Below are 143,346 nucleotides of genomic sequence, written 5' to 3' on the forward strand. Positions count from 1 at the left end.
ATGAAAGGTGTTTTCCCTCAGCTTTGTAGATGCTTCCATTTTCATCCTGGAAAACTGTGATGACTCTAAGGGGGAGTTTAAGAGCCAGCAAGTTACTTTGAACCTTATTTTCTGCTACAATGTGGGCACACTTTTCAGTTTCACTGAAAAATCACTGTAAAAAATAACTAATAATTCTAGCCTCTTTCAAGGAGTTGCATACCTTTTTTTTACAGAGAGAGTGTTTGGAGTCTAGTCCTGCACTCCCGAAGTCTAAGAGAACCAGGGACAAGAAGGGAAGCCAGCATGGCTAAAAGTAAATTAAAGAGGTTATTAGAAGTATAAAAGACACCCTTCAATAAGTGGAGTCCAAATGGAGATTGCAGAAAAGATAATAAACCATCTGGCAAGCTAAATGTGAAGCCATAACGAAGCTGGCCAAAAATGATTCTGAGGAGGAAGGGTTCAAATTCTAACAATAAAACCTTTTTTTTTTTGGGATACATCAAAAGTAGGAAGTTTGCCAGCAAGCTGATGGGGACAATATATTACTGAAATGTAGAAAGACCATTCTAGAAGGACAAGTCCATAAGAGAAAAGCCAGGAAGTATCAGGTGGGTGAAGGCTCATTAAGGAGGGATTCCCTCTTGGAGCCAATTGCTGGGGGCTGTCCTGGGGAACTGCTGATACTGGGGCAGTTTGATAGTAAAGTGGAGTAGAATAAATCAACACAGCAAAAGGGGTAAGGGCCACGTTGCACAAGTGCACCTTACCCCTCCAGTCACCTTTGGTTTAGAGGTTTATCATATTCTGTGTCTGACTCTGCTTCTCCAAAAGGCTTCAGGACAACCAGGCAACAACAAATGTGTATGAATTTCATATTTCCAAACTGGTATAATATTCCTTTTCTTACAGTCAAAACCAAAAACCCCAACCCAAGCCCATGCTTATTGCAGAGCAAAACAGCTCAAATTTCCAGCCACAGTTCTTTTGCATGAATAATTGCTCCAAATCCTGTTGAAAGGTAATATTGGGTTCCTGTCTTTGCTTGATTTTTGACAGGAGACCACCTCCTGTTCTGGCTTGAAGTCTTAGCAGTTCTTTCAGTCTGATTCAGGTTCATGCACTGCCCAACTGGAGCAGAGAGGAAGATGCAATTCCACCTAAAAATCAAACAGGGACTGAGGGACATTTTGTGGTTCATACTGCTGGGAGAAAAGCTGGTGTTCCCACTTCCATGTGTATCAGTGTGGCTGGTTTAAAGGCCTGGCCTCAGCTCTGCTCCCTGTCCCCAGTGCTCAGGGGGAAAATAAGGATTAAGTGATATTTTTTGGTTAAGACATACAAGAGCCACCTGGTCCCTGCCTGATCACCAGCAGAAGTCAGAACAGACAGTTCATATCCCATTTCCTCTGGCCCCTCTGGAGCTCTGGAAAGCAAGGAAAAAGCCTAGAGCTCTGCACTTCATCTCTTTTCTTCAGCACTCCCATTCCTTGGTACAAACCCTGCCATCTGCATGGAGGACTGAAGTACATCTGAGGATAAAAATCCATTTTGTCCATCTTGTACCTGCCAAGCTTCTGCACAGAAAATTACTTCATCTGGCCCTTTTTTGCCCTCTGTTTTTACAGTCAGTGCCATAAACAGCCTATACATAAACATCCCCATGAGTTGTGAGCAGGTAGGGCTGTGTTCAATAACAGCACAAAGCTCCCACTCTTGTGCAGTAAAACCCTTCCTGCCTGTGTGGTACAGGGCTGGGACATTCACTGTGTGGAGATGAACCCCAAATGCCTGTTGATAAAAAGCAGATGTGCTCATCTCATCCCAGTGCATGTTAAATACAGAGAATGGTGGTGGTGATAATATGTGGGCTTGCTACTTTCATTTTAGGTCAAGGTTTAATTTTACTTTCCAGCTTTACTTTTGAGAAACAGGGTGGTCGTTTCTAGCTGGAGAACTTTGACCAACTTATCTGAACATAAAGATGAGCTTTACCAAAAAAGGGGAATTGAGATCCAGCTGTACATAACAGACTCTTAAACACTGACTTCTGCTCCCTAAACACGCCTCGTTTGTTTGTTTGTGGTTCTGTTCATTTGAGGTTTTGTTTTGGTTTTCTTTTCATCATGAATGGCAGATGGAGACAGTAAATGAACATCTCCAGGTGGTTGTTACACTTTAAGCTACTGTTTTTGGTCCTCTTCACTGCCAGACACAAAACTTTCTGGGTGCTGTGGTGCTGACATTTCCTGCAAAACCTTCGGGAATAAGCAGGCCTTTTAGAGACACTTGAAAACATAACTAGGAAGGATCAGCTGCTTACTTGAGAATGCCTTCAGAGTGTATTACTGGTACTTTTTTTTGTGAAATATTTTGGGTTGGGTAAAACAGAAAAGTAAGTAGTTTCTGCCTAATATACTTCAAATATATTTTTTTTATTTATGATGATCACAGCTGTCTGCACTAATGAACTTTTTGCTTTTATCTGTTTGCAATTCATAGGGTGAGGTTTTGTCCAATTTTATGAAACTTGCATAATTACAAATTACATAACTTTTAAAATCTGAGACAGAACCACCTTAATTCCCTTTAATTCACAGATATTTGACTTATGGAAGGGAGGATGAATTTACTGAGATTTACTTCAGATGTGCTACATTTACTTCATGAGATCTTCAAATGCCATTTCAGATGTTCATCTAAACGAAATGTCTACCTTTTGTCATGGTGGGGTGAAATCCTCTTTGCCCATAAATTAGGAAATCAAAAAAGTTATGTCTGTGTTTACAGAACCTCACAAGTCTGCAAATGGCAGGACTTGGTTAATTTGTACCACAGCTACTCTCGAGGCTCACTTTGTGCTCAGTTTCTCGTGGCAGTGTTTCTGCCAAAAAAAAAGATTTACTAAAAAAGCAGAAAAGACCATTTTTGCCCTGGTCTTTTTCTTGCCTCTAATACTGCGGGGGTTGTAGCTGCCCTGGGGGCTGTGGGAGAGGAAGATGAGGGTGAGGGTGAGGAAGAGGAGGAGAATGAAGATGGGGATGAGGAGGAGGATGCGAATGAGGAGGAGGGGGAGGGCGAGGATGAGGATGTGGATGAAGATGAGGAAGAGGATGAGGGCGAGGATGAGGCTGAGGATGCAGATGAAGAGAAGGATGGGGAGGAGGATGCGGTGCTCTCCCGGTGCCGCAGCGCCACCGCGCGTCCCCCTCCCGTCCCCGCGCCCCGGGTGCATCTCCGGTAGCATCTCGGCGAGCCTCGGCATTGCCAGCCCGCGGGAAGCGGGGACACAAATAGTTTTAGAACAGGAAACGAGCCTTGGAGGGTGTTGGAGCTGGGTTTGACCAGCTCTCGGTGCCGTCTCTCCCGCTGCCCGCCCCGCTGACGAGCTGGTCCCGTCCCTCCTGGAGCTGGCCGGGGCTGCCCGGGGTGAGGAACGAGCTTCGTGTGCTGGGATTTAATGGGAAACTGGCGGTGCCAGTGCCCGCGGGCCGTCCCAGCACCTCGGGCATTCCTGCACTGCCCGCCCAGGAAATGCCGTGCCCGGCTCAGCCCCCGCCAGGATCATCCCTAAACACAGCTCAGCGTCTCCTCTGAAGCTGAGTGCCACATGAAATTCCCACATCTCTGTAATTCCTTCACATTTTCGTATTTCACCTGAAATAAAACCCCCAAAACCCGAACAAACGAAAGGAACGTCAGCGGGGTTTTTCCCAGATAGCGATACATGCACAGGTATTTACCCTACCGCAGATCTTGCATAACCTTTAAAAGATGACTTTATTCCGGAAAAACTGATTTATGGAACAGCAAACGGATGGATAGATGATCCCCAGGGGGAAAAACCCATGTAAATCATCACTGGGAAGCATGTGGAAAGATCACCAAACTCCAAGTTGATGTTACTGGACTGATAACATTATTACAAAGTATTTCACATGAGCCTAGTTCGTGTGTTTACTGCTAACTGTGCTGGGTTTAACAGCTCACATAAACATAACAAGATCTGGTTTATCTCATTATATCAAAGCATTGAGTGAGAAACTGGCAACAGCTCATCCAAAATAATGCAGTTTGACATTAAAGGATTTTTGCCAGCTAAGGTAGAAATTCTCCATGGGGGAATGATGTGTTTTGTCCCTAAAATATGGGATTCTCCACAAATACAGGCTCCACTTCAGTAGTCAGCCATGTGAGAAACATCCCTTTCTCACTGGTTTTGGTATCTTGATTAAACACATTTGCCCAAGGCAGCAGAGTGTCTGAGTGGTCACCTCACCGTGGCTGATGTCAGCAGTGACACACGGCAAATACATTTTAATAGGGGCCATCCCCTTCTGTCCTGTGAGCAGGAGCTCCCCTGCCCCACAATTCAAAGTGCTTTGTATGGGATTCCTTACTTGTGCTGTCCCAAACATCGTGTGTTTGTGTTCCTTTTCGGATGAACTTTGGTTCTGACCCTGCTGAGGGTCCATTGCTTGTTTTGGAAACACTTGCAATATCCCTGGATTGTTTGTTTTCCACCCCAATATGCTGCTACATTCCTGCAAGCTCTCTCTGGTTGTAATGCAATGTTTGGCCAGGAAACAGAGAATACAAATGAAAAACAGTGCCCCAGTCTAAGGGAAATGTAGTGAAACTGTGACAGAAAGTGTTTTATTGGAAACAAGACAAAGATTTCCAGAGAATTAATAAACAAGCAGCTGCTCAGCATCTCTGCAAGACCATCGACTCCAGATGTGTATTTCCTGGAAGGATCAGATATTTTGTTTAACTCTCTTCCTCTGCCCTCAGCAGGTAGGAGAAACAGAGGTCAGGTCTGGTGCTTATGTTCCAAAGGAGGTAATTAGATATTTAATAAGTGTAGCAACAATACAATTTGCATGACCAGCTAACCATCTACAGATTTTTTTCCAGTAATAGATCCAAACCACTGACTTTCTCCAGGTATTTGTTGAAGACCAGCACTTAACAGCATGTAAAGAGTCAGGCTCCAAAGGGGCAGCAGCAGGAAAACACTTCTCCCCTGCAGAGTTAAGCAGGATCTGTCTAACATCAGTGTTGGGTCTCTTTGCCAGGGCAGTGGAGCATTGGAAGGGTCAAGACCTGTATTTTCTGGAACAAGAGCCCAACTCCTCCACAAAGAAACAGAAGTTTCAAAAACAGTCATGGAGAACATGAAAGCAGACCCTGGTCCCCAGGAAGCCCCAGCACCATCAACTTTCTGCACTGGGATAGATGGAAGTCCAGCTACTGAGGTGAGTCCAGGTACAGAGCAGACCTGAAATCAACAGCAGCTGGTTGGGCTTAGAGGGCTAGAGAGGAGCTTTGCTGCCCTGTCTCTACCCTGACAGTGCTAAAAATTCAGGTTCTCCATGATAGCTAACACCTTTCCCTTCAAAACTACATCCCAGAAGGATACAACACAGAGCAACCCTAGAACTGGATATTCCCTGTGGATAGATCACAGACTGGGCCAGGGGAACAGCTGGGGACTCTGTTCTCCCAGAAGTACACCTTGAAGAGCTATTAAACCTAAGTATTGATACCAAAATGTTGTTGGATGTCACCAGATACTTTGAATCCCAACAACAGAAGCAGAAAAATAAGTATGATGCAAATCAGAGAAGGAGGCTCAGGTAGGTACTTCCTCATCCAGAAGAATGAGGAGACTTGGAGATCTTGGAGTTGAGAAAAACTGAGTGAAATAGATGAGGTTTTACAAAAGCTGAGGAAGAGGTAGAGTCCTATATTACTAAGCCAGTTTCTTTCCTGGTTTCTAAAACAGCAAGGGAACTGATAACTAAATACCAGTGGTGGGCTTTGCAGATGTGCCTGAGCCTGGCAGAACCAAGCATGCCTTTTACACTGCAAACCAAGTTATTTTATTGCTGAGCTAAGCACATCTGCCACAGACTGGGATCTGCTTCCCTGGGATCTCAAAATGCTCTGTTTGCACTCAGGTGAATTTCTGAGTGAGCACTCAGTGAGCAGCAGCACATCCAGGAATCTGCTTTCTCTGGTGTAGATGATGAATGGGTCACCTCATCCACAAAAGGAGGGGACTAAGAGAGAGAATCTGCCTCAGGACAGTGTTTGGACAAACCTTTCCTTATAAAGGAAGAGGGTCAGGAGGCAGGATTGGCTTTTTCCTATGAGGTGAGGTAACAAAACTGGCATTGCACTGCAGTGACAAAGTGAACCTTGTGCCCAGCAGCACAAAGTCTTGGAGCAGACAAGCCCTTGTGGAGAAGGAGAATTTCTCTAAGTTCATTTGCAGATCATCACATGAACATTGAAGTGTCTGTGGAGACAAAGGACAGGGACAGAAGAGCTCCAGAGCCACCTGGGCCCTCTCCCCCGGTAACAAAGCACGACAAACGGGCTTGCAGTGGCAAATAAACCCAGCTGCAGTTTGCAAAAAGCATTGGTGTCATTGCAACTTCCTTCATCCTTAGGAAAGTCTGCATACAAAGTTCCTAATGGGAGTTTAAACTTGGTATCGCTGCATAAACCCAGCATGGCTTATGTGCAACACTTTAAAAGGTTTTATACTATATTTATATATAGTAAAATGTACAGCAGACACGGGAAGTCATCAGATTTCTGGCTTGTCTGGAAAGTTGCTTTCTCACTCTCTGTATACATCATGCAGCAGGCACAGCTTAAAGCTGGTGTCCCATGTAGGACTGCCACAAACACGTTTTATTTTTGTTTGAAGCCAGAGAATCTTTGGACTTACTGCCTTTCTCCTCTGACTGCAAACATAAACCTCTGTAATTGCACCCAGTCAGATCTTAGTTCTGGTGAAGAACAGCACATAACCTCAGTTTTGGCTTTGAGATCTTCTGTGTAACAAGACAGATTTCCAGAGGCATGAAGGGCGGTGTGTTGGTCAATTTTGAACAGCAAGGGGATGCCTGAATTCCTTCTGTGCCCTTGGAGAACATTCCTTTGAGTGTTGTTCTGCCACTTACCTAGAGAAACAGTTTCTGCAATTTAGGAGTTAAACCCAGCATTAGCAGCAGAAAAATCAGTGCACATAAGGAAGAAAACCCATTTGGTTCTGGGCAGAGGCACAAAGTACTTTGGGGCTCTGTTTAATATTCACCATGCAAATTTCTGAGAAATTAATGTCAGCTTTTTAAGTTTCACTGGTTGCTTTTTGTTTGTGTTTTGGGTGGGGTGGAGGGATGGAAGATTGTTTATGTATCAAGACCTACAACAGAGCATAGGGTAAAACTGATAAAATCAATTTCATCCTTCATTAGCAATGATCTCTCCAGGCGTCTGGTAGTAGCTGGACATTTCAAATATTGGCAAAGTTTGTTTTTACTGTCTTGTAGATGAGCTAAATTACATTTTCACCCCTTGAGACCACAGATCACAGCTCTGCTTCGCTAGCTTCAGCTAAGGATGTCACTGACACCCAAAATAGAGCAAGGGACAGCTAAATGCATCCAGTGCTAATACTGTTAGCACTGGTGAACCTGGGACTCCTGGGATCTTCACCTTCTGGTGTAAGCCCAAAGACAATTCAGAAAAAAAGGTTGTTACACAGTGCAAAAAGTTAAGAAAATAACCTTTGAAGTTACCTGCTTCACAGTAGCTCTAAAAACCATTTTATTTTCTGTCAGAACAGAATATGGAAAGGTGACTGTCATCATTCACATCACGGGTTGGGCTCTTCACTGATATGTAAAGAATTTATCAATCCATCTTACCCCAACTTACTGTGATTAGATTCTGTTCATTTGTTTGAAAAAAAACCAAACTCAGCCTATATTTCCAATTCTTGTCAGGCTCTTTGTTGAAAGCCTTTTGTGTGTAAATAAAGTTCAGAAAACAGTAGTGCAAGGCTTTAAGAAGACTTGCAGTGTGCTCATCTTATGTGAAGTGTTGGTACATTGTGTTTTTAAAGAGAAAGACTTTTTTTATATGGAGCATGCTTGGAAATGCTGTTTATTTATCTTTGTCGAAAATGCTGAGTACCTGCAAGAGCAGCCTGGAGACAGGATACCAGTCCCTCTCTTGACTTTTTGACCCAGCCTGATTTCATCTCCCCTACAGGGCAGGGCACCCCAAGCACTGGGGGTTGAACCCACCCCAGCAGATGCAGGGGCAGTTTGGGGCAGACCCTGGTGTCAGCTTGGTTCCCATCTGTGGGAAACAGCAAATGCAGCAGAATGACTTCACTGTGAGCATTTTGTGAAGCTGCCAATGAACTACTTAGGAAACCTCTGCAGGACTGTGAGAGCATAAATCTCCAGCAAGACACAAACTCCAGCTCACCTGTGCAGCTCAGGTAATGCCTCTATTGCCCTTGGTGGTTGTATAAAGTCAGCAATTAGAAGGTGATGGGGTTTGCCTGTTCCAGGCAAATGGGTTTGTTAACTCCACATGACCTTCTGTCCCAGAAAAACACCCTTTACACAAAAGGCTGGATTTTACCCAGGTTTAGAAGAACAGATTGCTTTTCCATGGGCTGAGTTAGCAGGAGTCTGTGACCAACTGGTGGCAATGATCAAGCACTCTGTGATAGGCTAGGAAAGAGTAAGCCTTGCTTCAATGACAGCTGTGGTTTGGTGTTGTTTTTTTGGTTTTTTATTTTTAAGCTGAGTTCTGGTTGATGGAAATCATACCAGAACTTGAAGAAGGGAAAACCCACTGCTAGAAAGGTAAGATATTGCTGAGTGGTAGTCAGAAATATCGTTTTATAGATGAGCTGCTCTTTCTTGAGGCATGTTTTAAGCAAAGCCATTTTTATTTGGTATTGTCTTTGCTACTCAAAACTTCTAACAATTCACGTGTAGCTTAGCATGTGTCTTCTGTCCTATTAATGAAGTTTTTTAGTATTTTATTTACAGTATAACCAATAAGGCCACTGATAACTTCTAGAAGTATTGCTCCCCAGTTCTGCAGCCCTCACACCTGCTCCGTTTCCTTATGCTGGGGGGCAGTGTTGCTGGTGCTTTTTTTATTGGTGTGTTTGTGTGTCGATTTGGAGGTTGTTTCAAGTGTAGTGTTGTTTCTGATGGGTGGTTTTGGTTCCTTTTGTGTGTCCCTTCCTCAAGTGCTCAGCTAGAGTGGGCAGAAGCCAGTGCACTGAGGTGGCTGTGGTGGGTTTCTGACTTTTGTCCTCATTTCCTGAGATACTACAAATTCCTAGGAAAAACAAACAAACAAAAACTCAAACTTTTTTTTTTTTGAAAAGCCATGTAATTAAGTCCTGAATTACATAAAGCTGCATCAATTTGCACCCACGTGGCTGATCCAAGTGCCTGTAAGCAATACACCAGCTCCCTTACAATTTAGCTGTTTATTCACATATTCCTACTGAAATTTAGCTGCTCCTTGAGCAGAAGGATGTGCCCAGTGTAACAAGGAGGGTGGTACAGCTATTTTGTGGATTGAAAGCATTTTTTAAAAGCATGAACATCTCAGTACCTTGGTTCTTCTTACTCGGAAAGTGGTGCCTTACTTATTCATTGGGCATCTCCTTGTATCTCATTTCTTTGGGGTATTTTTTGTTATTTCTGGCAGATGAAACATGAGACTGTGCCCAAATCAGGGTGGTTATTTTGATATAAAAAGATTTATGAGGCAAGAAAATACTAAGTGTGTATATGTATGATGAATGACGTTAAAGGACCAACATCAGTGCCCCAGTCAGTGACAGGCAGGACTAGAACGACGAAAATGAGCGTGGCCTCTCTTTCTTTGAAGATGACAGCTCTAGAGCCAATCTTGAGCATCAAGAGCCCTCAATGTACCAGAAAACATGCAGGCATTAAAGCATGTAAACTAAACTGCTGTAATGTAATTGAGAACCAATTTCAGGACTGGATTTCACTTTCAAGGAAATTGGGACATGTGGATTTGTAGCACAAGTGCACAGGAGCTCAAAATGCAGAGCAGGTCCAGCTGTTCTGTATAAACCCTGAATGGCCTTTGCTGAAATGATTATACCTAAAAATACAATGAAATACATCTGATGAAGAAGAAAATACAGAACTGGTAACTTGCCCTGATCTTCTTTTTTTCCACATGTAGTTTTAAGCAAACTCTTATTTCCTCAGGTAATATTAAACAATTAATAAACTTAATTACCTAGAGAGTATGGATGCCTATTCGGATGCCATCTTAATTGGAGCCAATTGTTCTCTTCGATGCTGGGGAATATCTTGAGTAAGATATTTGACTACTGGAACAAGCCTTGTACAGCAAAAATGAACAAAGACATGCAAACACAACTTGAAAAGAAACTTGCAAATGCTGCTTTATTTAATTCTTACAATAGGGAGGCACTTTTACATTAAAAAAGAAGTGCAGAGGTTTCATTATTAACTATAAAACCCTAGAATATTATTCTGTGAAAACAAAGAGAAACTGTGTGTGTGTGAGAAAGTGATTGGCTCCTCCTTTAATTTCACTTCTATACAATTTATTACATTTAAACAAACAAAACCTAAAAAAATCCCTAAAAAACAACAGCAAAAGACCTTTTCTTTTGTTCCTGCAGGCCATAAGCATTTAGAACATTGATGACACTTGGCTTTGTGTTCTTCATCTCATACTTTCTCTGCTTGTTGTACCAGGCAGAGTCGGACCCAGGGGCTTTCCAGGATTAATGGGTGCCACAGAGATATTATAAAAAAAGTGATCACGTGTTTATTTGACGTCAAAAGTCTCAATTCAGCTCTGCCTTGCATGCAAAACCTGCTTGTTTCAGTCAAGTTATTCTTCAGCTAAGACCTGCATGCAGTGTGTGTGTGCTGGGATGGTGGAAAAGCAGGGAAGGATGACTGCAGGAAAGGATTTCCCCTCCATGGAGTCAGAATTGCAAACTTGTTGTACATGCCATCCTAGAAAAGTGAACAGGTATTAATGGCAATTAGCCCCGGGGTGTCAGCTTCTTGCTGGGCAGACTGGGAGGCTGTACTGGGTGAAAGTTGGGAGCAAATCCTGTATTCCATTACCCAAGTGGGAAGTGAAGTTACCAAAAAGTTCAGCCAGAGCAATAAGACTGAAAGATGGGCTCAGGTTCTGCAGCTCTGCTGCATTAACCCTTGCATTAAACACTGGAAGAAACCCCACTGATGTCACTCAGAATATCCCTGGAGAAAGGCAGTCCTCCAAATGAATACTGTCACAATCCATCCTTCTGGACATCCATTTCCTTTTCAGTGTCTCAAGTGAAGACAGCAGAGCTGTGGTCAGGAACACTGGCAAATAAATGTCTCTGTGCTTGATGGATGAGAAGATATATTTATACTTCACAGCAATTCTCTTGCTATTTATTTGGTTTGGGGTCAACAGAACCACCAGGTGAGCTGTGCAGGGAGGTTTCTGGTGGTGTGAAAATGAGCTTGGAAGTGGAAAGAACACTCACAGGATGTTAAAGAAATACTGGAAGTGCTTGAAATCAGCCCACCTGAGGAAAGCAGTACTTCTCTAATTACCTGTTGGTTTATTAAAGTTGGCTGAGCAGAATATGGCTTTACATTCTGACGTTTCTTGCAAAATTTAGGCTTTCAAGGGCAGCAGGGCTCACAAATCTGTTCTGGAGCTCTCTGAAGGCAAGGTTGCCCTAAATAAAGGGAATATGATGGATCATCAGACTGTGCTTATGTTGAGCAGTGATGTGATGGAAGAAGTATCTGCTGCAATTCCTTAGTTTTACTCAGCAAATTCCAGTTTGATGTCCTGTGATGCAGAGCTCCTTCATTCAAGCCATTTCCTCTGTTTTTCAAAATTGCCTGGGGTGTATTTTAACCCACTTTGAAAGTACACGACCTGAGCTGATCCAGAACTCGTTTCAAACTCCAAAGCCGGGTTCTAAAGACAGACAAATTAAAGCTGGTCCAGTATAACCAAAGCTGTTTTCAAAAACTGAGCTACTTAAAGAAACACTTCCATTTTGAAGTTGCTTTACCAACATAGATACAACCTGTAAACATATTCACAGAGAGTTTGGGCTATAGATTCCAGGGTACTTTGTCCTTTACCAAAAGCACATATTACAAAACCTGTAGAGACTTTTCTTTGCATGTTATGCTTGAAAAAGTGTAATAAGTCTGGTTTGGTTTAGATTCTAATACATTAAAATTATTTGCAGCTTGTAACTTTGTGCTGATATATGAAAAGTAAGATGTAAAATTCTTTCTAAACAGAAATTCCTAAACTTTCTCTCCAAGCAAAAAATGTCAAGGACATAGCATGAACATGGAAGATAAATCTAACTTTAAGATTTCCCACTGATGTATATAAAAGAATGTTTTACAGAATTTTGATCTTGATTGTCTCTTTCCACCTGAACAGAGAGGGTTTTTTTCCTCCATTATATATAAAAATGGAGAAAAACACGCTGCTGCTTACTTCCCTGGCACATCTTGCATGAAATAATGCAAGCTCCATTATGGCATGAGACTAATTACACAAATTATATCTGAAAGGAAAGAAGTTAAATTAAGATCTGAATGGTTACTGCATGATCAGTGGGCATGAGTGAGATCTGATGTCATTGTGTTTGGAAATGGCTTCATCCAGATCCAGCTGCCTGTTGTTGACCTTCACCTCCATGCAGCCATTATAAAAAGCAGTCACTGGTGTAGCACCCAGAGGAACATCTGCACAGAAACACATTCAGTGTGTTAGGCCAAGGCATGCAAATTCCTATGGATTGTTCAGATCAGTCAAAACATGGGGAATACTCCACTCCCCATCCGTTATTTAGTCACGGGAGAAAAGGAGTGATTTGGCAGGAAACGCTTGAGTTCTTCTCCTTTTTCTTTAAGATCAAGATCAAGTCAGCAGAGCTGAGAAAGGCCAGTAAAATGTTAAATATGCATTAGAAAGCTGTTCCCATCCAGAAACCGAACTCCAGGAATGTTTTCCATAGTAGCTTTTCCTGTTTTAACAACAGTGAACCAAGAGTTTGTTTCTTGGAGCCCACTGTTGTTGTCCTGAGGTACAAACAGATGTTTCTGGGTTTAGAGGTCGCACAAAGAACTGTCTTGCTTTTGCCAGGAAGCTACTCTAGATTCAAATCTGCAGCTTCTCACTTGGGACACCCCTGGGAACTTCACACATTTTACTGCTCCCTCACTGCTGCTTCCAAGTGAATTCTCTGTGAAAGACTCACTTTATCTGCTGCTCATTTAGGCATTGTTTGGCTTAGGGCAGCATTAGATCATGGATATGCTTCCAGGAAACAATATGTTAAGCACAAAATCAAGCAGGTATTGCTCTCAAGTCTTAGGGTACAACTGGTTTTTGACAAGGTAGACCTAAGGTGATGCAAGCACCTTCAGCAATTGGAATGAGGGTGATGAGGAGCTGAGCTCAAAAGCACCCTCTCTTTTTCAGGTATAATCACCCTACCCCTCCTTAGGAAATAACTTGGTTATCTTAAGAACAAGAAATGTTGTTTTCTCATGATTTTTAGTTTGCTGTAAGCTGAGCTACTGCACAAACAGAACTGCAGAATTGTTCCCATCTGCTTTTTTCCTCCAGTGATGAAAACACTGCTGTGACAGAACCATGGAAGCTTCATTTAACCTGCACTGATTGTGCTAAATTAACAGGGGAACGCTCCCAATACTGTTACTAGTTTGTAGAAAGTTATATCAAAAATGGGCACTTACGATCTTCATGAAATGCGCGGGGTTTTTGAATACAGAGGGGTTTTTTGTTGGTGTTTGTTTGTTTGATTTTGTTAATTTGCATCTTTAAGATATCTTTCAAACCTTTTAAAATTGAGAGATGACACTTAAGGAGCAGCAAGTAACTAATACTTGCTACTTACCTCTTTGGGATGCCTGAATAATGGAAAGCTCTTCATTCTTAAGATGTTAATTGCTCTGTGGCTGGCAATGTAGAATCATTTAATCATCACAAAGATGAAGAGGCTCAAGAAATTACTGGAATCTTAGTTACTGTGGCTCTGTTAACCTGCTGACCCACCTGTACTAAGTAAACATTGACTCATTCTCATTCCTTGTCAATTCAAGACATGTCAGTCAAATTCGTAGCATTTTCTTAGGAATTGTGATTCATTCTCCATAAAATAATAGAGGAGACAGAAAAGCTCTACCAGTAGTAACATGGTAACCAAGGCACCTTTCCTTTAGCAATTTTCAAGTTTAAATTCAGGTTTTGAATATTTCTCCCTTGGGGCAACGCTTTTTTTCCCTCTTGATTCAGCCTATTTATACATAAGTATGTCCACACTTCCTGGACAAAATAATCCTTGTGCATGTCTTAAGACTGTTAACTTGAAGCTTGCTTTGAACAAAATATTTGTTGCTTCAACACATTCTCGGTCTCATAAAGATTGCCAGTCATCTCTTGCCCAGAGTTTAATTGTTGAAACCATATTCCTGACTTCCCCTTCAGCACTTCTGACATTTGGATTACTTAAAAATGCCTGCTTTTCTTACGTTTTTGATGCAGTTCCTCAATTGTGCCAGATGGTGGCATTTCAGAAACATGTAATGCTCACCCAACCCAAAAATCAAGACATTTACCAAATTCAAACCTCTGGAGAGAGGTTATGGCCAAATAATGCTACTCTTGAAAAGCTGGCTGCCTCCAAAGCTGAAAAGATTGGAGGAAACAAGAGGCACTTGAGGGAAAAAACATTCTTTTTTTTATAATTGTGGGCTTTTCCTAGCTTGGGTAAGGCTGAATACAATCAGGCTTGCAGAAATAACCAAATTAATGACAAGAAACAGGCCTCACCTGGCAGGCCACCCAGGTAGGTGACAACATTTGCCATCATTGCTTGATGCAGAGTTGAGAGTTGCTCAGAATTGCTTCTGTCTGTCTGTGAATCAACAGCCAATTCAAGCTCCTGTTTGGTCACTAGAAGTCCAACCTGCACTTTTCTGGGGGTACATAACTTCTTTGATTCCAGCTGCGCAACAGTGATGCTCCCAATGGTCACAGTGATTTTCTGGATGGAAGAATGGCAGATCACCAAACATGTCACATGTCACTTTAACACATCATTTAACTTGGTTTTGGTGCATGTTATACTTGCAAGTAGAAGAGAATATTAAATACTGGTACCTTCAGCTGGAAAAGTTGATGTGTAACCATCTCTTCTGATGATGAATGCCACTCTTACATTTATAAGTGAGAATATTTTACAGGGAACAACTTTGGCTACAGTTCTGAGGTGAAATCCTGTTTCACCTACAGTTTTAAAGGTACCCAAGTGCTCACTACAGCTTCTTACTTTGGGAAAAAGACTGTATTAGCCATGGTGTATAATTATCCTCCAGCTTGGGATGGCTGATGTAAAGGGATGTCAGTAAAAACCCAAGGACAACAAAATGTGTTTATAATTTGGAACTAACATGATGCCATATACTGTATACACTGCTCCCTTTCTGCTCAGTGCATTTGGAAAGAAAAGTTAAAGAAAACATGATGCAATGGATCTGAGCTAAGATTACATAATGTAATCTCCCTGGCATGAGTGATTAGTGCTTAGTCACTGCTGCAGCAATCATTAATAGAAAGATATTTTCTGAACATTATTATATGAACTAATTTTCAAAATATTAAGGCTACCAGCTCCACTGCAAGTGTGAGTAGCTTTTTTTAGTTTGATTTTTCACCCAGCTGGAGGACTTGGCAGCTGTTAGGAGAATTGTAAGATCACCTGTGAGTCAGAGGAGTTAGAGTCCACTATGGACAATGCAAGAGGCACTGTTTCATTAGAAACCAAGGCAAACATAACACCAGTGTCTGTGGATGGGCGAATAGTCAGAGTCACATTTATTAGCCAATCTTCAGCACTGTCAAGATTATCTGTTTTAAAGAGAATAATTGAAATTAGTAAATCCATCTGCTAATGAAAAATTAATATGGAGTTAAAAATTAGTATTTTAATCTCCTCCCCACTGTGGAAAAATTAGTGCTTATTTTGGAACTTACAGAAAGAACTATAATTCTAAAGAAACCCAAGCAAATAAAACAGAAAAACCCCAGCTAACTTTTAATCCTGGATCTTCAATAGTAACCAACCTTTGCAAATAAACTTCTGAATGTAAAGCACTCCAGAAACTGAATAGATGACACTACTGGGATCAGAATTCTCATTCAAGCAAATTCCTAACAGAAGTTAAGGGAATCACTGGTGGATGCAGTGGTGTACAGCTGAGTTTGTGTGGGTTTTTTTTAAATTTTCTTCCTTTTAACAATTCATCCGTTCCATCACCAGTCCAGCAAAAAACCATAGGGACAGAAAAATACTTACTATAGTTTATCTGGAATGCTGCTATTCCAGTGCCAGGGTAGAAGGATCCTCTCCCCACTGCTACTAAACAGTGTTTGCTCTGTTTTTCTTGAATAACTTCATTTACTCCTGAATGTCCCTGGTTCATCAGGTTCCAGGCCCGGATACAACCATCCAGCCGAGGGTTAATCTGTACCACAATGACAGCATTGGGGGTTTGAGTTCCAAGTTGTTTTTAAAATGTTAATAATAAGGCATTATTTTACATATCAAGTTATTTCTGGGTAGTTAATAACAGTCTTATCAATGCCACAGGTTACAGCAGTGATGCTGGGAGAAAAAGAAATGGCAGGCATTTGGTATCACGGCCTTCAAAAGGCGTTTCTGGTTTAACCTTTCCCACTTTACTGCCAGGGATCTGGACAAAAAGAGATTGCTTCCACTTTTGAAGCTCACGTTGTGACCTAGACAAAATGACAGCAGGGTTTCTGTAGCTGAAAGATAATCATCACTAGCAATGCTCCTTGTTCAAAGCTTTATCTTTACACCAAAGTACAAAGAAATTCATGGAATTGTTTTCTATTGGATAATGGGATGTTATTATTTTGTAATTTTTTCTCTGCTTCACTTTTGAACAAAAATTGATTTTTAAATTTTTTTGTTTTAATCTAAACTCTGTTTAGATTGCCAATTAGTTTGAAGGCTCCTGCACTGTAAAGCAGACAGTTGCAACAACTTGACTGTACCCACTCCTTGAGTTTGGGAGACTGAAAGAATCATGGGCCTTGTCCAGCCTGGGCTGTTATAAAACCTTGTAAAAACAAAAGCTCACTGTGCTGCCTGCACAGTGAATGCATCACCTATTCTGAGCTTAGAAAAAGCCAGGACCAGGACATGAATCACCCTGAAATGCACTCTCAGCAGCAGTGGTGGTGATTTAGGGCATCTTAAAGCTATATTAGGAAACAGGCTACAGAATTCTCAAATGTTAGACCAGAAGTGCTATGTTTTTAAACATGAAACCTTCCTGAAGGCAGGCTGCAAAGCTTCACGCGTGTTTATTTTCAAAACAGCGGTTTAATAACCAGACTTTCATTTTCTAAATGGCTTCCGTGCCAGGCTTGCTTTTTCTGTGACTCCCAGGAGCACAAAACTGAACAAACAGAGCAGTATCAATCAATATTAGTCTTATTATTATTTAATTACCTGTTTAACAAGAGCACTGCCCACTCTGCGAGGTAATCCTGCGATGTACACCTTGGTTTCCAAGAAACCCTGGGATTGTTTAAACAGAGTTCCTGGGCTGTTAATACTCATCACAGCTTCTTTAGCTATTTTTACACTGATACTGTGTTCTAGTTCTTCAACTGATATCTGGAATAAAATACAAATAATTACATATATACACACACAGAAATGTAGACTATATTAAATAATAATTACATAAGCCCTATGAAGCATGACTAATGTTTCTTTAAATATCTACCTTGGAAAATAGTTTTAATGCAGTCACTATGTACATTGTATTTAAACTTGATGCAGAACAACTGTCCATATTCAGGGACATTCACAGGAGTATAACAAACAAAATCTAACTGATGTGAATAATTTGGTGTGCTATGTGGATGGCGTAAGTCAGAAAGGGTTTTCATCTCAGGTATGAAGGCTTGAAGAACAAGATGCACTTTTGGTCTAGCAGATGTAAAACTTGCTCTAAACACACAGTATCCAATAACTGTGCACTTGACCATGCAATCAATTTTGAATATTCTGCCATTTTCCTTTTCATGTTTTAAATTAATCATTGCTGTGTCAATAGCTGGAGGTAATTATCTCTTCCTTCGCTGTTAAAAGGTAGCAGAATTTCCTGATGCAAGGCATTTCTGTGCATTTCTCAGTTGGTTTTTAAATCTGGGGTTTGAGTGCATCATTTTAAGTCTTTCAGTAATTGCTCAGTTTCTCCTTACTTTATTTATCAGCATGTGCCCATAGAGAGTAAAAGGAAGGGAAGGGGAGAAGAAAATCCAACTTACTATATGCCACAGCCCATCATTAATGGCTTTGCCTCCACTGGTGACTTTTGTTCCAAACTCATTCTTGAATTGAATCTCAATCTTTCCATCTCGAAGAGCAAGCAGGATCCATGCTGACTTGTCCAGGGATTCTGCATACAGGATAACCCCCTCTGCATCGTATGTCCGGAAATCAAACTCTGCTGTAAATCTGAGTTGTGAAGAAGGAATCTTAATAAGGAGACAGGAAAGGTGAAATACTGAATAGCCTACGGTAACTCATTAGTAGGGTTAGAGAAAGGTTCACAGATAATAAATTCTCTATATCTGAGCAATTGTGATTTTTGCATACTTAGTCAAAAGCAGAACAGAACATAAGCCTTGTTCACCCAAATCCAGTGGAAAGTTTTCAGCTTAACACCCTGACCTGGGACTTGAAATAACCTTGTTCCCAAATCCACTCTGAGCTTTCCTTGTGAAGAATATCCTACTCCCCTGAGTAAAGAGATACATGTAATATTCCTGCTGCATTTTGTAGGGATGCAATGCAGACAAAATAGGACGTGCTTCAGTACAACTGGGCTGCCAAATGTTGTCATGAAAGAATTATAAGCTAGAAATTGACTCCGCCTTTTATATGCCATTTTCTCATTTGAGGATTTGTTGTCTGGATCTAGGTTGAATGTGTGTATATAGCAAAATTAGGATTTACTGTGCAGTGGAAGAGAAGAAAGTAGAGTAAAAAACAGTTTGGGACTAGACCAAATAGATTAAGGGTGGAAGGAGAAAGCAGAACATTTGGAAGATGGGGTTGGCTAAAACAGCTGTAATTCAGAACTGGGGTCGCTGTCCCTCACAGTGCTGTTCTGTGTCCCCTAGATGGGGCTGTCCCTCGCCAGATGCACCGAAAACTACTCTGTATTTACACCAGACTTCAAACATTTATCATCTCAGAAAGGTCTTCCAGGACAGCATTAGTGCCTGGTCAACTTTGAACAGTGGCAGAGGAAAGAGCTCTCAGTATTTATGTCCTTCTGTACGGTCCTGAGGCTCTGGGGATCACCAGCTCAACAGCTGCTGCTCCTGTTACCTTCACATTGTTTGGTCAGTAAGTCAGGGAACACAGCAGTTTCGGCTGCTGCAGCAAGGAAGTCCAAGGGCAATAAAGGGGTCAGTGCCACTGGCAATTGCTGTGACAGCTGTAAAGAAAATCATACAGCTGGTGCTCTAGACAAGGTACTGTGCTCTGTGGGTGTCCTTGGAACACTCTGTGTGTGAAAGCAAGCCCAGGGAAGGGCAGGGGGGGCAACGACCTGATTTTATTGCTCAGCAGGATGGGCAGAGCATGCACAGCTTCTATGCAGAGCAGGGGTGAAGCAGCAGCAACATCCAAACTAAAGCCATTCCCGTGTGCAACTGGAAGCTACTCTGTAACTATTTTCACACCAGCTCTGAATTTTATGTTGATAATTCTAAATGCCTTCCTATTCATTCATTCATCATATAAAGGTATCTTAACCAAGGAGGAGATGGTGATATAATTTATGCATGCATTGCACTCCTCCTAAACCCTCAGAAAATTAATGGAAACAAATGTCTGTCATTCCAATGCATATTTTTATCAATAGCAAATGCTTACCTTGTGACATTTGGCAGTTTGAACTTTAAGTAGAGAACAGGAATTCCTATAAATTGCTCTGCCAGGTAAAGCAGTTGGTAATTCTTTTCAAGGTTCAGTGGGATGCACTCAGTAACAGACTGAAAATGGTAGAGAAAAAAAGCTGTAAATGCACTGTGACAGCTTATGAAGCAACTCCTGTTGCTGACTGCTAGTCTGTCATTTTTATTTTTTTAAAGTAATGGCTTACCTCTGGGGTTTTTTTAAACTTGAATACCTATGTACAAATGAAGCTGTGTGGTTTTGCTTTTGCTTGATATGTCCACTATTTAAAGTGTTGGAAGACAATTCAGGTTGACAGAAAGTTCTGGTGGATTGAAACTAATGTTTAAATATTTAGTTTTTGAATTAAGAATTCCAATCTTCCCTCAGGATCTTTTCTTTCACCAGGGGTATGACACCCACCTTCTAGGGAACTACCAAGCTCCATTATTAAAGTTCTGCAGAATCTAAACCTGCTCAGGTGTTAGAAGGGAATGCACCAGAGCTGTATCTTGGGAAGACTGTGTTAAACTGAAAAATGACAGTGCTTATTCTTTCCAGTATTCACCTACTTGAAATTTCAAACATGTTTCTATCCAGCAATAACATTTATTGTATGCACTGTGTGTGGAGACAGGTGGGAAGACTCCTCCAGAATGGGTTTAGAGCACTTGTCTCATGGACAAGTAGGAGTCTCAAAGTCTCTTTGATCCAATGTGAATCCCTCAAAATATTCTGCGAGTGTTTTCTGCTCTGACTTTGCTATTCCTGACGCAGCAGTTCCATTAAACGTACAGGTGCTCATCTTTAATTTTATGGCTACTTATTTCATGGCTTCTGATGTCAGTAGTCTTTAGATTGAATATATTTTTAGCTTTAGATTGAATATATTTTAAACTCTTTTTTTTTTTTTTTTGCAATTAGAAGGCATGAAACTAACTTCCAGATAGAGAATTAATCACTTTTGAACAGTACTGAAAATAAGAGCATCTTCCAGCCTCACTATATGTCACCATTTCAAGGATGAGCAAAATGAAATAGAATGACTGCACATTGTTGTTCAGGCATTAAATTTCAGAGAGTACAAACCAGACCCAATACACGGATGCTGGAACTTGTGTCAGATCTTGTTCCTGCAGTTTAAGCCAAATTTTGTTACACTTTGTTAGAAGTGTTTTATTGTTGTTAGAAGTGTTTTATTGTTGGCAGTTATCTGAGCTCACTTCACATACCATCTCAGACTGCCTGAAGTTTTCAAAGTATACACAGAGAACCACTTACAAAAAAACCTTTGGACTTCAATCCTTGAATCCTGATTCTCTGGAGCTTCAAACTTTCTGCTCCTAAGAAGTGGAAATTTTCAAATGGATCAAGAGCAGCCGATTTTTGGCTGCAACATGTTCTCCAATTGGCAAGTATTACTGAGTGCTTTTCCTTAAGCTATGGCAGATGAGAACTGTGGAAAACAATCCAGGGTTTTTTTCAATCCAAATAGAGTAATTCTGAAATAGTGAGTGAAAACTTTTGCACAGCCTAAGGAAAACTTGGGAACATATGGACAGAAGGAACATTCTGTCTCTGAGTAGGCTGAACAGGAATTATTTGTTTGATAGCAGAAAGCCAAGGCTTATTTTGGAAGCAGCAGGGAATAAAGATGCCTGGCTAAAGCAAGCTGCTTCTGACAGGACTCCTGTAAATGAGCATGCATGAACTGAGTGGCATCCAAATCCCTGCTTCTTTGGGAGCCAAACCATAGATCAGAATCTCCAGTATTTTCTCAGGAATTTTTAGTCAGTTCTCAAATAGCTTCCTATTTTCCTTAATCTAAGCTACCCTCTCATCAAGAAATACCCAACTTTGTGATTTTCCATATGGAATTTTACATAGCAGTTTTACCTCACAATTCTTCATGTCCTTAGAGAGCTTGAACCCTTTCTTGCCATCACAATAGCAGCTATAACTTCCTGGTGAGTTCACACAGAGTTGAGCACAAATATTTTCAGCACATTCATCAATATCTAGGGGAAATGGAAGCACACCGAAAGATTTATTCATGGCACAGACTGAAAACTAACACAAATTAACAGAAAAATGGACAAGAGAGATTCTCTGGAATAACATGAATCCAAAAGGTGATTTAGTAATCTGATAGAGGCCTGGAGGGCAGAGCTGGAGACTATTTGGTCTGATTTTTGAGGCATAAGGTAGCTGAATTAGTGAGAGACCTCGTAAGTTGCTGCCACAGATGGCACAAATCCCGTTCTGGGTCAGATCTCTTCCTTCCCTTATAAGATGCAATGAGAGCTTGGATTATTAAAAGTATCTATGGCAAGTATGAGAAGAAAGGATGTGCTTTATTAATATAAACCCCAAATAACCTCAGGGCAAAATATCTTTTAAAATAACATAATCTCATAAATACCTACATTTCAGACAGCATCTGTTTGCAGAGAACAACAGTCTGGTTTGAGTTTAAAATAAGTTAAACCAACTAAAAGAACTTCATTTTCTATTTAGTAGGTTGTACAAAATAAAAAAATTAGAAATGAAAGGCCAATGTAAATTTTACATTTCTAATACAGACACAAACAAAATCTCTCCTTGACAAGAGAGTCCAATGGGGGTGATTTAGGCCTCAGATTAAAGAAAATGCACCATTTCTTCTGAAACAAATAGCCATTCTAGTGGGAATAAAAATTTTTGTACCAATGCATGCATTTAAATTTGGGGGGTTTTTAAGACTAAAATACCTTTTTTCTTTTTTTTTTAATTTTCTTGTTGCTTGGAGGAAGAGAGGTAAGGAAAAAGAAACCAAACCCTCTTCTGTTCCAGTCTAAGAGTATCCGTCATCATAGAGATAGCTGTGCATAAATGCCTGCAAATTCCATTTTTCTAACAAGCATAATTGAATTTAGCCACCTACAAGCAATATGACAATGAAAAGCTCATGTCATTTAGTATTTCTGTAAGGCTACATTCCTGTCATGCTGCACAATCCTGTCCTTAGACAGGATTTGGTGACTCATTTAATGTGGTTAAAACAAGGTCTAAAAGATTAGCAGCGTAATCTCCCTGCTAGGGAGGTAAGACTTTCCCTGTTGGAATGCCCTCGTCTTGCAACCTCCTGCAATCCAAGCCCCAGCAGAAACACAACACTTACATGGGTTGCATCAAACTGAATTTACCTGAAGGAAATCCTAAAAGGAGTAAGAACTAATTACTGTGAAGTTTTTCTCACTCCGGTGCATACAGAAACAGGAAATGGTCAGTAGTGTTTTAATCCCATAATAACTGGACAAAGAGCTGGCACCTGGATATGTAATCAGTGCCACTGTGCAAAGCTTTGTCACAAGAGACCTGCAGGAAAAGCCATGGAGCAAAAGATTCACGGCCAGCAAGAAGCTGCTTCTGTGTCCTTTTGAGCAGTAGTACAAGGCAGCTTTTAAAATAAAAACCAGTCACTGACAGTTTATTCCTAAAGTGACAGTGTAGAAGATTCTTCACTGTAAAACTCTCAAGAGCTTTCATATCTGTTTACAACTGAAATTGAATTTCTGATGCTTTAACAAGCAAAGAGAAATAAAACACATTCTAAGATAAATATGCAAATACTTTCAACACCTGAGAAGTTACTATGATCTTTGTATGAGTGGCTTCCTGCTACTTCACTGCTAGCTATCAATACTTTTCAACTTTGCTATAATTGTTACAGAACTTAAGAAATTTTTAATAACAGATTTTCATTTCAGGAAAGATTCTTTTGGAGCAGCTCCTTTTTCCATAGCTCTTTCTCTGGATAGTTAGGAATAGTTTCATTTGACATTTGAGGTCTTTATAAAAAAATCTTTAGAGAACTGCCATGCTTTCATGTAATATAGCCTGACAACCTAATGAACAATTAATTTATAAAGAATACAATGATTAATAAATACAGCAGCAGATGAGATGCTAAGTTTGGTATAGCAGTGGATCGAAAAAAGAAAAGGGGAAGATGAAAGAGATGAAAAGGGGGAGCTGGGGGTGAAGATGCACCTTCACAGTTCTTGGAAGTTGAATTGTATGTGTAGCCTTCTGGACATTCGCACTCGTATCTCCCCTGGGTGTTTTTACAGATGGCTGTCCCACAGATGTTTGGGTGTAGCACACATTCATTTATATCTAGAAACACAATCAAGTTATTAAAAAACAAGTCCCACTCTTGCACACCATTTTGCTTCCCAACCTTATTCAACACTGTGCAAACTGAGTGAGGCTGGCAAACTGGCTTTTTCTTGGCAGGCCTACCGTGCTGTCAGAGTAGACTAGAGCTACAGCCAGAAAGATTTCCAGAGGGCTGTAGAAGACACTTCTGCATGTCCCCAGTGAAAAAATTCTCTGCCTGCCTATCTTTCCCATCCCTTCCTGCCTTCTGCAGGTACCAGGGAAAGGGATGCATGTCCAGAAAGGCAGAGAGAGAAACAGGCTGCAGATTTTCCATAAACTAAACCAGATGGCATAATAAAATCCTATCTTAGACATCCAGAAAGACAAGAAACAATCCGACCAGAGGTTCTTCCATGCTACAATCAATTCATGTCAGTTTTCTTTTAACTGCATATGCTGATAGGTGTTCAAGCCCCTCACTGTCTCTCTATCCCTCAAACCATTTTAGTGTCTATCTTCTGTCTTGTTCCCAATTTTTCAGTGTCATTTTCCCAATGCAGATGTGACAACTGGATTCAGGGTACAGTATCAATCTTATTAAGTGTCCTAGAGATGGAAAAATACCAGATCCCTGGTGTACTTCACTCCCACTTGTGAATGCAGGGATCATTCTGATTTTTTCTGTGGTTTTGTAGCAATTGCAGAAAAGGCTCTGCCCAGGGAGAACAGACTCTGTCACTGGCTTGCTTGGACTCCAGCAACATTACTAAGTCAAAGCTGCCCTGAATTTGGACTACTTTTCTACAGATAGTAAGTGTATTCCAAATTCTTGGTTGTTTAACTTTGTAGTTGGATACAATAAAATACTTGAATGCAGTTTATCAAATGATTAACACTCAGCAACTAAGATATATTGGTCTATTTTTATCTCTGATTACTTTTTTATCAGATTTCCCAGTATCTTTCCAAGAACTACAGAGGTTCTAACCAGTTTATCTGCTTGCCTTTTTTCATAAACCCACAATCTTCTATTATTCTGGCATTTCTTTGGAAGTCATTAATTCAGAAAAATATATAGACTAAAGAAAGTCACAGTGGAAGACGGTCATCAAGTTTAGCCTCTTAAATTATCTGACATTATCCAAAACAACATGTTGTCATAATTTGGTAATAAAATATGACATTAAAATGGAATAAAGTTGCAATTTTTTCTAACTATGCAGTAAGAATTGCTAATTATGTCAATACACAGTCTTCATCTGAGATGGAATGAAGCATTCAGGTCATGACCAATAGCAGACACAAGCATGTACAGAAAAAATTATGCTGGGTGAATCAAAGAAAAATCATTCTCCCCATTAAGAGAATTTTTGGATTCATTAATAGTTTCTTCTCCAATGAACTGCAGAAAGAGCAGCACAGCTAATTAGGAGTGATTCAGCCTAAACCAGTGCTTATCAGAGAGGATTTCCAAGGTAACAGTATCAGCTATTCACATCACTTGAGATTCATGTTTCAGCATGCTTAAAGGATATGTGAATCTGGCAAGAGATTAAAACAAGCTATATGGAGCTCCAGTAATAAAGCAGAATCTCATCTGTGGCCTTTTTCTCTTTCTTTCCTTGCTTCTTGATCTGGTTCATTATTTGGTTGCCCATATGCCTGCAGTGTGTAAGGAAGGAGTGGCCAAGTTAAAGAAGGATTGCATCTTTCAGAGGCAATGCAAGAGCATTTATGGAACTATTGGATCAAACTCTTCCCTCTCTCTAGCCAACAGGAAATGTGGTGGCATGGAAAGATGTTCCCCTGAAGTCTCCCTACCTCCACAATCCCGTTTGTTGGAATGCATGAAGTAGCCATCTTCACATAAACAACGGAAGCTCCCAGGGAAATTGGAACAGCGTTGGCTGCAGCCTCCATTGAAGTCTTCACATTCATTTATATCTACAAAGAAAAGGCAATAAAACTCTGCTGAGAGGAAGGCATCCATTGACCAGCTGCAAAGACTATTCAATAGTAGAAATGTAATTGTGCTTCTGAGAACCAACATCACTTGAGATTGAAGACTGTACCTTCCTCACAGTTCTCTCCTCTCCATCCTGCTTTACAGACACAGGTGTACTTGGCTTGTCCATCTATGCAATCCTTGTATCCATCTTTATGGCATGGCAGAGGGCTGCACTGGTTTGAAATTTCTGTGGGATGGAAAACATGGAACATCCTTGTTATTTGGGGTTATTTCTTCTCAAGAATCACTTTAATCTTTCTCCTTCTCTTCCTACAGGTACCTGTCATGAAACAGGAAAGGTCTTGATTGAATAATGTCAAGCACACCCACAACAATCTTGCTACTCATTTTCTCAGCAAGAATTTTTAAGTGACTGGGAACATACACAGCCACCAGTACTCTGTCAGGCAGAAAACAACTAGAAGACAAATTACTTGCTAAATCATGCTAATTCCTGCATTAGTGACCAGACTTGATACTATTTTCATTACATTTTAAGGATACATTTCAATTTCTAAAGAACAGCGCTCTGCTCCCATCATATTACCACAAATTTCACTAGAAAGATCAAAGTTTCAAAAATTCAGTATTAGAGAGTTGAGTTTGTATTCAAGAGTGGTCACATAGAGAAACTGGCAATTTATTGCACTATTATAAACTGATCTGGAAAACATGTTCAGCAATGACCACGTTCAGTGTCATTATTAAGGATTTTCTTTGCCTTCCATTGCTTTGAATGACAAAAAGCATCAGAGATAAATATTCCTATTCAAACTAACTGAAAGTTTCTTTCATATAACCAGGCTGTAGAAGTTTAGGAGGTTTAGAGAGATAGGAGTAGGGAGTATGGTAAAAATGGCTTCTTGTGAATTTATTAGAAAAAACACAATTCTGGACCTGTGAACGCATAGGCATAAAAATAAAACATTTGAGAAACACCCCAAGTTTCATGCTCTGTGGCCTTTTGTTTGGAAGCAATGACTGTGTTCCAGATAATATTTTGATTTTTTTTTTTTTTTTAATTTTGAAGTTTTCAGCTGTTAATGAACTATGGGCCAAAGAGTGGTAGAAAAGACAATTAACAAGATAACTTCTTACCCTACCTGGCAGAACGTGACTTCCTAGAGGCAAAGAATTTGGCATAACTGTTAGAGATGTGGTAGAGTACAGAGGACACACTGGGGAACATTGGTGGGTTGGTGTAGGACACATCTGTTTGCACAAGAACTCTGCCTTCTGTTTTGCAGTTAATTATGTTCCTTTCTAAAAGTTAAAAGCAGTCACTTAAACTGCTTTCTCTGGAAATGCTCTGTCTCACCTCACATTTTTTGGTCAATTTCTGGTTTAGATTATTGAGTCTGCCTGAATTAAATGGTTATTTGTCTCTTGTTGTGTCTCTGTGAACTGCTTTCTAGCCGCTGTGTGCTCCAACATCAGCACTTACCTTTGACACAAGCCCTCAGGTCAGCTGGAGAGTCTGGAGTGACTGCGGCCACCCTGAACACCCCTGCTCGATGGGAGGCAAGGCAGCCTGCAAATGCAAAGCCCCACAATCAGCTCAGGGTCCAAACACGCACTGAAGTTACACCATTTGCTGCATGGCATCTTCAAAGAGCCTGTTCTCACAGCTTGAGTTACAAAACTGGTCTGGGCATGTTAAGGACAGCTGATTACAGCCCAACCTTCAGAGTGCCTCTGTGAGGATCTCAGCACCATTATAATCAGTGTGGAAATCATCCCAGTGCTAGGGGCAGAACAACTAAACCAGTATTATCCAAATGAGAGCATCACTGAATCATACACTAGAGTTGTTTAGGGGTTTTTTTGTACTTACTTAAATATTTGGGATAAAAATACTCCTGCAGAAAGAAAAGAAAAATAAAGGCTAAGAAAAATTTCAGGTAGATAAAATTACAGCAAAACACATCACTGAATATATTCTAAAGTATATTGGTATTATAACTGCAAAAGAAAAAAAAAGTTACTTTGAGTCACAGAATATAGGCCTGGTTTTCTGTATCACTGTTATTTGGGCTAAAGCAGAAGATTATTTAATACACACAAGACTCAGTGGAGAGATTAAAATTCGACACTGAATTGGACACTTGCAAAATGAAGGCAATGAAATAGAATTGGATGTCAAAAGTACTTTGAAAATTTTCTCTTTAAATGGGAGGAGCTTGCCTGATGTTACTGGGAGCTGTGAATTCTACGTGTTTCTTCTCTTTCCCTCCGCAAAGAACTACTCACTATGCCATAGATACTCATGAAATACTTACAGTTTCAGGATTATTTTCGAAGATTTCCCTGGCTTCTTCCCTATTGCATAATTCTTCAATGCATTCTCTTTCTAGATTTCCCTTCTTACTTTCTTCCATGAAAGAGTTTGCTCGCCGTTTCCTCAGCAGGAACTGAGAGGCATACTGCTGGGATAAAACTTGGGAGAAACAAAGCAACTCTGTCATTATTTATCTCCTTTTGCAGCAGCTGAAAAATGCAGTAAACACCGAGCAAATGTGAGAATCTAACACAAAATTGTGAACTAAATGCTTAGTCAGGAGTTGATGTTTGCTATCGTTTTGTAAAATGCAAGCAAGAAATTCTAGGATTCTGTGTGTGGGAGCTGTTTCTGATCAAAAAATCCTTAATCCTTCATCTGTGCTATTAATCCTTAATAGCATCCATGCCTGAAGCACAATTTAAGTGTCATACTCAGGACAAGATTATAATTTTTTTAGATTATGGTTATTACAAAGCCAGATTTGTAACTAACAAGTAGATAAAAAAAGCTGATTATATCACCTGTTTCAGTGATCTGCAAGCAAATATTCTGATCCTATTTATATGAGACCAAAATTATGTCTTAAAAGTCAGGTTACATGTTATATGTAATTAAAATAAAAGCCATTTTATTTTTCAGAATGATAAAGAACAAGACAAAGGTGAGAATGAAATCCTGGGAATATCAAGGCAGACAACCTATAAATACATTCACATTTAACAAGGTAAAACAGAATCCTAGCCCGCTTTTATATTTCAGATCCAGCATGAGTTGTTACTAAATTTTCACGTGTCTGGTTATTGTCATTTTAGCGACAGCCAACAAATGGTGAACACTGAGAAATGACACTAAAAATAAAAAATGTCTGCTTCAATGTTTTTTGCAGAGCCCACAACTCTCCAGGAACAGCCACTAGATTAGACTGCCTGGTTTAATTTTTGGATATAGCTTGTGATCAAGAGACAAATGGATGAGCACGACTGGAAGAAGTCCAGTTGACTGGGTTAAAAAGTGTAGATGACAGATGTTAACTAGGGAGCACCACACTTCTACACCTGCCCTCCCTTCATCAGCCTCTGCACAACTTAACCTTTCAGAGCAGTCCAACTGTGTGAGGGTCGTGACACCTGCAGTGCCAGTCCGGTGTGGTGGCCATACACATTCATCCCAGCTCCACAGAAAAGAGCCATTCAAGCAGACAAAGTCAATCCAGTACTGCCAGAGACCTTCATGAGCCACACCAGTCAATCCAGTACTGCCCAGAGCACCTTCATGAGCCACACCAGCAGCCAGGTGCCAGAGAAGAGCTCCCAGTTTCTCTGCACTAACAGGAAAAAAAAAAATTTAGGAAGCTGACTAGAAAGAGCAGCTAATGAGCCTGAATGGAGAATGGCTTTCAGGTGACAGATTTGACTAAAACCAAACTCTCCTAAACACGTTAAAGGTCTCCATCAAGTGACAGGGAACACAACTGAAGCATTCTGAAGTGCTGCAACACTGGATAATGACCTGAAGAAACCTTTGTGTTGCAGGATCCTAACTGAATTTGATGTGGCCTGAGCTTGTAAAAACAAACTAATCTATTTGCTTTCATTGTGGTCAGATTAACTGTTCTGGTAAGGCAATAAATAAGATTTCCTGAGCATAAGGTGGATGTACCACAGCTCACCTCCAAGGTTTTGCAGCACTCCTCTATCTCAGAGAGCAACCAGCGAGTTGCTTAGAAGTGAAAGAAGTGTCAATTAATTAGAAGAAATGCTTCATTTTTCACTAATAAGAAAGACACAGAAAGATCATCTGTTCTGAGGCAAAAGCAATGACAACAAAACCAGGAATATTGGGTACTATACCTGCTGGGTTTATGTCCATGGGAGACTTCTACCCCCACAAGCATGCTGACACAGCTTTGGGGCAGAGGCTCTGTGGTGTAGATGAGGCCTGATTCACAGCTCACTTTAAACCATCTTGTTTTGACCTTTATCATTGTCATTTTCACACAGGTTTACAGCAAATAAAAGACAAGAAATTTTCAATTGTGTACAAACAGATGCAACACTTTTTACTTCATATTGTCTTTACAGCGGGGTAATAGGAACAGGTCTTTTCCCCTGCATCAGAGGAGTTTATCCTTCTCCTAAGTTGACTTCCTATGAGTTCTGAGTTTAAGTAAAATATGTAACTCAAAGCGAATTCCATGTTTTTTTAATGTAAGTATTTCAATCCCCATGCACAGAATTAGCAGTGTATTTATTCATCTGTGTTTTAATTACAAAGACTTTGATAGGACCTTTATCAGAAACAAAAAATCCTGACTGCTGCTGCTGCTGCCAGTCTGATTACAGGAAACTCCAGCCTATTTCTGACCCTGCCAAACCAAGTTAACCCTTAATGCACTCGGGGTGCTTCATTTAGGGATCACTGAAGCCTTGTGCTGCTCCAGAGCCTTACAATTTCCAGAGGTGGTGTACAGACACTGTGTAGTGAATGCTTATCAAGCATCTAGAAGTGATGGTACTAAAAAAGAAAAACAAAAACTGTGGGAGAGGATGAGATTCACTGGTTTCTTACAGCTGTTCTGTTGTGCAGATGCAACCATAAACCTGCTATAAGTGGGCCACTTAAACATAATTTAGAGCTGCTTACCTAATGCCCCAGCCAAGGAAGGCTGTTGAATAAAACTGAGTAAGAAGCGATGCCACTGAAGGAAGTGGCACAATCTTGTTTGTACAGGTCTGTAACTCCAGTGACAAGAGTATCCCGAAATGCTCATCAGTGACATTATGCAGCCAGCAAAATTAAATCAGCCACCAATACTTATCTGCACCTTCTCCAGAATGTGTCCCTCCCCTGATGTCTGACCAAATCTAACTACACTAAGGCTTGCAGAAGCAACTTTATGATTGTTGAATGGTATGAGCTGCATTATTAAGCTGTTTTCTCTTCTTCCCCTTCTCCCCCACCACTATTCCATAAATCCCTGGCACTGTTCAGAGCCAGGGATAGGAAACTGGACAATATGGACTGCAGAAGTTTTGGATGAGCAGGACAGCCTACTTCCTGCTGTTACGAAAAATGACAAGGTATGCAATGGAGAAGATAACTGGATCCAAAAACGTGATGAAAACAGGAGAAAAGATCATTATGAAATATTTATTAGAAGATTTATTTTTAGGACCTGTTAAAAATGTTATGAAATGAACTTTCAGCTTCTGATACTGCTCCCTTCCTAAGCCAGAAACCCTAGCACTTCACAGAATAGTAAACATTAGGTTTCTCTTCTGCCTGTTTAATCATTAGTAAAACAGGTCAGAAACAGACTTATGTTGAGCTGCAATTCTGCTTGTTTCAGATACACTGTCTTCTTTCATTATTAACCTCAGACTTTTGTCTCAAAGGCAGAAGACTTTATTTTTTTTTATCGGTGAGAGCAATTAGCTCTTACCTAGGGTGAGAGGTGTGAAGTTATAAAAAGGCTCAGGGCCGCTTGCCCGGACTGCAACAAAGCCACTCAGATTCTGAGTAGACCGTGATCCACCGAGGGTTGTTCTCGCAAGGGAACCAAGCTCCCTGTGCAGACACGTTCCCGTGGGCGGCTGAGCTGCGCTGCGGCCGCCAACAGCTCCAGAGCCGCACACGACCCAAGGCACAGCTCGGCTGCGCGGCAGGAGCCGCCGCCGGACGCCGCGGGATCGAGGGGCTGCACGCAGCGAGCGGGGCGGACGCGATGCCCCGGACGGCCGGGAAGGGCTGCCCGCCCCGCGGCACCGCTCCGGGCCGCCCCTCGCCCCTCCGGGACACGGCCCCGCGCCCACCCCCCCCCCCCCCCCCACCTCGCCTCGCCTCACTCACAGGTCGCCGCCTCGGCCAAGGCGATGGCCAGCGCCAGCAGCGGGAGGCACCGCGGGCCCCGCGGCCTCATCGCTACCGGGGGGCGGCCGGGACCGGGCGCCGGGACTGCGCGGCTGCTGCTCTGCGGGGCCGGGCGAGGCTCTGGGGGCGGGAGGGAGGGGCAGCGGCGCAAGGGAGGGGGAGGCTGGGCCGTGTCCGGGCAGCGCTGCCCTGCGGGAGCGTCACCAGGGCGCCGGGGACAGCGCCGCGGGGGCGCGGGCGGGTCGCGCCTGGCCCGCCCCGAGAAGGCGGCGGCCGCACACTTGGGGCTCCGCGGACATCCCCGGCGGGAGGGGAGATCGCACGCTGGGCAGGGCCCCGCGCCGGCGGGAGCGGAGCGGAGCGGGGCGGGGCGGGGCGGGGCGGGCAGCGCCCACGGCCCCCAGAGCCGTGGGGTCACTCCCGATGGCGGCGGGGCTCCGGCGGCCGCGGGCGCGCGCTCCCGTGTTTACTCCCGGGCGGCGCGGGGGGGCCGGGGCGCGGATCCTCGCCGCTGATTGGCTGATCCTCCGCGGGCGCCTAGCGAGCTGCCCCCTCCTATTGGTCGGCCGCGGGCCCGCCCCCTCTTGTCTCCGTGCGCGCCAATGAGTGTGTCCCCTCCCGGCCGCCGTCGGCCGTATCCCGGGGTGACGGGCCCGGTGTCGCGTCCCCGCGGCCGCGGAGCTCCCGGTGAGGCCAATGCGCGGCCCCGCCTGAGCGCGCCACCGGGAGGGGCCGAGCGGAGCCGGAGTGCGGCCGCCGCAGCCCGGGGCTGACGCCGGTCCTCGCCGGCCGCCGCCGCCGTCGTGGCGGGGCCGGGCCGGGCCGCGTGTGGCGGAGCGCCCCGGGGCGCGGGCCGCGCGCAGCCGTTGAGCTGCGGGGCCTCGGCGGAGCCAGCGGTGAGCGGGGCGGGGAAGGGCCGGAGGGAGGCGGCGGGGCCTTGGCAGTCTGAAGGCTGACTCGCTCTGTCTGCGTCAGAGAGTGCATTTTATAGAAAGCGTAGGGCTTATAAACTAAAAAAGCGCTTCCACAGTGAGAGAGATGAGCAAGTGACACATGCGTGAATCGAAGTCGGGATTTTAGAGTTGCTGCTTTTTTGGAAACAAGAAAGGAAGGTTGGGAACATGGCTGGAAAGTGCAGAAGCTGCCTTGAAGTGCTGTACTTGTAGTAACAGCTCTTTACAGAAACTCTGATGGTCCTAAAGCTGTTCCGCACATATATTTGAGTGTTTCAGGCTTTCAGGACGTTGCAGTTGTTGCTTGCACCTCATTTAGCTCTTAATTGCAATTTTGGCAGAGAGGATGGTGTTCACAAATATTTTCTGATTATACCTACTTTGCTGCTCAGTCACTCGGTTTGTTGTTCAAAATATAACACAGTAAGATGCCCTTAAAATTGTCATTCAGACAAGGAACATTACAGCAGGAAGTTAAATAATTGAATTGTACGAGGAGGGTCAGCTCTAAATTGTTTAGCTGTGTTTCCAAGAACGTGAAAGCTCGATGTGATTGAAATAAATTCTGTGCTGTCAAAGCCTCTACTGAAGGTGGTGTGCTAAATGTACTCTACTAAATGATGTGCTGGCTTCACTGCTGAGTTTTACAGGTTTTTCGGCTTGTTGGTTTTGTTTGACCTCAGCAAGCTGACAGATGTAGTATCTGAAACAGGTTTGGGATGTTGTTAATGCAACCTCTGAAATACATGTCATGTGTTCCATACATATTTCAGGGATCCAGGCTCTCCAAACTGGCATAACCAAATGTGATTTGCTTCCCTACCACAATTTTTTCAGCAGTGTTGAATGTCCTTTCCTCCTAGAGTGACTTGTTTCTGAAAATGTTTATCTGATTTGTTAATTCCTGTCCATCCTCTCTTATGGTGTCATATTTAAGCAAGATTCCTGTGCTAGGGCATAGTTGTCCTCTACTCTTCACTCTTTAGTAAGTTCTCTTCGTCTCGTGAATCCCATTTGAGTGCTCTGGGCCATTTATATGCTCAAGAGCAATTTTGTGGCAGTTTGCAAAGATAGTCTGTATAAAACATGGGATGGGAATTGTTCTGTGGGGATGCTCAGGCCTTGAAAATGTTACATTTTTGTCATTTGACAAAATGACAATGGCACATTTTGTTCACTGAGCTGTTACATTTTGCTTTCTAGCTGAAAATTTCTGTAGCTATGCTCTCAAAAGTGAGCTTTGTTCAGACTTGCTTGTGGGTTGAGGCACCACAGCCCACTGCATGTGGGCTTTTTGCTTTTTTTTAATGATTTTTGTGTTCTTCAGAGCCTGATTTTAATACTTGCAACAGTTGTAATCACCTTGCTCTTTTTAGGAACTTCTCTACTTTTCATAGAGTCAGCTCTCCTGTGGAGAAGCTATTCTCAGGTTCTCATGGATAATGGAATATAAATGTTTAAGGAGTATCTTTTGCCTCTGCTTTGGATGAAACCTGACCTATTTCTGAGACTGAATGACAGCAGATCCATGCAAAGGCATCCTTGAAAATGAGCCTCATAAGATCAGGAGCAGTTCATTTCCTACCTGTATAAATTATCTAAACCACCACAGTTTATTAGGGTTCTTATAATCTTTAATTATTCAGGTTTTGGCATAATTTAAAATTCCTTTAGTTTGAGGTTAGTTATAATTTAAAATATGAAAGGAATTTTGAGATACGAGCTTTAGGAGACTCAGTAATTCTCAAGAGGGGAATATTCTGTCTCCTGCTTGAAAAGTGTAAAGTGGGATTGTGAAATGATGGAAGTACTTGGTACTTCTACTTAATTTAGTGACAATTACTAGATATCATTGCCAGTTCCTCAAAATGCTCACAAGAGAGCCCAGTTTCCTTGCTGTGGAATCTTTTTGTGTAAAAGAAATTGACAGTTAAATGAACATGCTTAGCAGGTAGGGATGTTCTTTGTTGGCTTTTAATGCCTTATCCTGTTATGTTCTTGTAAGCCTTACTCATGCTTGAAATTGGTCCTTATTTTCTGTCAGTCAGAAGAACAGTGGGACATGTTGGTGAGACAAGCACTGGAATTTTGTAGCTGGATGCATCTTGCTCCTCTAACTTGCAGGTTTCCTTCTGTGCTGTGGCCTTGCATTATTATTTGGGATAAGTACTGTGTGGTGGCTGCCCTGATCTGTAAAAGGGGGGTGGATGAAGTGTGAGAGGATGGAAAGAGGAAAGACATAATAAGACTGAACAGCCAGACTGCTGCCAGGGAAAAGGCTTGCCTTGCTTGTACAGAATGCTTAACTGTTTTTGTGGGCTTTTTCCCTTTTTTTTTTTTTTCCTTTCTAGCAGTGACAAGACAAGATCTGGGCCTCTGGGGTCTGTCTGCCAGTCTCCTTGGGTTGTCCTGGCCTGCCCACATTATTCCTGTAGCTTTGGTGGCTCTGAATGGCTGATGAAGAGGGATGTTCAGTCTAATGGCCAATTGCTGCAACTGGTTAAAACGGTGGAGGGAACCTGTCAGGTAAACATGGGAAAATATTTTACGTTTCTCACCTTCCCCAACTGTTTCACCTGTGTTTTGTTCATTGTTTCATATTTGCTCATGTCCAGCCTCTCACCCACCAGCACCCCCACGTCCTTCTCCCCAGGGCTCTTCTCCATCTGCTCATCCCCCAGCCTGTGCTGATACCAGGGATTGCCCTGACCCAGGTGCAGCACCTTGTACTTGGTCTTACTATACTTCATGAGGTTTCCACTTCTCAAGTTTGTTCAGTTCCCTCTGGATGGCTTCCCATCCTTCAGGTGTGTCAGCCCCACCACTCACCTGCAAACTTGCTGAGGATGTCCTCAGCACCTTTTCTATCTCATTTATGAAGATATTAAATAACACTGTGCACACTGGTCCCAGTATGGACCTCTGAGGGGCACCACTGGTCATTGATGTCCATTGGGACTCTGAGCTGTCACCACTATCCTCTAGCTGTGACTGTCCAATTAATTCCTTTGCTATCCACCAGTCCATCCATTGAACCCATCCCTCCAATATAGGCAGAAGTCCAGATAAGTTATAACTGTAATCCTTCCCTTGTTCACTGATCTGGTCACTCGATCAAAGAAAGCCTCTAGGTTGAGCACGGTAAAGTTTGTTTGGTTTTTTCCTTACTGTTTCAGTTTCTGCATTTTGAGATTGTAAAGTATAATTTGTGTAATTTTTAGGTTCTTTTCTCAGAGATTTTTGGCTCTTCTGAAAGAATTTATATAAATTATACTTTGTGTTTGATAGTGTTGCAGTTTTAAGTCTGCAAATAACAATGTTTTTTAGTATTACTTCACTTAAAGGGGCATAAAATTGAGCAAATTATTTTGACCACTCTGAGTCTTTGCAAATAGGAGGAAGAACTGAGGTATACACACATAAATATGTTTTTCCTATGGCTTTTAAAATCCTGTGGTGGTTAAAATTCTAACCTGTATACCAGTTTGCTAATAAATTGTGCATTCCTAGCACCACTGGTTTGCACATTTGCAGTCTAGATTGTTCCAGGTTGAAACAAAGGCATGGTAAGTCCCACATATTTACAGCATCTGGTGTTGACTACACAAGTGTTGTACACTTTATGGTGTTGTTCAGACACACTGATGGAGACAGAAGTGAATTCCTAATACAGGAAAAACTTTGAGGCAGAGAGATGGTAAAAATACAGGGGAATGGAACTGCAATTACAGAAATTGTTAAAGGGACCATGATCACACCAAATAAAATTTACAGTACCATGAAATTAAATTGCATCAGGCAAGTACAAGTTGAAAGCCACATCATTGTCTCATGTGAAACTTAGACCGTGATATTAGACTTCTCATTTCATACCTTGTTCTGCTGTTCTGTCTAATCAGATGATTCGAAATACTAAACACCAGGCACACAATAGTAACAGTGCCTTGGTGTTTTGATACCTCTTCTTTCTACTATTTGGTGGTAAATTTGCTGTGCATGTGTTAAAAAATATAATAAATGATGTGTAGCTAGAGGAAAAAAGTATCTTTCTCTTTTATTTTTTTTCTCCTTATGGAGGAAGGTGACACTAATAATGGTGGGTCTCGATAATGCTGGGAAAACTGCTACAGTCCGAGGAATTCAGGGAGGTAAGTGGTTAATTTATTATCCAAATGGAGCACTGAGAGTATCATTCCTAATTCTCAATCATTTAAATCTGAAAATATTGCTCCATGTCTTCATCTGTCTCTCCCTCCCATATTGTTGAAAGGAAATGGTGGTGGTTGTACTATCTAAATATCACGTCACATCTTGATATAAACATTAGAATGGACAATACAATCAGTGGAGTTGATTTTTTTTTTCTGTTTTTTCCTTGTGTGTATGTGCTGAAGTTGCTTTCAGGTGACCATGCAGTAATGTGCATACACCAGTAAACTTTATATGAAAATCAGTGTCGTAAGTATATATAAGGAGGAAAAGGTTCAAAAGAAGGAAATTGCGTGTATGTGTATAACAACATTAGGGATGATTCCAGCATTACATATTTTTTTATGATTATTTATAATTATAAAGTGATTATAAATAAAATTACCACTAAGAGACCACTCGATTTTGAAGGGTACTTTGCCATATAACATGCAAGCAGGATATAATTTGAGATAAAACTTGTACTTATGAAAACAAAAATTCTCTATGTTTTTATTTTTCTCCACTTGTGGGATTGTCTCTCTAAATAACTTTCATCTTGTGGAAGAACAAGAGTTTTGGCAGACTTGGTGGCTCCACCTCAAGTTTGTTTACTTGTGTTATGTAAGTTCACAGACATGGTAAAGCACAAGTAAAATCATGAATATTCTTTCATATTTCTCAGTCTTTGCCCTGAAAACAGGAGTGTTTCATTATTTAACCTTCCATTCTATTTGACAATTACCTTTACGACCTTTACCACCTTTACCATCTAAATGTAACAGCTATTTCTAGAAGTCCTGTTTTGCAGGGGAAAAAAATGACACAAAGATGTGCATTTCAAAAGGGGAACTCAAAGAAGATACAGTTCTGATTTCTGTGACTGTTCCCCATGGCTTAAGTGTCCTGAATGCCCATCTTGGCTGTCTTAAGGGTGGGAGCAGAAGGTTAATGGGGATTTAGCTTCCCCACTGCTCTTCAGAGCTCAGTGCTTTTGGCCAGGCCTTCATTTTTTTCCTCTCAACAAGCTGAATTTTACATCTGTTTCCCTTGCCTTATGCTACCAAGCTGCAGAAAACACAGATCCAATTATGTCAGCCCTGCAGACACAGCTTAGTGGTGTGAGGCAAGCCCAGGCTTTCTTTGCCCTCAGGACAAGGAGAGAGCAAGGTGAAGTATTAAAGATAAATTTATAATTTTTTAGCATATTGCATGGCAAACAAAGTATGTTTAGAAAAAACAAGCAACTAAAAATAAGCAAACAAACAGAGGCTAAAACCTGGCCTTGAATAAAGGGAATAAAATAATTTACATCTCAGAAGAACATGGTTTCAGTCATTTCATCTCAGCCCTTGGTTTGAACTTCTGAAGCTGTTTTGGCTACCATGAAGGATATAAAAAAAAAATTTGGCAGAGTACAAGGTTTCCCAGGTCATAGTGCATTTACTGTTTTGGTTGTTTTCCTTCTCAGACTTGGATTACTACCATGGAAATGCTGTATAACTGTTAAAATGGGAGCGTTGGTGGTGAGAGTGGAAGGGAAAATGCAGTACAGTGACCACCACTGCAGTGGAACTGTGGTGTAAAATACTAAAAACTGCTTATTGGGCTCCTTCCTTCCCACTTCTCCAGTGCTCCTATCTAAATTAATGTAAAGTAACTAGTTGAGAGACCAGTTAATTCAAAATTTCTTGAGGAGAGGGAAAATCTTCATGTAAGCAAAAATGTGGTCAACAATATTTAACAGGGAGGTGTCACTCCGTGTTTTTAAAATGCAGATTTTGCTACACAAATCCCATTTTAAAATCCTCTTTAAACTGAAGGCTTTCTTCTTTGACAGAGTCTCCTGAAGATGTGGCTCCAACAGTTGGGTTTTCCAAAATTGATCTTAAACAGGGACGCTTTGAAGTGACCATCTTTGATTTAGGAGGTGGAAAACGAATTCGGAATATCTGGAGGAATTATTATGCTGAGTCCTACGGTGTCATATTTGTGGTGGATTCCAGTGACATTGAAAGAATGGAAGAAACAAAGCAAGCCATGACAGAAGTTTTAAAAAGCCCTAAGATATCAGGAAAACCTGTTTTAGTGTAAGTAATGTAATAAATGTTCTCCTAATAATCTGAAACAGGGTGAATTTAGACCTAAAGAACTATTTCTGTTGTAACTAATAGTGCTGTAACTTTTAGCACTAACCAATATTGCAATTAGTTTTATGGTTTTATGTTTTATTTCATCTTTCTCAGGGATATTTATTTCTCTTCTCTTTCATTAACCATGGAAAAATAATAAGGTGGGATTTTTTAATGCTTTAAAATTCTATTACTTGAAATGCTAGGTTAAAAGGCTTTACAGATTTGGCTTGGCAACATGATGTAAAAATATTGTTGCTACTTATGCCTATGTCAATTAATTAAATGGTAAATGGTTGATTATATTCAGCAGTAGTGTGATCTCTCAGTAATAAATGATAATAAACCACTTAACACATGGTGGTGCTGCTGATACATGATCAACAAAATCTCATTAAAGGAAGCTTGCTTTAATTGTATTGGGCACGTGCTTTTTCTCTGTTTAACAGGCTTTGTAAAATATTGGAAAGAACTTACTTTATTAAATTCCACACCAAAAATATTTGATAACAAATACTCTTTTGAAGTTAAAAAATAAACCATGAAAGTTTAAAATGGTTTATCAAGTCAACATCTTCATGTCTGGTGAGCATAAGACCTCTGTAATGCATTAATTGCACAACATTTCTGTGCTATCATAAAGAATCTGTACAGGTAAGAGGAGAGGCCTGTTATTTTTAAGAACTAGTGATACGCTGCTGGTTTGAAGCTGAACCTGGCTAATTGTGTTGGTGGAGGGTAGTTAGCAAGGTAATGGTGTATATGTTGAAAATAGATTAGATTTTACCTTTCATTGCTCTGAATGTTACGGGCGCAGGGAAGGCAATAAGGCCAACTTAGTTTAACTCAAATGTGTTTTGAAAATGCAGCTGTGACAGTTGAAAACCGTGCAGTGTCTTTTAATTAAATACAACTTTATGGGGCTTTTTGGGTTGCATTTTAGGGTTTGGGGGGGCCCGTTTTTGTTTGGTTTGGTTTTGTTTTTTTCTTTTTTTTTTTGTAGAAATCTCTATGCCCTAACCCTGTAATGGGGTTTGTTTGGGTGGCTGACTGTACCTGCGGAGAACCCACTCACTTCCGTGGATCTTGATACTGATTTCTGATCCCTATCAGAAGTAGCTAATCAGAATGCAGAGTGTATTTATTAAATGATCTAATGGTGACTAAATAAAGTTTACTGATGTTATTACTTTTTATTAGATTAAACCTCAAGCCTTTGGTCAGAATTTGTTTTTGCAGTGTCCCAGTTCTGTGGAGGGATTGAGTAGTTTTTTGGTTTATGCTCCCTGTGTAAGCCTGTCTCTTGAGTTAAGAATTCTCTCCTGTATTGTCAGACTTCCAGATTTATGCTGAATGTTACCCTTTTAAAATATTATATTAATGTTCAGATTTTGTTTGTGGGTTTTTATAATAATGACTTACTTGCTATCCATGTAGCAATAAGTTCCCTAATACCTTGCTACATTTTTTTTTTATTAGTGCATTTTAATCTGTGCAGAATAGGCTGAACTGTACTATGTGGACATAAAATTGGTGCTAGATACTCTATCTTACAGAAATATGGAAATATGAGAAATCTGATGTTCAGTGTGATATTTGCTACTAATTTAATTGCTACTCTGCCATGTTGTTATTTAATGCAGCCCATGGAGGTGTCACAGAATCATTTTAAGACAATTTTCCTAAAGTGCTGATGGTATTGTCTGTTACTGTCTCTTGGTGTAAATTACTTGTCATTTAGCTTTTTTTACTGTTCAGTGTTATCACCTAATTTATTTTTATGGGTAAGTTCTTCTAGCAGCATTCTCAAGACTTACACAGGTATACAAGTTTAAATTTTCTTCATTTAGGATTATTTTTGTCCTTTATTTTATCAGAAAGGAACACACAGACATCATAATATGCAGGCAGATGCTGGTTTTGTTTGGGATTAATTGTGTTTGTTTGGGGTCCTTGTTTTGGTTTTTGGGGATTTTTTAAGTTGACATGGAGCACGTGCAAGAGGAAATGCAAGTCCATGTGCTGTGACTGATATTTTATAGCAGGGAGATTTCTGGGCAGGTATTTTGTTAGGAGAAAGCTGCTTCCTACCTGTTACTTTGGTGATAAGGGATTAGAGCTACTAATGTTTCACTTTTCTTCATAGAACACTTGCAGCTGGGCTTTAATTTGCTGGTTTTCTGCATATTGATATAACTGCTGAACACACTGGAAAGTTACTTTAGTAACTTTTACTGCAGAATTTCTGCTGTTAATAATTTTGAAGGCTCAATATCAAATTCAGTGTAAGTTGTAGTTCATATTTCATACTATTTATTTTTGGTTAATAGTGCCCTCTATTAAGGAAAAGGTTTCCACAAGTCTTTCTCACTTCCCAGTTGTCCTTCAGTGTGTTTTATATCTTTCTGTTTTGCCTGTTTCTAACCAATGTATATCTGGAAATGACTTGACTTATTCAGGCAGCTGTTTTCCTAAGTATTAGTGACTTGAATTTTATTCCACTGTTGAAATGCAGCTCTTGTTTATTGACTAATTTTTACTCTGCCCTTGGAACATAGAGGTAGTTTTTATATATGCAGTTAAGGGGAGATTATTTAATGACAGTTTCAGTGGTGTCATAATCTAAGTTTATTTTTTGTTGCTACTGTGTAAATAATATTTTTCACTTTAAGGTTTAGACCTTGATTATATTTTGATAGCAGTTAATTTCAGTTGCAATTTTAATTTGGAATGGAAGGAATCCAGCTATTTCTAAATATCACAATGGGAAGATAACTTTGATAGTAGATTGATTTTTATTTTTTCCCCCACTACGTGCAACTAAAGACATCCTGTTCACTTAGTGTCTTGCTGAACTGCCGTGCAGTTTGTTCTGCCTTCTCTGACTGTACCTGGATAAAGTGGTATTGATTGTGTCTTTGCACAGCACAAAGCAGTTAAGGAACACATTTCTGATTTGCTATTTGGTTTCAGCGTGGGATTTTTTTTTTTTTTTAAATTTCTTTTTGGGAATCACTTTTGTCTCAGTTACATTGCTATTTTCTGTTAAATTGCATGGAGAGCTGTTTCTCACTCAGATCCAAAAGAAGCTGGCTACAGGAGGTTCCTTCCAACCTAAATCATTCCCTGATTCTAGATTATGGGGAAGAGGATATAACAATGGAGTTCTGTTATTTTATTCTATTCTTTCTTCAATTTTTGTGCTAGCAAAAGTGAGACTGCAGATGTGAATGCATATTTAGGTAGGATAGGCAGCATTAAGAACATACCTTATGAGTGTGTAATTAAGGATCATACTCCCCTATCCTTACCTGGTACGGCTCTGCCTGTGGAGCTGAATAATATAAATACCTCTTTTGTGTCAGTTTATGAAAGGTTTTGAACTTTTCTTATAGAGGTAGTACTGAAATATTCCTGATAACTTTTTTGACGTCTTGTTTGGTTTAGGCGTCCCATTCTGGATTGTTACTAAAGGTGTCTGCTTCATGTGTGGATTTGTTTTGTAGAATTTCAGATTCCTGGGGAAAAAAAACTATTTAGAATTTGAGCAAGTAAATATAAGTGCCAAAAAACCACAAGGCAATTAAAAATACTTATTATTATTTTGTGAAAAGTAAATAAACCATTTTTATGAATCCTGTCTTTGAGGTTAACAGTATTTTCAATGCTTCCCAACAGCACAGGAAGTTCGTTGCCACATTGTTTCAGTTTGAGTCAGAAGAACCAAAAAGTGTCACTTTTATCCTTTGATCCTTTCCTGTAGTTCACCTCTTTCAGTGAAAGCCATAAACTTCTTTACTCTGTGTAGAAAAACAGATGCAGTTTTTCTTGAGAACTCCGCTGAAAGGAAAATAGGAAGAAAAGTGAAGCAGTTGAGGGGTCTCGGGAGTGTTTTCCAAGATCAGTTTGGTGTGTAGGAAACATCTGATATTTGAAGCAGTTCATTTCTTGTGTTACCTGCAGCACGGACAGCACCAACAGCAAATTGCTTTGCAAGGGTTTCTCTTTTTATACCTGACTGCAAGCCCAAACTTTTCTTTAGATACTTGAGTATATTCTTGAGTGTTGTTCATGCAGATTTCTATGTTGTTGATCATCTCCCCTTGCTCCTCCACCAGAACTGAGATTTGGATGAAGAGTTCTTTCACATCTTTGATCTGGTTCTCCAGATTGACCAGTTCTTTGTGTCTCTGCTCAATCTCTGACAGCTGAGCTTTAGTAATCTTGACTTCAGTGAGTAGATTTTCATTGAAAATCTCCCATTTTCCTTGCTGGAGCATGTCATTGACTTCCTCCTCAGATACCTCTTTACCGGCGACCTCGAGCTGGCGGACGATGAACGTCCTGCACTTGTCCTGCTTGGCGGTGATGGCCTCGTTGTAGGAGAGCATGGCCTGGAGGTAGCGGTGGGACAGGAAGGTGTGCTGGGCAGCCAGGATCCTCACCGTGGCTCGCGCTGGCCCATGCTCGTTTTCAGCTTTCCTCACTGTTTTTGCCAGTTCGTCCAAACATTTTCGTACGTGTTCCGCTTGAATTTTGATTTCCCTTGCTATGTTAGATTCCTTTTTAAGAACACTGAATCTCCTCATTGAGGAGACGAGGCTTTTTTGTTGTTGACTGAATTTACTGACTTCTTCCACCAGATTATTAATTTCGTTCTGCAGCTTCTGGATTTCGTGCAAGTGCCTTACAGTTATGGGCTCTTTTTCGTAAATAATGGCCTGCTGTTCAAACTCCTCCTGCTCCTCTTCTTGTACAGTTGCACCATTGTTTTCCCCAGCTATCTGTAGTTCCTTAGCCCTCAGTTTAAGCTCTTGCAGACGGTCTCTCATGGTTTTTGTGGTCAGGATTCTTTCCTGGTTTAATTTTTTTTTTCCCCTCTTGCAACACCAGAAGTTAATTCCAGTATCTTTTTTGTTTGGTTGGTTTTGTTGCACTGTAATCAAAATGTAACAACAATCAATGTTAGTGGTTATATGTATAAGTGAAAAGTAGTTTTGGAGATTAGAGCTACTTCCCTCTGCACCAAAGTAAAAGTAGCAATGAGTTGGAAGTGTGGACAAATTGTGATTTGTAGCCCAAGCCCATTTTTGTGGTAAATTTGTGAGGCAGAGCACAGAATTTAGACCAGAGAAGTGTGGAGAGGACTTTTATTTTGGGGACAAAGAGAGGAGTAACTCCAATTATTTTATCGTTGTTCTTTACTTGATGAAAGCTACTCAACCTATAAATTTTTTTGGAAATAGAAGTGAGTGTGCTGTGCCATTTTTGGATTCTCAGTAGGAAATATTTCAGTTTTTGAGATTATGAGACAGAATTTGTAACGAAACAGCTTTCTAGCATGAATTTAGATTATTAAATAGCCACACTCAAAAGCCCTTCTCCATTTTCCTTGCCTTCCCTTGCCCGGGGAGTTAGATAGTAACTGAAGCAGTTAACTCTACAACAAAACAGAACAACAGCACTCTCATCATTTAAGAACTCTAATAATTTAGCATGAAAATAGATTAATTTTTTAATGTTTGAGTTTTTGTGAAGTGGAATCCATATCACTAATGTTGCTGCGTGAAGATTTTCTAAGCCTTCTTTGAATTACTGTTATCTATTCCTACACTGTCATTTACCTTCTTCATAAAATTGATGCAAATGTGCAGTGTGCACCCCAGTGGGCTACAATTCAGTGCTGTTTCTTATTTAATAAAAAGCAGATATAGTTTTGTTTTATTCCCTAGCTGTTGTGCAAGCTTTACTGGAGATAATTCAGAGAAAGATATTTCCTAAAACACGCCCAGTGGAAACTAAGTTCAACTATTTTTAATCACAGGGAAGAAGGTATTTTTCTCAAACTCTACATGAATTATTTCCTTGGACTGTGATCAAGAATGGAAAATTTCAGTAAGAAGTAACATGTTCAGGACTAGAAGATTATGGGATTTTTTTTACTTAGGGTCTTCTGGTTCAATCAAATGTGTGTCTTTCAAAGGGCTGTTCAAGCATAAAGGTTAAACAGCACAGTGGCATCTTTCGGCTGTTTCACAGCTTTTAGGGCAGTTCTCTAAGATAGTAGCATTTTATAGGTGCAACTCTTACTAAACCCTGATTCTACAGATTGTATGGGTTTTTTAGCAAGCAAATGTAGTACTTATAGTATCCAAAATGATGCGTTTCAGTAGCTGCAAAGGATCAATCCAGTAACCTGTCAATATGCAAATGATTTTGTTGTATTTGAACAGTTTCAAGTGATACTGCTGTGGGATCTCTGCTCCCCTATGCATATTTAAAGTCTCTAAATATATTTTTGCGTAGAATAAGTCATGGAGTTCAACAGTGTGGACACATCTTCAGACTTAAATCTGGCTTTCTGCAGGAGGATTAGCTGAAAAGCAAAATTTGAAATGCTTCAGAGGTCAGTCATGAGAAAGAATGTTGATATTCTACCCTGGTGTGGATTTTCCTTACTGCTTTTTTTTTTCCCCCTTAATGCCTTAATATTTGAATTTAGTGTTTGTTGACTCACATCAAGAGAATCCCAAAAGCCTGGCAATCATTAGAAGTGACAGTAATGTGCTGAAACTTGTGATCAGCCAAGCTTGCAAGTTATTTATTGGAGAATGTTATTCTGGGGGAGGGAAATGCAAAATATACTCATTTTGTTACAGTAATGACTCTCCATTGCTGAAGTTTTCTATTGATGTCCTCATGGCAGAAGTCAGGCAGTTTCTCCCAGATAACCTTCTTCAGGAATGTTCCAGAGCTGCTTGGCACCACCAGCAGGGAAAGTTCAGCCTGGGGCATGTGAAAGGCCCAGGGCTGCTAAACAGGGATTCAGAGAAGTGACCTGAAAATCTGTTCTAGTCTAGCCTCACACGTCTGCTGACCCATGTTAATTTAGCAGGGCTGGGCAAACCTGGGATTAAAAGCAAGTTCTAAGGGCACCATTAATGCTTATGGTATGAGGTGAAAAGAATTTCTTGTGTCCAAGAGAACTGGTGCATTGCCCTTGAAATAGCTGTGTTCCTTGGGGCTGGAGGGAGGAGCCTAACAGAACTGCAAAACAAATCTGAGAATACTGCTAAATATCAAAGGAGTGAGCAGAAAACACGGGAGATTTTTTTGTGTCTTTAAAGATCAGTCTCACAAAAGACTGGAATGTAAGCAATTGAATCTTAGCTTCATATCTTCTCTACTGTTGGGCTTGCCTTCAAAGCCTGCCACTGAACAGGCTTGCCAGTAATTGTGCTTGATTATACTGGCAATTGGAACACATGCTGGTTTCAAAGAAATGAGGATGTCTTCATGACAGAGATAACCTTGGAAATTGTTGGCTTGGCTTCTTGAGTATTCCACAACAAGCTCTGTTCATTTACTGAGTCCTTGTTTTTGTCCTACTTGTTTGTATATAGGGGCACATCCTGTTTTTCTTTTGATTAAAATGAAAGCACTTCACTTTCCTTGAAGTTTTTGTCAATAAAGGGAGAATACGCCTGTTCTTGAGAGTTGAGCAAATGGAATACGTGGACTGAAAGCACTCCAGTGACTTAGTGTGGCTCTTACCTTCAGTGCCCCTTGCCGTGTTATTATCATGCAAACCCATTGGTGATTGTTTGTTCTTATCGAAGCATCTTTATATATAGCTATATATATAGTTGACAGGTTCAGAAATGCAATTTTCACGTCCTTGTCAAATATATTTTAAGGGTATTGCAAGAGTCTTTGACTTCTGATAACTTGGCTGTGTTGCTCCTCAGGGTTATATGAATCTCTCCAGTCCAACTGATGCCACATGTGACTGGGACAGTCTTTATAAAGACAAGTATCTTGGCACACTGACTGGGTGAATAATAGATCCTGGTAGCTGGACCACCATTAGAATCTGTCATGATGATAAAGTATGGCCAGAATTCAAAGATTAATAATGAGTTTGATGGAAATGATATATTTTATATTATCTTCTCCATTTGAAAAAAAAAAAGGCAAGTTGAAAGGTCCACTTGCTTAATTGCAAAGCAGCCACATAGATATTCTTCCACCTGTCTGATAAATTTATCAGTAGAGCCAGGAAACATGGAACCTACATCCAAAATTAAGACTTGGGCTACATTGAAAGACATAACTGGATATGTGAAGTAGGTAAGTTGATAAGGAACTGCTCTGTTTCTGGTTGTAATTAGGCTTAATGGCTTCTTACTTGGCTTTGATGGATTGTTTATTTCTTCCCCAACTCCCCAGAACCTCCTGTTTATTTTCATTTCCATAGTTTTGTTCACTATTTCTTACTTATTCAGCGCTTTGATTAAAATGCCTGACTGCAAGGGCTCTGTTTGTATCTGATCTTTGCTACAATTTGCCTCCTTACCTTGGTTTTAACATCCTGCACATTCTTCCAGAGAAGAGGACTTGCAGGCAATCAAGGTACAGAATCCTCTGTTTAAGAGCTGTTTGAGATGTATGATCTGTGTTTTGGCTCATGCTGCTTCCTATACCTGTGCTGAAATAGCTATTTTTTTTTTTGTTACTGTTTTTTTTTTGTAGTTGGGGGGGAGGTTTGGTTTGTGGTTTTTTGTTTTTTTTTTTTTTGTTTGTTTGTTTTGTTTTGTTGGGTTTTTTTGTTTGTTTGTTTTGTTTTTTTGGGTTTTTTTTTGTTTTTTTTGGTGTTTTTTTGAATGACTGCACCAAAAATAAATGTGGGTTTGTTTTCCTGACCTATAGCTGTGAGTCATTTAAGGGCACTGGGTAGATGATGCTTTCAGGCAACATGTCCCAAAGGAATTTCATGTTACATGTAATCCTAAACATTTCTTTTTATTAGTTTTTAAAATTCATTTCCAAGCTGCAGTGAAGTTACATTATAGCTCTGTCCTGTGGTTCCAAGAAACCCATCTAACTTATTTCCAAGCACAATGGCGATGAGTAAACCTTCTGGAGTTTGATTACTGCTTAAGTGTCCTAAGTTAGCAACAAAAAATTAGTGAGAGACATATACTGTTGAAATGCATGTAGTTTAAAATCCTAATAGTAGTCTTTGGGGAAAGCTGGTGTCTTGAGTGGAAATTCAGTTTGTGCTCTCTCATGTTCTCACACGAGAAGAAGAAACTTGTTTGGCAGTGTTGTGGAATTTTGCCCTGTTACTCAAAGATGTATCTGAAGTAACAAAAGTAGGATATCTTGTTACAAGTTACATTCGTTTTCTCCTTTGTTTAAGACGTTTCCTTTATCTTGAATGCCTTGTAAACAAATGTGCTTAAACCAAGGATTAGGAGATGCAAGGTGGTTGGATGAAAATATCCTCTTAAGCGTGTCTGTCATAAGAGAAGTCCTTGGAAAAACATACTTAAAAATAGTTCTAAGTTCAAGTATGGGAGTGGTTCAACGAGAAAATACCAAAGGCAGAGAGCTTGCCTTGCCTAAAAATATGCCACAGATGAGATGATAGTGCAAAATCAGTAATGGTTTCAGCAAAGGGGATGATCACAACATCTCTCTGGGCAACCTCTTCCAGATCCTCAGCCCTCTCACAGTAAAGAATTTCTTCCTAACATGTGATGTAAATCTTCCCTCTTCCATTTGAAACACTTCGCCCTTGTCCTGTCAGTGTCTGCCTGTGTAAAAACTGCCACAAGACTTCCCAGGGAAACCGAAATTACCAGTGTGTAGAAGAACAGAAATGCTGCATTTGAAGTAAGGTAGCTTGGTAATTCTCTTGATTAGTGTGAAATGGATCACAGGAGGTGGAGAAATGTGGATATTGAGTAAAAAATCAAGAAATTCAAATGTTATAAAGCAAACCTGAGTATTCAAACAATTCATAAGGTGGGGAAGAATTAGGCCAAAGTTGCTGGAAAAGTGGAACCAAATCATCCTGCTCTGGAGGTTTCCAACAGACATGGAGAGGGGGGAAACAGACTTAAAATAATTCAGGTGTTCTTGAGCCTTTGACCACAAATCTGTAACACAGTCATGTTGTAGGAGATGTAGCTGTCTTGTGTTGGTGTATTGCTATTTTATGAAGTATTTGGTTCAGAGATAGACACGGTGAATCAGCTGCAAATCTGAGCTTGTTCCTTGGAGTTTTGAAATCTTTGTTATGGTTGTATGGCAGCAAATGAGGACTTGAGGAAAAGTATCACCAGCATTTCCATGTCTACAGACAGCAGTTCTCACATTCCTGCTGATACTTTGGATAATGGGAGGTGAGGAGTTCATGCTTTTGCACTGACATATATCCCAGTGAGGGTGATGGACACTGCACCTCACTGACAAAACAATGATCTCACTCTGCCAGTCACTTAATCTGCAGCTAATTCTCTGTAATTGGTAAGAACTTCATGTTCTGATGGTGATTTTTTCACCTATTTAACCAGAGATTTACTGTCAGTAGTGCTCTTCAAGAGTCCTCACAAACCTAAAGATCACAGAAACCTAGAAAGAAAGTCATAATCTCCTCTGCCCAAAGATCACATCATTAAGGTCCAAATATTGATATATTTTAAAGAAGTATTGGAAAATAAAATAGGAGCAAGAGAAAGGGCTGCAACAGGATAGAATACAGGTGGAATTGTTTCCATTTAATAGGGTATATAGTTTGAACTCATACTTAGCAGCTTTGTATTGCTCTGAGTGGGTGGTGTGAGAGATTTGTCTTCCTGACAGTAGAACTGCAGACTGTAAATTTGCCCTGTGCAACATCCCACCTGCTTTACATTCCCATTTCATCTCTGTCAGACCACAGAGCTGCCTATCACAGCCTTGGAACTCACCTGTGATAAATGTAAGGATTTTCAGGCAGGCTTTTAAAAAAAATATACAGGCAGTTTGACTATATTTAGTTTGCCTAGGGTTTGATAAATCAAAGTGAAATAGAGTATAAGAAAGCAATTAACTTTTTTTTTAATCTTGTCCAAAAATATATTGCTATATCATTTCTTGTTGTTTGTTTTGGAAATACACATCTGGAAGCTGGACATAACTTTCTTTGTGTGAGCTCAGACATCTTTGGCTGCAGCCTGTTTGACCAAGAGGTGTGATTGAACTGATAGCAGAGCAGAGTGTGTCAAGAAACGTTTTCAGTAAATAGGAATATGATTCAGACCTATGGTGAGAATGAGGCCACTTAACAAAATGAATCAAATTATAATTGCTGGTGTTCTTGTGAGCAGTTCAAAAGGTAATATGAGAATGAAGTTGCCTAGAGATACTGTAAACAGGAGGAGTTTAGAATCTTAGTTTTAACTGTTCTCTTATTTATATGTCACCTGGAGGAACTGTGCAGGGAAAATGTTCAATTAGAGAAATGTCTCCTATAGCTCCCTGAAGTTGCGTGAAAGCAGGCTGATAGTCTTGTAGCACTTTATTCCCCATTTTTTCATTATAGTTTACCATAATATTCAAAGGATTGTTTTGCATGAGAATTGAAGGCATGAATTGAAATGAGTCCCTTTATTTGAGAAGGAGCCACGTGTCAACCATCAGAAGTTACTGATGGTTTGTAATTGTTGTCAGCAATCCAGAAGGGGCAGGGGCTTAAAATGCTAATGAAGAACTTGGTTGAAGGTCTGTTAACACCTTTTTGTAAGGCAATCTGCAAAAAATCACCTGATAGAGCAGGTGATTCATCAGAACTTCATCAAGAGTGCTGTCAACGGGACACTTGAAACTGTTGTTTGTTAAAAGTATAAAGAATTCTGTTTTCCATGACTTCCTCAAAAACCTCGTGAAGTGCCAATAACTGAAGAAGGAACAAGCAAAACAAGCTGACAAGTGACTTATTTTTCCCTGTTTGTGGGTCAGGAGTTTGCCTTTCATGGATGTTAACATAAGCAAAGCATAAAGAGATGAACAAAATTTTTCATGCTGGATCTGCTGACGCCTCACTTCTGTGGAATAAAACATCCTTCTGATGGCTGTCCACAGGATTGCCCAAGAAAAAGGTTAATAGAGGGATAAAAATTCCAAAGGGAAAAAGGGTAGAGCAGCATTTTCAAATAGAAGATTCACTGTAGGCTGAAGAGTGTAATTGGTTTTCCCCCTTGTTTAAACTGCTGTTAAATTCAAAGGTTCTGTCTTCATTTTCCCAGCCAATTCCATCCCTCAAAGCTGTGGATTCTTGAAGTAGCCTTAAAGACTAATTCTTGATCTTGGGTAAACCATACTCATAAAGATTCATTGTCCTACAGTTGCTTTTAATCATGGTGGTAGTTCTGATGCTGTAATATTTTGACCTCAGGGATGCTTTGCTCTTAATTAATTTTGATGGACACTATGTAGGTCTGACCCAAAATTTTGGGGTTATGATCACTGATTCTGATTAAATGTCACCCTAAAAGTAGCACATTGAGACGTTTTTACAGATTTTGTATTGTAAAGGAAACTCTTAATACTGGTTTGGTTTTTGTTGGTTTTTTTTTTTTTCCCCTCTTTGCTCAGAAATTGACATTTTATAAACAGGTCAAGGAACTTCCATAGCATTGAGACCTTGTTTTTCTCTGGCAGAAGTGGCTTCTAATAGAAATATTGTCACTGAGCTGTAGGTGTCACTTGTGCCAATGCACACATACGCTCCCTTTGCACATTGTTTCCCGTGACTTTTAAAGTTCAAAAGCTCTCCAGTTGCTTAGAAAAATCCTACTTGATATAAAAGCAGTAGGTGCCTACTTTCACTTTATTTCTTGCATGAGGTAAGTTTGTTACACTAAGACAATTCAAATATACTTTATGTGAAATTGAAGTAAGCCAAGCATGATTTTATAGATGAAAGCTTCTTACTCAGCAAACTTAATATGATAAACTAACATCCACTCCGCTGTGCTTTCAAGTATGTTTTGATATATACCTCCTACAGGTTTTTAAACATGAAAAATTGCTATATGTGAAGTTCAACTGACTTGGAAAATTAAAATCAAGGTCTATCTTTTAACATAACTGATGTATTCCCTAAAGAAGGGTTTTTTTTGCAAAAAACTTACCTCAAACCCTGGTGTTCCTGTGCATGAGCAGCAGAGCTGTGAGTCCAGATTCACCCACAGCAATACCTAATTCTTTGCAAGATAGACATACATTATTTTTATGTCTTGACACTTAGGCACATTTCCATCCTAAACCCCACTACAAAGCCTTTTTCTGATATTTGCATATTTAGAAACATTAAGTAAGAGAAGGGTATTTACCTCTGAATCCTGTGCTGGTGGCCTTTGTTTTACCTTTTACAGAGGAACTCCTGAGGTTAAGCTTCAGTATAATCCCAAAAACATTTTTCCAGAATATTTCCCTAAGTAACGTGTCTTGAGTGACGTTCCATGAAGTATTTCCTTCATTCCTCCTGCTTCTAATTCTTATGTAGTTGTCCAAGTGTGATCATCCTCAGGAGTGGCAGAGAGAGAAACTGCCTTCTGCAACTGCAGGAGACAAGCAAATTGATTACTTACTGCTTGGGGAATCTGGTTGTGCCTGTTTGAAAGCCAGCCCTGCTGGGAGGCGGATCCCTCTGGAGTGCCCGGGAGCAGGAAGTGCCTTGGAGCAGCTCCCCTTAAAAGACGCAAGTGGAGCAGAGCCTACCTTGGAAGCACAAGTGTAAGTGGAGGCTTTGCTGTCTTCTGCAGCAAAGCATGAGGGAAAAGGAATTGAGGGTAGATGGATCTGTTCATGGAAAAAAAGCCCCTGCAGAATAATGCCTTTTACTACAGTGTCTTAAAAATATTTGGACTCCGTTTAGAAGTTTGACCTAAAGTCTGAATTGGGCAGGGGGTACAGCAGGAGATGGACCTGAGCAAAACCACTTCATTTCCTGGGGAGCATTAGGCAGAGACAGCTGTTTGGATATGCTACTTCTCCAGATACAGCACCTCAGCCATATTTTTGGAATGCAGTCAGTATTGCTGCAGAGAAGATGGAAACTAATTGACCAGAAAGACAAATATGACACCTTTGAAGGTGTTAGAGGTTAAAAATCGGCTGCTACTGTGAGCTGTGGGATGTTAATGTCAAACTGCCGCTGAGCTATGCAGCTTACCAGCATTTCATTCTGCTTCAGCTGTGCTTTGTAGGCTGTGCAGAGCAAGAACGTCGGAAATAGTGCAGTTATTTAATCTTCAGGTGAGAGAGGAATAGGCTGTGGCAACAAACACTGCCCAGAAATATTTCCTTCAATTAGATCTAGATGAATTGACAGCACTGCTGAGGAATGCCTTTTGAGACTAAGGGGCAGCACAGTAGGATTTTCAGACTGTAACAAAATAGGTTATGTGGGGGAGAAAAAACGTGGAGGTAGTTGTTGCCGGTCTTTTAATTAGTTTTTGAATTTCATCTCAGTTTTTCACTGGTCTAGCTTTGGTTTCATAGCTCAATACTGAGAGGACAAGTCTTGTTCTAGCTGGTTGGTGAGAAGAAACAGTGCCAGAGTATCATAAACATATTTAAAATAAGATAGGTTCTGTAAATGCATTGAGCAGCAGTTTGGGAATCCCTGCACTAAATCATTCAAAGCACTGTGAAAGTTCTCTCTTTAACAATAGTGGGAACTGATTATCGAGGAAGGGCAGAGAGAAGAGCTTTATGCTCTTTATAGCTCTGCAGGCCAGTTCAGTAAATTGATTATCAGTAGGACATAGGGATTTTTATCCCCAGGGTGTTGATAAATAAGTGAATGGTTTGGACCACAAGTGGTTAAGAATGATGAAGATTTAGAGAGACTGGACATTTGAGAAGCTGCTTTTCTATGGTCTCCTTCATAAACAAATTCTTCTTGAGAAGAAAGATGAAAGATTAGATAATGAAATGTAGCTCATGAGGGTAATGGTGACGAGGAATGTGGGGTTTTGAGCTGTAGATGCAACACAGCTTTTTTTCTAATGTTTTTGAAGCTAAAAAAATCTCTTGGAAGTAAAATACTTAGAATTGAAGCTCCCATACTGGAATTCTAGAGAATAGGAAGAATAAGGTCTTAGATCAAATTAAAGTGCTGACAAGTTCTGCTAACTATGGAGTGAATTCTTCCCGCTGTTCTTTCCCACCAAGGAGTTAACATAAATACAAAGTACAAGCTTTGGTCTAACATTCCCTAAAAGCCATTTGAGTTAATGATAATTACTTGAGATTTCAGGAGGAAGACTATGGTATCTGGTTCCAAAACCTTCTGCCACTGTGCTCATGGAAGCCACATATTTGTCGTCTTATCCAGAAAATTGAATCAGAGTTCACATGTCATTGAAATATTGCTAAATTTCGGAGCAATGTTATTTGAGAGTGCAATTTCTTTATTAGAGAGAAGCAAGTACAGATTTCATATTTTCTAATGCTATGCAGCACTTAGCTTGGATTATTACTGTTGTAGAAAGTGCAAAATAAAGTTGGATTGTATTTTTACACTCCTAAATGAATGTCTGTCTTCTAGAGTCCTCTTTCCTACCATAAATAAGTGACAAGACAATGATCTTCATCTTACAGAGTACTTCTTCTGTAAGCTTTGTGGGGGTGTTTTTGCTTTCCTCTATTTAATAAAGTATGTTTATTAGACCCATTCATGCAAGTTCCTCTCTCCACACTTCAAGTTTTACTTAGGAAGAGCAAGCTCAAAACACTGGCATCAGAGAGAAGTACTGGGCAGTAGGCAGAGCTGAGATGATTCTGAAGCACTTTTACACAGGGAAAAGCTCATGGTTTGCAAAGTTGCAAAACTGTGAACGTTCATCCAGAGACTCCAGCAGATTGTGATGTGTTGCTTTAGATGTAAAACAGGATGGTCTTTTATGTCCATTTTCTTAACTGTAAATATGATTTCTTTGTCTAAAATAAATTATTTCTAATTATTAAATTATTACTAAGCATCTTAGTGATTATCTAATGTTAGTATCTGATGAAAATGGTGCATAGACTAACATGCTTATTAAGTAGAAAAAATAATTAAAGCTGAAACAAGGCATTTTATCTTTTCTTTCTCTTCTCCCTACTTTTGTCACAAACTCAGGTTTTGGAGATGTGAGAGTCTTTCTTGTGTCAGGATGCTGAGTGTTTCTTTTGATCTTTCCTCTAGGCTGGCAAATAAGCAGGACAGAGAAGGAGCTCTGTCAGAAGCAGATGTAATCGAGTCCTTATCTCTGGAAAAGCTGGTTAATGAACACAAGTGTCTCTGTCAAATTGTAAGTAGATTTCAAGATGCTGTATTTTCTCATGTCTGTGTAAAGCTTCCATTAAGGTAGGAAATTGTGCTACATTGTATAAAACTGAAATTTAGATGGAGTATTCACTGTCCTGTTAAGAAAAAATGCAGCAGGAAATCATTGTGGGGGGAGCCAACCCAGAAATCTTTATGAAAGCTACTTAATATTGGTCAGTATTTCAGATAATTTATCCAAATCAGTAGTCCCTGAAATTTCTTTAACCCTTTGTTTTAATCTACCAGTGTCTTAGGTAGGGCTTTACTTCCACAATCTTTTTCTGATGGCAATAAGAAGCATTTTGAAAGATAATGAGAGTTATGCTGTTATTAACCAAAAGAAGGAGGCAGTTTTGCAAACCATTTCAGTATTTGGTATTTGGGTTTTGAAATTTAAATAATGATTTTAATTCATTAGGGAGATTTGCAATACTACCTGTTGCTATTATTTTCTCTAGGAAGCTGAGTTATAAAAGGGCATAGCTCTGTTTATTATGTCATGATTCTCTGAGTGCTTTTCTTCAGTTAGTGCACTTTGCACTATGCACATGTAGTAATCATAAAAATCAAAATTGCAAGTTCATCCTTGTTTTTTTCCAAGGAACTTCTGTGCCAAAAATATTTTCTTGAAAAATATTATCAGTAAAAAAAGACCTGAAAGATATTAGTGTATTCCAATGCTTCTGAATTGCTTCATTGCTGACATATGCCAGTAAAATGCTGTTCTTGTTCGTTATTTATATCTTGTGTGTAATTAGGAAAGGAGCCAGATCACAGAGTCTTCAGACTGTTTCATACTCAAATGGGCACCTTCTTCACCAGGCTCTTTAAAGATAAACATGGTCCCAAACTGCTTCAGTAGGATGACTCCTGGGGTCTGTTTAAACAGAGCCATTGTGAAACAAGATAGAAAGTTAGGCAAGGACCAAAAAACTTTTTGTTTCTTCTTATTCTTTTAGTTCATTTTCCACTGGATCTTTAAACTTCCCCACAAAGTATTAAATAGAAGCAGTAATTTGTCTTGCTGTTGGACAGTGTCAGTGAGAATGACCTTCCTCTTTTTCTTATTTAATATGTCTGTATATTCCATATTTCTGAATTTTGATGTTTTATAACCAAACTGCAGCAACAGTAATCTTGGTGCAAACTGAGAAGAACATTGCCCCAGTGCTGGCCAGTGTTTTATCTTAGTTTTCTGAGAGAAACAAGTTATATACATCTTCTATACATCTCCTTCCTTGGTAGGTTCTGCTGGAGGGTATTGCAGTGTTCCCTAGTGAAAAGCACTCATAGTTGAACCTTAATTTAAACGTAACTGGTCAGAATTTTTTTTTCTGTTGTAAATTGTACATTCCATATCTGACTGTGGTGCCATTTAAATGCTTGTCAGATGAAGAGAGAGCACTGAGTTTTTCAGATGTTAGTGTTGGATAGTTGGTCTTTTTTAATCTTTATTCATAAACACAAATCCTGAACATGATCAGTGTGAAATATTATCTCTACATGTCAAATACATAGCTGGATCTATTCAATTATTATTCAGGGAATGTTTTAAAACACACAGAGCTCCAAAGCATTCTGGAAAACAGTTTTCAAGAGATCTTCAGAGAACATCTTTTCCATGTTCCAAGCTTGAATCAAGCCCTGTATCTTTCGTCCCAATTAAAGCCCATTGTTCTTGTCTTCCTGACATGAAAAATGAGAAAATCATTATTTTCCTATTTGCAGTTTCACCTAATGTTTTTGAAGGCTATTATCCTGTCTCCCTGAAGTGTTTTAATCTCAGGAGAACCGCTCTTGGTCCTTTAATGTTTTCTTACGAGATGTATCTTCTTAACTATTTCATAACTATTGTCATAACTATTTTCTCAATGAGCTTTGCACTTCTCTTCCAACAGATTTGCTTAGGTCATGTTTCTCTCGTGCTGCTGAGAGTATAATGACAAAGTTTTACACCAGTTGAGGTACAATGCCTGTTCTGATGTAAAAAATTGAATTGGTTTGACGACTTTTCTGACAAATTCACAGGAGATTTTATTTATCCCCGAGGTGCTTATGAACATGTTGAATTTTTTTTTCATGAACTGAAGCAAAGTTGATTCTCTTTCATATCAGATTTTTCCATTTTGATTGTAAATGTGGACTATTTATAACCCACATTTCTCAGTGTTTTACAAGCTTCACAGTAAACAGTAATTGTTCAACTGATTTCTTGTTTCCAGTCAAGGGATGTGGTCTGAACTGCAAATATTTTTTCTCTCCTTCTCTGTATATTTACAGGAACCTTGCTCAGCGATCATGGGCTGTGGGAAAAAAATTGATAAATCAATAAAAAAGGGGTTATTTTGGCTTCTCCATATCATAGCGAAAGATTTTGATGCCTTAAATGAGCGCATCCAGAGGGACACTACGGAGCAAAAAGCACTTGAGGAACAGAAGAAACTGGAACGAGCTGAGCGAGTCAGGAGGATACGGGAAGAGAGGTATTTTGTGTGTAATTCTTACTCCATCCCTTGCTTCCTTCTCTAAGATATTTGGTCCATTCCTGTACATAGATCTTATGGGAACCAAGCTGTCCAGGGTTTAAAGCTTACAAGCTATGAGTCTTCCTTGAAGTTTTTGCCTCTTCATCCCCTTCATTTGATTTGCTGCATGCTGGAAATGTACTGTGAATGAGAATTGCAAGGTAGTTGAGGAATAAAGTTGGCTTTACTAATATAACTTCACAGAAGGTTGACCTAAAAAATAATTCCTGTGATTTAATCTGAAGTTACCTTCTAAAATAAAGTGTTAAGTTAGACTCTGTAACCCATATGGGAATATCAAAGACTAGATATGAAAATTTATTCAACACTATGCTTAATAAACTTCAGGATAGCCAACAGCTGAGGCGTGAAGGAACTAAAGATGATGCAGTGAGGGGAAGCAGGGCAAGTGATTTATTACCCCCCTTCAAAGCCCTTTCTGGTCTTGAGGAACCTGCTGTGGTTCCTGTGAAAGACTGATGTGAATAATTTTACTGGGGCATTCTTAAAATATTTGCTGAGCACCCCTGTCCTCTGCTCTGCCTTATATAGGCAGAGAGTTTTGAGTCTCAGTTACTGTGAGAAGTAGCTGGGAAATGTCTTGGACTACACTCTGTTTTGGTTTAAATAAGCACATAAATTACTGAAGTACATTTTAAACAGTTGGAACTTGACATGGTCTTCAGATATAGTTCACGAATTTATAAAAAAATTGGTTTGCTTCCTAATCTGCCTCATGTCTCTGCACACACAAAACCTCCTGACCACGTTGGATTGTGTTGTGTTTATGCCACACTGAGAGGTATAGTGGGGAGGACTGACATTGTTCTCTATAAAATTTATGACTTCTTCATAATTCTTTATTCATTCTGCCTCTTTTCCCTCACTCCCGTTCCCAAAAAACCCCACAAAACCAAACACCAAAACCACTGAAACAACATAAACCCAACAACAATGCCAAAGGGAAAAAGAAGAAGGAAATATACCTGAGGAAGAAGACCCTGAGCCTGGGAAATGTGGAAACCCCTTCCAGCCTATATCTGCTGTAATCTCTGAGGTAGGAGAGTGTGTGGAAATCTGGATCTGTTCAGAACCAGCACTAACAAGTGTCTGAGAAGTGATGAGATAAATGATCATTTAAGAGCGGTTCTAAGTCTGTCTGCACAGCACTTTTTAAATTTTTGTTTTAATCTTAGCAGCCTTGTTTTGTGTGCATTGAATCAATGTTTTGTGATAAGAAAACCCCTATTATTGATTGGGGAACAAAAGTTTTGTAGACACAGTGAAATAAATGTAAACACATGACTGAAAACATTTCCTAATTAAACTCTTGGGGATTCAGAAGTGGAAAATATTCAAGGTCTATTTGTTTCTTCTAAAGTGTTTGTGATGTGGTGAGTCATACCAAATCTCCCTGACTTCTTCAGCTATTCAGATTTATGAGCATAACCTCTTTTCAGTTGAAATCAGACTCTTGAGAATTTTTATTAATTTTGAAATATGAAAATCACATTCATTTATTAAAGCTTCCTTAACCTGCGTTTCTGAGTTCGTATTTTTTTATTCAGTTGCCTGGAGATAACACAATCTAAAGAACCACGTAAACTTTTCCAGCAAGTAATTCAAACATTTGCTTTTCCCCAAGACAAAAGCACCCATATCCACAGAACATGTCAAGGCAGCTATGTGCACAGTAATCCATTTTAGTAATAACATCAAAAGCAAGAAAATAAAGGTGCAGCTGTGAGTATTGCAGAGATGGTAATTTAGTGATACAGAATTGTGAAGCAGCCTGTCACTGAGGTTCTGTGACACAATAGGTATTTATCCAAACTGGGGTGGCATTTTCTGAAGGCTAAAAAAAAAGTAATTGAGGAGGAAGAAAGTAGAAGGTTGTTTTGTTTATTTTAATAGGACCAAAAATAAAACAAGAAAACTGGCATTAATTCCTAATATCTTTTTGTTGTTAATTTCTCCTCCCTTCCTCTGGATAGGATATTGGAAATCTAATTTCTTCATCTATTTGAAAATAATGCTATGCAATATATAGGACATAAAAATATTTTACGAATATTTTCATTTTTTAAGAACCTTCCTGTCTTATTAGTCAGTTTACAGCATTAGAAGTAATTTTAAAAAAATCTTGTCCATTTTGTTAGAATGAAAAACAGCTGGAAAAGGAAAAGAAGAGGCAAAAGTTGGAGACTGAAAAGGCTACAATTGTCTTGAAATCCCAGCCGGAGCAGGACCACTTATCAAGTAGCAGTAGCCAAAACACGAATGACAGCAGGCTGGAAAGGTGCAACTCTACAACTGCCCAGCTTTTGCAGCATGCAGAAGAGAGTGACCAACAAGCCTCAGAATGCCTTGACTCAGGTAAAACTGCTGCCTCTTAATGTCATTCAGTGGGATTTTTCACATGCTTCTTCCTTCTGTTTGTATTATATGTCATTATACCACACATCAATGTCGTGTATTGAAAACACAAAAATGCAGGAATAGGTTATATAAGCAGAATTTCTTCATGGAAATGTAGAGTTTGCATATATTTTATGCCCACAGTTCATTTTCTGTAGCAAAATGTTGTGTGACTTACATTTCCCATAATTTTGTGTCTAAGTTTGGACTGAAAACTCTGATGTATCTCCCCAACAATTGTATTAGAATCTGATCTAGGGTATTACCTGAATATAACTGTGTGATCTGTTATGTTTTATTTCTGTTGAATATAGATAACAGTAAGAAAAAAAGTAAAAAACCAAAATTAAAAAGGGGACACAGAGTAGAACCTGTTAATGCAGAGGACTCTCTTCCCAAGAACCCTACACCACCACCAGCTCTTCCACCAGGTAAGTGTAAAAACAATAATTTATGTCTCAATTTGTGGTTGGTAATCCTTTAAAAGTCTCACTTGTGAATGATGAAACTGGGCTGGTCCTCATACAGAGAGGAGCTACTAAACCTTCCTCTATAGAAGATCTTTGATGCAGTTCCCCACTTCATGATATGAACTTCCAGCGGTATTGATTTGGCCTATTCTATGGGGGAAGACATTATTCTCCCAAAAAAAAAGAGCCAGAGCCTTGATTACTCACTGAAGTGATGAAAAATATCAATACTTTTTACGGTAAATCAGTTTATTTTTGAAGTATTTCATCATTCTTCACTGTGGATGCAATGTAGTGCATAGCTTGGGCATTTCTAATTGCTTTGATTTCTCCCAGAGAAATGTGGCTTCTGCACAGCTCAGAATAATCCAGTGAAGTCATGGAATGCTCTGACAGTCTTTGTTTTCCTTTAGTTGGATGGGGAACTCCCAAACTTAATAGACTTCGAAAACTTGAGCCTCTTGGTGAAACACATCATCCTGGTAATTTGAAGTATTTGGGATTTTGTACCTTTTTAAACCATGCTCCGTTGTCCATTGACTTCTACATTCATTTCATTCTTCATCTGTTTTTCATTTCTAAATTCCAATTTTCATTGACCAAAAGCTTTCCCTTTTGCTTAGTAGAAAGCATCTTTTTGATTTTTCAAGTCTGATTTTTTTATTAGGGAAAAAAAATGAGTTCTCTTAAATTCCCTTACATAGTTTAAAGTGGCATGGGATATCAGAAGTTGTGAATGATCTGAAGTTATTTGCACCTAAAAATCATTCAGGGCTATATAACAAAGAATAATGGGACCAGGTACTTTGAGAGTCCAAATGTGTACTGCATTTAAAATTAATATTTTTAATTTAATACTAAGGTGTAGTAGGCAGAGTCTTGATTTCTTGCTTCAATAATGACTCTATTCTATTTTTGGAAGATCATGGAAGACTGTTTTTCATATGCTGATATTTCATTTTTTCCTGAGTTTGAGATGATAGCTTCTTAATTTTTCTTACTTTTTTTTTTTTTTTTACATTTTGAAAAGTGGTTTGGAGATATCTGAAACACAAGAACAAGGAGCTTTTCTGCCAAAGAATCAAAAGATGCCTGAAGGCGAAATAAAATTTCTAAACCCAAAATATTTATTTCTCACAGGAATTAAATTCATGTGCTTAAAATGTGATTTGTAATCTTAATCATAAACCCCTCTTGCTCTTTTTTTTTAAAGGCAAATAGAGAGAAGGCGGCAAGAAAGGAAAGCCAGATGAAGAGGTAGGGAGGGGAAGAAAAGGAACTCAGTTTTTATCTGTGCCTCAGGGAGGTGTTGCATTCTATAGGAAGAGCATGGGTGGGACAAAGAGGAAAAACCCCTGCTTAAGCTAGGTGTTAATTTGTAACAGAAGTACAATTATTAAATAATTTTGGAAGCTAACAATGGCAGATATGCTGGTAGGGAAAGGATCTCTTGACCAGAGGTGTAAGAGTAAACTTGAAGTTGCAGCTGAATTCAAGGCATTCCTTGCTCTGTGTGAAATTTATCCTTCTTTTCAGGAATTTTGAACCACTCACAAGATTCACACTTGAAAATCCTAGCAAGAAAACACCTATTAGGAAACCACTATTTATAAATGGAAAAAAGCTCTTCACATACATAGCCCAGCACTGTCAAACCTTTAGCTAGGTCCTGATTTCCAAGAGCTGTAGTTATAACTTTCTAAAGTTATAGCTTGCAAAGTAAATGCCATGCATAAATAGTCCCAAAAGTTTCTGCACATTATTACTGTCATCCAAAACTATATTGCAGTGCAGCCTTGGCTACAGCAACATACAAATTTCTTTTGCTTAAAGCAGCTGTGGAGTTTTTAACTCTGTCAATTTGAGATCCATGGAATCTGAGAATTACTGAGATTGAAAGGACCCTTAAGATCCCTGAGTGCCACTGTTAACCCAGCACTGCCAAGTCCATCTTGCACTGACGGGAACTTCCCATCACACAACAGCATTTTTCAATGAATTCTTACATATTTTGCACACTGAGAATCTGCTCCTGACTGGAAACTCATTAGAGTTTCCCTAAGACCAGTGGAGCCTACCTTTGATTCCTTTTTTACAATAATTCCTGAATTGCATCTTTCTGAAAATCAAGTTCTTTTTGGTTGTCCCTTCAGCAGAGAAATAAATTAGTGTTGATTTCTTTTTTCTTCCCCCAGCTTTGCCCAAAATTCAAAGGTGGGTTTAAAAGGTTTCTCAGACATTCAAACTTCGTATTTATGTACTTATATTCACTGAAGACTACAAATTTTCCAGTCATAGTAATAATTTTGGCACAAAACAAGGTGATGAATGTCTGTTTATTGTCAGTGGAGGATCCATCTGCAAGAATGACAAACCTCTTTCAGGATAGGAGGTAAAATTCTCTGCCAGCCCTAAAGTGCTCTGCCAGACCTCATGAAACTGGAGACTAAAACTATCCTTTGGACAGATTTTCACTGACCTTACAATTGTTGCAGTTTTCTTGCTGCTGCAATTAGTGCTATTGAAATCAAAATATCAAAATATTTACAACAATAATATAAAAGTGTTCTCATTTTGCTGATTAAATGTAAGGATAACTAAAACTTTGACCCTACAGCCAGGTCCACATAGAGTAGTGTAATGCAGTTTGTTTGTGAGCCCATGCACTCCTAACCGAAGTTACTGCATCTGTAGAACAAGTGGGATATATTCTTCTTGGGAAATGATGATTTATTAAAGCTGAATTTTATGTTGGCAGGCCATCAAGGCTTTGTTGGGGAAGAGGTGGTCTGTATAAAAAAAAATTGAGATTTGAATGCTTCAAAAAGCTGCTTTTATTTTTTTCTTGATTTCCACCTGTTTCCTCTTACCATCTTCCATACTATTTTGCTTGTGAAGTGCTTTGCATGTCCCAGTCTGCATGGGTTTTTTATTTTACATCAATTACAAATGTTTGAGAACACTTTTTATGCTCTTCTGATGTACTTACTAACTTTGTCTTGTACAATTTTACCACTTTAAATTCCTTTATTGATGAAAGGAAATGTTGCAATTTTATCTAAAAAATCTGAAATAATTCTTTTAGAAAGTTATTACTGCTTGCAAGATAAATGCCATGCATAAATGTTCCAAAATTTTGGATTCTGCACAGTATTACTGTCCTCCAAAACTATATTGCAGTGCAACCTTGGTTACAGCAACATACAAATTTCAATGCTTCGTTTCTTCAGTTGTTATTTGTACACTTTAGATTTCTCCTTTCCTATTTTTAGGGATGTTTACAGATCCCCTTTGGGCTTCATCTTGCAAATGCTGATGCATGTATACCAAAATGTAATTAAACCCTCGTTTGGCCAATCCATCTCTAGACATTAATTAGCACTAGGTTTGAAAGTTTGCTTGGAGGAATTAGCTCTAAAATCATAGAGTACCTGGCTTTCATTAAGGAAGCAAGAATTTAGTAAACATTATTTAAGCCAGGAAGGTGGTAGGTGACAGATTGATGTATTTTTCTGCTCTGGAATTTCTTCCACAGATTTCTATGGAAAGCCTCTGCCCCCGCTGACTCTACGCCAAAGACCCAACAGTGATACCCATGATGTCATTGCTTAACTGGAGCACAAAGAGACTTTTAAAAACAATAATTTTAAAATCCTATCATTTTTTTACCCTTGAAGGAAAATTTTTAAAATGACACTTTCTCAGCGTGTGACAGCTAAACATGGAGTTCATCCTGTTGTCCTTAGGTGGTCAGACTTTATCATTTACTTTTCACATCACCAGCTCTTCTTCAGGATTTATTTGGTTTACTTGTGAAAAGACATGGTTGAAAACCTGAAGAAAAACACCTTCAAGATCCTGTAATACTGGATTGTACATTCCCACCGAGACCTTTCTCCAGGTGCTGTGCAGGTGTTGGTATTTTTTCAGGGAGTAAATGATTCTAAAGCATTTTGTAAGATTCCTATATGATAGGGTGAATATAGAAAGGTTAAACAAATATTGAATATATTTTTCTACCTTTTTATAAAATGAGTTGAAAGTTTGAGTGGAGCTGTGTACCTACTACCAATAAAATGATACCAAGGGAGCATTAGTCAAGTGCATAAAAATAAAGTGTGTTTTACTCTTACATTTCTCTTACAGTACCAATACCTTTGCTTAGGTATTACATGACATATTTCATATTTCTGGCAATCTGAGGCAGGGGGTAAGATAGAAAAATTTAAAATAAATACGTTTTATACAAAATAATGCTATTTGAACTGTCTGGAAGTTTTTCTTATCTGTTGTTTTCTTTGTTTTGTTAACTGAGTTTGACATAGGTAATAAATTCTGTGGAAAAAAAAGAGTTGAATACTGTATTGTCTACTACAACAAATGAGAAAATTGCACATAGTGGGAAATTTGCACTAATTAAATCCCGATTTTGATGGGAAACTGAATCAGCCAGTATGCAGATGACCTCCCACAGTTTTTAATCTCAATAATACTAAAATACCATCTTGCAAACTAAAGAAATGCTGGGTTTTTAAGGATTTATATAACACTTCCATAGAATGAGTTGAAAACCACATACAAGTGATAGCTAAACAAGATTTACAATTTGTTATATTCCTATTTAAAGTTTTACTGTTACCTTGCACACAAGCAGTGGTGTACTTGTAAAGGTTCATTGTTCTGCCACTTAATGACAGATGGGATGAAGCCCCCATTCCCAGGGGCTTTTTGGAGAAGCAGTAGTTGATAATTTTATATGATGCTCTGTCTTCAGTAATGTGGTTTTACCAAAGGAGTTTACATGTTGAAACAATGTGGTGTATTACGTGTTCAGCACTTGGGTATTGGAAGTCTTTGCCATATGGCCCTTGCAGCATGGAGTTGCACAAACATCTGGCATACTAAAATGAAATAAGATTTTTAAAGAGTAGGGTGGAATCTCTCTTATGGGTACTAAGTTTGGAATAGGTGGAGAAGTTTATTCCTCTTAAGTTTGTTAGTTTAGAGAAAGGATGAAACAATCTCTGTGTGACTACCAGCATGAGAATACTTTTGTTGTATTCTAATACTGTAACATGATTCAGTTGAATTATCCTCAGGATTTGGTCATTCTCCCTTCAGACAACACAATTCTAAGTGGAGGGGAGGTTGCACAAAAATTTATATGGACAATCTCAACCTTACTCTCATTAGCTCTGTTACCACTTAAGTTTTTGGCTTTAAGGCTCTACTTTTGCAGACTTACTTTTTTACAGCTTCAATTTCTAGGAATGTATTACCCTTTTGTTTTCTCTCTTCCCTAAAATAAATTAATGGAAGTGTTTATTAAAAGCAAAGCTAAATACTGCTGTGGTAACGAAATTTGAGAAACTAAAATGTTGATGCTTATATATGAACTGTGTGTGCTCTGTGTGTGGACACATGTACCATTTTTGATTTTTGCTTTTAAAATAAATGTTACCAGTATGTGACCAAAGTACTCAAAAACATTTTATAAGTTTTTGTTTTATTAATATGCTTTGTAATTATTTACTATGGTGGGGTTTTTTCAGTAATTTATACTGCCGTGACTTTTTATTTGCTCAAGATGACATTTATGTATAGAATAAAACTAATGCAAAGCATCAACATGTTTCCTGTATTACCATACATTTACGATTTTTTGGAAGTAAATAGAGACATAAATATTTAAGGACTGCAAGTCTCACTTTGCTAAAATGTATAATATAGAGACCTAGAATCTTTGCATATTTTTGCAGGAGCAAGATGATCAAATTTAGAATATACTGATAGATAAGTCAGGTGTAGATGTATGCATATAAAATGCTTAGATAGTGTACTTAATATTTGAGAGATGATAAGTTGTGCATCTGTAAATAGAGAGCACAAATTCTATTTTGCAGACTTTTGTCATCAATAACCACTTTCAAAATGTCTCTCTGCATTCAGGCAAGAGTATTTCTACTTAAATACAGGAGTGGTAAGAACACAGAAATTCACTGTTTAAGCAGAGCATTTTGTATTATCTATGTGTAACATTTTAAATATATTTTAGGCAAAATATTTTAAAGATAAGTTAAAAGTATCTTCTAAGAAGGAATAGTAATGTTCATGAACTGAATTAATGTCAAAGAGAATCAGTGCTTCAAAATAAGTTGTTCAGTTTGTCTTCCCTTTTAGTTACATCCTAGAATCCACAGAAATACCTTATTCATAGATTTAAAGGTTTTTAAATCAAAATTATTAAAAATAGACATATTTGGTATCCATTAGGTCTCTAGTGTGAAATTGGAAAGGATTGATGGGCAGTAACAAAGTGAGCAGCACAGATTTTTTTTTTTTCCCCTTTACATAAGATTCAAGCAGTATTTTTTTCAGTAATATATTCTAGTACTTTAGTGGAAAGTTTAGTGCTGTAACTGCAGGATGCTACCCAATGACTTTGCCTTCATGTTGGCTTCCTGGCTCCTGGGATTCATTCAGTTTGAAATACTTTACTATTTAGGATAGAACACATCCACCAGTATTTCAGTAGATGCATTTGTAAATGGAGTAAATAATGGAGCCTATTGTGAGTGTAATTAGAGACAAGTTGATCTGCAGCAGCACATGAGAGAGATAAAGCTGCAGTAGCATTTTTGCTGTTTGCAGTTTGGCTGTGATGGTGTTGCTGATGAGCTGATTAACTGGAGTCTTCTCTCTGCTTCTGGTGCAAATCTGGTTTCAGACACAGTAACATATAGTGGAATATAACCACAGATTTAGGGGAAGGTGACTCATTTAGCAGACCGTTTTGTTTTATTGGTACAGTAAAATTCAGTTCTTGTATATATTTTCTTGTATGGTACTGGCTTTGGCACAATTATAACCAGAGAGAACTACTTTTTATAGCAGTTTTGTCCTGTACTGGTTGGTAAAACTCATTTATCAAAAAGACTTTCAGGTTTCTTTCACATTTGAGATGCACGAGGTCTCCATTTTGCCTCCAGGCCCTTTATCACAACCCTTTCAAGCGTGTTACTAATCTGCATGAGGTGAGCAGAAATGCTCTTAGTCTTCATTAGCTGGTGCCTGAAACTCAAATATTTATCTATACGATAGCACTCCTGCCTTTACCTTTGCACCCCTTTCCAGTCTGGATTCCAGAGGCCAGGTTCAGCTTGCAGAAGCTTCAATTAAAACTACTCTTAAACAAGTTTGCTGCTTCCACAGGCTTGCTCTTAGTGAAGAGTTGGCAAATGCTGATGGGCTCAAAAGGGAGGGTATGTGGGGATTTGGTTTGCTTTGCTAGGACACAGTGATTGCAGCAGGAGACAGCCAACAGAGCAGGATGCCCTTCCTTGGAGGAGCAGTTTGCAGGTCTCAGGTTCTGTCCAGATGAAGGGATGAGATGAGATGGTCCGGGCACATCAGCACCCTCAGCTTTTAGTGCTGCTAAACCAGTGACAGCTGAACTGGACTACAGTGGTCCTCCTACTTTCCATTCCCAGAGAATGGTTTGTCTGAAACTGTGTGTTGAGAGATTTCTGTGAGCATTCTCAAGCCTCCAGCAATTTTTCATGGCAGTAGCAGCAGGTTAAGCCAGAGCTGATCTCCGGTGTGGTTCAGATGAGCTGAGTAGCAGCTCCGAAGCCTAGGCCAGATAGGAATAAAGGGCTGGTGCAAAGGCACAAGCAGAGACCTGATGGTGAGGGGGGTATAGATGCCATCAGTCCCTCCCCCAGGCGCTGGGATGAGGATTAGTTTTGTAAATTGAGTGAGATAAACTAGATATAGATTAACTGAGAGCCCAGGTGCCGCCTAATCCTGGTTTGTCTACTGGTGAGGCAGAGGAGTCAGGATGGCAAGTCGGCCTCCCACGGTTAAAAAAACCTAAAAAACCACCACAACAACAACAAAACCCAAACAAACAAACGAAAAACACCAACCAAGGTTAAAAATTAGGAAGACTTTTTTTACTGTGAGGGTAGTGAGACACGGGCCCAGGGTCCCCAGGAAAGTTGTGCGATGCCCCAACCGTGGCATGTTCAAAGCCAGGCTGGATGGGGACTTGATCCTCTAGGGCCTTGTGTCCCCACTGCTGGCCGAGGGTGTTGGGACAAGCTCATCTTTCAGGTCCGTTCCAAGCCCTTATGGTGTTGTGAAGAACTCCCATTCCCAGCCGTGCACGTCGGCAGCGCCGGGAACGAGAGCGGGCGGGGCCGGGCCGTGGCGCTGCCGCCCCGCCCCGGGGAGTTCGGGCCATGCGGGGGCCGGCGCTGCCGCTCGCCTGCCGCGCCGGGGCCGCGCTGGGGCCGGGCCGGGCAGCCTGGGACACTCCGGCACGGGTGAGCCGGGGCCGGGTGAGCCGGGGCCGGGGCCGGGGCCGGGTGAGCCGGGGCCGGAAGCGCGGCGGGAGGGCCCCGGCCGCTTCCTGCGCGGGCCGTGCGAGCGGAAAGAGCGCGGCCGGCCCCGTTCGCTCTCCCCGCGTCCCTCCTCCCCACTCCCGAGCGTCCCGTGGATTTCTTGTACCTCCTGCGGGAAGCTGCTCCACCGCAGAGAGAATTCCCGGCCCCACAGCCACCCCTGGTGCCCGGAGCCCCGTCCCTGCGGTTCTGCCGCCCGCCCGCCGCCGTCTCTGTGCCGCGGTGGGACGGGTCGGCTGCTGGGTGCCCTTAGGGAGGGAAATTCACTGTTTACCTTTGGGGGTTGCGTAGAAACCAAAAGCTTAAACTCCATCAGAGCCCCAGGAACCACTGGATTATCAGCACAGTGGATATGGAGAGGTATTCATTAACAAGCCGAGCAGGCAGGAAGAGTGTACTCTCGCTTAACTCCTTTGCTCTCTGAAATTTTTATTACATTTTGGTCGCATACAGATGCAGTCTTAATATTTAAGCATCCTGATATCACTGATACCAAGTTGATGTAATTAGTAAAATGTCTTTTATTAATTCTAGTGAGAACTAGGGCGGGTTTAATTTGGCTTTACTACTTTTCTTTTTTCTTCCTTTCTCTGAAGCTGGAAAACAAAACAAAAGGGAAACTCCAGAAGCAGATTTGTCAGGCGGTTCTGGATCACTTTGAGAAGCAGTACACGGCAGAACTGGGAGATGCATGGAGCAGTGTCAGGTCTGTGGCTTTGGGGAGATGGGGAGGGAAGGGCAGAGGTAAGGAACTGAATTAGTAATGACGCATATGGCAAAGGCTGTCACTTAATTTGGTTCTTGATCACACAGCTGCTAAAGAGCTTCATTATTAAAAACCAAAAAGCATAGATGCATAGCATGAGTTTAATTGAATCAACTTAAAAGCTCTTAGGTTGGTTCAATGTTTTTCTGCTTTAGGCAGTGAATACTCCTGAGGAATATTTTTTGACACTAAATGAAAAATTACTAAGAGGAATTCAGACAGAAAATCCACGTAAGAAAGGCCTGAAAGAGCAAACTGAAATACAAACAAGCATGTTTCTATCACATACCACTGCTGTCTGACTGTCTTCCAGGAATATCTGTTGATTTAAGTTTTACTGGCCCAATGTTTGCGGAACATGAAATGTAAAAAAGAACACTTGTAAAAATGGCATTTCAGTGTTGGCTGGAATGAGCATTGCAAAGCCATTGTGTGTGTGATTATTTTTGTTGTTTACAATTAATATTACAGTTACTCTTTGTCCCTAGGGAAGTACTTTGTAGTCAGGAAGAGCATCATGCTTCAACATTTATATCTCCTACGTAAAATAAGAAAAATTGAGAATGTCCTGTTTCAGAAGACATCGGTGTTTTAAATGCAATGATTAGAAAAAAACAGTGTCTTGGTTTCCTGTTAAAATTATTTTCCTGGGTACTTTTCTAACCAAAATTAGTAATTTCTGATTACACCACGACCAGCCAATTGTGAGATTGTAAATAAAGGCTTCCTGCACTATTTTATTTGATGAGTAGTTGAATGTCTTTTCCTTTTTGCACCCTAGAGATGTGCTGACCTCGCCGTGGTGCTGGCAGCACGCCCTGCTGCTGAACAAGTTCAGCCGGTGCCCTGGCCTGGAGAGCAGCCTGGCTGAGCAGGGATATCATCCTGCCTTTCCAGCAGCTCTGCCCTACCTCCCAGCAGCCTTCAGGTGTTACATCAGGCCAGCTCCTGGGAGATTCCCTGCCCAGAAACACCAGCCTGGCAAACTGAAGGAGTATTACCTGCTCAATGCTGCCTCGCTGCTGCCCGTGCTGGCCTTGGAGGTGAAAGATGGGGAAGATGTTCTGGATCTCTGTGCTGCACCAGGGGGGAAATCTGTAGCTATTCTGCAGTGTGCCTGTCCAGGTAATGGGGCCAGGTGCTGGTGGAGGAAAAAAACCCCAACAACAGTTTGTATTCCAAGTAGTTCCATGCTGTTTAATAAGATTTTTATGAAGGCTGTTTGCCTAAAAGAGGATTAAAAATGCAGTCCTTACTTTAACACAGGTTACTGCAGAGTGACAGGCAAAAGTGGGGTAGCTCTGTGGGCTTTTTCTGCACTGTTACTTCTCCAGAAGTTACTTAAAGCCACGTCAATTTCTTGGCACAGGGATGTAAATAATCTGCAATCTTAGAATACTTGTCCCTTTTTTTACTTTTTATTTTGTTCTTTTCCTCTACTGTCTCTTTTGTCAGTGCTGTGCAAATATTACAGGTAAGTTTAAGTGTGCTGATGTAAAACAGAGCATAAGAAATGAAATGTGCCAGATCTAGGCAAAAGGAGAAGGTTTATGGTAATGAATTGGTTGGAGAAAGATTCTGAGATAATCACAGTGTTTAGAAGGCAGCAGCAAGCAGGAGCTTGGACCAGGGAGTTAAAGCAAGCTGGGATTGCTGTTCCCGAGTTTATTTGCTGGCTTGGGTAATGATTGTTTTGAACTGTTCACACCACCTTGTGCTCCTGCTGATGAGACCATAACTGTAACCACCTGCACCAGCTGATTACAACTGGCTTTCCCTCCCTCTTCTAGAGGAATGAGGTGATGCTAATGAAGTAAATTAAATAGGAGTTGTCCTTTGAAAAGGTTTAGGGAAAATGAAACAGCAAATCAACTTTTCTGTCCTCTGGCTGCTTCTGAAGAGACCAAACTGTTGCTGAGAATGTAAAATAGGAGGGATTTGATTCTTAATATACCTCAGTGAATGCTAAGGTGTACCTTAAGATACTCAAAACTGATGTTTATTTATTTAAAAGGCAATTTAATAAAATGAGGCATGCTCTTCATTTAGATGGTGGCTCAAGGAGCCCAGGAAGGCACTCACTCTTTGGAGATGGGTCATGGTTAAAGCTTGTTTTACTGTGGAATTCTATTGCTACAGAAGGATTTGCAAGGAAATATTTGGGGTTTGCTCTGTAGGAGCATGTTAACATTTATTTTGGTTTACAAAAATTCAGTGGTATTCTAAAAAGTGCAGTAACACAGGCACGTAAGGTATAAACTGCATGGTAGTCATGGCAATGCAGTAGAACTTCTGAAATGGGTCTAACTCCTTATAGTTGTAAAAACAAAACAGGAAAAAATCATAAAGACATCTCTTTGGGTGTTTACTTCTTTTTTGTTTTTGTTTTTGTTTTTTGTTTTTTCTTAATTTTCTAAGGTCATTTTCACTGTAATGAATATGATGATTTGAGGTCGAGGTGGTTGGAGCAGACAATAGAATCCTTCATCCCAGATGCTTTGATTAACTTGGTAATGGTCTTGAAACTGGATGGTAGAAAGATTGGAGATCTTCAGCCTGAATCTTATGACAAGGTGACATTATTAGTGGTAAACTATATTTCCACATTCTGAGTCTTTTTTTCCTATGCTGCTCTATTTTTCATTTTCTCTTTTTTTTTTTCCTGGCCCCCCACAAAAATGCCTGACTTATCAAGGGGAACAGAATCACGTACAGGATTTGTAGAGTCTCAGGAAATACTTTGTGAAGCCTGTCATGCATTTATTCCTGTGTTGGGTGATGTTACCCTTTAAGCCTTAGGAGTGAATTCTGAAGACTTTGTAGCTGTAATTTTTGCATGATATGTAATTAGGAGGGGGAGGGGAACAGGAGGGAACTACTCAGGTAGAGCTTACTTTGGTAGCACTGATTTCTTACCTCCCCACCTGCTAACACCATAAAATCGTCTCAAAATAGTAATGGGATTACTTCACCCCTAAAAATGGAAAGTGAAAAGGGTGTTTCTTAATATTTGCAAAAGAAAATTGAATAGATTTTGGCACATGGTGTTCAAAAAGTGACCATCTTTGTTGTGAATTGTCTTATTGATTTTATTAATTGATTAGGTATTGGTTGATGCTCCTTGTTCAAATGACAGAAGTTGGCTCTTCTCTGCTGACCCTCAGCAAGCTGTGCTCAGGCTCATGCAAAGGAAGGAGTTGTCCTCTCTGCAATTCCAGCTCCTAAGGTGAGAAGTGCAAAAAGTTAAAGGAACTTCCTATAATTAATAAAAATTACATGGGGGCAAGATTTGTCATGGTTTAATAAACAAACCCAGGGTTTCTCCTCTGAAAATAATGTCAGGAATATGTGGTTGTGATGCTGTTTAGAACAATCAGTGGGTCTGAGATGATGTGGAAATCTGTGTGGGTGATATCAGCAGCAGGGCTTTGGTCCTCTTAACTCACGTAATTCACAGAAATGTCCGTTTGCAGGTGACTCACAACAGTCTGGTATGAAATCAAAATATTTTAGGTGGACACAGCTAAAATGGGTTTAGATACATTCCTTATTGACTGTTTGTAGCACAGAAAGGCTCCCAGTCCTGACAGGGTAGAAAAAGTAAAGGAATGTGAAGTTTGGGGGTGAAAGAGAAGATTGTTTATTTTTGAGAACATCCCCCCAGTAATCCAAAGCAAGGCTGTCATGTATAACTGCACAGTTTTTCTCATGGGGGAAAAAAAAGAGTGACTTCTCAATAAAACCTTCTAAACTTGAGTGGTATTTGTGCAGTGACTGTCATGCCTGAAGTCCATCTGTCAAAGCAAATTGAGGGGAAAATAACATATTATAGAAAAGAAGAAGAAACTTTTTATGGAAAGTTCCCACTGCAGTTCAAGACAGTTTTGCATGACTTCCAGTTGAAAAAGGCCTGGCAGAAACCTGTGATTTATAACAGAAATATGAGGATCTTATTGCTGTAATGCATCATGTCATCCATTTCCTGTGAAGAAATCAATCACATTTAAAACACTGACCTGTTTCAGTTTTCCCTTTTCAATATCTGACATAGAAAATCCAATTTGTGAACCCGTAGCAAAAGGAAGCATACATCATGCAGAGAAATTTTGAGAATTTGCATAAATCATTCCACATTGTAATCCTGGAGAATTCATGACAGCAGAAACCTTGTTTTTTAAAAAAATACACATTCCTGTCAGCCCAAATCAGATTTAATTGAATTATTCCTAAATAGACAGAGAACTTTCTGTTGAAAATATTCTTTACTTTAGCAACAGTAATAAGAATTTGTAAAGACAAAATACCTTTGCTATTTAAATTGTAGTAAAAGAATGGTGATTTCCGTTTTATTGCTCAGCATAGGTCTGAGTACTTGTGTAGATTGACCAGTCTGTTGTGATGTGCACTGGATTTTTGTTTGCCTTTTAAAATATTTTGGAGCCTATGAAATAAGTAGCTACTTTCAAGAGTTAGATATTATAAGGGTTATTGGTTAAAATACTTGAAGTATAGCTGCTCACTGGCTGGTTATTGTTCTTTTTACCTGATCACTTTAGGATGAATTCCCATTTCTAAAGGCATCTCAGATCCCATGGGAAAGGGGAAAAAGGAAATGATAAAGCAAGATCAGAAAAGGCTGAATGTTTCATGACAAGTGCATTAGAACTAAAATTGTGGGATGCTCCCCTATTCAAGCCTCTGCTTTACGACTAGAGTGCATAATTATAAATAATTTTAAAAATTGGGTTTGAATCCCTTCTCCAGTACTTCCAGTAATATTCAGGAGGGCTGAGCCTCCATGAATCCAGTTGTACTGCTTTTTAAATGAGCCAGCTCATGCAGGGCTCTCTCTGGTTCATTGGTCCAGATCTCCTGGTGCTTTATGCTCCCATGTGTTCCTGACCTTGGTTCTTGTGTCTGTAAACAAAAACAATTGTCAGGGTGAATCCCAGCAGGTTTGTGGAGAGTATTGTGAGAAATACATTGAAAGAGCCTGGAGAGACAGGACCAGGGGGAATGGCTTCAGACTGAGAGGCAGTGGGTTTAGATGGGATATTAGGATAAAAATTCTTGACTGTGAGGGAGGTGAGGCCCTGGCACAGGATGCCCAGGGAAGCTGTGGCTGCCTCTGGATCCCTGGAAGTGTCCAAGGCCAGGTTGGACGGAGCTTGGAGCAACCTGGGATAGTGGAAGGTGTCCCTGCCCATGGCAGGGGGTGGGACTGGATGAGCTTTAAGGTCCCTTCTACCCGAAACCATCCTGGGATTCTGTGAAACACTCTGTGATTTGAAGGTGAAGCTTGAAGGTCCAAACATTATTTCAATTTAGCAGGAGGATTAAGTGTAAGGGTAACGTAAAAATGAGAAGAATAGAACTCTGCTTTGCATTTCATTTTTATTTCTTTCAAGCAACACTCGGCCTAAAATTTGAGATTCTCTCCTTCTTAATTAAGGAAATGCTTCACTTGTAATCTGTTTTTATGGATCTGCTTAGGGGGAAGTGGGAACATCAAAGAGGGAAGTTAAGGAAGGAAAAGTAGCGTTTGCAATACAATGTAATTAATTAAGCACATAGAGGCTTCAAAGAATGAAGATCTGGAAGAAACTGATGCAGCAGTCTTTCTCCTGCAGCCTGCATAAAATCTGAAATGTAAATAAGTGATATAAATGCTGAACAGCAAATGTTCTGAGCAATGAGGGCACCACTGATTTGATGGAAATTGAGATTGTAATGATTGCTCGTACCCAAACCAAAGCATCCCTGCTGAGTGCTCTAATCCAAGAACACACTGCAAATCTTGTTATTATTTGGAGTGTTCATGCAGAAAACAAATTGCAAAGTAAAAAAAAGGAATATTCATTTCCTGATGCTAAATGCTAACACAAAATACAGTGGTTCCCAAAAGCAAATTTACCAATGTTACCAGTTCTCAGAGAGAAATTAGATTTTGGGCTAAGCTTGAATGCCCAATTGCATAGTGGTTAAACTGTTATGGATGTTGTAATTATTCTTAGACTGGTTTCTGCAGCTGAAAGGAGCTTGTGTTAGGGCTCAGCAGAAAAGAAATCCAACAAAATACAATTTAGAAAACTCAGCAAAGGCATTCAGACTGCTGGAACTCTTCTATGCACCACATCTCTGAGTAATTAAGCAGCTCTGTATTTTCACTGAATTGTGGAGTTTTCTGCAGGAGAGGAATTGCGTGCTCTTAGTTGGGCTTTTTTGTGGTTGTAGAGTGAAGGCAAAATTGTGCTTATAAATATAAAATCATATATTTAGCATATGTCACCAATGTTCCATTTCTGCTGTGAGGAGTAAATTGTGCTGAGAATTGCTTCATCACACTGTTCTTCAGCTCTTCCCCTGGCATCTTTCCCTTTGCTCCTCTGTAGCTGTCCAGTTAATCCTCTTATTGTCCAAAACCATCTCATCAATTAGCTCCACTGGGAATTTTTGAGAATTCCAACTGTTGGACCAACAGATCTGCTGTGGGTTTTGTCGATGATAGGATTGTTTAGCAGCTTTCTGTCTTACAAAAGCTGAATATTTTGTGTGTTTGTGCTGTGCCATTCCCCAAAACGCTTTTGGTTCTGTTGGAGATTTTAAATGGTTGGTTGGAATTTCTTCACAAAGAGTGACAGCTGTGGCCACTGCTGTGGCTCCAGGTGTTCAATCAGAGGTGTTAAAGTGTTTTTAAGTGTAGCAGCACCCTGTAAATAACTTATGGATCAAGCCCCTTAGGATATGTTGCAAAGCCAAGCTTATTGAATGTATAAATAACTATGAATAAACAAATAAGCTGCTCAGCAGTTTTTTGGGATCACATATTTTAATTCAGACACAAATTTTGCTTTAATTCCACCTTCAGTCCTTTGTGTGTTTCACAAGCTGTGAGGATAACCACTAACCCTGAAGTTGTGTGGCAGGGTTTGTAGTGGGTTTCAAAGGTCTTTCATTCTCCCTTCTGGGCTGTCTCATATCCCTGTTTTAACAGGATAAGTATTTCAGAAGTCACCATGCATTGGAGGACAAAGATCAATAATTCTAGCTGAACGTTTGCTCTTTGCTTTAGAATAATTTAGAATTATTTGCTATAGATTTGTTGCTTATCAGAATTTTCAGGACAAATTTTGGCTAGGGTAGAACAGAGGGGGTTTTTTTGGATTTGTGGGTTTTGGTTGTTTAGTTGAGAGGTTTTTGATACCTGTCTCTCCTTTTATTTATGATTCAGTTCAGTGCTGAAAAAAGCAGTTGACTTTCATGATTCTCCTGTTACTCTGAGCTGCAGTGTTTCTCCACAGGAGCAAAGTTTATTTAGAAAGGAGCAGAGGGAGTGCTTGAACTACTGTCACTGCCCATCATAAAGTATTAAAAAAAATTGGCATTTTGACACTGCAGGAGTTTCTTTATCATTTTGACCAGGTTTGAAGAAACAAAAGCAAAACCTGTAACATGCAGGTCATATTACCACAAAGTATCTGGACTTTTGTGAGAGGCAAAAGGTAATGTGGATATTTTAAGTCAATAAAAAGAATAGAATTGGCATTTTTTATTCTGATGAGACATTATCTTGCCTATGGAGCAGAAATACGTTGTAGTTGCCAAAAGATGGCACTGTTGAAGTGTTGTTTTAAAATGTGTCATCTTTGCACTTTAATACTGAAAATGGTTGAATGATTAACATAATTAATTCTGCCCCTTCCCATGGTGTGCAACATAAACCCAAGCACAGGAGGATAGGCTGGAAATGCAGGTGCTACCTATAGTATGAAATATATATTTTTGTGTCTGCCCGTTTTTAAAAGGATCTTTGAGACGCCAAGACTTTTAGAGTGAAAAAAGTCATCCCATTATGTCTCATTTTCTGTAAATGGGAAAAATCCTGTTTAGTTCCTGGCTAACTACATTTTAGTTGCATGTAACAGATTTTTGGGTTTGGCATTGTCGTGTGGCTCTAGCATAACCTTTGTTCCCTGAGATATTAAACAGTAATGCTGTTTTGTTTTTCCTAATTTAGTAAATATTGAGAATTTTTTAAAGAAGGAGCTTTAAAATAATATATTTCTTTAAAAAGTCTGTTCCAGTACTTCTGTAATAGAGGGAGTTAGATTAATGCATCTGTTGTACCTCTGACCTCCACAGTACAATATGGACTTGTACCCAGAGACACACCCTGCAAAAATATAAAGTACTTTAAAATTTTTTTTGTTAGTGCTGTAAAATCTTATTTAGAATGAGGAGGGGAGCAGTCTGCATGTGTTAATTTGTTTTACAGAACTTGTTGAATGAGATGGACAGAAAGAGGCTCCAGAAAAAGTTTCCGGGACTTCTGATGTGTGTTCTGATGTATCTTCATGTGAAGCATGAAACCTTGCAGTATTAGTGGCTCTAAACATGTAAAATTAATTACAGGAAACATATATACCTGAAATAAAATTATGAAATTAAGGATAAGTAGATCTTTATTTCAGCTGGAAGTTTTAGCTCTTAGTAAACACAAATGTCATGTGTACCGCTAAGAGAAAAATAACTGCAGATTAATTGCCTCTAAATAATGTGGGGGTTTTTTAAACAGGGCATTGTAATAAGAGCAAGGTGAAAAAAATGTTTTAGCATCCTGTCAAAGCATTCTAGAATTGAAGCCCATTTTTGAGAGTCACAAAGGAACGAGCACCGAATTCCTTCAGCTGAGCATCGATAATTAAGATTCCCAATGAAAGAGAAATCTTAATTCCTAGATGGTGGAGTTACAGTAGGATTAAGTTTTGCTTCATCTCCAACCTGCCCTTTGGATGAGCTTGTTTCCCTCCAGTGATTACAGAGGAAGTTTCTTAAATGTATTTGAACAATTCACTGATGAGCAATTCCTCTCATTAATGAATTCTCCGTGATGCTGATGATGAGAGGACCAAACTCCCTGGCTCTGCTTGCCCAGCTCAGTGTCACCCTGTGTGACTTTGAGCCCAGCACTTCCACACTTGGAGTTTTGCAGCTCCCTGCAGGTTTATCAGAAGCCAAGCACGGCTTAATCAGGGCTGGCGGGCATTGACTTTGAGCCCAGGGACTGAAACAACTGTTGCTGCACTTGACAAGATGGATAGATACATTGATTAACCTTGCTGCCTGAAGTCATTCTCCTCAGATATTTTAATTCAGGGTTTAAGTTCAAAATAAAGAGAACTGCCCTGAGCAGGCTGACCTTTCTGGGTCATGGGCCAGTGAAGATTCACAGGCTGAGGTTTAGACACGGGGGTTTTGAGGTGAGATTTTCAAGTTTTCCTTCAGAGGCCTGTGCTGCTCTTTCCTCTGATGGACTCAGTTGGAGGAGCATGATGCCCTTGAAAATGTTGTCTGAAGGAGTTGTTGCCTTCTGTATGGGAAGAAAAAGACATTTAGCAGGTGTCCAGGCTTTTAACCCTGTAAAGTGTAGCTACGTCTACTTTTTGGTATATAGCTTTATCTTTTACCTTTCCCACTCCTACATGGTAAAAGAATTTTCTCTATTCCCTAAATGCTTACTTAGTACCTATCTTAGGAGTAGGAAAGTGGTTGCCATTATCTGCTTCTAGGAGTAAAATTCTCAGGTCTGCTAAAAGTACATCTCAATTGTTACATTAAAGCATTTCCAAGCTCGCTGGCTGCCCTCAGGGCTTGGCACTCGTGCATGCATGGAAAAGGTGTAGCTTGGCAGGGGTAAGTCTGTCAAAAATGAGTTACATAGCTGGATTCTGATAAAAATGTGAAGATCAGCTCGACTTTTTGAGAGCCCATTTAGACTTCAGCTCTGTTCTCTTTGAGTTCTAATCTGAAAGATAAAAGCAAGATCTAATACATGGGGGAAAAAAGTGCTTTTGAATTTCCCCAAATGGATGTGAGGCCAAGAGACAGTGGGGTCAAAGAGACATCAGGGTCTCTTGCTGGTTTGTTGTTTACGAGAAGGGAGGGTTGCACAAGCCTGCTTTGCATTAATTTAGCAGTTAATTCCATATTTCTGGGTGCACTGTGGTTCCTCAGGCCAAGAGCAGCAGCATGAGCCCCACCCTTTTAAATGGGCAGCTGCTGACAAGGAGAGGAGCTGAAGAGAAAGCGGGACAGCTTTTGGGGACAGCTTTTGGGCCCAGAAACGCTGCTTTTGGAACCCTCTGTGGAGTAAATATGTGTTGGGATGCCAGCATGAATATCTGGAGCCAAGCATTTAAATGCCTGCTGGTAAGTGCAGAATTTTAGAAGATGAGAGCTGGGAGGGATGTCAGGGTTCCCCCTGCTCTCTTTGACTGTCTCAAGGTGGCAGTGTGAATGTTGTGCTCTACCAAGCTGTGGCAGGAACATTCTCAAACATTTCTGCAGGCTTTGAAAAGCTACTTGGGGTGTGAGATAACCTTGTAGGTTTAATTGATTAATAGGTTTAACTTATTTTCAGAGTATCCTCGAATGAGTGCACTAGGCCCGTTAAACTGAAAGTATTTAGGCTACCTCAGTGCACTGTAACCTGGTTTTGGCTATAACAGGCTGAATTTGGAATTGCTCCCTCACTAAGGTTATCTATGCTCGCTCTCCGTGTTTTTCCTGAAGATTGATGCAACAGAGGCATTTAACACATATTTTTTTCTTAGAGCACCATCACTTGAGAGAGCTCTGTCCTTTTATGCTGAGTAAAATTGGAAAATCATAGACTTCAGTGAAATATGTACTTTGCTTGCTGATTACCTTAACCAAGGCTCACAGAAAAATTGGGCAAGGTAATGTGTGGACTACCAAGAGAAGTAGATTTGGTATAGTACAGGAGTTTTCACCTGGTCTTATCGCTGTCTGAAGCAGTCATTTGTCCTGGTGTTCCCATATTATTTTGGGCAGGATTTTCAGAGCAGTTTTCATCTGCGATCAGCTTTGATCCTGTTTGTGCTGAAGCTTTTCTTTATTGATTCTTTTGCCAAAAAGTCCCAATTCTGTTAAAAGGGTTTATCTTCCCCCCCCTTGTATTTTCTTCTGTCCTTTCTTAACTGTTTTGGTCAGATACCACTCATGGGAAGTCCTCAGCTTTCTGGAGGAATTGCTATTTCCATGGCATTGTCTTTGTTTATCTAGACCTGGAATCAGAATTTCTGCCTTTGGGGACTGCTCACCTCATCTGGTTTGAGGAGATGGTTGTTTCTTTTTCTTTGCTTTTCTTCTTTTTATTTGTCCCAGGATATTTTTTTCCTGGGGGGTGTGAGCACAGTATTGTCAGTAATATCTACAAATCTCTGATTGTTCAGTGTCATTTACACCATTCACCTGTTCTGATTTTCTTGTTATTAAACAAAGGGAATCTTACTGAGGGAGCAATTATATTTAACGTGCTATTTGCCTGTAGTATCTGAATACCAGCTTACAATTCAGTCTTTGAGCCAAAAATGGCTCAGAAATGTATGATTTAATGGGATTTATCTTCAGACAGTGTTTTAATAGCAAATGAACCTTTTGTGTAGCTTCCTGTTTTAGAAATGGTGGTGGTGCAAGATTTTTGATTTATCTTCTTACTCCCTTAATTTGCAGCAGGTGAATATGGTTTGCGTATCTTATTTCTATCCACTCATAGGTTATATTTATGTGTCTGAGTAAGGACTTGGCATATCTGCTGTACTGGGAAATAAGCAGTTTATTTAAACTCAGTTTCAGTGGTAAAGTGATAAAGAAGAACCTCTGTTTCCTCCACCTGCCAGTAGTTGTGAAGCTTTCAGGCTTTAAGCCACTATTTTGCCTTTAGTCAAAATTTGTCAACATGTTAATAAGTGAAGGGTACATAAACAAACAATATATGATCCTTAGGAAAACAGGTTGAAAAGCAGTGGCTCAGTGACACCCCCAAATCCTCTTACCTTGCTAAATAAGTTGCAGAATTAGCAGGAATGTTTCTAAGATTACAGCCCAGTCATGAATTCAGGCCATTACTGCAAGTGTCCATTCTGATATTTGTTCACACAAGCATCTTGCCACGTCTAGCTGGCCCTTTTGATGTGAGGTAACCCATTTTGTAAGCACAGTTGCAGCACTTTCACAGCAGAGCTGAGCACAGCAGTGCTTGATGTATATTCTGAATGGGTGCTGCTTTGTACTTGTCACTGGGGTGTAAAAAGTACCTTCAGCTAACTGAGAATACAATAATAAATGAGAAAGCAAAGTCGTGTTGTGGGTGGTTTCCTGAACTGTCAGTTATGTACAGTGAAGACATTTTCATAATGCTGTTTTTGTCATATTTATTTATAGTCTGGATTTATAAGTCTACACATTCTCCCTCTAGCAGTATGTCCCTTCTGATGTTGATTTTTTCCCCTTTTCCCTCTCTGTTGTTCTCTGCAGGTCTGCTATCAAAGCCCTGCGTCCCGGTGGGTCCTTGGTCTATTCCACGTGCACCCTGTCCAAGGCAGAAAACACCGATGTGATCAATCTCATCCTGAACTCCTGCAGGGATGTGATGCCTGTGGATATAAGTGAGCTGGCCAGAGGTGTTTCCCAGGAATTCACTTTCCTCAGTGGAACGCAGCAGCACGAACTGCTGGTTCTCCCAGAGAAAGGGAGAGCGTGGGGTCCCATGTACGTAGCTAAATTAAAGAAAAGGTCCTCCACCTGATGCCTGTTGGTTGTTCAGAAGCAGTATGTGATAAATTTATATTGATTTAAATACAGTATGTGCATATGCACATGTCCAAGGCAACTGAATTTTAAGTGTTAATAATAATTCCTGATAAAAAGAAAGGAAGAAATTTAACTTATTTTAACTTAAAATCCTGAATGTGCCTTCCAGTGTGGGCTTGTGGGCCTCTGAGAAGTCCTTAGGAAGTCAAGGATGCTTTGTATTGTTCTCAGGGTGGTGCTTTCAAAGGGATTTGGATTCTAGAATAAGAGGCCTAATGTGGTAGAGTTTTGCACTGGTTTTGGTATTTTTATTTACTAACTTGGTTCTAATACAGTATGTTTTTAAATAAAATGGTTTTCAGTGGTCTGAAGTCATGGAAATCCTGCTTTCTCTCTAAACACATCTAGAAATCTGTGTTTCTGTAGGAACTGATTTGGACGTAGTGTCATCTTAGGTGCTGCAAGCACTGGCAGAACAGGTTTCATATTTGCTAAGTTGTTTACTGGTTAAAAGCTGTCTTTTGTTTACAGATGCAAAGGTCAGCAGGTAGATCAACACCAGGTTTTTTTTTATTATTTATTGATAGTCTTCTATTTTTGAGCTTGCAAAAATGAGTTGAAAGAATAATGGTGTGTATATTACAGCCTATGCTTGTCTTGAAGCAAAGTGGAACCCTTTCATCCCCAAGGGTTCTTTCCCAGGTGGAAGGTTATAATCACTGTTTTTAAAAATGTTGTTTTGAAGAACAGATGTAGATGAGTTGCACTTGTGGAAATGGGGATGTGTGACACTGCACGTTTATTAATTTCATAGAATCACAGGATGGTTTGCCTTGGAAGGGACCTTGAAAAGCATCCAGTTCCAGCTTTCTTGCTGTGGACAGGGACACCTTCCACTAGACCAGGTTGCAAAGTCCCATCCAACCTTAAATTAAACACTGCGGTTGGAGTATCCACACCTTCTCTGGGCAGCCTGTTCCAGTGTCTCATTGCCCTCACTGTAAAAAAGAATTTCTTTTTAATATCAAATCCAAATCTGCCTTCCTTCACTTTGAAAACATTTAGTATATTTTATGTGTATGTTACACAGTTTGCCCTCAGAACACTGCTGTACCTTCTGGTGAGGCAAACAAATGCATCAGAGGTTCTGAAACCTCACTCTTTGCTGTGTGAGCTTTCACAAAGTTATCCTTTCCCCTGCTTTGGGATGAAAAATGTTTGTGGTGGCCCTGTAGTATTAAATTATCAGCAGTGTCTCTGAAAACTTGAGAGGCTGTAAAGTTCTTGCAATTTGAGTATGCAGATGATCCTGTGTTCCTGTGAAAAGGATCTGTCCCAGGAACATGAAATGTAATACCCGCATTTGGAGTCATGTCAGGCTACTGGATGAAATAACTGTACCTTTGTCAAAATGCTTCCCATCAGTTTCATTTGCCCTGTGGAAATTGAAGTGGAAAGGCAAGAATGTAACTTGCTCAGGGATGGAATTGAAATATGTGCTTGAATTGGATGGGTGAGGAGGACATGGACTGGATAATCACGGGAAGAACAAAGGGACCCTTGAGCTGAACTTCTCTCAGCCTCAGCAAATGGGCAAATCTCTGTGAGCTGCATTAGACCTGAACCCTGCAGCAAGGCCCCCTGGTGTGTCTAAAAGCTGCACTGAGTTCTGCATAACCCTTTGCTGATCTCCTGGAGTCCCTTTCCAACTAGTCTAAAAATGCACCAACAACGAAGGTAAAAACAAGACTAATTAATAAGGGATACTTACTTTGGTTTGTACTTGATGACTTCTGTTCCAGAGTGCTGTGGAGTTTTTTGGTTTTTTTCTTCTGTTCTAATCAGTTCTGGCTGGTGACAGGAATTTGCTGAGCACGTGTGGAAGGAGAAGGGAAAAGCAGAAAGGACGGAGGCAGGCCTGTAGAGGTGAGGGGCAAAGGCTTCGTGTCCGTTCAGGGATCTCTTGGATACTTCTGACTTCTGCTCCCCTTAATTACTAGACTGCAACATTTTCCCATTTTGCACCTTTTTTTTTTTTTTTTTTTTTTTTTTTTTTTTTTTTTTTGTGCCAGGGAATTGTAATTTAGTTCCTTGTCATGTCCTTCCTCAAGTCAGCCTTTCTATCATAGAGGAAATTGCAGCCCCAAGCAAGATGAGGGCAGGGAAATGACCATTTCTCTTGGATTGGAGAGTCCCAGAGAAATCTTCACGATCTCTAATGAAACTGTCCACAGCTGTATGCAGAGCACACACCAGTGCCAGCACCTCGGAGGCCACTGAGAGCTCTGGAGTTCAGCTGCTCTCGTGCTTTTCTGCCGTTCTTCCCTGTTTCAGGGGGGTCAGCACAATAAGAAACTGAAAAGAAAGCCTTATCTAAAGGCAATTTCAGTATTTACCAAATTTTATCCTTTATTCGGTGGCATCTGACACAGTTCAATTATGGCTTGTCAAAAGCATTCTCCACTGTGGGGTAGAGTGGAAAAACAGATTACACAATGTCTGTGGACTGATGCACCTGACCAGGGGACTAATGAACTCTTGGCTTTCTTAGTAAGAGAAGGTGAAACACATTGTAAGGGGTAAAATGAAAAGATCAGGACTGGTGGGTGAAACATGTGAAATACTGGAGAAGAGACTCTGTGGCTTTTAGCATGGTAGAGCAGCAGTGCTGCAGCCTGCTGTGAGTGGAGAGAGGAGAGAATGGTGGGAGAGCCACAGGTACCTGTGCTGGGCTGGGAGGATCCCCTTACTTCATTTGATTGTCTTAGAAGGAGAATTGAGGACAGCAATCATGAAAACTATAGTGGGATTGCTTTAAATTTGCAGGGTCTTTGAATTAGCTATAAGCATTTGAATCAAATGTGTCTTCCTGTTTCTTGCCAAACAAATGGCTGTATTGGTAGGTGCTCCTGTCAGAAAAACTGGTTTGGTGGGAGGAAAATGGGAGAATCAGAACTGGCTGGAGTAGAATATGGCTTACTTTTAAGCTGGCATAACTTCATGCAGTATTGGCTATAAATGTTGCAGGGGAAATAGGAACAGCACATCCTGGTAGTCTCTTAACTTCCAGGGAAAAGTGAAACTTGGAGTTCTCAGTTTGCCGAACTTGGATCAGAGCACGCAGGGCACAGTCAGCCCCTGGTCACAGCTTTTAGATGTAGCCCCACCACATGATTCCTGACTAAAGATAGGTTTTTATGAGACAGATCACAGCAATCATGAAACACTTGTCAGAAAATGTTTTTTTTCCTTTTCTGATCTTCCTGCCTGCATCCTATGACTTGAGGTCAAGGTCTAATGGCCTTGGAAGTTTTGATTTTCTAGTAGTTGTACGTAGTTTTCAACAGAGGCAAGCACCCTATAGCTTCCACGCCTCCGTTTCAAAAATGTTCTCTGTGGTACCAGAACAAAATGCCTGGATCAAAAAGTCACAGCTGCTCTCGAGAGAAAGAGATGGAACATAAAGCTGGGTTTCGTGTCAGCCTTTGTGCTCCACTGAGGAATTTCTGCTCCCTACAGCTGTGTCCAAGGTGGTTCTTCACATCAGTGTTTTGTGCTGCTTCACTCTGAGATGGCCCTTTGCACAGTCACCACTGTGTCATGGTGATGTGACCCTTGGTGGCCTCAGAGGACCTCAGAGGACCTCAGAGGACCCTGCTGCCCTAAAGCCACTGGTAATAATCCTATAGTGAGAAGTGGTGCAAATGCTGCAGAACCCTTCCATTAAAGAAGACAGAAGCACTACAAGGCAGCTCAGGAATCCAGATTTGAATGGAGCCAGCACTTCAGCTGGTCAGTGACATTCTCACCTTGTTCTTTCCGAAATGAAGCTTCCCTGACGTAAGGCTTTCATCTTTAATAACCACAAGCATTTGGCCTGACCTCACTTCTGGCAAGGCCAATCAAATAAAGCAGTCAAAATAGAGAAAAGGCTATTTACACACAGTGTCAGAGCAGATCTTACAGCTGTCCACAAGGGGTTTAGGTTTAAGTTGCTGTGTCTCAGTCCCCTGTGCTGCCCTGGGGTAATTCTTGTTCAGCAGCATCTGTGTTGGGGAAGGGCCCTGACACGATTCCTGCTGATTCTCCCTGTCTCCAGTCACTTTTGCTGCTGGGAAGAGCCTTAGAGTCACATATCTTCAGTGAGAATCCATGAATAACTTTCAAACCACCTTTTGATATAATTTGGCAAAACTTCTCTCTCAGAATAGGTGTTCTTGTAGCACCTTAACCTGCTTGAGGTCCCTTGAGGTGAAGGTGCCTCAAAACATAGCACATCTTTTAGATCTATTTTTTCCTCTTTAATGTACTGGGTCCTTGTTAAACACCCTTCCCTAAAAAATAGAGGGGACTGGCACTCTCTGCCCTAACCAAAAGAGGGTAAAGCCCAGAAGTATGGTAAGGCAGTAGGGAGAGGGTGGGCAAGGTGCAAATGAAAGTAACAACAGAATGGTGGCTTCCTTTTTTAAGAATTTCAGCCTCATTGAGAACCATCTCACCACTAACAAATGAGCAACTCCTCCTGCCTGCATTTCGATGTGGTGGGCCATGAAAAGCAGGGAAGAATGTAACTGATAAAGTTCTGAAGTTCTCAAAAAGTATTTTCTAATTGTCCCAAAGTGGCATAAAGTGCTAAGAGGAAATTCATATATATATATATATATATATATATGTAAATATATTTAGTAGGGTGTTTTGTTTTGTTGATTTACTCTAGGAAAAATCTATCTTGTCTGCATGTGTGATTAAGTAGCTGATGGAATAATTCTTTACAGGGAGGAAAACATGCCAGAACATTTGAGAGGTGTAAAACCAGGCTGCAGAGAGGATTAGGAAAGGTACAAGGAGGAGTAATTTTGTGTTGGCAGGAAGTAGACTTAATAGTACCTTTTTTATCTGTAATTTTTATGATTCTGTGGCTAACCAGGGAAATGTTTAATGTTCCTTGTACAGCAAGTGAAGGTAGAAGAAGGCAAATTGACATCCCCAGTACTGTTATAATTCATTCCATTACTTCAACAGGGCTTTTATATTGTCACGCCCATAAAGCGCCAGTGTGCACGCTCGGAGCCAATCCATCTTTATATGCTGCTGCTGATCCCATTGAAGGCAATGGCAAAACTCCCATCAATTTTAATGGCAGTGGGATATGGCCCATTTTGTAGATATACAATGTATATTTCCTGCACACACAATTTTTCGTGTATAACGTGCCCCTCATCCGAGGTCCAGGGAGTGTTTTATAAAGTGGCGAAGTCACAGCCATTGATGTAGTCTCCAGCTGGTGAGATAATGTGATCTGTCTTCAAAACAGGATGTAAGAGTTGACATTTATCCATCTATTTTTTTAATTTATTATGGGCACAGGATGCACACAGAATGTCTCCATGTGTAGAGTACTGCCTTTGAAAAATTTGCCCAGATAAATTGTAGGAGGTAACTGTGTTAGAAATAGATGCTGCACTTGCAAGGTTAACGTTATGCTACAGCACTTAAAAACTAGAAAGCATCAAAGAAAATTGAAGGCAGTATGGATCAGTGGGTTAGTACATAACACAGCAGTCTGCAGCAACAGAGGCTCAGAAAGGTCCCTTTTGAAAAGCAGCTGTTTGGATAGCAACTCACACAATCGGTGAGGTACAAACAAACAAAAAAAATTAATTGGATGAGTGTTTTAACTCATGCTCTAATTGGGAAATGATTTGAACAGAGGTAAGGTGACTGTTTCCTGCAGAACCCACCGTACTTGACCCTCTTTAAAGAAAATGCACTATGTATGAGCCATATTTTAGTGGCTGTAAACCTTGTTGGTTATGCATTTAAAGATCTGGATTCACAGCAGCTTTCAACATGTGCATAGTGGAAATGGAATTACCTGCCAGGCTGCTGCTTTCACTCAGGAAGCTGCTTTTCCTCACCGTGATGCATGCTGGAGAGCAGTACATTCCCAGTTTAGTGCAGGAGCAGGGTTTGCAGAAGACTCAAACAGGAAGTTTGCAGTGTAACTAAAACCTCTAGGATGTCGTTGTGAGTTCTGTGCTAGTGGAGAGTAAATAATTCAGTGGGCTGATGGATCACTGAGCCTTGCTGTACAACGCTCAGTGCTCTCTGCACTCACAGCTCCTGCAATTGGATTATGCAAAGACTTATGAACTCTTTGTTTAGCTGAGTGTACACAGGAATATATCCAGCTTTTGTTGAAGCACTCGTGCCTCAGGCAGTGCCATGACATTGAAGAGTCCCTCTTTCTGAAGGTGTTAAGTGGCTGTGCTGCGTGGGGGTGCCACAGCAAATGAACAGACAAATGCCACCGTGCTGAAGGACAGCAGCACCATCTCAATATACAAGCAGCCCTCTTGTATCCAGTCCCTAACAGCACTGATCTGAGACATGTGAATTAACTGGTTTTAGTTGGCTGGTTTTCACCATCTTGATATTTTCAGGTTTGTTTGTATTGTTTTTTTTTTAAATATGTAAGTAGCAGGGGGTTTGCCTTTTTTGTTTGTTTGTTTGTTTTTATATTGCTTGGGAGGGCTTGTTTGTTTGTTTTTAATTACAGATCCAAAACTGACCTGAACTGCCAGGCTGGGATTTATATTCTTCTGTGGTTCTCAGGAGGATGCGGACCTTGAATCCAAGTGCTGAAAGCAGTTTCAGGTGGAGTCGTGTCCCAAATGCTCAGCTGTGCACCACAGCACCATTCCTGGTACAGCACCTGTAAACCAGCACTGGGGCTTTGTGGAGGGGCTCAGGGGGGTCAGAGGTCAGTTCCTGGTTCCTTCTTCTGTTGATTTTCTTTGGCAATCTGCCTCTACTGTGATTTTTAAGAGCACTTAGTGTAGGCCTAAGTGCTATCAAAAATCCAATATTCCCATTGGCTCTGAAAACAGAGTTCAGACTTACTGAAGCACATTTGCTGTTTGCCCTCAAAGTGTCCAGGACTTCATCTGTCTCCTGATAATTATGCACACTTGTGAGTCATACAGATCTTGGAGCAGCAAAAGCCACACTTGGCCCAGTAGCATTTGCTAACTTCCACAGAATCGTGGAATCATTGAAGGTGGAAAAGACCTCCAAGGTCATGGATTCCAAACTTTGACTGAATATTGACTAAACCATAGCACTGAGTGCCACATCCAGTCATTTCTTGGACACTTTCAGGGAGGGTGACTCCACCACTTCCCTGAACAATCTGTTCCAGTGCTTGACAGCCCTCACAGTGAAGAAATTCTTCCTGATGTCCACCCTGAGCCTCCCCTGCTGCAATTCACACCTTTGTAAAGGTCTGTCTTGACTCCACCGATTTTCAGAAGACCACTAATCTGAGAATGTATCTTCTAAGTTGTGAGGCTCTTTTGTGCACTGCTTTTGCTGAGAATGTACAATATTTTAATAGCAGAGGGTGGGCATGAAGAAAGCTTTTTACCACACATTTTTTTTCCAGTGTACTCTCTCAAATGACAGTTTGGCAACCCACAGCAGCTGTCAGTAACCTGCAAATTATTTCTGTCCTCCCTAGCAGATGTCACAGTGGCTGTTGACAATACACTGTGATGTCCAGAGGTGACAAAGATTAGAATATGTGGATGTTGTTAAACAAAAGTGGTATAAAATGTTGTTTCTTAGGAAAAAAACCCCAACACAAACAAACAAACAAACAAACAAACAAAAAACCCCCCCACCAACCCCAAAGCATAGATGCCTGGCCTGGCAAAAACCTGCCTCCCTTTTTTTAAATTATTTTTCGCAGAATACAAAATGCTTTAGCTTCTGAACTCAGCTTCTTTTTAGTCTAAGATATAAGGTGCTTTTTAAAATTATTGATGCTTGACCCATGAAATAGAAAATTATGTATAAGATGGACTTTGAGCCCAGATTTCCCATGCTGGAAACAAAATACTGTATAGAGTGCAACAGCTGTCTAGAAGATCTAGTAAAAAGAAATTTAAGGTAATTATAGTAATGGCTGGAACACCAATTTCTCAGTTACTTGCAGGTGTTTTCGAGTGGCAGAAAACTTTGAAAAAAGAGTCTTAAGAATATTGGGAGCAAAACATAACTCTGAACTTCCAGGTTTGTCCCTTTTCAGTGGTCTGAGTTGCATAAATTTGTAGCTGTGGAGCTTCTAATAACATGCAAGCAGCACGTTCCTTATCATTAAAACTTGGTATGTTTTGTTTAGTCTGTTTGATTGAACCTGTTTGATTATTGATTATTTTTCATATACTTTGAATAAACGGAACATTTGAAAAGAAACAAACCTATGCTAGGGAGAAGTGTCTTAAAAATCTTAAATCTCCTAAAGTTACTTCTTTTCCCTTTTTCTTTCTGTTGAGGAAGAGAAAGCAGGAAAATTGCTGTTTCTGAAATAGGCTGTAAAAGAAGGATAATATAAAAACTTCCCAAGAAAGCACCTCCTCCGTTGAATTAAAAGGGAAATGGGAACTCTCTTTCCTTCTTTCCATGATCCCTTTAGTCTGTCTGCAGGGTTCACGGTGGCTAAGTGACCCTGTCAAAGTCCTTATCACTTCCTTGGAGCCTCGGGCTTCCAAAATCATTTCAGCACTTTGAAAACGTTAAATTTAATGTTTAAAGGGGACAAAGTTTCAGTTCCATGAGACAGCTCTTCAGGTACACAACTGCTGGTGGAGGAAAGTCTCTTTGATCTGCCACAGGGCGATTTTAATAAAAATATTGTGTAGATTTGTGTGGGAAAAGCAAAGGTACAGTTGTGTTGGAATACCTGCAACTGGTTTAGACTACTTAAGAGATTATTGTTATAATGAATAAAGCAGGATTAGGCATGAATGGGGGTGAAATTTTGCAGTCCTACCTACCCATCCTATCCTATCTAATATTTTCTGGCTTTCTTCTCAGAATGGAAGAGACTTTTGTGCTCTTTGCCTGGTGAAAACAGCTGTTCAAAGTTTATGCCAGGCTTGCAAACAAGTAAAACTTTTCTCTCTAATCCTATTTGAATTCCTGCAGCTGTAAACCTCAACTGCTGGTGTCTAGAAGAGTAATAAGTTGAATATAGATATATAAATACCCATATATAGAGAGATGTATTTTGGTATGTATATTCATGACTGTATTAGAATGTAATGACACAAATGTAATTTTCACTTCAATTTCAGAGAATAAAGCAAATCCATCTTCTGTCGGTCATAGTTCTCCCACATCGCCTGCCTCAGAGAATGGGATTTGAATTTTTCCAATGAAATTAGAAAGTCATGGCCTTGGCCTGAATAGAAACAAATATTAAAAAAAATGTTTATGCAGAAGATGCAAGTGTAATCCATGAGACTTCTCTGGCTGTTAATTTGTGAGCATTGTTAATTCAGTAGCAATAACCTGTATTAGTGCAGCTGAGTGTCAATATTAACACATGGGATTATATGCATTAAAAAGGCTCCATTTGCCTTTTTTTCCCCCTCCTAACATGCATGATCAGTTTCAAGTATAACACTGTCAAATTTGTATTTTATTCAGCCAATCCAGATCTCATTACGTTGGACAAACACTGTACAGGAGGAAAGTGGATCACATAAATGCCCCTAATATTATTCATGAATTTTCCTACTGCAGTGGGTTGGAAATATGCCACAAATATTCTCCTATAAATTACTTTCTTTAAGTTCTGGTATTGTATTTCTGGCTGTTTTTTTTTCGTTACTATTTAGAAGGTTTTGATTCATTGCTTCAGATAAAACTGAGTGCTTTACTATTGCTGTTTGTTCCCTGATGATGCTCATCTGACCTCTTTTTTCTTTTTTTCTTTTTTTAAAGCATGCTTTGAATCAGCCAAAATTTATGATTGTTCAATACAGTTTCAGCTACTGTAGGTAATAGTTTTGACTCCCCCTTGTCTTCTGATGTAGAACTGTTTGCACACTGGTAGTTGCTGTTGGACATAGTGTTATAAAACAGCCCAAAATATGGGACTAGAAATATAGATATTTTTTAGTACATATATAAATAATAAAAAAATAACATTATCTATTTTATATGTGAAATATATAAGTTAAAAACATATGAAGTATTGCATATGGCCCACATCGGGTCGAGGACAACTGGATTTAAGTCCTTCTTATTAATGGAAAAGATCCAATCTTAAATTGGGCCATGTTTAACAGAAATATTATCTGTGATATTCATTCCTGTAGGATCCTTTAAGACAATTTTAAAGCAAGATTCTATCTAAAAAATTCCACAGATTTTTCACAATAATTTCAGTATAAATCCATGGTATTTCTATGGCATTTTATTGTCCCAATTACCCCTTTTTATAGGTTGACAAAACCTTCCATAAAGAAGTACAGAATCTTCATCGTGTGTTTTGCTGAAATCCTAGAATGACCCATGGTATAAAATGCAAAAAGAAATATACTTTTGACAAGGATGGGTCTGTGTTTACTGAGCATTGCTGAATACTTGAAAAGCTCATTTGTACCTATTAATTGAAGAATCTCTTCTGTTGGTGATGGTATGTTTACTAGGTCAATTTCTTTTCATTATTTGTTTGGGGCTTTTTTTATTCCAAGCAGGTGAAATTTTGTGTGATTCTGGTTCGTGTGGACAAACCAAATCTCTGTGACTGAGAGGGGACTTTTAAAAGATTCCCCCAGAAATAACAAGGGCAATGTAAAATAAGCAGTGATTGAACTGGTATTTGCATTCACATGTGGATATTCAGACATATTCATTTTGGTGGTGTTTGGTATTTTTTTATTGTAATCGTAGTAGATCGGCTTTTCTGATAATACAAATATATTGATTGGTACAAAATGGCATTAATTGGAGAAATCTGAAACATCTCTAGGGTCAGAGATATGCTGTTTGTTGTTGGTGTTTATTTCTTTTGACTAGGCTGAGACGTGTGTACTGGGTTTTTTGGTGTTTAAGGTATAAAAGTCTTCATTTTAGTACAAAATTGCTATTGGTGCTGAGTTTCTTCATTCTATTTTCCATCTGGTCCTGGTTTTGGCTTCTGTTCACTAAAGTCATTAAAATTCTTGTGCATTCTGGGTCTGAATAACAAAGATCATTATTGGTACATTCACTCTTTACTACCAGAAATCCACTTTTTTTTTTTTTTTTTTTTTTTTCCTAGCACATTGCTGGGCAGAATATTTTGAGTTATGGCTTTATTTCCCTTCATCCAGGAATTTTGCAGCAAAGGGGCTGCTAATAAATCTGGAGCCAGAAAAAAGGTCAAAGTTTTGAGGTCAAAGCATTCACTGTGTGGGGCTTTCTGGGGCAATTACCACCTTGTCCTCCTTTTCTGGTGTTTCTGCAAGGTCTGACATTATTGGGTTCTGATCCACAGCTCCTGAATCTGAATATTTATTGGGAAATACACACCTGGTGAAACACACAAACACATTCCTGTTAATGTGGAACTAGGTGAGCACTGCTGGAATAAACTGCTTTTTTTTTTTCATGGATCTGGCTCCAGATGATCGCATTTCATGGAAAAAAAAAATCTTTCTGCCCGTAGTTAAGAATGCAACATATCAAATGCTGATTACCAATGAGATGAGAATTCACATTTAAGAGAGCAGAGACCAAGCAGAATTTTAATCTTGAGAGAATGACCTGATTCAGATTATGATTCCAAAATCAGAAAAATACAGGCTAAAGATGTTTAATTTGCCATGCCAAAGAAATATTTATCTTTAAAGTATAACCACTGTGCCATAGCCAGTTCTGCACATTCCTGATTGGTTTTTTTCCTGATTCCTGATCACATTCCTTTTGATTAAACACCCTTGTCCTTTTCCAGCTGTCAATCCAGACCTGTTGTATGATGTCTGACAGTTGTCACTGAGTTTGCTGTTCCCCCAGTATTTTCTATGGGTCTCTGATCCTTCAAGCTTAGAATGATGAAAGTAATTAGCTAAATGGCTGTTCTCTAAATATAGAGAAACCTAAGTAAGGGCATAGAGAGAATCAACCTTTTTTGCCTCCACACACACCTCCTAAAGATTTGAACAATTGATTTCACATAGGTGACAAATTAAAGTTGAACAGCAGTGTGACAAATACACTTTAGTTTTGCACCTTATTTCACATGCTCTAGAAAAGCAATGCTTAGGCAGGTTATCAATAAAGGACAGGTGACCTGTGTGGTAATTGACACAAACTCAAAGCCTGAGAGGCTGTTTTACTCCTTCAGCTGTTGATCTTTTGGGTTTGGTTTGTTGTTTTGGATCTGGTTTTGGTTGATTGGTTGGGTTTTTTTAGGAGAACGTGGATATCCACAGCTGCTCCCCACATCAGGATCTGTTTTCATGTAATTCTTTTCTGGATTCTGAACTAACCATGATAAATAAAATTAGGAAAGACGATAAACAGCTTTGAGGTATGGTTGCCTACAGGCTTTTAGGTATTTTTGATCTCAGTCTGCTCTACTCAAGTGTGATAATGGGTAATTAATTTACTAAACTGGAATAAGATTTTATTACTAAAACATCTTGTCAGAAAATTTGTAAATTGAAGTCAAGAAGTCAAAAGACAATGAAAGCAGTCATTTATGTCTAACAAAAGCTAAATGTGCATGTCCTGCTTTTAAAACTCAGGAGCATAAACATTGAATGAAACTTTGTAAATGGAACCGAAGTCCCTCACTGTAGGAATCACCCTACAAACAGGAATTTGCAGTACAAAGTAAAGAAGCTTACTTCACCAATCTTTATAACTATTTATTCTGTATAATTAACTGTATTTGGAATGTGTAGAATCAGATACACAGATCTCAGCTTGAGATGTGATTTCCATCTGAGCTGGAGCTCTTTACTTTGTTTATCTTAATATACATATGTATATGCTTCATGTCCATCTCTGATTAAACATATGTGCTTTGCCTTTCAGAAAATCAAACACGTGATGTGTGATCCAGAAATGGCTGAATCAAGGTAACAACTACGCTGACTTTAGGCATCAACTTTGATGTGTAAATATGAGGGTTTGGCACTTCAGAAAAGAAAAACCTTTCTCTTTTGGTACTCTATGACTTTCTTGCCTGTCATCAGAACAAGAAGTCTTTGCTAATTGCAGTGATGAATGAAAAACTTGTCCCTTAATAAATTTTGTGCACTAGCACAAAGGATGCATGGCTACTGCTTCAGCAAATGTATTCTGTTGCTCTTTTTTGTCAGTGTTAGCTCATCTTTATTTAGGATGCATCATCGTTTACTATTCAATGTTCTGTCCTCTGTCTGCAGAAATAATGAAACAACAATAAGAAGAATCTTGACTGCAGCATGTGCCCTGTCTTTGAAAGGTGAGAATAGTTCACAAATGCTGTTTTCTTCAAACAGGAAGCAGTGCTATTTAGCAAAGTGCTTATAAACAAATGTCTTCCAGGGTTCTTACACAGCATCATTTTTAATGGTTCTGCTTTTGTCAGAGAATTAAGCTAAAAACCATCTGCCTTCTGTCTTAAAAATATTGGATGGAATCCAGACTGGGAGGTGAGAGCCTCACCTGCACCGAGCTGGGTTCACTTTAATACCAATTGTAATTCCAAGTACCTGAAATTGCCTCACGGAGCCTGTGAGGAGGGAGCAGCACTGCCCTTCTCTCTTCCCCTGCTTGCTACAGCTCTCCTCTGAGCGAGATGCCTGAGGGCAGGAGTCAAAATAGAGAATTTACCATGGGCTTTTTGCCCCACACAGGCAGTGCTTTTCCTCCTCCTGGCTGCATCCTGCCTGCCTGGGACCTCACCTTCTCTTATGGCTACCTGTGGAAAACTTCTCTGAGCTCGTGGTTACATCCCTCACACCACTTAGGATGGTCGCTCCGAAATTACTCACTGTCCCTTTACCAAATCTCATGTTCCCTACCTCTTCTATTTAACTCTTCCCACTGACATCCACTGGTTTTCCATGGTGCCTCACTTTTCCATACAACCTGCACACTGCTACTTAAAGCAGAACTGCAGGAAAGCTGCCTGTCTCAGGCCCACAGGCCAATGTCACCCCGGTGCTGACAGGAGCTCTCTGTGCTATTTTCAGAGGTAGAAGGGGGAAATTGCTTCTGCAAGGGACGCAAGACAGATGGCTGCAAGTACAGCAAGCACTTACTTGGTGGAGGGAAATAAAACCTGTGCCTATTGCACTCTGACAGATTGGTTTGAAAGGGTTCCATGCAGTTTATTACCTCCAACCTGGTAAAAAGAAACTTATTTAGCATCAATGACACCCCACGTTTAATCCTAACTCTTTCAGTGGGGAAGCAGAAGATTACAAGTAGTGGTTTGAGGGCCACCAGCAGCTCTTTTAGGCATCTTAAATCAATTTATCTGTAGGCTCTCTGTAATTTACAGGATGAGGGAAATACTGAATGTGAGAGACAGTTGTACTTTTCCATGAACAAAAAGGTCAGAAAAAAATTGCTTGTCAGCCAGGTATATAGTAAACATAAATTTAGCCTTGTGCGGATCAATATAAGGTTGTGTGTTCATATCCGATCACCTCAGATGGATTAAGATGTTGGATATTATTAAGATAATAAAAGACGGGATTGGCATCATAATGGTGGTACTTTGTCCTTGAAATTCTGTGGCTGGAGAGGTTCCCATTTGTAGATGCCAGGTGGTTCTTGAAACCCAGTCACTGAAATGAGGGAAGATTTGTACCTGAACAGGGTTTTCCTGTGAGGTTTTTTTTGGGTGTTCTCTTCTCCTGTTTTTTATCTATCTTTCTTCTTCTTTTGTATTGTTTTCATTTTCAGTCTCAATCCGCTTTCCATCTTTATGTTTTGTTAATGAACAATTGCTAGCATGGTATCCTGGTTCTACAACATTTCTGCCTTTACCAGCCAACACACCTGGCCATGCTCAGGGTTACCCATATTTTTGTGGTAATTCCCTTGAAACTGGGCTCAGAAAATTGAGAAGACGTATTTTACCGAAGGTCAGGTAAAGCATCCATCTCTCCCTGTCCTCATATCTGGTTTGTGAATGTGAAAAAATAATGTTTCCTCATTAAAATTAGTCTGGGGTTGAACACTTTTCCTACTCCTTCCATCCTAAAGACCAGGCGTCCTTTAGGCTCCCACCCCTGCCTTTGCACTGTTCTCTTAAGGTGTAATTGTTCCTTTCCAAAGTGTCATTGTAAGGGCACGATTCTTCTGGATGATCTTTCTTAGACAATTATTTCAGGCTACACTGTTATAACTGATCTTGATTTACAGCTTTTTTTGTCTTTAGGAAAAATTCTTTTCATCCATTTTAGATTAGACCTAAATCTTTGCTTTTTCAGTCTGCATGCAGTGTGTATTTTGAATACATTAAATTTTTTTTATGGCATCTATTAATGTGTTATGATAGGAACAAAGTTTAGTTTGAGCTTTGTCCCCTTCTGATTGAACTGCTGTAGGATCGAGTGGGTTTCATATCTCTCTGTTCAGATTTACCATAAAAATATTAATATAAAATGTCAATTAAAACATAGAGCATATGTGTCCTGGCACAGCAGTTTTCTAGTGCCTCTGTGAGAATACTTCTATTTTTTCCTTTGACTCCTCTACAATGAAATCCTGGTGATCACTTATGATGAATAATTTTAATTGCACTGTGGTTTGTAACACAGCAAGTGGAGTTCTCTTGCTCTGCTGTGTCTGATATGAGCGTAGGCTTTCCTTCCACTGAGTAATGGGGTAAGATCAAAATATCCAGCACAAATCAATATTAGATACAGCCCAGCACCACCTGTAGATAGGCACTGCACTAGGAAAGTAAACATGAAATGAGTCACACTTTGTGTGGCTTTCTTCCCCCTGCATGTTGGGTAAGCTCTGACCCCTGAAGAGGTGATGGTGTTCGCTTGCTTGTTTGTTTGGCTTCCCAATTGTTTTATCTCTGATTAGAGGATAGAACTCCCAGTCACAAGCCCTAAGTGTCAAAAGATGGCTGAGTCCTGAGGGCAGAGTTTTACAGATGGAAGTGACTGGAGGCAAGGAGGTTTGGCTTTCCAAGGAAAGGTTGGATGTCACCAGAGCGACCTGTAATGGCTCTTTGAGTTTGGCTCTGGCAAGGAAATGAAAAGTGGCCGTGTCAGTTTAACAGCCACAATGGTCTGGATCGATCCTAATGCAGCTTTGACCTTGTTTTGCTGCAGGCTGACCCTCTGAGGTTGTTTCAGCTCTCAGCACCTGCAGAGGACACAGACCTCTCCCACTTCTGCAAAACAAGGGCTCAGGCTGTGATGGTGGTATAAAAACTTCTGCTCTCCAGACAACAATCTGCTTTTCTTCCTTAGTTTTCATATTCCACAAGGATGTAGAGCATAGAAAGGATTTTTCTTTTCCTTTTTGTGTGTGTTTGGGTTTTTTTTAAATAGCCGTGCTTGGTGGTTCACCTGAATCTAATTGATGCTTTGATAAGGTGCCAGCTACTGTAATCAATCGACAGAAGGCAACCAACTGCTGCTGTTGCTGCTTTTTTTACTTCAGACTATAAAATGTATGTATGGATTAACATTCGTGGTTAGATCAGCCTTTCAGGTACTGAAGTTTTCCATTTTCATGCTCCTTTGACCCTGCACACTTCACAGCCACTCCCAAGAGTCTCTGTTGGTGGTAAATGGATGTAGAAAATGGATGGGGTTTTGTTTGTGGGGGGCGGTTTTTTGGTCTTCTTCCTAACTTCAGTGGTAGAAGTTGACTAATTATCTAAGATGTGATGGTTTATGGCTGATCAGACTTCTGCAGATTTTGCTTTTGTTTCCTGCTTTCAGCATGGCTTTGGATGTTTCTGAGAGCCACATCAGGGAGACCTGCTTTTAACACCCTCATTAGGGAGAAGGAGATATTTTGCTTCCAAAAGCCCATATTCTGTTGTTTGTTACTGCAAGCTTAAAAATAACAACCTTAGAAATATTTCAAAGTTCTCTAGAGAATGAAGCCTGTTTCAGGAGACTGGTGGCCAGATTGTGCTACCAGGTATGATATAAATCAAGAATAACTCCACTGAATGCAGGGCCATTACTCCGGCTTTACCAGGAGCAGGATGTGACCCTCAGTTTAATTTCTTAAATGGCTTCGGAATTTATTGGAGCTCTGCATCTCTGCAGGACCTTTCTTGGTTTTGCTGCAGTGGTAGCCTGATGTAAATCAGATTTCCTTGCAGCTGAGAACAGTGCTGATTATATATGAAGCTCTATTAGTGCTTGCTGGAGTTTTGTGTTCCTGAGACCACGTTAGGCATTCAAAGAGCTCACCCTTCTGCCTGTGACCTGCAGAAGGAGTAAAGTGTTTTACAGTAGTAATAAAGAGATTACATTAGATGAAGTTATTTTCAGTAACTATATCAGGAAGATTGAGAGTCAATTATCCTGGCCAGGTTCGTCTTTAGGACACAAGCAAAGCAGAGGGTTCAGACATTTATACTATGCCAGCAAAAAAAGATTTAAAGGCAATGTGTTCTCACTGAGCGCTTGGGCCTTAGCAGCAGAAGCATCCAGGGAGGTCACTGAGCATATTTTGGGAGCAGAAGTCTCTCTTGGGGTGCTCTTTGACCTCTTGGACTTCTTTACTCAGCAGCAAAAGCAAGCTCTGTGGCTTCTGTCACCTGTGGAAGTGACTGTTTGGTAGGGACAATAGTGCTGAGGCTCATACAGTTTCTGGTTTCTGTTCTGACGATATGGCAGCTGAATCTGTCACCTCTGCCCCTCACAATTAAAAGAAATTGATGATCTGGTGAGCTGGATGGGTGGGACTAACACTGGTTAAGTTATGCTGACATAAATCCACTGAAGAGCTTTCTCAGTGTATGCCCCAGTTACTGTGTCCACGAGTCTTTGTCTGTTTAGTCACCCTTTACTTATGTTGTGAACGAGATGCTTCTTTCTCTTCATTCATCTGTGGTTTTACTGCATTTTTTATACATTGAATTTTTGTGTATCGAAGCACTGAACTGTGTTTTCAATCAAAATGAGTTGAGTGATTCCTACTTGGCTGAATGAAAGAAATCCCAAATCCTTCCAGCGTGCAGTGGTGTCAGAGAAGTGTTATTATGTTTTCAACAGCTCATGGTGTACCCAGAAACATGTATTGTTTTCTCTTTCCACCCCTTTTCCTTCCTTTTTGGGGACTGTAATGCACTTATGTGTTTAGCTGTTTATAATGAGGGGATTTCAATATGGTTTGAGTTAATTCTAGCGGTGAGTGCCTTTATAGACTCACCTCTGGCACAAGTTAAAATGGCCTGCTTATCCAAAGAATGAACCTAAAAAGTGTAATCATCACTTGATCTGCCATTCTGAATCAAGACTGTCTATTAATAAGTACTGTTTTGTTTTGGTAGTATTGATTCCCCAGAACTGATTGCATTTCAGGAAGCAGCACACCTCTTTCTTCCTCAGGCTCTCCTCAACAACCGCTTTGTCTTAGCAGTGGTGGCTGAATTGCTAAAGCAGCTGCTGCTGAGAAATAGGGAAGCCTAAGGAACCATTCTGAAAGGAAAAAAAAATGCCACAACCCTCAAAGAATTGGCATTGCCTTCACGTGGACCACTGTGTTGGAGTGGCTGTCAGTGGAATTCATCTACATCTGTGCCTGGTGGGGAGAAGTCATGGAGCGAAGCAGGACGTGTTTTTACTGGGATCCAGAACAGGAGCATGGTTTATCCCTGTTCTGCTCCTGCATGGCTCTGTTAGCTGCACTTAGTGGTCTGAGGGGTTTGCTGTAAAGATGTTTTTCCCTGGTTCTGCTCCCAGTTGCTGTAAATCAGAAGCTGTTTCACTGAGCTTGTGACTTGAGTTGTATAAAGCCAGTGCAGAGGAGGAAAGAATTCTGCTTATTGCATAGTATTGTTGGCTGTCAGCAACAAATTACTATTTCTGGATGAATTGCTGCTCCCATATATGAGAGGGTTGGATGCTGCTTTAGGTAAAGCCCGGATAAAATTGCTCAGGCCAACAAATCTTCTGTGATTTCTGGAATTCTGTCCTAAAGTCACCAGAATCAAGCTTCAGCTTGTGTAAGAAAGTCTTTCAACAGCTTTTGTGATGAACAAGTTTTGTTGAGGAAGGGTAAAGATTACCCCAAACTATTGTAGTGTCTCTGAAGATGCTGTGTGAAGGGACTGAGGGGAGAGAGACTGTTTCTCCTGCTTTGGAAAGGACTCCAGTTTACCTTAGAAAACAGGTTGCTGATAGCAGGATCACAGATCCCCTCAATTCCTGGTTAATTCTGAAAACAGTGTGATTTTCCATGCTCAGTTCTGGCAAATGTTAAAATACTATTCTAAATCCCTCGCCTGCTGTTCACAGCTGATTTCCAAAGCTGACCACTGCTCTTTTTAGTTTCTACCACTGCTATAAGTGTGGATTCTTACCAGGTTTTTGTGCTCCGCTTTTTTCACCACCAAGCTGTTTAGCTGCCTCTTGGAGAGGACTTCTTCCTTGTTTTGAGGCAAACTGAAGACAAACAAAAAAATTTGGAGATGTCCGTGTGACATTCAGGTGCTGACAGAGCGCTCCAAACATCTGGCACGACTCTGCAGGGTTAGGCGGCCCTGCACTTTAAAACAGCTTACACTTTCAAACAATGGAATTTACATGCTTCAGAGGTTTCCTATCTCCTTATCTTGTCCGTGAGGAATTAATAAGTTGAAGCCATTCAGCTGAGAGTGGTGGCTTGGTTGTGTGCCTTTTAGAAAGCAGCTGAAGCGTGAGGAGACTGTGGCTGGCTACATTTGCATGGACTGCAGCTCACCGACATGGAGACTTTTCCTTTGATGCACTTTCTTTAATCTTCTGCACTCTGACTTATCCAACAGGTGATAAAATACACCTACCCCTTGCAATCAAAATATTATGCTTTTATGTGCTGACTTATCCCCTGGGATCTCCAAACACTTTGCAAACCTTTTGGCTGAGCTGTTGTGAAGGGAGAGGCTTTATTCTCATTTCCTGCTTAAGCAAATCGAGGAAGAAAGGAGTGGTTTGGCCAAGGTTTGTGTTTGAGCTGCAAGGCCTTGAGCTGTATCTATCATCCATTTCCTAATTACATATAGAAGTGGATCTTTCAGAATGTTTTGGGTATTTGGTTTTGGGATCAAAGCAGGGGAATCTAAAAAGGTCTGCGGTGTTTGGAAAACACTTCCCAAAACAATGCACAGGAAAATTGTGGGTCCTAGGCAACTCTAGTTTAGCTGGTGAAGGTTGTGAGTGTATAAACTGGTGAATTTTAAGTACTTTAAAAGTATCACTGATCAGAGCCTCAAAAGTTGCAATATTTTTCACTACCTATGTGTTCAAATATTCCCCCAAGCCTACAGTGCCATCCCCAGGCACACCCCAAATGCACAAATCTACTCCCGTTACTTTCCCTCTTTTGGTAGCACTTTTCCTCAGATATTCCTTTTCCACTTTTCCCCCAATATACAGAGGGGAGATGGTCTGCTTCTTTTCTGATTAAGGCTCAGGAAAAAGAGTGATGAAAGGAGCATGATATTCATTTATGCTGGCATTTCATGTGGTAGATTTACTTTTTTCTCACTGGTAAATGAGAAGCTTGAAGAATCCCCTACATCATCTGTAATTACAGTGACCACCAAAGAGTGGCCTGCTCTGACTTGTTCGTGGACGTATTTTTAGCAGAAATTTGTACACACGTGATAATTTTGTGGGATTTCCCATGATGATTTTCAAGGTGACCATTCATGTTTGGGTCTCTGTCTTTCCTGCTGCTTTTACTTCAGAATAATTGATCTGTAATAAATGAGATAAATATGTGAAAATACGTCAAATGTGTGTAGCGTGACAGATTTAGATAATTCACCAAGATAATTTTAAAGTGCCACTGGCTTCCACATTTATTGTAGTCAATTCTGTAACTGATGTTTCATGAATTTTTAGTACTGACACAATAATTTTCAACTGTAGGAGTGACTTTAGGACTGAAACTACCTTAAACTAAGCCCAGCATATAGATGAAATAATAAAACAAAGCAAATTTTGACCTGGAGTAGAGGGAAGTACTGTGTTGATTTAGCCTGGAGTAGCTACAGTTTATGGTGGGAGATTTTTTTGCTGCTCATGTCACAAGCAGAAATATGGAATCATAAGGCAAAAATGAGTAGCACCTTCAGCATGAAGGCTGCCTACATAATTTGAATTCAAGGGACTACTTGGCTGGTGAGAAGGAATTGGTAGGTGTGGGATGTTTTATGATAGCAGTCTTGTGGTGTGCCTGCAGCAAGAAATGCAAACACATTAAACTCTAAGGTAATGTTGCTTAAATAATTTGTGTGCTTCTGTATATATATGTTTGCACAGCAGCAGCAGCAGTTATTGAAACTGATGCTAGATATTTCTGGAGTTTTCATTCAGTGTAGGGGTTTGCTACGTGTAATTTTGAGATGTGATGGCATTTAGACATTTCTCAAACACGGGCCAAAACCAACAACCCAGTAATTGCTTTTTTGCTTTTCCATTGTGCTCTGCTATTGTAACTGCTTTCATGTGTTTGCACTGACTCATTCTTATCTGTAATGGTTTTCTTTTAAATTATAAAATCTACAAACAGCTGATACAAACTTAGAAAATTATAAAAGCTGCAAGCACTTGGATCATCCAGCACAGTGATGCACTAGGATTCCTTGCACAGCTTTCCTGAATCAGCCATATTTACATTGCTGTAATAATCTAAAACAGGTTTTGTAACTGTGTGTTTTTGCTCAAAAGCATGCTAGAGCAGCCCTGTTATAGTCAAGGAAAACAAACAACTTGGCTTTCCTGGGAATAAAATTTTGATAGAGAAGAAGCAGGTGTGAAGTCCACTGGCAATTCTTTGGGCAGAGAAAGGAACACAGAGCAGATGGGTTTCACTTCTAGCCTGGGAGGCTGTTCAAGGATCTTGCAGATGGCATCAGTGTTTGAAATGTCTACAGATGCATTCTTCAAGAAGGTAAGGGGATGGTGTGGATTCCCAGCCCATGAAAGGTCCTCAGACCTCTGCTCTGGCAGAGCCTTTCTGCACATCTGGGCTCTTCTTTGGGGCCTGGGGCTTCTCCCTGCAGGGCACCATGGAAGGCAGGGATCTCAAGGTGCCCCATGGGACACAAGAAGCAGGGAGCTGTGAGGGGCTGGCCTGAGCTCTGCTTTCCATGCTCAAAATGGCAGCCTTTTGCCTCCTTAACCAGGTACCAGGTAAAGGCCAAATTTTGGTCTGGTTAACTTCAGGTAACTCCTCTGGTGACACCAGAGGTGTGCAAATGTGTGCCAGAAAGGATTCCTGTACATGCAGCCACAGTGTGTTAACTTTAGAAATCACAATATGTTGCCTATTACAATGTACTCCAAAGTTAATTCCCATCTGATCATCCAGGAAATGTCAGATTTTGAAATGTCTGTGATGGATATAATAAGACTTTATCATCAAATGTCTCTCAAATGCTAATGAAGCCGGAAGAAACAGTAAAGCAAACACCTCTTCAAATTAATCTATATCAAAAAATCTGTTCAATTAATAAAACTGGCAAAGAATCTAGGAATGTGGGATGAATCCAGAAGAGTGACAGGTTTTCCAACCTCAGCTTCACCCTTTCCTAATGTTAGGGAGAAAGTGGTTATTAAGTGAGATGGAATCTATGAGATCTGTCCCTGCCCTTTGTTCTGTGGAGAGCTCAGCATTAAAAGAGGTTAGGATTAGATTGGTTTATGAGGGAAGAGAATGAAAATAGTAAAAAAATCCTAAGGCAGTCTGGGAACGTAGCAACAAGAAGATCTTCATAATTTCTCTCCCCTGATAACCAAGGCTAATGCACCCCACAGAGGAGAAGGAAGAGCAGCAGTGTCTGATGTTCAGAGTCTGAGGAGGTGAGTGCTGGCCCAGGAGTCTGGAGAGCACCCACCAAGGCTCCAGCATCCATGTGGGAAAACTGGAAGGATCCATCCCATTTGCAGGGAGCTGGAAAGTTGAGGGGTGGTAGATCAGCCCCTCTAGGCACAGAGACTTGTTGGCTACAGGCTTTGCATTCCTACAGGTCATTTGTGGATTTCCTCCAGAGAGGTGGTGGATTTAAAAACTCCATTTGAGAACAGAAAGCACACGGCACTGAGCTCCCATCTGCTGCCTTACACAGAAATGTTCTGCTTTGCAGTTAATGTTCTGTATTCACACAGCTGAAGGCTGTAATGGATGTGCCCATGTCTGCAGGATGCTGGTAGCTGTATTTAATAGGCACTTACGTGCTTAATATGATGTAATTGTTAACATAGGATTGCTACACAGTAATAAATCCACTTATTAATAAAGCTCCTGTGGGAACCAACCAAAAAAGAAATGTTGATGATTTTCAACAAAGCATGGTAGTGGTTTTTTGAAGACAGAAAACAAGAAATGTCCTGTTTAGCAGATGAAAAATAGTAAATGCCCTCCTTGAACAGACAAAAAGAGTCCACTGGAAGTTATTGACTGAACTAGTACCTGAGGGACATGAATTTGATGCACATTTCTTTCCTTGGCATTTAAGAGAGTCTCTTTCCATGTTAACTGGGATAGCTGATACAGAAATTACACTGATCCTGTTTTCCAGTTCTGTTGCTTCAGCCAGGACAAGGAGTTCAAGCTGGCAGTGCTTGAAGGAAGGGAAGTGCAAGATTTGGAGATCATAACCCTGTCACACTGCAGTTCATGGTGAGGCAGCCATTTATACAAACTCATTGAGATGCTTCTTTCAAGATATATTTACTGTATTCCACGAAACTGGGCCATGTCTTTCTGCCTTGGAGCAAGATTAGAAGATTATCTTTATTTTTCCCTGGTAAACAGAAGACTGGTTCTCAGACTTAGTGCAATATAAACAGAGGAGCTACACATAAAAGGAAAAGAAGCCTGTACTTAATGTAAAATTTGAAATAGTGTTAGGCAATTCAAAGGAAAATTTCACTACTGCTTGTTTCAGACTTGGGTTGGGTTGTAGTGGCAGTGGAAAAAATTCTTCAGGAAAATGGATTCTCAGCAAAGCTTATCAGAGTATTCAGTGCTGTGCTTTATAGTTTGTCCATAAATAACACAATAATAAAATAACAGCAATAAATTGAGCAGAATACATGATGAAAAGTGATGATTATATATATAAATTAAAATGTCTGTTTTCCAGTTACAGAAGTAGTATCATCAATTCAATCTCTTCCTTTGAGACTAAGAGCAGATCTTTAATCCTAATTAATAATTTTACCTGTAAAATTTGTATGAAATGAGGAATTACATGTTACTGGGAGCCATCAGAGCCAGTGAAAGATGCCTGTTGAATGAATTAGTATCACATGGATGAAAGGCATGATGTTGTGGCTGCATCCAGGTATAAGCTGCCTCCTGGAAAATTCAGAAATATTTTTGAAATATGGGTGAAATATTGACTGAGTCAAGGCAGACATGGATTTCAAAAGTGTCATGTCAATAGTAAACATGCTAGAAAATCCCATCCCAAAAATGTGATGGCAAGAGAGGGTTGACATGGGCTTAGCAATTCCTGCTAAAATGCAGTGGTTCACATCTTACTGGGTGGAAACTTCATTTCTTCTCCCTCTCTTCTGGCCTGAGTTGTTCTGAGAATCAGCCTGCGTAGGATTCTGTGATATTTATGCAAACATTTGCACCATATTGATTAAGAGCAGAGTGCAGCAGAGCCTTTCATAAGCCTTAATAAAATTCTGGCTATTGTCATCACTTGGCAATTCATAAAATGCTGTGCTAAAAACCCATGACCTTGTCTATTTTGTCTTGAGTGTTCCCCTGTGAGATTCATGTGGTTTCAGTCCAGCTTTTTCTTTTGTCTGTTTATATGCAGACATAACACTTAACAAGAGATAATGTGTAAACAAGAGCATGCATTATGCAGATAAATAGACTCCCACTGCTGAACAAGTCCTTAGCACTTTGCATTAAAAATAAATACAGATGCAAACCGAAATTCAATATTTATTTTAACAGCAGGAATTTATCATTGGTAGCATTTCCCTGATGTTTCCCGGATTAAATAAGTGGCTTTTAAAAGAGATTCACCAGTCCAGAAGTTTGAAGCAGTTTAAACCTTTTCTTAATAGCACCAAAGGGAGAGATAATAACAATTAGCAGTTCTTGACAATATCAGGAAATTACATCTGCATTAACTGACTGAGAACTGCTGGATCCATGCAGCCACAAGTCTCTTTACCCACTGACAAATGTGGCCATCAGAAGTGAGAGAAAGAAGGCACCAAGATTTCCACAGATCTCAGCATTTTGGAAAATACTGAAGAGGGTTTTATTCAAGGCACAAAATGGGTTTGGATTCCATGCTCCATTGAAAATCGAGAGGAAAGAAGTCTAATTCTCACTAGGCTGTTAAATACCTCCAGTATGTGCTTCTCATTAATTTTACAGGTGCTGCTTAAAAGTAAATTTGTCAGACATTCAAAAAAAAAAAAAAGAAAAAAAAAGGTGGTTTCTTTTCTTTTCTTTTCTTTTCTTTTCTTTTCTTTTCTTTTCTTTTCTTTTCTTTTCTTTTCTTTTCTTTTCTTTTCTTTTCTTTTCTTTTCTTTTCTTTTCTTTTCGCATCACATTGCTAAGCTTGCCTGCAGCATTTATTCTTGAGTGCTAGACTCAGTCTAGCTTCATTCTAGTTTCCCTCATCTCCCCACTCCATTGTTTTTGATGTGGTTGAGGTCAGAGGGGTAAATATGAGGTTCAAGGAATCAGGACTGGAGAGGAAAACAGTGTGTAACTCCAAGTTCTAGATTCAAGATGAGATCACTCCAAGTGGCCTGGTGGAGCTGTCAAATAATAAAGAGCAGAGCAAGGGGAGTACAGCAGGAAATGTTCACAAATATTTGTTGGAATAGGGTTGCAGGTACACTTTTGCATTTGAAGTGTTATAGCCAAAAGATAAAGAAGGAATTTGAGAACTCTTCTGCAATACCAAACTGATTCCAGAAGGTTTGGAGTTGAAATTTGCCAGGCAGCTTTTGTCAAAGCAGGAAGGACTCGAGGTAAGTCAGAATTTCTAGCTGAGACCTCTCGCTGCAAGTTTTTTTATTGTAAAGTGAGCCCTGGAAATGATGACACTGGAACTGGTGGGACTTCCCACATCCTGTTTGTGTATAAATCTCCAAATTAACAATTTGCAATGTGCATGTGTTACTAACAAATTTCAGCCTTGCAGGTTAACGGGATTTTAAAAGAACAAGGATCTGTGGTGTCTGCGCCATCATAATCAGGTGAGCTTAGAGAGGAGACTGGGACCTGGCTTGTGTCAAATCCATGACCACACCTAAAAATCAGTAGGAATGTTTCCACTCACACAAGAGAGGAGAGGATTTTTACCCTGCAGAACCAGCAGATGCTTAGGAGGCTTTACCAGGCTTTCTGTTTTGTTGTCTCCATTCCCTCAGCAAAGTGCAACATATGGTTAACTTCCCATCATGGTTGCATCATGGTCTGTTAATGAAGCAGACATGTAAGATAATTATACTTCCCTCTTCAAACTTCCTGATTTGGCAAGCTCATCTATTGGGAATTCTGGGGCATTGCAGGGGTTTATTTTTCATTTCCTCAGTCCTCATTATCCATGAAAACCTTCACATTTTGATTTGTTTTCATTTGAAAGTCCAATTAAACATTTCAGAATCCGGAAGAACCTTTGAAGACTTTCCCCTCCTTTTTTGTTGTTGTTGTTTTTATTGTTCTTGGGGGTTTGTTTGGTGGCTTTTTTATTTATTTGCCAGCAAAAGCAAATGTAATGTTTCATTTGGGTGATGCCAGCTGTCCATTGTGAATGCAAACGATGAGCCAGTGGAGCTGCACGGCTGCCTTGAACGAATGTGTGAAATAGAAGTTACACATCCTGCAGGTGCCTCTGCTAGGAGAATCTATTCACTCAGAGCACATTTAGCTGATATATTGTACAGCTGGTCAAACAATGCCTTCAGGCTGTCTGAAAGTTTTCACAGGAAATTAAGTGCTTTGGAGTTTGCTGCAAAACATCACTTTACAAAACCAGGGTAATTTTGATAGTGCTCTTTTTAGACTGCTAATTTCAGTTCTCTGCCTCTTCTATCCAATTTGCCTCTTTTATTCTTTGTTTTAATGAACTATATACAGTAAATTTCTCAGTTGCTTTGTTTTGTTTTTCTTTTCTTTCTTTTACCAGTGAAATTGATTCAGCAATGTGAATTGTTTGGTCTCTGACCTCTGGGGTCTTTACTGTATGCTACTTGGTGCTCTAATGCTCCGTAGTTTGCAAAACAATTATTCCCATTCTAATGGGAATTCTAATCTAGTCTAGTTATTTATTCCAAGGATACTTTATAAATCATGACAGTTTAAAAGGCACCAGGACAGCAAATGTTGAGGGGTTCTGCAGCTTTTCATGTGCCTCTCATGGAAAATGTACACACTTAGAGAAAGGCAGGTTAAAGTAGCATAATCTGTTCTTTCCAGCTCCAGTTTCATCAGACTAATTAAAGATGCCTCCAAATCCTTTTGTATTCAAGAAAAAAAACATGTTCTTAAAAGCCATTGAGCTTCATGTGACTTAAATGCCTGCCTGAAGTTAAACACCTTCTTAAAAGCTTGGAATAAAAGGAAACTTAAGTGCCCATGTTCCTCACAGCCAAAGCTCTCATGCAGCTTAATTAAGAGGAAGTTTGTTAATTAGAGTAGCATAAAGTACAGACTCTTAGAGACCATGCTGAAGAAAAGAATTACAAAAACAATTAACAGGGTCAAAACTATAAATACCAGAAAACTTCCTCTCCTTCCTCACTCTAATCCTAGGGGCAAGACTCCAGACGTTCTCAGGGACTGGAAGAGGAGAAAAGGTTAGTGGGAGAAAGAGGCAGTGACTGCATCAGATTTCTTTGCTTCTGATGTAGGGAGAGTGGACTGCACAGGGAGGGAGTTTTTTAGCATCATCATCCAACATGGGATGCAATGGCGTAAGTTTTCTGTTGGTGTTTTTTGACTGAAGCCTAAAGATTCGGATCAAAAGAGAGCAGTCCTCAAGAGCCCTGATGAACAAAATGAATATTCACATTAAATTTGAAAACATTGATAAACCAGTAAGATGATGTAGGTGAATTTCCACGTGACATCAAGTTTGGGGTGCAGTGGTTTTTCTGGGAGTGATTTCAATAACTACAGCAAAAAGGAAATCCATATATTTGCAAGGATTCTAAGGAACTCTGATTATAATTAGTGTGATGAGCTGGGGAGAGGGATTTGGGGAGCAGCACTTAATTCCCAGGGGTGGAAGGGACAGGAGGAAACATCAGCATCTTCTTCTGAAATGGTTCCAGTTCAGTGGGAAAGCCCAGCTCGACCTTGCCTAAACATGAGGACAGAAGATGACATGAGGAAGATCCTCAGTGTCTTATTAGGCACTCAGATCCTTGTAGAAAGGAGAGGTTATGCAAATGAGTGTCCTTTTTTTTTTTTTCCCTAGACTGCTGACACAAAGCACTGATGAGGTTTGGGGGAGGTGTTTTAAATTAGAAACTTGGGAAGAGTTGACAGTTGCAGAAGGGCACTGAGGTCACCCAAAGACATCTGGTAGGACTGTCAGTCAGGAACACAATGCAATTTTGCCAAGTGTAGGATAGGATAGAAAACTGAGCTGCATTGGAGAAGGAATGAGATGAAGGTCAGGGTTGAATTCTCAAAAAGTAGCAAGGTTATGGATGTGAACTACATCAAATTAGGCACAGGGCCAAACGTGCACATTAAAAATGCTGGTATACACAAATGTTTATGAAAGTTGGAGTAATCTCTGAATTTAAACAAAAACCAAGTCAGCAAAAATTACAGGAGAAAAAAAGGTACCTTTTGAGGACTGTTGATTACGTGTCTCTAGCAGACTGTGAATATAATCACCTCTGCTTATTTGGGCCTCTGTTTTTAGGATACTTTCTAATTTCATTCTTCCTGGCCTGTGTGTGTCCCCATTTCCTTCCCTCTCTCTCCCCACCCTGGCATTTTCTGTGTTCAGGAGTATTCAGGTATGATTTCTTTTACTTCCCACTATTTGTTGTCACCTCTTTTCCTGACTGCTAACACAGGCTTTGCTGACAGCTTGCTGGTGATTGATGTTGGGAAAATACTTGGAAGTTGCTAGTTGCTAGTGTTTTAAGAACACAGGGGTATTCTCGCTTTGTTCATTTCTGTACTGACTTCAGTGCCTGGCAGTATTTTCTTACACCAGCTGAAGACTGGCCTGTCCAGGAACAGCTGGTTTGCAAAATGGGGCAGGAAGTGTTTCAAGAACAGACATTTATGAAACACTGAAGGGACAAACCAACCAACCAACCTGCCTCCTGATACAACAGAGGCAGAAAATTAAATCTGAGGAGGTAGAAGAAAAGGCTAAGATCTAAATACTGGGGTATCGTTGTTGAGCAAAATTGTATGTGTTCTTGTTATTTCTTTTTCTCTCTTTCTGCTAGTCCTGAGTCTCTGAAATAGAGATTAAAACTAAATCAGCATGATCTGAATTGTTCCTCCAGACTAATTAACCTTAGCCCAATGATATAGTTAGTTGTTTACAGCACTGGAATTCTTCACTGTAGAAGTGTCTGCAACTGGAGATGGTCCTGACCCAAAAGTGAGGTTCAAGCATTTGTGTTTTTTGGGCAAGCAAAGTATATGGCCCAGCCTCCAGAACTGAATCCTGCCTTTCTTGTGAGCTCAGGTAAGCCTCAGATCCAAATTCAAGGAGAATCTTGAGCGTTGTCTGTGTGGTATAACCCTGACAGCAAAGTACCGTGCAGCTCCCTGCTCACTGTCCCCAGCAGGGCGGGGAGCCAGCACTACACAGCAACAATCAAAGCAGTGTTATCTGCATCATGCCCATGCTAAATCCAAAACACAGCACTGCAGCAGCTACAAGGAAGAAAGTTAACTCTCTCCCATCCAAAGCCAGGACATTGTCCCCTCAAAGGGTTATGTTTCAAACGCTGAGCTTTTGCAGGTGAGGATGAATTGGATGAGGAACCCAAGCTGACAACAGAGCACTTTGCTTTAATACAGAAACAGCTTGGAAGTCAATCTGGCTGGAACTTTAACATGGCTCCAGTGACATTGCTACCAAAGACTCCTTTGCTAGGCAATCATGCATTGCCACTTCTTAGGGAAGCAGAATTCTTGGTTGCATTGCAAACCTTAATATTCACAAGGATAATGCAAAAAATATAGAATATACTGTGAGTGTGGAATATCTATAAGGACTTGAATGAGGTTGTAAGAGAGATTTCTGTGGAATCTTCACATTGTCAGAACTAATTACTTCCTGTCTGGAGGAATGGTTCTCATCTTTGTTATGGTAGCAATGTTTTGGGCAGTACTGGCATGTTACTCTGAAGATGGATTGGATGTTAGTCTGGAAGCCCAACATGTCAATTCTAGAAATGGTCTAAATCCTCATGAGCTGCAGCGGTGCTTAGTTCTGTGAGACCACACTTCATTAATCCTCTTTTCAGATGTGTTCCTTTAGTCCAGTGATTCGTGATCCCCCAAGAAGTGTGCAGACCCATTGGCTCTATTTCCCCTAAAAGGCCTATAAAAAGAGAGAAGCCTGGGCCTGAACTGCAAGGTTCTATAGTTTGGGGAGGAAAAGGTAGGGTAGGCTGATCCTGTTGCTGTTTTGCTCAACACAAAGGTTCAGTTTCCTTGACAAATGATGGACAGTGCCTCCAAAATTGGAACTTTGATCCCAAAGGGGCCCTATGTTATTATAACATAAAGAATGGTTATTAAACTGTCAGAGGGTTAATAGTTTCATCTTAATAATCTTGATAGATGGTACACATTTCACCAGTGCTCCAAAAGCCCACAATGAGCTTTAAAATATTTTACTATTGGCTTGCCCTTCATCTCCCAAGGAAGTCTAAGGAGAACTCTTCCTGCTAATAAATTCTTTATCATAACATAGCTGGTTGTCCCTTTGTAGAACGGAAATATATCCTTTGCTGTGCAGCCTGATTAATTGGTCTAATTTTATCAGGAAAATTAAATCCTCTTCGTTATCTGGGAAGTTATTTAAAGAAGTCTGAGCAAAACCCCAGCCCGCGAGCCTGATGACTTTATTAACGATTACTTTTTAAGTGAGTTCTGTCTGAAGGATTCCCTTCAACTTTGAGGGCTATTTGTCTTCTGTTCTCAGGATTTCAGGATGACAAATGGGATGTCAGATATGACTTACTGTAAGACCTTATGGGATTCATAGAGGGTAGCTTTTACCCTTAGCTCTAGATGCTCTGTATGAGGCAGCCTGTAAAGCTGGCCAATTTTAATGACCAAACCAGGTATCTCAGTGGCTTTACAACAGGCAAAGTAGCTGCACTCTGAACTGAAGCAGTTCTTAAAAAATTATTGATCTTTGAGTGAGAAAAAGTAGTAAAATATGTGCATAGAAATATGCATGGGGGTTGATCCCGGTCCTGTGTGTGTAGTACATAAAACAAAGGAGACTCTTGGCAGTTTTAAAACATTATAAACTAATGCTTTACTTCTCTTTGCTTAGACCTGTATCAGAAAAGGAGAATTTCCTCAGATGTGCAAAGCTGAGGAAGATCTTAATCTTTGTATTTTCCAGAACTATTCCATGCTGAATATAACAACCAGACTGAAGGACTCTGCTAATTCACTTTACACTGGCCTCATCCCTGATGGAAAGGGCAACAGCTGGCAGTGAGGTGGGACCACGAAGGGTATAAACCCTCATGCTTTAGATCATAGGCCAATTAACAACAGCCTGTGTTTAGGAAGAGATTTTCTCACAGGTTTATAGGATTGTGAGAATATATTTGCTGCCCAGGGCCGTGTCCAGGTGTCTTCTGAATGTCTCCAAGGCCCGTGAATGCCTCTACAGCCTCTCTGATCAACCTGTGCCAGTGCTTGGTCACCCTCACAGGGAAAAAGTGCTTCCTGATGTTCAGGCAGCACCTCCTGTGTTTCAGCTTGTGCCCTTTTCCTCTTGTTCTGTCACTGGGCACCACTGAGAAGAGCCTGGCTCAGTCTTCTCTGCACCCTCCCTTCAGGGTGGTGGAAACAACGAGTAATAGGATGAGAAGAAATGGCCTCAAGGTGCCCCAGAGGAGTTTAGACTGGATATTAGGAAAAATTTCTTCACCAAAAGGTTTATCAAGCACTGAACAGGCTGCCCAGGGAAGTGGTTGAGCTGACTTCTCTGGGAGTATTTAAAGGATATGGTTTAGTGGTGTACTCAGCAGTATTATGTTAAGGGTTGGACTCTAAGATCTTAAAGGTATTTTTTAACCCAAATGATTCTATGATTCAGGTATTTATATACACTGATCAGCTCTCCCCTGAGCCCTCTGCAGCCCAGGACCTTGTCAGCCTTCCTTGCTGCAAGGACATGCTCTGGCTCATGTTCCATGTGTTGTCCACCGGGCCCCCCAGGTCATTTTCTGCCAAGCTGCTCTGCAATAGGTCGGCTCCCAGCATAAGCTGCTTGTTCCTTCCCACTTGCAGGGAATTCCTCCCCTGGCACAGGAGGGCTGCTCCTTGGTGGTTGATCAGTTCTTTCAACGCTTCACAGAAGGCACTGAAGGATAATTTGCATCTACTAAACCAGAGTAAGTAATGACAGTAATGCAGACAGCAGCCTGCTGTTATATATTACACTCTATAAAGTTTGGAGGGAGACATTAAAACATAAGTGAAAGCCTTTTATTGGTTGTCCAGGAAGGGGATCTAGAGATTAAAAACTAGCTACAGGAAAGGAAAACAGAAAGCACAAATGCTGCAGAGTTCTGTTCTTGGACACTTTTCCTTTATAGTTCACTGCTTTAAGTTTTAATGCTTCATGATAAATCATATTAAACACTTAATATTTGTATGTAACAACCTGAAATGTATATCTTTATAAGATTAAAAGCATAGTAGAACATGGAGAAGGCTGTCCATTATATTTATTAATAAGTTTAACATAGGTGCAGTGGTCAGGCATATATGATTCTTATATATATATACTTATATATAATTTATATATGAAATAAATCTGAGGGGAATATGTTGTGGGAATGGCTGTGGTGCCATCTTCCCTATCCATAAGAAAGGTGCAATGAAATATCCTAAACCTCACAAAGCACAAAGTCTGGACAAATATTTTATGGTAAAAGACAAAACAAACCCACATGTATTATGCCCTTCACTGTCAACATGATAACTTGTGAGTGTTCTTTTTCCTGCATCTTTCTTCTATTATTATCATCCTGTCTGAGCTAAATGACCTGTGACAGATGAGAAATGTAGTATAGTTCATGGGCAAATATCACACTCAGTATTGGATATATTGTGAGAGTATTGCAACCTGCTATGCTGAAGCTTAACAGAAATGCAAAATAATTTATTTTATTCAGTCTGGAACAAATTTCCAGGTAGTTGATTAAATGAAATGCTGGATGAGACTTCATTGTATTACACTTTTCTGATTGAAAGGTTGGCTTCTGTGACTTTGTATGAAAGGTAAGAGCAGTGGGAACATCCTGGTCAAATATGTGATGGCAAATCAGACTCAATGCTGCAATAAACATAGTATAATACTTCTGGCATTCATGCTTCCTTCCCTGAGGGTTTTGGAGATATTTCCAGTTTTGATTTTTGGTGTGGAAGTTGGATGTTTGCCTCTCTTAAGCCCAGGTTGCAACAGCATCTTTTTTTGGACTGAATTTAAACCAATATAATGGTCCTGGTGTTGGGACTGGGGCAGGATGAAGTCATTACCTTTAAGGTCCCTTCCAGCTCTATAAATTCTATAAACATGTTCCACCTTCAGAGCTGAGCACTGATATTAAGTTAGCTTCCAGGTTTTTTATCTCCATGTAAGATACACATTTTGCTCCTTCACAGAACAGAGAACAAGTCCTCCCTTGTGAAGCCACCTTTTATTCCTTTGCAGGACGTTCATCTGGTGGCAACCTGCCATTTTTCAGGAGCACTAGGATGAAACAAAAGTAGTACTCATGAGTTACAGTCCCTGAGTTTTGTAGCCCTTTCTGTATAGTTGAAGTGTAATTTATAGTGAATACTAGGCAAGGCATATTCCTTGGTTAGTGAGTTCTTATTTTTATGTGCTCCTTCCAAACTCGTTGTGGGTTAGGCAGATTTTTTTCCTTAAACTGATGCTGTTCTCTCCATGTAAATCCAGCATTAATTTTATGGCTGATATCCCATCTGGCTCTGGGAGGGGTCTCTCTGATGCTGTGATAGAGCTTATTTCATTAAAGGTGGCTGGAACAACAATGCCTTCAGTTCAGTTCTGCCCTCTTCTTATCAATTAATTTAAATAATGTTTAAATTTGAGGACAGGTGAGTGATTTGTTTGAAGTTAATGACAGCCAAATGAAAGGATAAGATAGTTCACAGATAAAGGTGAGTCAATTTCACTCATCTTGTCTACGAACTTGTGACTCAAAGGTGTTTTGTTCTTCAGCTGCTCCTTGAAACATGACCTGGTCCATGAAATTCTTATTAATTGATTTGGCTGTTGGTTTTTAATTCTGTATCTGATAACTCAATGACTATTGCTTATTTTTATTTTTTTAAATTTGATCTGCAGAATTAATTGTTATTATCTTGTAGTAGTTGAAGTACATTTCTTGAAGATAATGTAAGATGTGCACTTTCTGCTAAATTTTAGCAGCTTGTTAATGCTAATCCCAAGGACCATCTTGTCTCTGAAAACAACATCAAATTACAAATTGCTTTTACAAGAAATTCAACAGATCAAGTCAATATTTTGCAAAACAGCTAGGGTTGTCACTGAGCAGAAATGGTTTTCCTTGCCTCAACGGCTAAGCTCAGCTGTGGATGGCATGGATTTTCATCAGGAAGATATAGATCTTCAGTTCTGGAATTAATGTTCTCTGAATCCCAGTTTCTTTTGACCAGGCCTGTATCTGGTGGCCAGTGTTGTATGACTCAGAGCTCTGTTGGTCAGTAGTTTGTGTAAATTTTAATTTCTGTATGTGAGGAGTTTGTGTGCTAGGGGAGATGAATTCTCTGCTGTGTTGATGTGGACTTCATCCTCCAGTGGTCATCCAACTCAAGGTCCTTTCAGGTGGAAAAATCTTCAGGCATTGGGGTCCATGTACTGACTCTAGAGATAGAGACATTTACTGAGTGTGACATGCAGCCAGCAGTGAGATTTTGTCAGAATTTCTGAAATGCCAGAACTTAATTATTTTCTATCTCATACATGTTGCACTCAGGACCTGAGGGATTCGCTTTTCTACTTTAGGATGGCAGGTTAGGAAATAATAATCTTTAGCCTTTTAGATGGCAAATACATAGGAATTACTAATTATGATGTTGAATAGTGTCTCTGAGAGGTGAACAGCCAAGCTGGCTGATTTAAGGTGCCTTTTGTCAAGGATGAAAACAGTGACATTAAACTGTATTTTTCTGGTATCTGTTAATTCTGGGTTACTGGGGAAATCACAGAATTCCTATTTCAAATTGACTTTGGTGATATAGACAATGAAATCCATGTTAGCATGATGTCTCTCTCAGGCCCAGTGTTGGGCTAATGACAGAGTTGATTTATACAGAATCGATAGCTTTAGATAAAAGTAAATGCAAGTAGAGGGGAGTTTTTGGAGAATGTCAGTCAGATTTATGTCTTTTTGATTAAAGACTGCTTTGATATCCACAAAGATGTAATAGACTTTTGCAGTGATCTAGGATTTGATGTAATATCATGGTTGCTTGAAGATGGAACGGTCTTTGGATTTGTCAGTGTGACTTTAATTTATTGGGAACTTGCCTAATGTGGAAGTAGTTGTCAGTGGGAAGCCACTACCCCACCCCAGAGTGGCTTTTTGGTGCATTTCAGTATGGTCCATGGCATTCAACACCTGGGAGTAAAAGTACTCTTAAGGTTCATAAAACTTGTGACACGAAGGGCATCAAAATATTGAATGCTGAGGGCAAAGGACAATCTTGCGGATCAAGGTCACTAAGAGGAGCTGGGCTCCACTGCCATAAAAGTCCCATTCAAACAATATGGATTTCAAATCACCACTGATTTAGAAGCAATGAACAGCAGTAATAGCTTTGGATTAGGGAATTGTATACTCCCAAATCAAAAAAGGGTGAATTTTTTGGCATCAGACAATCTCAAGCCTTCAGTGCAAGGTTGTGTCAGAGGCCTACTGAGGTGTGGGCTTTTGGTAAGGAATGAAGGAGTAGGAGGTGATAAAAAAAGGATTTTTATCTGTCTACTGCATTGGCAAAGACTGGTCTTTTTTCCTCTGTTCTTGAAAAACTGTTTTGTGATCCAATGTTTAAAACTACAGCCAGTGTAGAAAACAGGCTCCAAAATTATCCAGAGACTGGAGAGGACTTAGCAATAAGAAGTGCAAAACCAGTTCAGTCTGTGTAGGTCTCAAAAAGATGGCAATGAGGTGATTTGATTGCAAAATGTGGGTGCCTTTGACAAGAGAAATCAATGGGTAGTAATGAGCCCTTCAAATGAGCACAGGAAGACACAGCAGGTCAGTCACTGGAAGTTGATGCCAGGCAAACTCAAATGAGACACAGTTTTAACTATGCAGAGCACAAGCTCCCAAAAGAAATGTTTGGTCTCTAAGTTGCTGGGTTTTTTTGAAATCGAGACTGAGTCCCTCTATGAATGGCATCCTTTAGCTGTACAGAAGTTACTGGGCTTTTTTCTTTGGTAACTGGGTAAAATGTAGTAGTGTGGCACACAGGAGGTCATTCAAGATGATTGTAAGGGTCTTGTCTACCTTTAAGCTCTATGAATAAATGTTTAAGTAAAGCCCAGCTCCTTCATTTTGTGTAGTCCAACAGGCTGTTTGTATTTCATTTTATTCTCTGGTACAAGACTTTCAGCATCCAATGTATGCATGGATTGAGGAGAGGTGGCTCTGCACTTGGGCATCCCTGAACCAGGTTTTGATTTTGTGGTTTGTGTTTGTGGCCTGTGTTTGTGGTCCGGCCAGCCTGGTCTGGGAGCACCCAGGGACTGCCCTGTGCCCATCAGATTTTGTAACACACAGTTCCATGCAGCCCAACCGCCTGTGTTTGGAGCATCAGCTTTTCCAGATTTTAATCACTCTCCTTAGCCTTGACCAGACGAAGGAGCCGAAAGTGCCTCTCAGCCATGCCGCAAGGCCGTGAAATTGTGTTAAGCGCCGCTTGTGAAAATGACTGGATCTGCTATTTTAGTCTGAGTGCCTCCATGTTTTTTGAAATTGTAATTTTCCTGTGCTGCTGTGTGTAAAGGTGACCCCTGTATGCTGGGCCCCGGGCAGTTTGCTGCAGACAGCTCATCAGCGTGATTCATTTGGCAGGGTATTCAGTCAGCACCTCCTCGGCAGCAGCCGAGCAGGATGGAGCTCGTCTCTGATATGCCGGGATATAAAGGCAGCTACTAGAGATGCAGAACTCTCTGGAGATGCATTAGGGTTTGATTCTTGTGGCAGCAACACATTTACCAGGGGCACAAAGATTATAACCCCTCATTCGGCCTGGTAGCAGCCATGCAGGGAAAGGCAGGGCAGCGTCACCTGAGGAGCCCTGAGCTGCTGGAGAGGGAGGGCTGAGTGATGCATTCCTGCAGTCACTGCTCTTCCTGTCTCACTTTCACCTCGTTTAAAATTGTCCAAAATTGCAGAACAGAACCAAGAGTGGTTTGTTGCTGCCTGTGGCCACATGATGGCACAAATCAGTCAAAAGAGCATCAATGTATGATCGTAGCATCAAGTAGAGTTGAGGCTCTGGTGGTCAGGGCTGATCCCTCCTTGCTGCTGTTTTGATCCACAAGTGACCATGATAACAGTGAGGGACAGTGGTGGTGTTTCAGATACAAGCTTAAAAAATAAACACCGAAAAAAAATTAGAAGAACAAAACCTGTCTGAAGCAGGAGCAAAAAGCATCTCTGGCAAAAAAATAAAGTTGGCCTTTAAAAAGGGCTGGTAGGAAGAAAGCTTTTGTTTCTCTGATTTGTTTTGGGTTTCTCTTCAAAGGATCAGTAAACCTGTCGGAATCAAGAAATTCTTGTTATTTCTCTTCTAAATCCTGAAAACATAATGTGTTTTATTTTCATTGTGAGATGTGTAGTGGGGAGACTTTTATACATATATATAAATGGTCTGGTAGTAAATAATGTTCTTTGTCTCCTCAGTGATAAAGATGATGCCTGGTGAAACCATCTAAGTGTGCCATAGGATCAAAGTGATCTGGTGTGTTACCACTAAGTCAAATAGTGATTAACAAAAATCAGCCTCAGAAGTTATTATGACGTTTATGCTTTGTTTATTACAACTTCAGTAGTGTTAATTCCTGCATCCTGCATTTATTTCCACTATCTATAATTACTAATAAAACAGCGAAACCTTGTTAGTATCATAGCTCTCACTAGTTAATATCCTTTTTTTTAAAGAATAATTTGCATAAAAGAGAATTCCCAGTTGAATAGAAAATGTGGAAGTATATTCCGTATTAATTCTAATGATACCGCTAAAGAGAAGTAGCCTACACAGCAATGCTGCATAAACACATGCAGCATTTGAATTAAAGACCAAACATCCATGGGGATGTAGGAAATAAATGCAGAAGCTCTAGAAATCCCTGCAGCCTTATAGAATTTACTCTGATGCAAACACTAAGGAAAATAAAAGGAAAACAGTTGTCAGGATATTTGCAGTACTGACTCCAAAGCAGCTCCTTTTTCCAAAAGAGACTCCTTTTTCCATTCAGAGTTTCTGTGTAGTAAGTGGTACCTGGATGGAAAAAAAAGATAAGAAAGGACACATGAATCTGAAGAAAGATTTAGATGGAGATTTTCAAAGTTAGGTTAACTGCTGAGAGTTGATTATCTTGCTACTGTTGTTCTCCACCTCCCCTCATCACCCAATAGCTTTACAACCCTTTCCTTAAATGTGTGCCTCAGCAGGAATATTGAACTTCTTCACTTCCAGTTCACTCCTTGCAGTGGAGAGGAAGGATGATATCCCCAGCACCACTGCCTGTCTTGGGCAGGCTTGGATTCCCTATTGCCATCAGAAACATGCAAAGGTTGTGTGTAGCTCTCAGGAGAAGTCTCTCAGGCTACTTTGGAAGATTATTCTGCCGTTTTCAAGAATAATTTTGTGGGTTCTAGACTTCTGGTTCTAGACATAAAGTCAGCAAAATTAAAGGCAAAATAAAAAAGGAAAAAGAGAAAAGGAAAACCTGCACCCCTAAGCCCTCAGGAAGGTCCTCAACCATAAGACATAGTGCAGCCACATCCCTGAATGGAATATGAAAATTCCCAAGCATGAAGCAGGCATTTGACATCTTTGTTAGTAAACAAACAGAGCACAGTTGCAATTCTTGTGACGCAGCAACAGCACAGCGTGTTCCGCCTCCCTCTCTCCCCCTCTCCTTGCCCTTTTCTCTGCTCTCCTCCTGCTGCCCCCATTGCTGGCAAACATTCCAGAGGTCAGTGACAATAGCCATGTCTCTTTCAAGCTGAGTGCATCAGTCAGGCATTGAGAGGGCTGTTTTCCTGCCCTTGGGTACCCCAGCACGCAATGGGGAAGATGCAGGTGTTCAGGGACTGCTGAGTGCTCAGCTGCTGCTCTTTCCTAAGTGAAGGTAACTGGTGAGAAAGCACAGCATTTAGAAATAAAAGAAAATATTTTTCTATGGGGAATGTTTTGACCCCACAGCTGTTAGGTAAAATGGAAAAAAAAAAAAAAAGGAGATGAAACAGTTCCTGTAGAGAAAGAAAAAATCTTATTTAATTTTTTAAAGAGGCAAATCTGCTTTATTGCATCAAATTCATTGCACCCTACAGAGAAAATACATCCTCTTGGAATCATGCTTTTAGATGTACCTATCCTAACTTTATTTTTTATAGTTCACTATCACTATTAATGCTTAGTGGTATCTTAAGCTGTATTTGTTATGCTTTTCCTTGTGAAGAATTTCATAAGCAATCCACCTGCTTTTCACAGATACTTTTTTGACCTGGAATACAAAATTTTCCGAATGAGAAATACAGTACAAATCAAATACAATAATAAAATATGGTGGAAAAGCTTTTTAAGATCAAGTCTAAACTTCTGAGTCCACCAGCAAATTATACCTTTGAGCCCTTCATCTACACATCCTTAAAAATCTCCAGGGATCGTGACTCACACAGGCAGCCACTTCAAGTGCCTAACAGCCCTTTCCATGAAGAAATTTTCCCTAATACCCAATCTAAACCTTCCCTTGGTGCAACATGATATTCAGAATTTAATCCCATTTGGCATTTACAGAAAATACAGGCAGAATGCTCAAACTCGCAAGAATCCCTTGGGTTTTTCACTGAACATGGAGAGTCAGGACCTTGTTTTTGTATTTCATCCAATTAAATTGCCTTTAGTCCCTGACTGCCATACTAAGATACTCCACTAATTTGTATTAAAAAAAAAAGATAATTCCCAAATTGCTTATTTCTGGTACCCATTTTGAAGTATGCTGTCAAGGAGAGGAATTAAGCTTCACTGTGGCACTTGTTATTGGGTAATAAATTCTGAGCTGTGCTTTGTGTTGCTTGCATGCCATGATAAGTAAGAGTAAGTACTAGGCCTTGAGTGAAATTGGAGCCAGATAAAACTCAGTGTTCTTGCTTTCAGATTATCTGTAAACTTTAATTCAATTTTAGGCCTGGTGGTTGTGTTGAAGCCTAATGCAGTTTGATTTTGATGGCAGAGATGCTGTTTCAGATGGAATATGGTGACTGGGTAAAGCAGAAGGGCTTCCTGAAAGATTAAATGGAAATGGTATCAAGCAGAAGAAAAGTTTAGGTCTACATGTCCTTTCAGGGGACAAAATGGAGTGCTGAGGGTAGAAAGGCACTGAAGCTTTAATGTGAGTGTAGAAAGAAGCATCCATACACCCAACAAATTCTGTGGTCTCTAGGAAATGTTTTATGAAACCTTTCAGTCTCAATCTGCTGGATGGCTGAGGAATCAGGGAGTCCACTGGAGAGCTCAATACTTTGTTTCCCAGACAAATATGCTTGAACTAGATATTGCTTCCTGATGTCCTTTCTGGACAGGCAGTACTTCTCTTGCTGTGTTGCCCTGCTGGCTGTCACTGAGTTCAAGTCAAGGAAGGTCTCAGCACCATCCTGGGAAGAGCCCAAAAATCCAACACCTGACTTCTCCAAGTGCCAGATGCCTACAAAATCTCACTGACCACTGTGGCAGCAGGCACTGTGTCCCTTTGGGAACAATTTTCACCTCGTTTAGCTGAAACCAGTCCATGGCATCACGACCTTGGCATGTGGCAGAAGGTCCAGAGGAGCACAGGGTACTCTTTCCCCAGTGTTTCACTCATACTCCAGCTTGAAGAGTGCCCTGCAGACAAGTCTTTGGAGCTGCAGTCCAACACAGAGATGCAGCCAACAAGGGACAGTAATTTGGATTAAGATGTAGAGCCCTGGTTTGACTGCAGATTTTAAGTGAGCTTCCTTCATTCTGAATTGTTCCCAAGACCCTTTTTCCTTTCACATCCTTTAAAAGTGATCACATTATTCTTGGGCTGCTGCATATGGGCTCGAATGGAATTTAAACTGCCTGCCTGACAATGATGAATGAATCAACTCCAAATCCCTTGATGTGGATCAGCTATATAGCATAACAATAATATTGTTGTTTAACATTTATATTGAAGTAATACCTTGAGGAATCTCATCCATTCAGGGACCAATTTTGCTGGAAACTGAATAAAACACACCGCAAAATAACAAGCCTTGTTCCAGAGACAAGGCTGTCTAAAAGGCAAGCTGTACCAGTGGAAGGAGACAAGGAGCAGAAGGATATAAATGACAGTTGCATCTTTACAGAGCTTCACAAAACCTGGGTGCTGCTTAATTTTCTTGCATGGTTGATCTCCCATGTTTTTTCTAGATTTTGCTCATCCCTTTCCACTTTCATCTTCTTTACCTGTGCTGTCAAATAAACTCTTAAACCTCAGGTTTTTTGCTGGCAAAGCTTGGAAAATATTGGAAAAAGGGAGCTGTCCAGGAAATTCCCCATGACACTTTGTTACTACCTTTGGACAAAATGATTTTAGTTGGCTTTCTGTACCTTGGCATCCATGTTCAAGCTTACTTTGGTGAATTCTTCTCTGCAAGATGTTTGTGAAGCTGTCTTTGAATATTGTCAGATTCTTTACTTGGATCCAACTGTGTTGAATCTGTTACATTCCCTGCCATTTCTCACTTTGTAATGTTTTCAAAATTGTAGTTGGTTTTGTCTGGAAATACATATTTTTATATATTTATTTATTTTTAAACAGATCCATTCTTGTCACCGTTCATGGTTCCCTGTGTCCTTCAGGGGAGAGATTTTAAATCACTTACCTACTTGTTCTAACTATTTTCTCTGGAGCCCAGTGCCACAAATTTTTAGTGAAAGCAAACTCAGACCTCTTGTTTCAAAAGGAGCAGAGCATTTCCTTGACTGTTCTTGAAAGTCACACCCTGATTGTACAGTGTTACAGACATGTTACAAAAAAAAAAAAAAAAGAGAAAGATAAAAAGGAACACATCTTAATAAAATATTTTAAATGAAAGTATTTTTTATGCCATAGGTAAGCTCTGTGCATATATGCCCATGCATATGAAGGTGCTAACATACATGTTAAAAGAAAATTTGGCCTCCTAGGCCACATTCCCAGAATCCCATACACCAACGTCCTGTGATAGATCTTAACAGTACTAGTTGGACATCTTTTAGCCAAAGGATATAAATACATAATTACTTTCTGGAAAACATTCTTCTAGCCTGGATGACTTGTGCCATATTATCTAACATGTTACTTTGTGAGCTTTTACTAAGCTGAAAGCATTGGCTGATTACTGTCTAATAAAAAAATGTCCATGTGCTAAATTTAAATGCCAAGGGAAAGTGAGGCATATGTTCTATAAATTGCAAGTTCTGATAAGACAGTGGATAATTCCAAATGATAAATGGTTTAATTTTATTTTCACATGAAGAGGCAGAAAGAAGGCTGTACCTTGCTCTGAAATGACATAGTAATTGGAGTGAGTACAGGATTACTGCGTTTGTCCTGACTCCACATTTCATCAGGATCAGATAGAATTAATTTAAATTTGGGTGGCATGTGTCAGAGGCCTCACACTTGGACTGCAGTGCCCTCTGCTCAGTTGCAGAATAGGTACAGTCTTGGCCACTTTAACACCTACCTGCAGTGAGGATGTTGCAATCCACATTGTACTCTTCTTTGGATCTGGATCGTTTTACAGGGTCAGAAATCTTTCTGGATTAACTAGGGAAAAGTGCTGTGTCTCTACCAAGTGTCTGTAGGATTGCTGCACAACCAACTGGATTCCTGGGCAGCTCACACCAAATTTGTATATGAATACAAGGCTGTTATAGGGCTGGATTGCATTAAGGTGAAAAGCAAAACACCATGGAAGAAACTGAGCAGAGGAACACAAAGGAACACTGAGAAAAAGAAATATATATGCCAGTAAATTGCTAAAACTGGTTGCTGTGATCACTTGAGCAATATGTCAAAATATGAAAAATGATGATATGCTGTTCTTGTGAAGAATGCAGTGTTGAAGAAAAATGAAATAATGGGAGAGGGGGATAAACTCCAAAACCAATTTTGCCTTTTAAAACACGTGCCATATCAGCCATGTCCAAGTTTGACAGTGTAGTCTTCTCAGAGATGCTTTTGGCCACCGTAAGTCTTAGTCAGGAAAACATGCAGTGCTGTTTGACAGAATGTGCAGGAAGGGGAAATTCTGTTAAAGTTTATTGAATGATTGATGATAATTTAAATCCACTTCAGAAGAGCTGTTATGTTCTTGAGTCATTTCTTGGCTAATGTGCTAATAAAAATGCACTGTATAATGCTGCTGCTGGATTTCAAACAATTTAACAGCAAAAAGTTGCTTACTGAGGAATATAGAGGTTCCTCCAGAAGACGGATATATGATGGTAATTATCATGGCAACGAACTGGGCCCTGTTTACATTTGCGAAACAGAGGGAAACCTTGCAAAAATCTTTACTGATTTCAGGGCTGAGTTAAGCATTTAGGAGGAATTTACCTCTCCTCAGCTTCACTTCAGGCCCTGGGTAGGTTATGGAGCAAATCCTCTGTTTCCAGACACGTGAAGAAGGTCACTGGAAAGAGCCAGTGCAGATTTATCCAGGGCAAAAAAGGCATTCCCTGAGTGCCTTCCAGGATGAGAGGAGTGCTTTTGTTGTTTGCCTTGACATTAGCAGGCCCTTTGCCACAATCTCTGGTGGTGGTGTGGTTGCAGCTCAGCTGGTGAGATACGGACTGCACAAAGTGATAAAGTGGATGGAAGCCGTCAGGACTGCTGGGCTCTTTTAAGAGGGGCACAGTGACAGGACGAGAGACAATGGACAGTGGTTGGACTGTGGAAAATTCAAGCTTCATATTAAGGATTTAATTTGTTTTTCCACCAGGAAGAGGGACGAACACTGGAAAAAATTGCCCGGAGAAGTTGTTGTCTTCGCATCACAATTATATACTCCAAGGTTTGTCCTAATGTGGCTCTTGTGCTCACAGGATACTTCAGCTTCATCTTTCTGAAGTTTCCACAAGAAACAGAGCTTTTTGTTGTCATTAGCAGCACTGTGAGAATGATAGGGCTCTGAACAGAAGATGCAGTACAATGGACAGGCAGGGAATGAGGCTGAACTGTTTAATAAAACGATTTTCAAATAAATTGCCTGAAGTGCTTTGCGACTCCAGCAGGACAAGCCCCCAAAGATACAAGCTCCTTGGGAAGCAGAATTCATCTGGAAAATAGTTTTCAAATGTTTCAGTTGGACAGGAATCCCCCTGCTCTCCCTGCCCACAGTGGTTATTCTATTTGGAATTAGCAATCCGATTGTAAAATCCTGGCTTTGCCAAAGCTGCTTTTGGTGACAGTGTCGTGAAAACTTCACTCTGGCCTTTGGGAGCCTTTGAAATACTTGTAGAGACAAATACATGTTCAAAAGGACAACCCTAAAAGATTGGAGTCTTTGGTGAACACTCTGGTTAAGGTCTAACCCTAAATTGGAAAAAGTACAATGGAATAACCTGTATACTCAATTAATACCTTTTACTTGGGTTTGATGGATGTGTTTTTCAGGACACTGCTGTGCATAAGACAATTTGTTTTGTCTTTTTTTCCCCTCTGACAATGCATTTGGGGAACATGAATACCTCACCTCTGTCTTTCATCTGCCTAATTTTACATATGTGCTGAAATACCCAAAATAAATAAAAGCAATCAGAGAACCACAGGAACAGCAAGATAAAGTGGATGTTTATGTGTTTGTTTTGCCATCTGCTTTATTTTGGACCAAATACCTGTGTATTCAGTCCAAAACCACAGTGTGCATTTCTTTTATTATCCGTGCATGCTGCTTGCCTCATATTTAATCATATTTTTGTTATTTTATTACAACTCTACAGATATGAATTAGGTAATTAAAACTGCTCCAGAAAAAATTTAACACCTGTTCTGTGCCTTAAATATTGTTTACAGAATCCAGAAAGCTATGAAACTTCATCTTGTTGAACAGATCCTTATTACTTTAAAGTGCTACACTCTCCTTGTACTCCTATTTTGTGAGGAAGCTGTTGAAATCGAAGAGAAAGCTGGCTGCTACTGGATCTAATTATTACAAATTATGTGGCAGAAAAAATTATTTTTTTTAATTTTTTATTTAAGGAAAATCAAGTTTCCATGTTGCAAGGAAGAGTTGCTAGTGGCTAGTTTTAAAACCTGATAATTTCAATTGGCTTTGCTCCATCAGCCACAAGGAAAACACCTGGCAAGCTGCTGCATCCCAGCCAAGTCTTGTTAACCTTTTGGCCTTCACAGTAACTATCAGCAGGCACCGAGTCAGTGCTACTAATAAACTGGCATTAAAACTTCCACCTGCTAATAACATCTTATTGCTTTTCAGGATTAAATAAAAGGAAATGAGCTGTTTAATTACAGTCAGAGAAATTTTGCAATGCTGTGCTGCCTTGGATGGTGACAGTAACGCTGAAGTGTGTTTAAGGGCATGGCTACATGAACTGAAGGCTTCAGAGGTATAACAGCTCTTCTATGTTAGTTTTTTGCTTGTAGGAAGTGTAAAACATTTTTACATTAAGATAAGATAAACTAGGGATATTCTTTTCAAAAACGTGTAGGCAGTTGTAAGCAAGGCTGTATCCATGGATTATTATTTTTTTCTCCTCATTAATGCTCTCCTTAATTATTCCACTTTATGGGGAACTCTTTGCTGGTTTTTAATTTGTTTGCTTGCCTCACTGCTAGCAAAAAGCCCTATTCTGGTGTTAGTGCAGCAATGAAGCGGGGGAGAGATATTACAAAGTAGACAATATTTTTATTCTATTAGGAGGGAGTTCTTCCATTCTGACTTTTGTGGAACACATGGAGCAAAAAAAAGCCTGGAGGAGCAAAAATCTTGCCTGGAAGTTCCATCTGTGGGATGTAGGCTGAGTTAGTATGTCTGTCTTCCTTTGCTTCATTTTTCACTTCTTACCCCAATACCTTGAATATTTTAGGCCAAAGTCAGCCAGATTTTGAAGCACTAGAAATGCACTCTAGCCCCCATGGAGGTCTGGTTGGGATTTTGGCATGTTTTGGAACAAGGAATGCAAATACCACTTCCTAGATGGAAAAAGCAATGCCCTGCTGGCAGCTGGTCCAGTTCCAGTGGGACCACCTCCACAATGTGTTTTCAGCAGAAAGTGATTTTTATAGCAATGTTACAAGCTGTCTGAATTCCAGCAATTTTAATAGCTTGAAATATAAAAATCTATCAAAATTAAGATTATCCTTTTAAAAAGAGGCGTACTGCAGCAGGACTTTGCTTTTAAATAACATTTCCCATAACATGTTCCAAGCGCTCACTGCTTCCTGGTGCAGAAATAAGGACTTGGAGGGAGGGACTGTAAAGGCAAGGGAAACTTGATTCATGTCAACTGTTTCAGGAGCCCTCATTTATTTCTCCTGTGAGCCTTGCCTGGGTTGTCAGCATTATACAGCCTTGCTGTGGTGAACTGTTGAGAGGCAGCATCTTCAAAGACAATAAATCTTTAAAAGGACACAGGAAAGCATTAGTGATATACATGCTGTTGGAGTGTTTATAGCTTTTCTCTTTCTCATTATTCTGGTTTTCAGAGAAACTTTTGTTGGGAATGTTTATACAAATGCTATCATGCTTTAAACAAAAAAAAAAGGCATTTCTTATCTCCTTTTTTGATCAAAACATAGGCAGAGTATGTTTCTGACCTCTTGAAAGGTGACTTGTGAACTATGTGGACAGAGGAATAAAAGACCACCAAAAACTATGATATATTTTACATTAAATTCTTGTATAGCAACAGTTTCTAGAGAGGCAGATTCAAAGCAACATCATCGCATGGTGCACATTTGCCTTTCCAAAGGTCAGCAGGTGATGATAGATGAGAGAATCAAACAGAGTTTTGACAATCTCGGATTTGTAGGAGTAGCTGTGTGCCTGTACAATAATGAAGATTTTAATTGTTTTAGTCAATATTGGTGAAATAAGACAAGCCAATCTGAAAAGTGTTCTGTGTGGTCTCTTTAGAGTGATGATTTTAGTACACTTACAGAACCTCAAGTCTGCACATGCTGACTGAGCATTTGAGGACTTTGTGCATTTGACGACTTTTTACTTTTGAGGAAATCAGTTATGCAACTCTTAATTTGCATAGCCATGCCCTCTCTCATCTTAATGTTTCTTTTATGGGGAAATTTCTAGTTTTCCTTCATGGTCAGGATTTCTGATTCAATCTCACAAGGAGTGATTTCAGGTTTTCTATCTGTTGAGCTTGACTCCCTCCTTCCCTTCCTCTCTGAGGCTTGTGTACCTGCATTGCAGCTGGGACATGACTCCTTTTCAAGAGATTCAAGGAGAGACAGTTTGTTTATCCTCTCTGTCTGTTTTTGCCCTGCTATCACTAAAAGTAGGGCAAAACTTTGGAGAAAATAGTGAGGTACAAATCTAAGTGGAGATTAAAGGAAGCGAACTGTCTACCTGTCACAAAAATCCTGGAGGTGTAACTTCGGAGCACGCAGAAAACAAAGGAATGATATTTCATGTGTTGTTTGCATCTCCCATGTATTGCAGACTTCAATTTTAGTGTTCTTTGTGGCACAACCCAAGATACTCCTGCTCTGAGGGTTTTCTGCTTTTCTTCTTCTGTAGAAAAGACAGTAATAGCTGGGGGGTATGTGGCATCTAGGATCTGAGCATATTTTTTGGGGGAAATTAAAACTTGGGTTTTAAGTTAAACCCCAAAGCCTCCAAGGAGACAACTTCTTTTTGAAAAGCTGAGTGGGAATCTGTCCTTAAAAACTGGGGGTTTTCTTACATGTATTTTTTTTCCCTCTCAGTAATTAGAAACAAAGGCTGCTGGTGAAAGAAACCAACTCTCTCCAGGATCCACACTTTTAACAGTGGCTCTGTTGCTGAAGAGCTGTGTTGAAGGTATCTTCAGGGTTTTGTTCCTCTCTTTGTGTGATAGGAGATGCCAGTGGCCTGTTGTGGCATGGATCTTGATCTCCTTAAAAAGGGCTCTTGTTTCAAAGCCTGGAGGGGAGATCAGCCTATTTTCGGAGGCCAGTGGGATCCAGTGAAAAGGAAACATGAATGAGGGAATATTTCTGGGTTTTGTCAGGTAACCTAGCAATAATTGCTATGCTACAGCGTGCTCTAGCTACTGTTTGTCCTGCACATTAAAATGCAAATGTTTTAATGAACAGCAGCTATCTGAAAAGCTCACTGTCAGGGCAGTCCTCTGTTCTGGTTGGTGTCACTAGTGGTCATCTTGCTTTCTGGTAGATTTTTCAGTACTAGCAGCATTTTACCAATCTGATCTCATCTTCTGGTGATTTATACCTTGCATCCAGGTCTGCAATTTTTCAGTACACATCTAAACCAGATTCTCAGGGCATATGTAGCACAGTGGGCTGTGCAGAGCAGGGGTTGTGGTACCAGGGATCAAATTTAAAAGTTTGTAGTGCCTGGGACAGCTCTCACTGGTGCTGTCTGAAAAGGAAATGGAGCTCCACTTTCTTTATATTATTTTATTTCCAGCTGTGGCAGAGGGATAGACATCAAGGCAGAAAGGCTCCTAGGAACCTGAAGAGAGCATGCACAGGCATGCAGGTGCATTAATATGAATTATAGGCACATGGTTTCCCTTGCAAATGGAAACATCTCCTCTGCAAAGTGTGATAAGCCCTGGGTTCCTTTTCTGCGACACTGCCTATAATTGCTAGGGAAAAAATGGGCTTAAATGTAAAGTTCCGAGAGCACTGCTCAGTATCCACAGAGTGGATTTTCAGCACTATTTTTAGCCTATTGCTTGCTGGGTTAGAATGCAAATAGCTGTGTGCACTCTGGAGCTGCAGAAGTCCATACAGACAGAACACAGGAGGGAAATTGTACTATCCCTCTGGTGCCTGTCCTCACTCAAGAGTGTTACATTTTTTTTTTTTTTCTTCATTACTGCTCAATATTCAACCTATTTGCTGCTACAGATATTTCGAGAACATGGGCTTTTGGCTACTGCTGATATTTTTATATTAATAGAGTTAGACATTCTCCTTGTAAACATTGGTCCTCCAAAGTAAAAGGAATGGGACCAGTGCTATTCTTTGCCAGCAGACAGATTATCCCTCAAGCAAAGATCAGTCTTAGGCAGTGGGGTAAAAAAGACACACTTTTTCACAATGGAATGATCAATTAATGGCTGGAAAGCAGCTCTGAAGTGGAATGCTCTCCTAAATTGTTTTTCCAAACCTGCTTATTTTTCATTTAATAATCTTGGGATGTGACATAATAAATTGGCAAAATGGAAATATTCCTGTTGCTTGCCACTCTACCTATACAGTAAGATTAGAGCAACCATCTGCATTGTACTTGCCTGAAGAGATATATAGGAAATATATATATATAAAAGATATCAGTGGCACCCTTTTACTCCCATTGATCTTGCTCAGAACCTAGGTAGCACCAATGTGTAATTTCTCATACATTTACTCTCAAATTAGGTTTTATTTTGGCTTGATTACAGCCTCCTTATTGCAAACAAACTCTTCAAATTATTAGACTAAAATAATGCTGGGAAGAACAACCGTGAGTCAATGAAATTTAGACGTGGCAGTAGGGGATCACATAAAGGCTCTGAGATCCTTAAAAACAAGGGGAACACTTCAGATACCAAAAAGAGTTGCAATCATATATCCTATGTGCTGGATTGCATCTAAACATGCAGCTCCTTGATTTAAATTTCCTGCCGTTAACCAGCTGCTTCAGTTCAGTATTTTGGGTGTATTTCCTGCTGCAGACAAAATGGGAGAGACTCCCAGGAGAACCTGGTTTACCTCAGGGCAGGCCGAGGACAATGTGTGGATAACAGTTGCAAATCATTCAGGGTATTTCAATTTATTGGGGATTGTAACTAAAGCCCATCAGCACTCTTCCAGTTTGGTACTGAAACATGAAGCACTTGCCTTCACTTTTGCAATAAATTTAATTTTCTCTGCAAACTGGATTTTAAGCATCATCTAACAGGAAGAAATACTTTGTTTAATGTTTCTGTTGTAAGACAAGAGTCAGTTTATATAGAAACTTCCAGTTCCTGTGAATTTAGCTGCAGAGTGGGTGATAATTCAGTCTGGGAGAGGAAAACTATTGGTGCTCTAAAATGTATGATACTGGCTAATTTTAGGACACAGCATCACAGATTTCATTAGTTCTATTCCCTGTTTCACAGCCTTTGCAATGTGCAGCTGGTTTTCATATTTGTCAGGAGTCTAACACAAAATAATTTTGCTCTCTTTGTGCGTTAGGATTCTATGAGCTCATTCTTTAGATAACTCTGCTTCACCATTTTGACTCTGTGTTTTGGCCCCTGCACATATCTAGGTGATAAAACCTCTTTTGCATAAGTTTCAAAGTCTCCTGATTGCTCTGAGAAGCAACCCACCTTTTGAAACCTCTGGAATGTATGAAACAGGAAAGAAGAAATCTGTGACAAGTTATAACAGCCAAGGTTAATTTTGAAGCTGTGTGTGTGTTTACTGCCTCTTAGGGGAGTATCTCGCTGTTTTGCATGCTGCTTACTTGTTTCTGGAGCTGAAGAAACACTGCTTAAAAGGATTAATTTGGCAGGCACTCCTGAGACTTTAGAAGGTAAACAACTGTTTCTTTTTTGTCAATATGGCAATTAAGGTCTGGGAGATTAAAGAAAAGAAAGTAAATGCAGTTTTGGCTCCTTCTGTAGACTGATGGCTTAGTGGTTCTTTGAATATTTAATGACATGCTTTGATGGTTCTGGAGTAGCAAAATCCAGATCAGATGTGAAAAATGGAAGAATAGTGAACTGCAAAGTGTGTGTGCCCAGAGTTAGGTGTGTGGGGTTTCTTATGCTCAAGATTGATGTCCAGACTGTTTTGGTAAATTACATCTTCAAAAGCAAGGGATGTGCTGAAGGTGTCCAGATGCCTGGAGATTTCTAAATTTGGCCTCTTTTAATACCGTCTTTACTGAAACTTCTGTCTCGTTCCTGCTAAACCAAGCAATCTTCCCCACGAAGCCGGCAAAATTGTTAAAAATTTTACCATGACTAGAACTGTGATTTTCAGAGTCAATGAAGGAGTCAGAAGTGATGTTAACTGTGATGTTTTAGCACCCTTTAAAGCTGACAGGACTGTTTCATTCTTAGATTCCTTGTCTACTTCAAATGACACAAAGTAGCCAAAAATAGGCTTTAATATCCTTTGTGGGTATTTTCCTGTAGTCTCCCATTTTGGGTAGAGCACTTATTACCTCTCCTTAAGGAGGTGGCTCTCATGTCTTTTCAAATATATCTTCAGGGAATTAATTGAATTGTCTTTCTTAAAGTGGGTGGGCATTTAGAAGAGGTTTAATTTGAAATCAGAAATTAAAAAGGTCTGAAGTTAATTCAGAATGCTTTTTATATGACAATATAGCTGGAGAAGCTGTCAGAGTGTTACCTGTGTGTAGTGGGAGGACAGCTCTAATTTTAATAATTCTCTTCCCCATTTTCCCCCCTGCCCCAGTGCTGCTCCTTCTGTTTTCAATCCCAAATCCGATGCTTTTTTTGGTGTGGGAAAGAGATGAACCTTTGAAGAAGCAGAGCAGCAGAAATCCAGGTTTTGAACAAGACCCTAATATATCCCTCAGGGAGCTCTTCGTGCCTTTATTTTGGCACACTAATGCTTTTAAAGTGGCAGCGCTGGCTTCAGGCCCTCTGGATCTTCTTCATGACAAATTCAGGGAGAAATAAATGTGATTGCTTTTCTGGCTAAGTGAAGAAGTTTATTCATTCTTAATTGCCTCCCTTGACCTCTTCTGCTTCATCAAATTGGAGGGCAACGTAAAGACAGCCACACTTCACTTCACTTCCTAAAGAACTCGGTTGTTTTCCAGAAGGAAATGAGAGGGTCTCCAGTTGTAGCTAATTTGGTGAGACACACGCTGGGAGAGCAGACAGTGAAGTGGATGAAGTGTGGCTGTATCATCCAAAGGGTGGAGATCAGTCACCTGAGGTTGAAATTGTTGCTGGGTATGCGTTGTCTCCCTAAAAGATCAGTACTGATGCCAACACTGTAAATATGTTTATTTGCAAGCTGGGTGATGAGACACAGTTCACTCAGCAAATACCTGTACAATAGTAAGTTGTTCTGTGTCCTTTTACTCTCTAAAACACACTGGGGCACTGTTTAAGCTGGTCGCTTAAATTTTATTGGATTTGTTGTTGTGTTCAGTATTTCTCTTACATAATGAAAGTGCTTTTGAAACAGCAAATCTCAAAGTAGGAATGAAATGGCCACCCACCATCTTCCTTATGCTCATCCATAGGTTTGGGGTTTAAAAAAAAATTATTTTATTTTAAAATGAAAGATTTGAAGCCAAGCATACAGCCATAATCTCACTGCTGGCTACATAAAAATGTCATTGTCCTGGATGAATGCTCTTGAGATTTTAGTGGCTGAAAGATGACTTCATAAATCCCTACTTTATTAAGATGTCTCTTGAATGTCCATGCAGTTTTGTGAACAGTAAAAGATGAGCACTTACTAAAGGGCTTACACCAGGTATGAAGCTTCTTTCTTTGACCAAAAGGCACTTGTGAAAATAGTTTGTAGTGCTTTGAAAAGAAATACGAAAGAATTCATAGTTATTGTAAAGCTTGTGCGCGTGAAATTGTTTCTTTTTTCCCTCAGCTGAATGTTCCTGGTTGAGTTATTCCCAGTTCTTTCAATTTCCTTGCTCTTCCCAGCGCATCAAGTCACACTTTGCAATTAGCACTCGTGACCCACGTAAAAAGACAAAGTTCCCCAGCTCCCCAAGTGATCCCTGCACTTCAGCTGGGTAGAAGCAGCCATGGCAGTGCTCTGAAATAAAAATGCAGAGGAGAAGAAGACAATGACAGTGCAGCAAGGGAAAAAAAGACAAATCTACCTCTGCCAAAGCACTCAGAGTGTTTCCTCCTGCCCTCACAGTGTTCATGTGCTTTGCCTTAACTACGTTTTGCACTAATGTTTTCTGCATTACCTGTTGGGGAGCTACAGCAGAGAGAGCCTTTCCCAGGGTGTGTGAAGCTCCAGAAACTCATTAGGGCAGCAGCCCCGCAAGGCAGTGCTGGGAATCAAACTGTGAAATTGCAGTTCCTGAGGGGCCCTGGGCACAGCCGTGAGCTACTGGAGCTTTCCAGGGATGGAGACACCCAGTCAGCACAACAAATGATGCTGAATCCCCGCAGCTGCCCTGTATTTATTCTGTAATTTATGCTCCAGGGGGTGGAATCACAGAAGAAAATTCCTTAAGGAAGTTTTTTGGCCAAGTTCAGAGAGTGACAACTTTTATTTCTGTGAGCAGAGGAGTAGAAAGGATTTTTTTCCTGTTTGGTTGTTTGTTTTTTTTCCTATGATTCTCTTGTCCCTGCTTTCCTTCCCCTAAATCTTGGAGGAGTTTTTCAGACCAGTGAGGAAAGTAGTTTAAGCACATTGAAGTGGAGGAAATTGTTACTTGACTACAATACATACAGGAACAGATTCTGAAAATAAATATACAGAGTTGAGGGGCTTCCACTCCTACAGATTGTGTGGGAAGCCAGGCAGGGTCATATGAAAGATTGCAGGTATGTGAAGCTGAATCATGAGCAGAATGTGCAGTGCACACATTTCAAATGAATTTATAAATTAATATTTGAAATGTGGGGAAAATGTACAAATGGTTCAGAAAATGCTAACTTCCCTTTCATCCCACTGGGACTTTACCTTAATTATGGGTGGATCTGGCGGTTTCAGTGTTGCTGTTGAGGAAAGCACAAAGTTACTGGAGAGTTTTCGTATTTTTGGGTCCATCTCCTAGCAATAAAATGGCCCAAATTACAAAAATATTCTATCAGGAGGCTTAAAGCAGCATCCCAGGAAAAATACTGAAGAATTGACATATCATGTAACAATATTTATGGAATATCCATGTTTGAGTGACTGACTTTGAGTAGTCATGTATTTTTTTCATTGATTTGGGTATGTGACCCCAATGTGTCTTTCATATAGGCACGTGTCAAAAAATTTTTCCTTTTGTAATTAATTTCACTACTCTAGGAAATATCAAATTCTATACGGTTATTTTCTAGCACATCTGACACTACATTTGGAACTGTGGGCCTGAAGCAAGAAAAAACAGGGAGATTTTGATTGAATAATTCCTTCCAGGTTGTAACAGGAATCGCAAACCATTTGTCCAAACACATTTTTAAAATATAGGTAGGAGGGGAGTCATGGTTAGGGTATCAATCTAATTTCTCTGTGTGTGTAATTGTGAAATTTTTGGACAAAGTATTAATTGAATAATTGTTATTCACTATATATGAAACAAAAAGATAATTCAAAGCATTCTCATTGCCATAAAACTATTTTCAGGGGAGGAAGAGGAAGCAAAGCTGCTGAGGATATAAAAGGAAGCTGTCTGTCTCTGGAGGCCTGTTGGATGACAAAGGCATTACAGGATTCAAGCAGTGCAATTAAGACAGTTACAAAAATCAAAATAAAAAACCGACTTTTAATTGTAAATGTAGTTAACTACTGGAACTAACCAATTCTAAAGATGAGGCAGAGCTGCTGTCATTTATTGTCTTTATCTTTATTCATCTTATGCAGAGAGTAAGATTAAAGATTGTAATGACCTCTTCTGCTCTTGCAGTCTGTAAGTCCTGGCTTAATAACTTTGGGACACACTGTGAAGGTGACAGGAGATGCCTGGCAGGCTGTGGTCAAAGCAGGATTTGAAATGGTGAACCTTTAATAGTGGAAAAGCCTTTAAATGGAAGGCACATTAAAGCGTTTGTGGCAAAAAATAAAACTGCAGAGCGTTTTAATTTAGTTTAAATGTTGCTGCCTCCGTGTATTAGAATTTATCTTGCAGATAGTTTTCACATGGAAATTGCAGTTATTACTTTCAGTACCACAGGATGCCATTGAATGTACTCTATGTCTCACTGGTAATTGGTAGGCAGTATTTAGGATGTGTTGCTAGTGAGTTATTTATGGGCTTTTGTGCCAAAACTGAGTTTGTAGGAATAGCGTGGCGCCGGCTGGCTGGGGAAGAGGCTGTTTTGTGAATAAACCTGTAAGATGAAGGTATATTTTTGCTGGTGTGTTTTTTCTCAGCTGGAAATGAAGCAGCTTGAAGGATTAATTAGGATTGAAGAAGATAAGGGGCTGTCTGCAGGAAGCACATACCAGGGTGCCTTTTGGACACCAGGTGCTTTTGAAGTTCTTGATCAGAAGTAGATTTAAGCCCGTAATTGCTCAGCTTTTGAGGAGTTTCTAGGCTTGAGATTTGCTGCATTTGGAGTGTTGTGGAAGAGAGATAGTTTCCCTCAGTTATTACCACAGTCAGGCTCTGTGTTTAGCCCTGTTTGCCAGAGGTCTTCACCTTTTTGAGTACGAGTACTGAAAAGTTGGGTTGCCTATGGTGCGTCATATAATTTTGCTCTTTATACCACTGATGGCAGCTAAGAGAGCAGAAATAGTGAGGTATAATTAAAGCTTTGCTTTGTTATTGCAGTCTGATTCATGTAAAATGTCTCTGTCACCCCAGAAAGACGTCTCTCACCAGGCTTGAGAAATCATCCAGAGTTCTGATGAGTTTGTGTGAGCACTTGGGTGAACGGCACACCTCAGCAGAAGGAATCACACACTCCAGCAGGGTTTTTTAGTCTTTGACATCAATTTTGCCTGCCATAAAACCAAGTTTAAATTGTAGGGTCCCAGATACCTCTGTTTCTGACTGTGATGAAGACTGACTGCATGGCAGACACGGGCCAGTTCCCAAAGAAAGGAGCAGAATAACTACCGAAGTGTGAAGATGGCCACTGCTCTTGGAAATGCAACCTCTTCATTCTGTGTTGTTAGGGTTTTTTCCCTTTTAAGGGTTTGGTTTTTCTAGCTATTTAACACAGGGAGGGTGTCATGTTTAATACCAAGTTTAATTATTTGAAGATAGTTGATATTAAATGGGATTTCCGATCTCACAGAGTGGCACAGAATGGAATTTACCCTTAAAAATACAGCAATTGCAATATAGAGTCCAGACAGGTGCTTTCCAGGCTGCTTTTTGGAGCTGCCAAAAACCTTTTCAGCTCCCTTACCCCACTGCTGTGGCCTGGGAGAAAAGTAGGGCTTTTTCACTCCACTTTTGGGAATATGCAGGCACTGTAGTGCAGAAAGTGCTTTAACCCTGTAAACCCATGTGCCCCAAGGTTGGGTCTTGCCTGTTTAATGTCCAGCACAAGGTTCTTATTTGAAAAGGAGAATGTGTTAAAAGTCACCTGAGCTGTGGGTTCCATCCATAACAAGGACAGGGCATTGGAGAGCTTCCTCTGGCAGTGCAGAACTCCTGAAGGTGAACATCCCAAATAAAATCAAGAGGCCTTCATGCCTAAAGGGACTGAGGAAAACACACGAGTTGCCTGACAGTCCTAAATGTGATGAAAACCGTCCACTGCAGGGGATATTACCTTAAATCTTTGTCTGCCTGGCAGATTTACATCTACTTGCTTCCATAAAATCCACTGTTAATGGCACAACACCTATTAAGCTGAGGTGTGTCTAGGTATGCTATATCACTGTATTTTACTGGAGAGTTTGCATTATTCCCAGTGTTTCAGTGCTTATATTAGGAGGTTATTCAGACTGAAAATATAATAACTTTTTCCTGCTTCTCAAGGACAAGATTTTATTTCTGGGCCACCATTCAGAAATGACAGGCAAAATATTGGAAATAATAAGGCTGAAAAATACTGTGCTCCAGAACGGATGAGATTTATTGAGACGTGTGTTTGGTTACTTGAAGGAGGCATTAATAAGGTGCCAGCCAGATTCTTATGTTTTGTTAGTTGCTTTTCTGACTTCTTTTCTGCTGTTTTGGGTGGGGTTTTTGCATGTCCCAGTAGCAGTTGCAGAATTGAGGAGGGTTATATACAGAGAGCATGATGGATATTTGCATCAAATTAATTCTAGCAGTGAAGGCCTTGGAGGAACAAAAACCTCTGCCTCAACACAAAAACTAGAGGTGAAATAATTGAAAGTAACCTGGTAGAAGTTCCCTTCCTTTCTCTCAGTTTTGGGGTGTTTTAGGGCATCCACACTGTGAAGAGAAGCTGTGGCATCAGTTACCTATGGAATTTACAATTAAACTGACCCAGCTTTTGCCTGCAATTAGTGGAGGAAGAAGCAGAATTGAAGGGATAACATTGCAAGGAATAAAGTCAATGTCCTGGAGGCTGCTTCCCTGGTACTTCCATGAGGAATATCAGTGCTCCTGAAGGAGTGATGTGCCATTCTCTCCCTTCAGAAGTTTCTAAACACTGTGTGATATAGAAGGGGTTTGGAGAAGTTTTTTAGTTTCTTCAGTACCAGACTTGTAAAGCAGAATTTCTGAGACTGCCAATATGCTCCTAGATTTTCTTGTGGTCCTAATCCCTCATCCTGTGCCATACAGCCAGAAATCTGCATTACACAAAAATGGCTAAAAGACTCTCTAGTCTTTGAAGGGATAAAATATGCTATGACATCTGCCCATCGGCCACCAGCCAACAAAAAAACAACAAAACCCAAGTTTTGTGGTTTGTTTTTGTTTTTTTTTTTTTTTTTCAATTTTGCAAGCACAGTTCAATTATCCTTCCAGCAGAATCTGGAAAGAAACCCCATAAGAAAATGAGTGGATATTGGAGAGCAGCAATAGCAACTTGAAGCAAAAAGAATTTCCTATTTAAAGGGCATGACAGCCCCTTCCCAATATATTTCTCCAATATAAAAAGCAAATCTGATGTTTTCTTTTTGCAAAAACTGAAGCACAGACAACCTCTACAATAAAGTTTCACCTCTTGATTGGAAAGGAAAGCTCAGTGAGCACAAAAAGTCTGTGTTCTGCACCAAGAGAGGCTTAAAGGTCAGCACCAAGATGAATACAGTAACAACTGAGGTATTCTCACCTCGGCATGACCTGTCTGCTGCACCATTTAAGATAAAAATCACATCCCATGGCGTTGTACAGTAGCAGGGTGGTCTCCTGCTGGGAGCTACTGGCAAAGGCCGTGCAGAAGAATTGACACTAAAATGTCACAGCAGGGGAGAGATTTGCCAAATCTGGCTCTGAATTGCTCTCCTGCCAAAATTGCATAAATCTGTAGTTCTGGGAGCATGTGGAGAGAGGGAGCACTTTCCCCAGTGCCAGGGAATGGAAATATCTGGTGTGAAATGAGCTAACAGGGATGTCCCAGACACTGGAGAGATTTCTGTTCTTCCCCTGGGGAATTTAATCATTCTTCAAAATTGCAAGTTTAATTTGTAGGCACAACCTTGGGAAAGGTTATTTGCTTTGCTCTTCTATGAAAGCAAATCTAGATACTAGGTGGGGGATGTTTTAGGGTTTCTTAATTTAAAAACCTGTCATTTATGGATTCCTCAGTTCTGTGAGCTGTTTCAAAGCCATTCATAAAAGGGGTATAGCAAATCAAGCAGGTTTTGGTTTTGTTTTTTTTTTTTTTTTAAGAGAAATGATAAATCCCCTACTCTGATTCCATACCTCCACTGGCAAACTTTTTGGAAGTTTGAAAAATCAAAAAGCCATGGTCACTGCTGGCATTACCTCTGTTTCAGCTGGTTTTAGAAGGACTGTAGTGCACAGTAAATGTCAAGAAATTCACCCATCCTAGTCCATGTGAAATTGCAGCATTTGTGGGCCCTACTTATTTAAGGGATGTGAGATCCAAAGAGCTGGCAGGGGAGGCTTGTACAATTGCATTAATCATGCAGCATTGAAGGGGGAGTCACCGATTTACTTGTTTTCCACCAGACTTCTCTTTTTTCTGTGCCATTAGAGTGAAATGGGAAATGCCTATAGATATTCCTTCAGAAGTAACAATGCTTAGCTTCTTTGCTGGCTTCCATGTGCTCCACAGCCATGCTGTTCTTATTTTGTTGTGATTCCATTGATAATTATTGTGCTGAATTTTACAAGGAGGGAGATTGAAGGATGGGAGGGAAACGATGTCCTCAGAATAGCTAAAGGGACAGTGGCAAAGTGGTGTTTAGTCACTATCTCCTCAGTTATCTACCAATTCACACCTCCCCTTTGATCTCCATGCTCCCTTTGCCATTTTTGTACAAGCTGCCTGTTCTTCATGGTAGTTAAATAGGTAAGTAAATAAAGCAAATTATTTGCATAGCAATGCACGTTTCTCCTGGTATCTGCTCCCTTTCTGCTTGCACAAGGAGAGCAAAAGACTGATTCTGTTCTGACCTTTCAGTAAATTAACTCAGCTCACCTCTGTATGTTTGCCTTCCCTGCCACACATACCTGGTTACCTTTTCAATTACCTTCTTTGCTATTCACATTATTTTTCCTTAAAATATGTGGTTCCTCAGAATCCTCTGTTGAGCCCACGCTACTTTGTGAAGAGAGATCCTTCTGAAGACAGGCTAGCTCTGAGAAGAACCTGTCCCAGCAGCTGTAGAGCTGGGCTTACCTATTTGAACATGAAATATTTGAAATATTTTCAGTCTGAGCTGCACCATCTTTGGGGAAATGGTAAAAATGCCTTTACTAGCAATTAACTGGGAAACAGGTGTCTGTAACTTCACTGCCAGGACTTATCTTCCTTCATGAAAGGAAGAGGAGAAACAAGGAGAGGGAAGATGAAATATGTGTAAAGAAAAAAAGGAAAGAGAGGAAATCCTTTTTGTGAGGTATGCTGTGTTTAATCTCTTTGTGCTGCACTGCTGCCATCAAGAAGTTCATATTTTGAAAGAAGAAAACACTGCCTCTGTGAAGTAGAAAAGATTTTTCTGTTTTGTTTGTATTTATAGTCCTGTGAGGAATACTTCAGGTCAGATTCTTTTTCCCATTGTACTTTTGATTTGTGAGA

The 143,346-nt window shown here is 40.1% G+C and overlaps 4 protein-coding genes across 11 annotated transcripts; 2 read left to right on the plus strand and 2 right to left on the minus strand.

The window, feature by feature from the left end:
* Nucleotides 1-10,287: 10,287 nt before the first annotated feature.
* On the minus strand, nucleotides 10,288-32,294 carry PROS1 (protein S). Of its 2 annotated transcripts, XM_082279447.1 has the most exons (15): nucleotides 32,182-32,294; nucleotides 28,331-28,488; nucleotides 27,886-27,910; nucleotides 27,496-27,582; nucleotides 26,116-26,238; nucleotides 25,865-25,987; nucleotides 23,933-24,058; nucleotides 21,797-21,918; nucleotides 19,880-19,998; nucleotides 18,262-18,451; nucleotides 17,435-17,602; nucleotides 16,250-16,418; nucleotides 15,653-15,801; nucleotides 14,725-14,938; nucleotides 10,288-12,611 (listed from the first exon to the last, which is right to left on the minus strand). In XM_082279447.1, the coding sequence occupies exons 1-15, from the start codon at nucleotides 32,249-32,251 to the stop codon at nucleotides 12,466-12,468; spliced, it is 1,989 nt and encodes a 662-aa protein (XP_082135573.1). In that variant the 5' UTR covers nucleotides 32,252-32,294; the 3' UTR covers nucleotides 10,288-12,465. The 2 variants fall into 2 exon arrangements, with proteins under 2 accessions (XP_082135573.1, XP_082135574.1); XM_082279448.1 differs by lacking the exon at nucleotides 23,933-24,058.
* A 566-nt stretch (nucleotides 32,295-32,860) lies between these two features.
* Nucleotides 32,861-66,618, plus strand: ARL13B (ARF like GTPase 13B). 6 transcript variants are annotated; one of them, XR_014226260.1, is made up of 12 exons: nucleotides 32,861-33,098; nucleotides 35,507-35,681; nucleotides 37,237-37,303; nucleotides 39,184-39,433; nucleotides 55,500-55,605; nucleotides 57,903-58,105; nucleotides 59,111-59,204; nucleotides 60,307-60,523; nucleotides 60,880-60,996; nucleotides 62,249-62,292; nucleotides 63,794-63,822; nucleotides 64,571-64,602. XR_014226260.1 is itself a non-coding variant. In XM_082277542.1 (11 exons), exons 2-11 carry the CDS (start codon nucleotides 35,623-35,625, stop codon nucleotides 64,645-64,647), a joined length of 1,263 nt encoding a protein of 420 aa, XP_082133668.1. In that variant the 5' UTR covers nucleotides 32,861-33,098; nucleotides 35,507-35,622; the 3' UTR covers nucleotides 64,648-66,618. The 6 variants fall into 6 exon arrangements, 5 of the variants coding, with proteins under 5 accessions (XP_082133668.1, XP_082133666.1, XP_082133670.1 ...); XM_082277542.1 differs by lacking the exons at nucleotides 62,249-62,292; nucleotides 63,794-63,822 and adding an exon at nucleotides 61,449-61,517 and having other exon boundaries at nucleotides 37,233-37,303; nucleotides 64,571-66,618; XM_082277540.1 differs by lacking the exons at nucleotides 62,249-62,292; nucleotides 63,794-63,822 and adding an exon at nucleotides 61,449-61,517 and having other exon boundaries at nucleotides 64,571-66,618.
* Nucleotides 43,429-44,307, minus strand: STX19 (syntaxin 19; the record flags this gene model as incomplete). The annotated part of the gene is made up of 1 exon (XM_082278637.1): nucleotides 43,429-44,307. One exon carries the CDS (start codon nucleotides 44,305-44,307, stop codon nucleotides 43,429-43,431), a length of 879 nt encoding a protein of 292 aa, XP_082134763.1.
* Nucleotides 66,619-69,268: 2,650 nt separating the features above from the next.
* On the plus strand, nucleotides 69,269-83,055 carry NSUN3 (NOP2/Sun RNA methyltransferase 3). 2 transcript variants are annotated; one of them, XM_082279490.1, is made up of 6 exons: nucleotides 69,269-69,362; nucleotides 70,037-70,146; nucleotides 70,988-71,331; nucleotides 72,625-72,794; nucleotides 73,311-73,432; nucleotides 82,546-83,055. In XM_082279490.1, exons 1-6 carry the CDS (start codon nucleotides 69,279-69,281, stop codon nucleotides 82,814-82,816), a joined length of 1,101 nt encoding a protein of 366 aa, XP_082135616.1. In that variant the 5' UTR covers nucleotides 69,269-69,278; the 3' UTR covers nucleotides 82,817-83,055. The 2 variants fall into 2 exon arrangements, with proteins under 2 accessions (XP_082135616.1, XP_082135617.1); XM_082279491.1 differs by having other exon boundaries at nucleotides 72,625-72,779.
* The last annotated feature ends 60,291 nt before the right edge of the window (nucleotides 83,056-143,346 follow it).

The sequence above is a fragment of the Coloeus monedula genome, assembly GCF_965178545.1.
Source record: "Coloeus monedula genome assembly, chromosome: 3".
NCBI lineage: Eukaryota > Metazoa > Chordata > Aves > Passeriformes > Corvidae > Coloeus > Coloeus monedula.

What these genes read in the sequence shown, in the direction of transcription:
- PROS1 (XM_082279447.1), bottom strand. Translation starts at nt 32,251, where the DNA reads ATGAGGCCGCGGGGCCCGCGGTGCCTCCCGCTGCTGGCGCTGGCCATC. An exon ending in AAACTGCCAAATGTCACAAG is followed by an intron (nt 18,452 to 19,879) that starts GTAAGCATTTGC and finishes TTCACAACTCAG; the next exon opens with ATTTACAGCAGAGTTTGATT. An exon ending in CTACCTGGGTGGCCTGCCAG is followed by an intron (nt 12,612 to 14,724) that starts GTGAGGCCTGTT and finishes GTTTCTGTGCAG; the next exon opens with ATGTTCCTCTGGGTGCTACA.
- ARL13B (XM_082277540.1), top strand. Translation starts at nt 35,613, where the DNA reads ATGAAGAGGGATGTTCAGTCTAATGGCCAATTGCTGCAACTGGTTAAA. An exon ending in TCAGGAAAACCTGTTTTAGT is followed by an intron (nt 39,434 to 55,499) that starts GTAAGTAATGTA and finishes TCTTTCCTCTAG; the next exon opens with GCTGGCAAATAAGCAGGACA. An exon ending in ACAAGTGTCTCTGTCAAATT is followed by an intron (nt 55,606 to 57,902) that starts GTAAGTAGATTT and finishes GTATATTTACAG; the next exon opens with GAACCTTGCTCAGCGATCAT.
- NSUN3 (XM_082279490.1), top strand. Translation starts at nt 69,279, where the DNA reads ATGCGGGGGCCGGCGCTGCCGCTCGCCTGCCGCGCCGGGGCCGCGCTG. An exon ending in CCTGGGACACTCCGGCACGG is followed by an intron (nt 69,363 to 70,036) that starts GTGAGCCGGGGC and finishes CTTTCTCTGAAG; the next exon opens with CTGGAAAACAAAACAAAAGG. An exon ending in ACAAGGTGACATTATTAGTG is followed by an intron (nt 72,795 to 73,310) that starts GTAAACTATATT and finishes TTAATTGATTAG; the next exon opens with GTATTGGTTGATGCTCCTTG.